The 144,179-nt window shown below is 42.6% G+C and overlaps 3 protein-coding genes across 4 annotated transcripts in view; all 3 read left to right on the top strand.

Annotated features, from left to right (window-relative positions):
• Positions 1 to 50,496, top strand: part of CUL3 (cullin 3) — a 62,014-nt gene extending 11,518 nt beyond the window's left edge. The window contains exons 2-16 of one of the 2 annotated variants that reach the window (XM_069975364.1): positions 13,326 to 13,523; positions 32,159 to 32,272; positions 37,642 to 37,802; positions 38,146 to 38,260; positions 39,354 to 39,582; positions 40,571 to 40,716; positions 41,154 to 41,330; positions 41,668 to 41,838; positions 42,254 to 42,361; positions 42,490 to 42,614; positions 43,067 to 43,163; positions 43,271 to 43,402; positions 46,087 to 46,273; positions 48,129 to 48,274; positions 48,778 to 50,496. In XM_069975364.1, coding sequence (XP_069831465.1) covers positions 13,326 to 13,523; positions 32,159 to 32,272; positions 37,642 to 37,802; positions 38,146 to 38,260; positions 39,354 to 39,582; positions 40,571 to 40,716; positions 41,154 to 41,330; positions 41,668 to 41,838; positions 42,254 to 42,361; positions 42,490 to 42,614; positions 43,067 to 43,163; positions 43,271 to 43,402; positions 46,087 to 46,273; positions 48,129 to 48,274; positions 48,778 to 48,909 — 2,238 coding nt within the window. In that variant the 3' untranslated portion in view covers positions 48,910 to 50,496. Of the gene's footprint in view, positions 1 to 13,325; positions 13,524 to 32,158; positions 32,273 to 37,641; positions 37,803 to 38,145; positions 38,261 to 39,353; positions 39,583 to 40,570; positions 40,717 to 41,153; positions 41,331 to 41,667; positions 41,839 to 42,253; positions 42,362 to 42,489; positions 42,615 to 43,066; positions 43,164 to 43,267; positions 43,403 to 46,086; positions 46,274 to 48,128; positions 48,275 to 48,777 lie in introns of both variants that reach the window. The other variant, XM_069975363.1, reaches the window with a different exon arrangement.
• A 24,963-nt stretch (positions 50,497 to 75,459) lies between these two features.
• Positions 75,460 to 87,308, top strand: FAM124B (family with sequence similarity 124 member B). Its single transcript, XM_069973871.1, has 4 exons — positions 75,460 to 75,539; positions 80,375 to 80,543; positions 83,834 to 84,569; positions 85,673 to 87,308. Exons 3-4 carry the CDS (start codon positions 83,841 to 83,843, stop codon positions 86,189 to 86,191), a joined length of 1,248 nt encoding a protein of 415 aa, XP_069829972.1. The 5' UTR covers positions 75,460 to 75,539; positions 80,375 to 80,543; positions 83,834 to 83,840; the 3' UTR covers positions 86,192 to 87,308.
• A 13,134-nt stretch (positions 87,309 to 100,442) lies between these two features.
• On the top strand, positions 100,443 to 133,110 carry LOC138795792 (putative serine protease K12H4.7). Its single transcript, XM_069975362.1, has 9 exons — positions 100,443 to 100,656; positions 105,148 to 105,329; positions 108,257 to 108,489; positions 112,417 to 112,552; positions 113,995 to 114,109; positions 118,502 to 118,703; positions 125,714 to 125,804; positions 130,514 to 130,722; positions 132,596 to 133,110. The coding sequence occupies exons 1-9, from the start codon at positions 100,483 to 100,485 to the stop codon at positions 132,703 to 132,705; spliced, it is 1,452 nt and encodes a 483-aa protein (XP_069831463.1). The 5' UTR covers positions 100,443 to 100,482; the 3' UTR covers positions 132,706 to 133,110.
• Positions 133,111 to 144,179: the final 11,069 nt, after the last annotated feature.

Below are 144,179 nucleotides of genomic sequence, written 5' to 3'. Positions count from 1 at the left end.
TAGGCCATCAGATACAATATAAGTTATACATGTTATATATCGTTTTAATCGTAACGACTTGAGGAACATGCATAACAAGTCAGTTTTACCCCAGGGCGAATTGTGTAAAAACACAGTTCCCCCAAATAAAAGAAATGCGTTTTTTTTTTTCAATTTCACCACACTTTGAATTTTTTTCTGGTTTCGTAGTGTACTTAATGCAAAAATTCAGCCTGTCATTGCAAAGTACAATTAGTGACGCAAAAAATAAGGGCTCATGTGGGTTTCTTGGTGGAAAAGTGCTATGGCCTTTTAAACACAAGGAGGAAAAATCGAAAACGCAAAAACGAAAATGGGCCCCGTCCTTAAGGGGTTAAAGTATCCTAAAGACAGGAAATATAACCCCCATTTAGATAGGTGCAATTCGTTAACATGGGGTTTATCAGAAAGATGTTTTCTGATTCTCATCTTTACAGAATTGGAAGTGCACCCCACATAGTATATTTTTCAAATTAAAATAAAATGTACTACAAATTTAGTGTTCCAGTAAATGCATTGGTGTTTGCTGACCTATGTGTAACATGAGCTAAAAGATTGGGAGACCTCGAATACTTCAGCAAATACATCTAGGGTGCCCCCTGTACCTCATCCAGGTGGGAGCCATGGGCACACTTGATGTGAACTAACTGGGTGAGAGGTGTTGGCCTTCTATCTTTTTGGCAATACAGCCATAACCAATTTTTTAAAGCTAGCACAATGATGTATTTGTGAATAATTTGAGTAATTTCTGTAAACTTTTTTTCCCCTCTCCTCCTGGAACCCAGGTCTTGTGGCCTATCTCTCTCTACACATGGTTCTGTATAATCTAGTATAATCATAAGTAACAGTGAAAACAAATCCCAATACAAGAACAAAAAAAGAGATCACGCTGCCATCACCACTACATATAGATGTTTGCCACCAAAGGTGAGAATTTAGTATCCATGGATGTTCCACTGACCTGCAGGGACAAAATGTCCATCAAACAAAAAATATCAACATGGGATCTCAAATCTCTTGTGAAGATATCAATAGGGTCATGAGACAACTCCCTATATGTATTGGCATGAGAAGATCTTGACGTCTATATAAACTATTATATTATATAAACTATTATATATTATATAAACAGCACTAGAGATGAGCGACTTTACAGTACAAATTAAGCAAATTGCTCTGTAAGCTGTAAGCTCGGCAATCTGCCTATCAGCGGTCTGCCTTTGAAGTCTGTGCCACTCCACTCTAGGTGCATGGAAAATCTGGATCCAGTCCTGGGAGAGGTTTCCCAGGACTGAATACAGCTTTTTCAGGCACCCGGGATGGAGCAGCATGGCCTTTGAAAGCAGCGGCTGACAAGCAGATTGCCGAGCTAACATCAATTGCTTGTACTGTAAATTTGCTCATCTCTAAACACCACCATTCTCTACTTGTCTTCTTCATTGGATACCTTTGTATTTTTTTCTGCAAGGTCTAATATAGAGCTGCAAAATCTCGTTCTACAGCCTGCTTTGGGGGGCGGGGGCGGGGAATCAAGGGACGATAAAAAAAAAATTAGTGCAACAATTAAGAACATATTTATGATTTCACTGCATTGTGTGTACCCAGAAATGGTGCCAAAATACATCTCACCCTGTAGAAAACAAGTTCCTATGTGGCCATAGGCTGTATCCATGTTTTCCTGGCAGCCTTAGGGCTGCATCCAACTTCTGCAGCTTCGGGGAATCAAACGCCAAACCTTCACGTTTGGAGTACGGTGCCAAACAAGAACAGTTTGACAGATCTGCACAATACTAGTCATAACCATCAACCACCTTTAACACATGATCTGATGTGTTAAAATACAACTTTTTCCTTGAACATGACTGTAATATCTAGTCTGCATACTATCCACAATTGCAGACAGTGTTGATCCCGTTGTATTTTGTGGGCCAGTGCATGGCTGTGGATTCCAGGGTCCTTGCCATTGTCATCAGTACTGTCCAGTCATGAGCTAAGTTAGGGCTCAGCCACACTAGCGTTTTTCTTTGTTTCTAACGGATCCGTCCATATTAATTAAACGGATGAGCAGACTGATGCAAACTGATTGCAAAATGTTCATCTTTTTTTAATGGTCCGTTTTAATGGTCCGACTTTTGTACATCAGTTTGCATCAGTCAGCATCCGTTTTTCTATCCATTTATTTTTCTGCTTTGGTTTCTTGCTGCTTCTGCGCATGATCAGTGCAAAAAACGGATGTGAATGGAAATACCTTCTGTTTTAGATCCGTCCTCGACTACAATGTAAAAAAAAACGGAAGTGCACTTTTTCGTTCGTGATCCTTTTTTTTTTAAAACTGAAAGAAAAATACTGCAAACACTATTTATTCCTCCATTAAAAAAAATGGATCTTGAACGGATTGCATGCAAATGGAGCACAATTAGGGCAAGCGGAGCACACTAATATATCATGGGAATCTATGGGGATTTTAACAGGTCCGACAGTTTCCGTTTTGCTTACTCCAAAACGGAAAAGGTAGACTGAATGGTGCCGGATGGTCAAACGCTGGTGTGAACGTAGCCTTACATGTAATTCAGATTATTTTGCTCAGTGCCTGACTGCCATTTACAGTTCTTACAGGGAGTCCGGTAGTCTGAGACTGGCTGCCTCCCTCATCATTGGTCCAGGCTGCTGCTCTCTTTAGAGCTGAGTTGAATGTCAGTACAGGGAAAGCTCATTCCTGTTATAGTGAGAAAAGAATGTTTATAAAGTACAATCTAGGCTAGGAACTTAATATGACGGGCTCAGCAGTGGAGGGAGCACAATGTGAAGTGCACAAGAAGCTGGAGCTGACATGGCCTCATTTATCATCACTGTATTAAAGAAAACTGTTGTCCGTAGCAACCAATTGGTCGCTGTACGCCTTTAGAATCAGTTGTTATTGTTGTCTAATGTAGTCTGAGCTCCAGAATGCCCCTTTAAGCTGCCAATACATACCCATTAGAATGGCATTTGGCTGTGTGTATTCTGAATGGGGAGAGAGCAAAAGATTGAAATATAGGTAGTGTGGCCCTCATACTACCTTTAGTGAGGGGAAGCCTGGGGGGTCTCTGTGCACCTGTGTTGGTGTCTGAGATGGTTTCATAGAGTGATTCACAGTCGGCTTGTATGAAATCACAGACAGGAATGAAGTGATAAAGACATGGACAGTCTGTAGTAAAATATTAATGAGCAGCGTTGTGAGGCGTCTGGCGACGTCAGCTCTCATCTGAAGCTTATAAGCTGCTCTCAGTCATGGCAGGTCTCTTCCATGTTGACTCCTCTTTACATTAGATGCAAAGGTTTACATCACTAGGACTCGTCTTTTAACATAGTAACATAGAAAAGAAATGCAAACTCTTATGCAGACATCCTTCCTATCATTCAGACTAAATTACTGTATTCATAGCCCTAAGGGCAGGACTATAACTCCCAGCGTTTCCTGATTAGTGCGTTATGGTGGTGATCACAATATGCAGGTGATCTAGTTTTGCTGTAATGGTGACCACGTTTTGCACGGTGGTCACTGTTATGTCAGAATTGGGAAACTTTACAATAATGTACAGACTGTTTTTTGTTCCAATTTTATACTAAAATCTTCTAGCTTTGATAGCAACAAGACTGCTGTATATTAGGATTAGCCTCTTGATGAGCTGTACATATATAACCATACTACTTCTACAGCCCTCTCCCCAATAAGCAGGATAGCTACACCCGGAGCATGCTGCATTTGGGGTGGAGCTTAGTCTACTTGTGAAGAAGCAGGGCCAGACCTACTTTATTGTCAGAACTAGATGAGAACACACGTATATATTTTGCATTATGTCTGGTTAGAAAATAAGACTGGATCCCAGTTGCCCATCTGCCCAGTGTCATATGTATAGCTTAGTAATGTGGTATAGTAATGGTGTGTGCAGAGGTAACAGTTTCCCCCTATGCCCAGTCCCCAGATTACCATCGCACAGGTGCTGACCACTTCATTACCCTTATGTGTTGTGGCACTAGGCTTTACATACAAGATGTGATGTTGGCAGGCTGTTTCCTAAATCCTCATCCGCTGTTAGCTCCCCCACACACACACCATTACTTTTTAAGATGGAAGCCAATTTTATTATTGCAAACAAATGTGCTTAAATTGTGAAATCGGCTTTGTTTGTCAGATCATTTAGGTTACAGTATAAGCTTGGTATAAAGTAATGTATGGGTGTAATTTATCACATAGGATTCCCTAGAGCAGAACAGCTGCAGTGCTGGGTCGGCGTCAAACGCTGCAGGAAAGAACGGCTTACAGCTGTAATAGAAACAGTCAAAACACGTTTCCTCGCTCTAACAACTTCTCTACACAAATACTTCAGACGGTTTGCAGTTGAATAGTAATGAAGTTCCTGTTAATCACCGGATCACAGGGCTTTCTGTATTTTCTGAGTTTTCTATCTTTGTTACATTGCGCGCATAGGGGCACACAGTGCTAGTCCATGGCGGCTAAGCTTATTGTTGGTACAGCCTCAGATCAATGCAGTGTAAGGCTATATTCACATTTTGTGCCAGCGTTGTTGCACAGTGTCCCATTCCCCAGGCTTCTCTCTGGTCTCCTGATGGTTTGTTTCCCCTATATGAGCCCTGCCTCTAGGGGCATGGTTAATATTGAATTCATGATTTTGATTGAAATCAGTATCATATTTGATTAAGATGGTGAAGTAAGTTAACTATTCATCCAGCTCTATATTCATGTGTTTTACTGGATAGAAAATGCACATGCCCAAACAGGGATTAATGAGTGAGTAGGTAATTGAATGGGGAGGGATGCTCCTACCTTTACTCTGTCCATAGGTGTCCTCTGGGTTTCCATATTATTGATTTTGGTAAGAATGGAGATTCAGACTAATCTTATGTTGCACATTTTGATAACTTATTTGAGTTTGTTACTTACATGTTAACAAATGCTTTGTTACCCGTGCTTCTTCATCAATTTACATTGCACTGTATGGCATGTGCTGTGTTCTGGAGTTTCTTTGGCAGGAATTATCTTGTGTCCTTAGTAAACTTTTAGTTCTTCATAGATAAGTAACATTTTCATGAGTCACCATGACCTGGGCTTTTTTTTGCCACATAATAGACTTAGAAGTATGTGAATGTGGATAAGAAGTCCTGCAATGTACTTATAAAGCTGCTCAGCTTCTTGTGTATATAATACATAATGTGCTTTTCAAACTCTAGGATGCACCCAGGGCTTAGGCAAAAGAAAATCAACAGAAAATAAGTGAATTTCAGCTATAAGACTGTTTTCACAGTACAACACATTGTAAGGGTGCATTCACATACAGGATTCACAGCGGATCCTGGCTGCGCTCCTGCATGCTTCTCAGACTCCCTGGTGCACCACTCAGCCACTCAGTGCACTGTCCTGCCGCAGCCACTGATTGTCTGAGTGAAATGCCAGGGAGCCGGGAGCCTAAGAAGCAAATGAAAGTGCAGCCAGGTAACGTATTAGCCCGGCAGCTGCATACAGAGAAATGAAAAATCCGCTGGGAGTATGTAAAGGCATAGAAAATGACAGGGCACAGCATCATAGCAGAAGTTGCAGCGTGAAATCTGCTGTGGATCCTGTACTTGTGAACGCACCCTGATTAAGGGTACTATTACACGGAACGATAATCGGCCGAATCGGCCTGATTCGGCCGATTATCGCTTCATGTAATAAATACAGCGATCAGCCGATGACAACGATCATCAGCTGATCGTTGATATAGCTTATGACCTATTTTCGTCGGGCGCCGACCGCACACCGCTACGTGTAATAGCGGTGCGCGACCGGTGACTGACGATATACATTACCTATTCATGCTCCAGGGCTGCTGCTGCGGTCTTCTTCTCCACGGGTCCTGCGCGCTTTAACTTCAGAGTGGCCTGTAAGCTGACAGGCCGCCCGGCCAATCACAGGCCGCGGCAGCCCCGGCCTGTGATTGGCTGAGCGGCCTGTCAGCTGACAGGCCACTCTGAAGCTAGAGCGCGCGGGACCTGTGGAGAAGCAGAGCGCAGCAGCAGCCCTGGAGCGTGGATAGGTAATGTATGTAGTTTAAACAAGGGCTGCAAGGACATCGGTAACTATGTCTTTGCAGCCCTTGTTAAACGATTATCGGGCCAAGTAATAGGCCCAGTAAACGAGCGACGATCTAGCAGATCGCTGCTCGTTTACAGGTATTATCGGGCCCCCATCTTGTTTATGGGGCTTTTCCTAGAATTCCTAGTGGAGCATGAGTGGCCTGTTAGTCTCCACACATCTTTATGATGCTCTGCTTAATAGGAAAATTAATTGGCTACAAGAAGTCATTATAGCATGGGCTTCATGTTTGCCTTTCTCATCTCTAAAGGAACTTCTAAAGCCCCTATTACACGGGGCTCATGAATATGCAAAAGAGGAGCCCGTGGAGCCTCATTGAAGAGTCTCAAAACACAGGACTAGCCAGATATCCCTCCGGGAAGGACCCAGCCAAGGGGCAGCTCCTGTTAGGAAACCACCAAAACCACCATATTAAGTGGCCCTATAAGTCAATGTAATGACAAGGGATAAACCAAGGCTAGGTAACCATCCACATACAGCAGGATTCTGGCTAGGTGGGAGCAATGCCTAGTAGAGCCATAAGAGAAACAGATTGCTGAACTCAGGGAGACCAGCCAAACGACAACACTGCCGGCTGCTAGTGAAAGCGCTCAATGCAGTGAAGTCCTAGGTGCATTGCCCCCTTGGCTGGGTCCTTCCCGGAGGGATATCTGGCTAGTCCTGTGTTTTGAGACTCTTCAATGAGGCTCCACTGGCTCCTCTTTTGCATATTCATGTTTCCCAGGGGGCAATGCACCTAGGACTTCACTGCATTGAGCGCTTTCACTAGCAGCAGTGTTGTCGTTTGGCTGGTCTCCCTGAGTTCAGCAATCTGTTTCTCTTATGGCTCTACTAGGCATTGCTCCCACTTAGCCAGAATCCTGCTCCACACTGATGAGGGGCAACACCCCGAAACAGCTGTATGTGGATGGTTACCTAGCCTTGGTTTATCCCTTGTCATTACATTGACTTATAGGGCCACTTAATATGGTGGTTTTGGTGGTTTCCTAACAGGAGCTGCCCCTTGGCCGGGTCCTTCCCGGAGGGATATCTGGCTAGTCCTGTGTTTTGAGACTCTTCAATGAGGCTCCACAGGCTCCTCTTTTGCATATTCATGTTTCCCTGGGGGCAATGCACCTAGGACTTCACTGCATTGAGCGCTTTCACTAGCAGCCGGCAGTGTTGTCGTTTGGCTAGTCTCCCTGAGTTCAGCAATCTGTTTCTCTTATTACACGGGGCGACAGAGAGGAGCAAACAAGCTTTCAGGACTTGTTTGCTCCTCGTTTCGCAGTTGCTGTTGCCGCTATTATACTCGGCGGCAGAGAGAGGGTGAGAGCTGGGGGTGCGGGCGGCCTTCCCGGGTGATCGCTAGATCATCCGAGCAGCCCATAAAGGATAGCGGTGGTCTGCTGCTGCCGCTCCTGTTCCACGTGTTAAAAGACAAACAACTGCAATGATCAGCCTATATGCGTAATTGGCAGGGGGGGGGGGGGGGCGTGCTGGGCGGGCCAAAGGGGGGGGCTCCAGCCACCCTAAGCGTATTCATATATGCAAAGTGGGACAAGCTGGTACTTTGGGTCGATGGAAAACCCCCAAATACTCCTAAGCCCTTGATTAGCTTTGGGGCAATTAAGGGCTATCTACAGCAGTGCTTCTCAATTCCAGTCCTCAGGCCTCACCAATAGGTCATGTTTTCAGGCTATCCCATACAAAGAACATACAAAGAGTATAATTATGTCACCTGTGAAATACTAAGGAAATCCTCAAAACATGACCTGTTGGTGAGGCCTGAGGACTGGAATTAAGAAGCACTGGAAGAGAAGAGAAAAAATGACCAACAGCCCTGCAGTTATAAGGTAAAGAGCTTCTGGGGCATATCAGCAGGTTCATTGGGCAGAACCTGCTGATAGTGCTGCTTTAAAGAGGATGTACCACCAGGTACATCCTCTTTAATCTGAACCGACGGATCGCCGTTCTATGCACCAGAACCGGCCGGTGCTCAAGCACTGGAGGCCAGCTGGGCGACCCCCAGTGGGAGGGAATTACCTCCCATGTATGACACGGCTCCATTAGAATGAATGGTGCCGCCTCATACAGGGGAGGGAATTCCCATCCACTGGGGGCGGCCCGGCCGGCCTCCAGTGCTTGAGCACCGTCCGGTTCCGGTGCATAGATTGGCGCCGTGCACGGGAACTCAGGCAGACTCTATACATAGATCGCCGATAGTGCTGATCTATGCTGTGCTGTGTCATAGCATAGATCAGTATATGCAATGATATTGATTGCATGTTTTACAGTGATTAAAATATAAAAATTGTAAAAAAATGTAAAAAATAAATAAAAGAACATATTACATATCGTAGCGTGCGGAATTGTCCGATCTATTAAAATATTACATTATTGTTCCAGCATGGTGAACAGCGTAAATGGAAAAGATGAAAAAAACACCAGGATTGCTGATTTTAATAAATTATATATCTGAAAAATAATGTATGAAAAGCGATCAAAATGTTTCTGTTACACCAATATGATATTAATAAAAATTAGAGAAAATGTTGCAAAAAAAGACACATCAACCAGCCCTGTAGGTGGAAAAATAAAAGCGCTATGGCTCTTAGAAGGTGGGGAGGAACATTGCATTAATTTGACCCAGACTTTTGTGCACCAAAGGGCTCTGTCTTGAAAGGGTTAAGGAACATAACTCTAATTCATTTTTAGATTATCGCATTTAATAAATCAGCATACTTGAGAACATACTTGATTTCATCCAAAGGGGCTTTGATAAAATAACTCAAGCTGCATGGAACGAAAGAAACTGCTACATTTTTGCAACTTTGCAATTTGGGAATAGCCAGGTATCCCTGCAGGGATACCTGGCTATTCCCGTGTTTTAAAACTCCAAGGCTTCACAGGACCCTATTTTTTTTTTTTTTTTTTTGCCTATACAAATTTTATAGGGGGCAATGTATTAATGGAGATTCTTGAATGACTATGCCATTAAAAAAAAATTTCTGATCTCCCTGAGTTCAGTAATTGTTGTGTTTTATTATGCAGAAGGGACTGCTGTGGCTTTGCTGTCCTTTAGTAAGCATTATTGTTTTTAAATAAAAGTTTATGCTCCATTTTTCTTTTCAGTCCTTTTGATACATAAGGCCCTGTTCACACTACAGAATCGGCACTTGAATCAGGAGACATAACTCTTATTTTAATCTTTTGCTCCAGCACTGAGATAAAAGCTTTAGATAATTTGTGCAAATAGGAAGGTGAAGCTCACAGGGCATTCCACTGGGGTGCAAAAACCCAGCAATATTCGCAGAGTGGGCGTGTACATGCAGGAGAGAAGGGGCCAAATGTTGGTGGGCTTCTGCAGCCTGTAATCGTCATAAAATTTTGAAGCTTATTTCTCAGTGCTGGAGCGACAAATTGAAATAAGATTTAATTACATGAGTCAGGTTAAGAAGTCTTATTATACTTTGCCTTTACTTTAGTCAGCATATAGCTGCTGACAAGTTAAAGGGGTTGTCCGGCGATAAAAAATTATTCACAGAATAACACACATTACAAAGTTATACAACTTTGTAATGTATGTTATGTCTGTGAATGGCCCCCTTCCCCGTGTCCCACCACCCCCACCCGTGTACCCGGAAGTGTGGTGCGCTATACATTACCTGTCACGTGCCGACCACGGTCTCCGATCGTCAGCAGTGACGTCTTCTTCGGGAGCCCGGCGGATCTTCCCGAGTGCCGGCCGCCATCTACAGCGTCATCCGAAGCTCAGCCGCGATTGGCTGAGCATAACTGTGCTCAGCCAATCGCGGCTAAGCTTCGGATGACGCTGCAGAGGGTGGCCGGCACTCGGGAAGATCCGCCGGCCTCCCGAAGAAGACGTCACTGCTGAGGATCGGAGACCGTGGACGACACGAGATGCGGTGAGTATAATGCACCACACTTCCGGGTCTAGCGTGGGTGGGGGGAAACACGGGGAAGGGGGCCATTCACAGACATAACATACATTACAAAGTTGTATAACTTTGTAATGTGTGTTATTCTGTGAATAATTTTTTATCGCCGGACAACCCCTTTAAATACTATGACAGAAAAACATTTACAGAGATGCTACACCTTTTTGGTGATATTCTTGTTTTTTACCCTCTTCATGAAACCTATTCTCTCCAAGTGATTCCTGGGTAAATAGTTTAGGATACTTATGCACTTTTATTATTGACATTAAAGTAACTTATTTACATGTGAAGAATGTATGAGCCCCCAAGGGCCGGGCAGTCCCAGGCAGGAATATGACAAAGTGATTCCAAGAGCAGATACAGAGCTATAGAATAAAGCTAGCCTTGTTGTCAATGTCAAACAGTCACAGAGCAACTTTTACATTTATTAAATCAATATAAACCGGAGACCCCTCCATGTGTCTGCACTATGATCTGTACCACCAAAAAAAGCTTTTGAATCAATTGGTGCCAGCAAGTTTCATAGATTTGTAAATTACATATATTGAGACCTTCCAGTACCTATCAGCTGCTGTATGTCCTGCTGTAAGTGGTGTTTTCTTTCCAGTCTGACACAGTGCTCTCTGCTGCCACCCCTTCACTGATGGGAAGTGTCCAAAGCAGAGGAGGTTTTCTGTGGAGATTTGCTACGACTCCGGACATTTTCTGTCCAGGTAGGCTGGGATGGGGATGTTCGACTCGTCTGTAGTGTAGGTTTCTGCCAGCTTGGATTTGTACAGTGTGTCTCAAGTTATTGTGGAAAAGGTTGGTGTCTGTGAGCGGCTGCATTTGAATGGGAACAAGCCATCTGTTCTGATGAGTTTTACAAATTGCATAGCGCTAATGGAAGGGAAATGAACACTGCTGGCTCTGAGCAGGCACAATGCATGCCACAGTGCCCACTCATCTCTATCTTCATTCATTAGGATGTCTTGTCATCTTTCTCTTTATAAAATCTTCTAATATCTGCATTGCACTGTTGTATGACCATATTCTTATTTCATTTGGTGGTGCTTTTGTTATAATGGAAGCCCCCCACCCCATAGAAGTTTGCAGAGGGTTAAATGAAGGGAGACCGAGGCATGCAGGAGTGCTGCCGCTTCTACTGAGTCAACTTGTCTCACAGTTAGTCACAGCTTTCCTGCTCAGTACCTCTCTGTAATGTCCTTCCTGATCCTACTTCTGGGTAAGAGAGATGGGAATACTGGTGAGAACATTAGGATGTTAGGCATATAATGGCCAGGAATACTGATCTTGTTCTATATATGACAGATGACAGGCTATTCTAATAAAATCACTGGAAAAGACTGTGGGTTTGACCAGAGCTGAGCTGTTTGCAAGACATTTTAACACCCGGACTTTCTTACTTCTCTGGCCAATAACAGCACAGTACCCACTCTTCTCTGGAGAAAGTGCGTATGACCAGACAGGCTGCACTGTGCAGGAGGTATGTTAGGGTCCCTTCACACTACGGAATTTACACAGAATTTCAAATGGAGTCTGCAGTTATTGATGCACCTCTTATATTGCAGTTATTGATGCATCTCTGAGACAAGCCGATGCATCTCTGAGACTAGCCGATGCATCTCTGAGACTAGCCGATGCATCTCTGAGACTAGCCGATGCATCTCTGAGACTAGCCGATGCATCTCTGAGACTAGCCTTCAGCATCTTCTGTTCGGTCCATATGAGAATCATGACAGTCTCGGTGCCATCTTTTTTTCAGACTTGCAACTAAAATCTTCCAGGTCTGCACATGGTGAAAGAGAAACGTAGACTCATTTGTATGGGGTTCTCCCTATGTTATGTTTATGCGGAGGAGTCCTGTTTGCATGTTAGGGATGTTACCATACCAGAATCTTCAGTTTGATGTTACCAAGTTTAGTATCATAGAAATTGAATACCAGAGCAATACTTAGTACAATATAAAAACACTGGCTTGGTCACCACATTGCCAGTGTTTGATTTTGAGTTTTGCATAAAACATTTATTTCCCCCCCTTAATCATGTGTACATTTTAGGCCCTTGTGGAGTAGTGGCCTTGTGGCCCTGATGCTGTATGTTTTAATTATTTAGTTATTATATTATATCCTTCTCGGTCTGTGGGATCTGGGCAGGCATTATATTTTCAGTCATTGGAGCTTAATATGCTCTGTCAGCCAGTGTAAGAAGTTCTTATAATGCCCCCCAGTCTGCGGATGTGATGCCCCCGGACTCTTTATGTCTTTTAATATGTAATAAGACTGACGTGTTATCTATATTCTTCAGGTTCATACTATTACATTGAAACTCAGTTAATGTACCTTTTATTTTACTACTTAGAGGTTGTCCACCCAAAACTCACAATATAGGGAACATGTAAGAAATCGAGGGGGTTTCCGACTTCTGTACCCCCTGGCTTCATTATTATGAATACACTCGCAGGTACGGCTTGTGACTCACAGCTCTATTCCTTCCCGTTGGAGCCGCTGGAGAAAGCAGAGTATAGAGTGGTCAGGTGCCTGCCGTACCCTCTGGTGTATTCACAACAAAGGAGCTGGGGGGGTATGGAGGTCGGACCCCGCGATCTCTTGTCTCCTGTGGGTAGGGGACAAGTTAGGGTTGGGTGGACAACCTCTTTAACCCCTCTATGTCCGGGTTTACTTTAACTTTTCATTTTATTTCCTCCTCACTTTCTGAAGCCCAAAATGCCCTGATTTTTTGCCGATCTAACTTTACTTTATGAATCTTTTTATTTTAGTATCAAATGTACAGCAAAACTGGAAAAAAAATAAATCTGTGTGGTGAAATTGGGAAAAATTTTTTGCAAACTTTGGCTGAATTTATTTACACCATGCAAGTTATAGTGTCTATGTGACTCTTGGCTTACACCACAGGGACTGGAAATGTGATAATTGTATAGCTTTATTAACGTATGTTATGTTTGTTTATTTTTTTACATTTTTATTAGTACTTTAATTACTGTTTCAATATATATTTTTTTTGTTTACACTTAAGTTGTTCTGTTTTAAGCACTGAATATAGATATTTCGGTGCATCCCTAATGTGCCATCATACTTTACTGACAGGTTGGTGATGTATGCACCAAATGTGGTTGTGAATATACATACATTCATATAAATTCTCAGTTTTCTCTCTTTTTACATCATTGTTGATGAATATTTTTAATAAAATGTATTTTCCTTTTACAGATGACTATGGATGAAAAGTATGTGAACAGCATTTGGGATCTGCTAAAGAACGCAATTCAAGAAATTCAGCGCAAGAACAACAGTGGACTAAGTTTTGAAGAACTGTATAGAAATGCATACACTATGGTTCTCCATAAACATGGAGAGAAACTATACACGGGACTTAGAGAAGTAGTGACGGAGCATCTCATAAATAAGGTAACCATGGGTCCTGATGCAAATGTGAGCACACCCCTTGGATTTCATCATGGTGAATGGACAAAGTGCCTGTGAAAGAATGTACCTTGTTAATATTCATGTACTTTATAGCTGAGCCATAATCAGACTAACGGATTTACTCCCACAGCGATAACTGCAAATTCCTTGAGGTATTTTGGAATGAAATGGGTAAGGTGCGTACATTTGGTTAAATATTGCAGGAGAGAATTTTACATGGTTGAAATTTTTCAATAAGTGTAAAAAAACTGTGACACTGAGCTTTTTACATTTGGGTTCAATGAAAAGCCTGCAACTTCCAAAATGTAAAGCATGGTTGGCTGTAAAGTCACATAATCCTTTGCAACCAACCTGAAAAGGATGCAACCTACTTTTCAGAGTCTCAAAAGTAGTCTTAGCCACCCATATCCACCATATTTCATGCCATTTCTCCATGCAGTAACTGCTGGGAAACTGTATAGTTATACTGTATATCAGCCATTCAAGTAAGTAGCTGACCATGTAGTGGATGAATGGATCTGCTTTACCAAATTGGGACAATTTTTGTGATTTCCTTCTATGCTGGCTCATAGAAATCTTCTCTATAACGTTTTTATGCACCATATTCACTTGTGTAAATAACTATAAATGTAGTGCTTGTAGTGCTTGTTACCCAAGCTAAACAATACATATCTCCTTAGCACTTTTAAAGGGGTATACATACACTGGTGCTTTAGATTACGACCATAATTAGTTCCGGGACTACGCTTGTAATCCAAATCCACTCTTAAACCAAAGCAAATTTTCCCATAAGAAATCATATAAATGCAGACAATTGGTTCCACACCCCCAAAATCATTTTTTTTATTCTGAATAACGTAAAATAAATTAAACAAACATTTATAAACAGCTCAATAAGTTACTGTACAGTATAGCAATCAGCATATGGTGTATAATGTATAGTAAGTGTAAAAACCTGAAAAAACAGCAGCCATTTTTAGATACAGGATGGAGCTGCAGATCACCATAATGCAGTAGCGTAGTACAACAGACTTGAATTATCTCCAAAGTCCTGTCCCCTGATGCAATCCCCAGCCTGAAGTGGATCTGCTATGATTTGGAATGTGAGGGAGACTTCCTGGGTCAGAGTATAGGGATGTAGACCACACTATGCAGACCATTCCTCTCCCCCACTTGTCCTCCCACCCAGTACAGGGAGCTTTTAAACCAAAGCAATGCTCTTAAACCAAGTCACAATTTTGAAAAACTGTGAGCTCTTCTTGCAAAACGCTCTTAATCCAAGTTACTCTTAAACCAAGGTAACACTGTGTGTGTGTGTGTGTGTGTGTGTGTATATATATAATAAATAATTATAATTTTTTATCTATCCCGATATCCTGCTGAACTACCTACCCACAGGCTGAGAGGAGACAACCCTGCCATTTTACAAGCAGCAGTTTTATAGTCATTAAAAAGAAAATAAATTGAATATATTTCTCATGCATGTCTGGTATATGTGAACGTAATTTATCTGCTTCCTGAGTCCATGTTTTTTTTTTGTTTTTTTTTTTAACAAACTTTTACAATATTTTTTAACCTCATCTGGTGCTTGCCAGAGTGGGTAACATAGCAGCGGATACACTGCTATTCAACTGAATGGCGAGTGAGTACATTTCAGTAGTGCTGAGACTATTCACTCTTAAATTGTTGCAAATTAAACCTACGTTAGAGCTACGTATTGTACGTTTGCACAAGCCAAAAAGACAGAAATGGCTGCACATCGCACCCATGGCTTACACGAAAGTTTATTCAGCTACATTTAAAACCAACATCAGAAGTTAGTATATAATTTGGCCAAACCATATTGCCTCATGTACCACGTGCAGGTCTTCTGATACACATTAGTCCCTAACCAAAAAACATCACTGTTTGAGATTGACATTTGAGATGAGAATACCCCTATAATGGTCGTTGACTTCAATAGCTTGTACTTGTCTCTGTCCACACAATCATGGTTTTTGTAATCCTTGACAATCTTTAAAAAATATCTACAGGTATAATGTATAACGTTATAACAAATTTATAACATTTATAGAAAATTTCTGTTTTGAATGTAGTGTAAACGTGAGTCTTGAAAAGGATAAAAATGGATGTTGTTCTATGCTTTTCCCTGCGTATGCCGCAGTGAATTAATGTATACCATATACCATGTGTCTATGTTTATAGATAGATCGCAGAAAAAGACCAAACACAAAGTCCCAGTCCTTTGCATGCTCACAGGAAAGGTACCAGTTCCTCATGCAGGTTGTATATCAAATTAGGGCAATTAATTTAGGCGAATTATATTAACTTTTGCTAATTATTATATTATCAACTATGCATGCCTACCAGAAGACAATGCTCTTTGTTATGCAACAATTCAATCAGTGTAATGTCACTGTGTGGTTACAGAGGTTTTGGTGCTGTGTGACAGGAGAGCTTACCGTGCAATGTGAGCACCACTGTTACTAAATGTGGACACACGGCAGCTGTACACATATGCTGCAGTCAAGGGAGACACCTAGTAGCCGTATGTATAACGTTGATTAAACATAAAACTTAAATAAAAAATATTAATTTAAACATAAAACTTATTTTATGAAAAGTTATGCTCAGCCAATCACGGCTGAGCACAGTTATGCTCAGCCAATCGCGGCTGAGTAGCTGATGACGCGACAGAGGGCGGCCAGCACTAGGGACGGTCGGAGCGGTTCGGCCGTCCGTCCGAAGATGACATCATTGGCACAAGATGGCGGACAGGGGTCGAAAAGAGGCAGGTATGTATAGAGCACTACACTTCCGGGTCTGGTGTGGGTGGGGGGAAACACGGCGAAGGGGGCGATTCACTAACATAACATACATTACAAAGTTGTATAACTTTGTAATGTGTGTTATTTAGTGAATAATTGTTTAGCGCCGCACTACTCCTTTAAGACAAAACAAAAGATTGTGTAGAGTAGGGGGTCCAACAGCATCCACTAGAGAGAATCTTCAAGTCTTTATTGAGCATCCAAATAAAATACAAAGATCCTGATGCCTAAAACGGAAGCTGTCACCTTGTGAATACAGGAATCTGCAAATAGCTATACAGCGATTTCCTCTGTAACATGCTTTGTGGGGGTCGTTCCAGGACGTATAAATCTTTGCTCATTCTAGGATACATAGTTATGTGGCAGTGGCTTACTCAATTATGGACAGCTATCTCTGTATGGCTATGTTCACGCAATGTATTTTCTAAGCAAATTATGGCTGCTGTTTTCATAATTCAATGATTTGCATTGAAGTCTGTGGAAACAAAGGAAGGTTGGTTCACACAATCTATTAAGTAACGGTCGCTGTTTGTAAGCCTGCCACCAAAAATAATGTTCATGTCATTTATTTTCACCCTATATGTGAATATCGTGAGCTGTCAATCACTGATTAGGACCACCCATTACTAATATAATAAGCAGGGATTTACATGAATAAATGGCAAGTTATTCTGGAACTTCTCCCATAAAACATTATATTAATCCACCCAGCTTCTATAACATGATCCCTGTAGAATAGACTTCACTTTCAACATGACAGGTTCCCTTTAAGTGTTGTCTCTTAAAATGCGGTGAAATTGGGAGAATCTAGGGTTATTTAAGTTTAGACAGCTGTAAGTGAATGTATACACCATAGCTTTAGGCCCATTCCCACAAAGCTATATGGGCTAGATCCTTGTTTGTTTTGTTCTCATCAACACGGAAATGAAAAGAACTGACTTGACCTCATGTTTGCCTCCTTGGCTTCGATAGCTTGTACTTTTCTCTCTCTACGAGGGTACGGTCAAGGTACTGTAGAGAACAGATGATTAAAATTCTCTTCACACAGCTTTGAGGAAAGTGCAGCTTGCTATAAAGCAGAGCGCTTCTCCCTGCTGTAATTACCGCTCATTGGGCATCCGACCAGGTAAATCTTTTGACGTGTCTAGAACAGGGAAAGCTTTGGCTTTTCAAGCTGGTTAATAATTGTAGTTTTAAAACAGGTGGATGTCTAAAGCTTCTCTGTCCCAGTTTTAGAACATATGAAAAGGTTGTTATTTTTTAAATAGATTTTAATAAAATGTTATCAATTTTATAAACACAGGTTTGCAATGTCATACAACAATCGAGTCATAGAAAAGATGGCTTTGGAGATGGTATAAGGCACACATATAAACACTTTGGTGTTGACCTCCAAAAGAGAGAGACATATTTATCTTAAGGGTGCATTCACATTTACAGGGTCCGCAGCAGAACTTATGGTGCAGATTTGATGCTCGGTTATATTGATGAAATCTGCTGCAGATCCGCAGCATCAAATCCGATGTGATACAGTACATGTGAACGCACACTAAACAGTAATTACCGCGCAGAGAATCAATGTAATTAGTAGAGTCAGCTCACCCAGCCAGTGCACCAGGCGCTCATGTGAAAGGATACATTATACAGAATAAACAGTATGACTCAAGAAACAGTTACCAAATCCTGAATTCCGTAACCCCTTCCGTAAAAAGGAGACCCCCCAGGGCTGACAGCAACCTATTTAGTAACAAGGCTCAACCTAATGATGCTTTAGATGTCTGCAGAATGTCTTGCAATCTTCCCAAAGAACAAGCCAAGTCCACCTTCGGTTACCACCCCGTCTGGCGGAATGGTGATACAACCTGTATAATCTTATGGGCGTCTACAAATTAATGTTTTCCATACCATAAAAAAGGACTTCGCAACCTTTTCTTTTTGGTGTTCGGGCTATAAATTGATCCATTCTTGGGCCACATTCAAAAGCTGTAAAACAACGGCTGTTCTGTCACACGGCTGTATCACAGAACGGCCACTGTCAGTAAAGTTCACACCGGCCGATACTGCAGTTCCGGCGGGATGAACAACACTTCTTTTGAATTGTAATACGGGCACAATTGGGTGTGCCCATGTTCCGATTAACCAATTAACTGCTATGGCCTTTTAAGCACAAGGAGAAAAAAAACGGAAGTGCAAAAAATGCAAATTGGCCTGGTTCTCGAAGGGTTAAAAGACAACTCCGGCCAAAGTATAATTTTTGATGTTATTACATTGGCAAAGTTAGACAAAATCCTAATATACACTAATTATGGAAAATGCACATATAGTGCTACTTCCCTCAGTTTAGTAGATCAGACAGGCTTCATTTTCTCATTACCTAATGTGTCCTTCAGGTGGCGCTGTATAGTGTAGAAATTACATTTTAAAAGAGGGAGCAGGAGATTGCGGCATATCAAAGGCACTTATTGCTGGAGAGGAGCTGGAGGGACATGGGAGCCATTTAGTGGTGCTGCTTAGGGGGGCGGGGGTTGTTAATGCAGGCACAGAGTCTCCTGTCAGGAGGGGAGTCTGATCTAGAGGAGCCCAGGCAGCGAGGGAGTCACCTGGAGATCCTGTACACCAGAATCTGCAGGTGATGGATTGGGACCGGCAGCCCTACAAGCTTGTGCGATCGCATAACAGAGGAGCCCCGGAGGTCCAGGAGCTGGTGCAGAAGGCGCCACTAGCATGGTACGTTCTCCGTGCTAGCGGCGCCTCCTTCAGCAGCTTCTGGACCTCCGGGCTCCTCTTGTTTGCAGGGCTGCTGGTCCCAATCCGCCGCCTGCAGTTGCTGGTGTACAGGGGCTTCAGCCACGTGACTCCCTCGCTGCACGGGCTCCTCTAGATCCGACTCCCCTCCTGACAGGAGACTCTGTGCCTGCATTAACACCCCCCCTCCCCCCTGCACAGCAGCATCACTAAATGTCCCCCCATGCCCCTCAAGCTCCTCTCCAGCCATAAGTGCCTTTGATATGCTGCCATCCCCTGCTCCCTCTTTTTACATGTAATTTCTACACTATACAGCACCACCTGCTGGACACATTAGGAACATACAGTGCACAGGATTCGTGACGTCAGTTTTTTTTTTTTTTTTGAGAAAATGAAGCCTACCTGAACTACTAAATTGAGGGAAATGGCACTATATGTACATTTTTCAATAATTAGTGTATATTTAAGATTTTGTCTAACTTTGCCTATGTAATAACCTATATAAAAATTATATTTTGGTCTGCGTTCTCCTTTAACATTGTTCAGCCAGAGTAGTATTTGGAATGTACATGCTGTTCGAGTTTGTATTTGTACTTGAATTTCTTTTGTAAAATATTTTTGTTTCTTTTTTATAAAATTGTAAAAATAAAGATTTGAATAAAAAAAAAAAAAAAAAAACCCTTTCCTGTCAGTAACATGTATATATACGTTCCTACTGCACATACCCCTTGCAGTAGGAATGTACATATTCATTCCTGCACTGATGGGCCTTCTGATGTGTGCGGGTCCGCTGCAGTGAGAGCAGTCCCACACACATCAGTGTGTACGGGACCGGAGGTAATGAGAGGCAGCTGCGTCTCATTAACCCCATAAACGCCGCAATATATAGCGATCGCGGCGTACGGGCGTAAGGTACTCTGTTATCGGCGTACGGCGTAAGGTACTCTGTGGCAGAACAAGGGTCCCGATCGATTGTGCCGACAGGTGGGGGTAAGTCACTTACCTCCTTCCTGTCGGGTTGGCGATCAGTGTATAGAGTCTGATCTCAGGCAGGCTCTATACATAGATCGCCGATAACACTGATTTATGCTATGCTATGGCATGGCATGTTTTACAGTCATAAAAAGTGTAATTAAAAAAAAGGTTTTAAAAGTATTAAAAAAAACCTTATAAACCCCTCCCAATAAAATTTTAAAATACCCCCTTGCCCATTATAAAAATATTAAAAGAAATCATATCGTAGCATGGGGAATTGTCAGATCTGTTAAAATATAACATTATTGTTCCCGCATGGTAAACGGCGTCAACGGAAAAAAAACTCACCAGGATTGCTGATTTTAATAATTAACATATCAGAAAAAAATAATAAGCGATCAAAATTTTTCTGTTACACCAATATGATAATAAAAACTAGAGATCATGGTGTAAAAAATGACACCTCAACCAGCCTTGTATGTGTAAAAATAAAAGTGCTATGGCTCTTAGAAGGCGGGGAGGGACATTGCATTAATTTAACCCGGACTTGTTCATCAAAGGACTTTGTCTTGAAGGGGTTAAAGGGGTATTCCCCCCAAAATCATTTTTGCATTAATACATTGCCCACCCGTAGCTTTCCATCTTTTCAATATAAAGTTATTATGGATTCTGCACAGCTCTGCTGTTATCTAGGCGCACTCACCCCCACCAAATGCATAGAATCATCGACTCTCAGTCCAACCCGACACGCTCCCTGCTCCTGGCCCCGACCCTCCGAGACACTGAGAGGACAGAGAGGACACTGAGAAAGTGACAGCTGCTGCTGATTACAGTCTCCCTTTCTGACAGCAGCCCCCTCGCGCCAGAGCTCACCCGCTCGGCACCCTGTATTCCCCCCCGCAGCCCACCCAGTGGCCGCTCCCATCAGACCCCCCCACACACACACACACACACGATTTCCCGGCGTACCCCCTAAACCCCCCCCAACAGCTCGATCACAGCTCAGCTTCTGTGCATGCTGGGAGCTGTAGTTGTGCACGAGCCGAAGGTGCAGACATGCCGGCTGAATTGCGGGCTCCCTTCCTCCGCCAGCACCCTCGTCTGTAGTTTCATGGCAAGCCATGTTGTTGTTGGATATAAAAAACTCATAACTATGGAACGGAAGCGGCTAGAAAGACGGGAGATGGCTCAAAATTCTCAGGGGGACTTGGTGAGTAAGACCAGCTAGGTTTGGGAGCATTTTATTTTTTTACCTCTTGGGGGGAATACCCCTTTAAGGTCTAAAAGATCTGCTACCCTTCCAGTATAGAGAAACTTTAGGACAGGTAAGTGAACCATGTAGCAGATCTTTTCCTGGGGAGTAGTTCTAAGCCGAGTGGTTAAGAAAGAGGTGACCTGTTTGTACGCAAGAAGGTAACCTGTACCAAAACCCTCCTTTGCTCGCAATTCATTAAAGGTATACAAACGAGGCTCTTTGCCATTCAAGACAATCTTAACCTTTGGATTTTACTCCTGAAACATCTTATTTTCACGCCCGACCGGAAATTCCACGTGGTCCCATAAATTCATATATTTGCTCACTTGGCAGGACAACCTCAAATGTGTTCTAATAGTTTTCCATGCAGCAATTGTGTCTCTGAACAAAACGCTCTGTTTAATTGTTCTAGGGAGGGTAGAGAATTCAGGGACCGTGGTGAAGCCAGCAGTTTCTCAATGGCTGTATTAGAGAAGCCTTCTGAACCTCTAAGCCAGTCAATGCCGTGACACATAAAAAGGCAATTTTAAAGTGACTGCCCATTTAAAATCCAAAAGAAACATAGGGAAGGGTGAATTAGTTGTTTTTTTTTCCTTTTCTTTCTTGTTTTTTGATTCTGTAACCCACCAGATGGGAGCCTACAATGTGCATACACTACATTTTGGACAAGTGCACAGTCTTGCATGCTGGTAACCTCAGGCTGGGTTCAAATGGATGAAAAAAAGTATGCATATGTGTGCATCTGTTTTGATCTGCTTTTCCATTAACTTCCATTATAAAATAAAAAACTGATCAAAACACTTCCATTTGTTAGTGTACCCAAAAATGTGGTAGATCACGTTTTGTGTACGCTAAAAAAAACAAAACATTTTTGATTCTTTTTTTGTAATGGAATGTAATGTGCACACATATATTTTTTTTTTAAATGGATAAAAAAACGGTCTACACAAACAGTGTGAACCCATACATACAAAGGCATCTTATTAAAAATACTGCTAAGCTTCTGATTCAACATAGTCTTAGGGTCCTATTCCACGGGCCGAGGAGGGCCCAATCAACGATTTACCCAATCGTTTACTGGGCCTATTCCACGGCCCGATGATCGTTGAGCGAAGGCTGCAAGGACATCGTTACCGATGTCCTTGCAGCCTTTGCAGCATCATACATTACCTGGCTGCAGGGCTTCTGCTCCGTCTCCTCCCCGGGTCCCCCGCGCTCTATCTTCTGAATGGCCGGTCAGCTGACAGGCCACACTCAGCCAATCACAGGCCGCGGCGGTCCCGGCCTGTGATTGGCTGAGCGCTCCGTCAGCTGACCGGCCATTCAGAAGATAGAGCGCGCGGGACCCGGGGATGAAGACAGCGCGGAGAAGAAGCCCTGCAGCCAGGTAATGTATGATGATGATGATGATGATGCTGCTGTTTCTTCTCAAATCGTCGGTTGCCCACCGCGCACCGCTATTAACCATTTAGGTCTGGCCCTAAATGAACGATCAGCCGATGACACGATCATCGGCTGATCGTTCTCTCTATTTCACCGAACGATAATCGTCCGAATCGGGCCAAATGGGGCCAATTCTGCCGATTATCGTTACTGTGGAATAGAGCCCTTAAAGGGATTCTGTCAGCTGCCATTCACGTTCCATACTGATGATGTTAAAGGACAAGTGCCATGAAAAACTTTTTCCCAGTAATTGAAGCACATTACAAAGTTATATAACTCTGTAATATGCTTCGATCACCTATCTGCCTCCCTTCCCTGTCTTTTCCCCCCTCCATCCCTCACCAGGAAGTGTCCTAATTCACACCTGATCCTAATTCACACAGACCTGATTACTGTTGTCACCGTCACCAGACAGCTCCTTCTTGTGAGGAGGAGTCATCAGCAGGAGGGCTGCTCTAGGTCCTGTTACACCAGCCTCCCCCTCCCCTCCTTGTCAGGTGACTCTGCTTGCTCAAGCTAATCTTCTCTAGTGACATGACTCCTTCACTGAGTCCACAGCAGCAGGAGAGAGGGTATGAGGGGAGGGGGGAGCTGCCTATGTGCCGGAGTCAGTCGGAGGGAAGATAAGCAAGTGAGATGTGACAAGTGAGGGCTTGTAGTTGTTCAGCCAATCGGAGCTAAGCAAGTTGAGTCACCTGATAAGGCAGGGGAGGGGGGAGGCTAATGTAACAGGAGAAGGAGCTGAGAGAAGAGCTTGGTGACGGTGACGACAGTAATCAGGTCTGTGTGAGTTAGGACACTTCCTGGTGGGGGGTGGAGGGGGGAAAAGACAGGGAAGGGAGGCAGATAGGTGATTGAAGCATATTACACAGTTATATAACTTTGTAATGTGCTTCAATTACTGGGAAAAAGTTTTTCATGGCACTTGTCCTTTAACTGTTTTTGTAACTGATCACATAGCCTTAAAGTGTCAATGTTGTTATAACTTTCAAAATCTAAATCAACAGTAGATGTGGTGTAAAGCAAGTTTGTAATATACATTCAGTATATATTTTTTTTTTTTTATCATGCTGTAAAACAAAGCTGAACTTACCAGAAATCCAGGTCCAGTCTCCTGAAGGCTGATTTTCTGACTTGCGCTGGTTGAAAAAAAAAAAACACAGGAATACCGGCCAGTACAGAGAGTCACAGCTCAATGTGTCCATCAACCACATGACTGCCTTCTCTCTGTGAGCGCTCAGATGGCCTGGGATATACACGATTTCCTGTTTTCTGACTGTTTCCTGTTTTTCAGAAAACAAGTGCTGTATTTACTATGAAAAAAAGAATGTAAATTGCAAACTTGCTTTATATCACATATACTGTTGATTTAGACTTTGAAAGTTATAACAACAATGACACTTTAAAAGTACACTGTCACCCCCTATTTGCATTTTGACTGCTCTCCACATGTGTAAAGGGTAAATGTTACAGTTTTCATTACTTATTTTATATCACACCTCATGGTGCTTGTTCTGGTAAAAAGTCATTTTTATCACCTGTCGATTGGTATATGTGGGCGGAGCCTTGCGGCCTTTGTGCCACATCACTTAGCTCCGCCCCATCTGTGACGTCATCGCCGCTAGGCCACGCTCCCTCAGCAGCCATTGGAAGGGCCAGCCTAAAGCTCTAGACCCCACCCTGTAGAATGTCCCACACCAATGGCCGCTGAGGGGGCGGGGCCTATGAGACAATGACTTCATGGATGGGGCGGAGCTAAGTGGCACTAGGGGAGGGGAGATGTGGCACAAAGGCCGCAAGGCCCTGCCCACATATACCAATCCACAGGTGATGAAAACTACTTTTTACCAGAACAAGCACCATGAGGTGTGATATAAAATAAGTAAGAAAGCTGTAACATTTACCCTTTACACCTGGGGAGAGCAGTCAGAATGCAAATAGGGGGTGACAGTGTCACTTTAAGCCCCTTGGTGACCAAGCAATTTTGTTTGTTTTTCCTATTGTCGCCTTCCAAGTGCCATAACTTTTTTTTCTTTCTCTCCTCATACCCATATGTTTTTTGCAGGGCTAGTTGCACTTTTTAACGGGGAACTGTCAACAGGTTAGACGAAATATAACTTGCTGATAGCTCCTTAGCAGGCAAGGGGTACGAGGATTAATGTATGTCTGTTACCCCTATCCTCGGCGCCTTCTGTGCTGTTGTGAAATCTTCTGCTCGGTATGCCCGAGCACCGATCCAGTCCGCCCCTGGCCGGCCTTCTCCATTGATAATTATATAATCATTAGAAGCCTCCCCACGGGACGGCAATCTGCTGTGGGCAGGGTTATGGCCCCCAGCCATCCCCCTTGAATTATCAGAGGAGGGGTGGGCTGGATCGGCTTCTTTGTAATGCTGGGATGAACTCACAGTGATTATCCCTCCCGACATTACAAAAAAGCTATAAAGTTGCTGATACAGACTGCCAGGGACTTGCACACAGTTTTTTGTGGGTTCAGTAGAAAGCAGCAGCTCAGAACTGGGGGAAGGAACTGGATAGATAAGAAGTATGGAAGTCTCACCATGGTTAGCAACATATAAAAAAATGGTGTTTGAGCGGAATGCCTGTTTAACAGTGTCATCAGTTTGGAATTCAAATTCCCTTTAATACTGTACACAGTGTTGCAGTTATTGTGTTCCTCTGCTTACTGTAATGTACGGTCAAAGCCTGGCTCTTGTGGACAGCTGCAGTAAACTCGGTCATCTTGGTTTACCTTTCAAACTTCCTCCTCCTATCATACCTTGTCTGATCAGCCTTTATTATAGTGTTTTACTGGATTGGGTTTTTGTCACCTGCCTTTCTCTTCCCTGTAGAACTTGTTGGTATTATTTACGAAGATAAGATAGATAAGATAATCCTTTAATAGTCCCACCATGGGGAAATTCAGTGTGTTACAGCAGCATAGCTATTACACATACACAAAGCTAAAGGAAAGACATTATGATTAAAGGGGTACTCCGGGCAAAATGTATTTTTAAATATGTTATTACATAAAGAAAGTTATACAAATCTCTAATATACACTAATTATGGGAAATGCACATATAGGGTATATTCACACGGGCGGGCTCGCAGCGAGATTCTCGCTGCGACCCCGGCAGGTCCTGTCAGTTCCCATAAACTACATACTTGCTGCGGTCTAAACGACCGCAGCGAGTATGTAATTATACCGCCCTTAACCCCTTCTGCCCCCGCCGGCTCCCCCGCTGTAAGCAGCATACATTACCTGTCCTCGCTGCATGGGTCCGGCGTCCTGCTCTCCCGTCCGGCCAATTAGTGTGTTGCCCAGCCGCAGCCACTGATTGGCCGGGCGGGAGAGCAGGACGCCGGACCCGTGCAGCAAGGACAGGTAATGTATGCTGCTTACAGCGGGGGAGCCGGCGGGAGTAGAAGGGGTTAAGCGCGGTATAATTACATACTCGCTGCGGTCGTTTAGACCGCAGCAAGTATGTAGTTTATGGGAACTGACAGGACCTGCCGGGCTCGCAGCGAGAATCTCGCTGCGAGCCCGTTCGTGTGAATATACCCATAGTGCTATTTCCCTCCAATTCAGTAGATCAGGCAGGCTTTACTTCCTCAAAAAAAAAAAAGTGACATCACGTCTCAGGTGTAGCTTCCGGCAAGGGGCACGTGTAGAAGTATAGAAAGGGAATAGACGTCTATTCTCCCTCCCTGTGCTGGTCCCCCCTCCCTCTTTCCCCACCCCCTTGCCCGGTCCTATTACACTTGCTGAAGTGGGGTGAGCGCTCATCCCAACTAGCCGCCCGTCTCCCCTCTACCCGTTCCCGTGCAGGAGCGCTTACCCTCCGCCCAGTCCCGGCAGGGTGAGCGCTCATGCACCTGCTCCAAATCTGCCCCCCTGATGTAAGTCGGCCGCCCGGTCCCCTGCAGAGCACTCACCCGCCGCCCTGTCCTGGTGGGATGAGCGCTCATGAATTTTCTGACTTGCAGCCCCTGATGTAAGCCGGCTGCTCCATCCTGTGCACGAGCGCTCACCCGTCGCTCGGTCCCGGCGGGGTGAGCCCTCGTGCATCTTTTCCTAAGCAGCTGCACCTTCTAACAAGCAGCTTGCTTCATCTGAGCCGCCGCCTGGTCCCGTGCACGATGACGCAAGCTGCTTGACGGAACGTGCAGCTACTTAGGAGAAGATGCATGAGCGCCCACCCCACCGGGACCGAGCGACGGGTGAGCGCTCGTGCACAGGATGGAGCAGCTGGCTTACATCAGGGGCTGCAAGTCAGAAAATTCATGAGCGCTCACCCCGCCGGGACAGGGCGGCGGCTGAGTGCTCTGCAGGGTGCCGGGCTCTGATGAAGGGGGGGGGGGCAGATTTGGAGCAGGTGCATGAGCACTCACCCCGCAGGGACTGGGCGGAGGGTGAGCGCTCCTGCACGGGAACGGGTAGGGGAGAGACGGGCGGCTAGTTGGGATGAGCGTCAGATGAGCGCTCACCTCACTTCAGCAAGTGTAATAGGACCGGGCAGGGGGGTGGGACAGAGGGAGGGGGGACCAGCACAGGGAGGGAGAATAGACGTCTATTCCCTTTCTATACTTCTACACGTGCCCCTTGCCGGAAGCTACACCTGAGACGTGATGTCACTTTTTTTTTTTTTGAGGAAGTAAAGCCTGCCTGATCTACTGAATGGAGAGAAATAGCACTATATGTGCATTTTGCCATAATTAGTGTATATTAGAGATTTGTATAACTTTCTTTATGTAATAACATATTTAAAAATACATTTTGCCCGGAGTACCCCTTTAAAGTAGACAAAGAGGAGAAAAGGTAAAAAAGATACAATAAAACATTAGACTATTTTAGTTCTTTTTATGGAGTGATCTCTGCATGGGTTGGTGTTGGTTGTACAGCCTAAGGCCCCGTTCCCACTGAGCAAAGGATATGTCCGCTGCGGAATGCCGTTAGCCTCCCGCCCATAATGGGAGTCTATGGGAGGTGCGCGCTCCTGCTCTGTACATGAACATGTTCATTCTTCAGCACGTACAGAGCAGGAGCACGCGCCTTCCAGACTCCCATTATGAGCGGGAGGCTAACGGCATTCCGCGGCGGACAATTCCGTCGCGGAATTCCGCTACCTTTGCTCAGTGGGAACGGGGCCTAACCGCTGCAGGAAGGAAGGACTTCCCATATCGCTCCTTCTCGCACTTTGGGTGAATTAAACGGTCACTGATAGTACTGCCCAGTGCCATCACTGTCTTGTGCATAGGATGGGAGTCATTCTCCAGTATGGAGCTGACCACTGACAAAATCCTTCGCTCCCCCACCACCTGCACCGGTTCCAGGGGGCTTCCAAGGACAGAGCTGGCCCTTCTGATCAGCTTGTCCAGTTTGTTCCTATCGCTGGTTGATATACCGCTCCCCCAGCAGGTCACTCCAAAGAAGTTGGCTGATGCCACTACAGAGTTAAAGAAGGTCCTAAGGTGTTCCTCCTGGACTCCAAAGGCCCTCAGCCTCCAAAGGTACTATATACCTTGTTCGATTTGGTACTGTTACCACCCTGTTTACATTTTTTTTTTTTTACCTTGTTTTTTCTCCCAGCACTACCCACATTACCTCTTTTTCACATTACCTCTGCATTCTTGTTTTACTTTTCTTTGTGATATAGATTGTTCTGTAGCTTTGTATAACTTTCGTATCACTTGTCACTCGGATATTTTTCTCTATGGCGGTGCTTCTCCAACTTTTTATACTGGAGCCTCACCCGACAAACAAAATGATGCCTGGGTCTCACCAGACTGACCAAGAGGGTGCCAGGGCCTCACCATCTATGACTGAATTCCATGCAAATATAAAAACTATTGTTTAGTCTACCCGTCATTTGTCTCTGTATAACATTAAATAGAAGGAGCCAACAATTTTCCATAACCAGAGATTGTTGGGAGTCAGTGAAAGGATTGTGCAGTTTATAGTCACTTTTGTGAAAGCTCCCACCCCAGCTGCACCTCACAAACAACTAGAGGCCCGCCTCACAGTTTGAGAAGCACTGCTCTATGGGATGCAATGTTATTCGTTATACTTTCAATAATATTTAAATACAAAAATCTAAAATGCTTAAACTTCTCTCCACTAACATAATTTGTCGGCAGAGAAAAACAGAAAGGTTGCATGTCTTATTAAACCATATAACTTTGCATACCATGATCTATAATCTTGTTAGAAGTGTATTTTGTGTGTAGTGCTCTGCCTGCAACTTAGAAACACTCCTGGATTTATTTATTTTTTAATAGTGTAATACACACTCACTGCCACTATTCCTGCTTTGCTGTTTCCATACATTTCATTGCAATCTGAAAGTCAATATGGTGGCTGACCAGAGGTGATATGACCCATATACAGCAATCTGCTTCCTCTCCCTTTCACATCCGCTCTCTGCCCCATGATGCATCAGCACAGCATCACGACCAGCTAGAGCCAGTGCCATTTTTGCCTGGGAGGACAGTGTTAAAGTCTCTTAGCTGAGAATTAAGTATACAGTCAGAGAGGCTAAAACCACCATCAAAACTACTATAATGTGTAACCAGGAGCTTCATAATTATCGGTAACTGTAATGGGAATTTGTTTCCATCCCCTGTGGAGAAGATGTGTGGAACAGTCTTTGCAGCTTCATCATACAAGGAGTTATTTTGGCTGTTATGGTGGCTCAGAAACCCATGAATTTTCCATTGGGTCACTGTGAGATTGGACACATTTAGACACTAAAAATTTCAAGGACACTTTAGGGTCCTTTTTGTGACGTCTTCAGGTCCCCAGCTGAACATTTGCGGCTTCTTCCCACACAGACTAGTCTCAGCAGTGACAACCCACTCAAACAATCGCCGACTGAAGCGGGACAATGCTTTGGCTAGTGATTGGCTGAGCAGGCTGTCGCTGCCAGCACAGGGGGACCCCAAGGGAGTGCGATATGTGAGCATGGGTGTTAATAATTTTTAAAGCATTACTATCAAGGAAAAACAAACAAACTTGACAGTCCATCTGTCGAGCTCCATAGACTTAATAAATCGCCTGTCTCCTGTAATAAGAAGGGTTGAGCACCGAATCAGGGAGTGAAGCAAGCTACCACACTCTTCTGGCTTATCTAGAGATTGGTAGGTGTCAGCACCAAGAGCAGACCACTCAAAAAGTTTGAAATGTCTAAATGCCATCCCTTGTCAAGTCTTTTTTTTAAGCCCTTTCCGTCAGTAATACCTACATATACATTCCTACTGTACATACCCTGTGCAGTAGGAATGTACATATACGTTTCTTACTGGGGGGCTTACTGATGTGTGTGGGTCAGCTGCAGTGGGAGCGGTCCCGCACACATCAGTGTGTCCAGGGTCGGAGGTAATGAGAGGCAGCTGCGATTGCTGCAGCTGTGTCTCAACCCCTTAAATGTCCCGATATATAGCTATCTCTGCGTTTAAGGTACTCTGTGACAGAACAAGCTTCTGTCACTGTGATCGGGTCCCGATCGCTTGTAAGTCACTTACCTCTTTCCTGTTGGTCGGCCATCTATGAATAGTCTGCTCTCAGGCAGGCTCTATGCATAGATCGCCAAGAACACTGATCTATGCGATGGCATAGCATAGATCAGTACATGCAATCTGTTGATTGCATGTGTTACAGTGGAAAAAAAAGTGTAATAAAAAAAGTTTTTAAAAGTATTTAAAAAAAACCCTTATAAACCCCCTCCCAATAAAAGTTTAAAATACCCCCTTGCCCATTTTAAAAATATAAAGAAAAATAAACATTACATATCGTAGCGTGCGGAATTGTCCGATCTACTAAAATATAACATTATTGTTCCCCAAGGTGAACAGCATAAACATTAAAAAAAAAAAACACCAGGATTGCTGATTTTAATAATTTATATATCAGAAAAAAATTAATAAAAAGCTATCAAAATTTTTCTGTTACACTAATATGATATTAATAAAAACTAGAGATCCTGGCTGAAAGTGACACCCCAACCAGCACTGTAGGTGGAAAAGGCGGGGAGGAACATTGCATTAATTTTGACCCGAACATCCAAGCATCAAAGGGCTCTGTCTTGAAGGGGTTAATAACAGTAATGTTTTATGTTGTTAACCTTGGAACATCCATAGGAAATAACTGCTGCAGTGATTTCCTATGGCCGTCGGAATTGTCTCCTCTCATTTACATATTGAGCACACAGACCGTCGGGCGACCACTTCCCCGTGGCGGGACCGGCATGAGGGGGGTAAGTATCAAGGACTCTACCCGAGGGGGCTCGGGGTTCCATTAAAATGGACAGCAAAAATGCAGTGTGAATGTAACCTTAGGGAACTTTATTGTTACAAGTAGTGATTGTCATTTTGCTGTATAGTTGTCTCTGACACGTTTTGTTTTTTGGTGACCATATTACCATGATAGATCAATTCAGTAATGGCCATATTCACAGAGATGTATAAGATTCCTTTTGTATGATGACATCAATAGCACTGCTAAATTGACGATTCTATGTTTTTCTTTTTTTTTCTGTGCTCCGTTATCAGTTTTTGATGTTACAATATTTTTTATTCAGTGAATTTTGTGATTTGCGCCCAGACAATCCCCATAAGTCAAGGCTAGAGGATAAAGCCCTGGGGCTAAGGGTAGTCAGGAGGACAGAGCATCTTTAAAGGGGTTGTGTCATCAGAGATCATCCCTTTCAAGATCTGTCTTTGAGCCAATCTGCCTGGGTCTAGCTGCACTTCTTGGAAACAGATGATTTTGACAGGGAAGGTGGGCATCCAACTGAATGGCTGTCCTGTAATGCAAGAAGAGCTCAAATCTTCCAGAACATAAACTGTTTGTACACTGTGTATCTCTGCTGTGGCACAAAGATCAGGAGACCTTTCTCTGATATTTGGATACCCTAAAGGGCGTATTACACGGCATGGTGTTGAGGGAGAAGCAAGAGCTGACCTGTCAGGTCAGCAGTTGCTTCCACCTCATTCCCCGCTTGCTGCCTGGGCTATTACATGCACAGACAGTGAGTGGGGAGCAGTGAGAGGGGCTGCCCGGACGATCCTTAGATCAGCTGATCGGGGTCTTTGTTACACCAAGTGATTAACGTCCGGAAAGGCTGGTGATCGGCCAAGTACGGCTGACAATCGGTTGGTGTAATAGGGCCTTAACATTCACATCAGGATACTGAGTTTCCCGCTCTGTCTCCACAGTCCCAGTCTCCAGCGCCATGTAATTCTGGGGTTATTATACTTAGATGACTAGCACAATGCTGCATGTCACCACAACTGGGATACTTTAAAAAAAAAATTATGCATTTGTATGACTTTTCATTGATTTTATAATGTGTTTTTTTTTTTTGTCTTGTAGGTTCGAGATGATGTCTTAAATTCTTTAAATAACAACTTCCTACAGACTCTTAACCAGGCTTGGAATGATCACCAAACCGCCATGGTAATGATTAGAGATATTCTCATGTACATGGTAAGTGTCCCCAAACCAAGAGCAACATCTGTATGACTGAAAGAAAACTGGGATATGTTCTTGTAATGTAGCTGGTTATCAAATACCATGTTTGTTTACTACAAGGCTGTGGTGTCTAGTTTTGGCTGGTGTCAAGTTGTAAAGGAACTTACTAACTTAAATTCTAAATCCAGCTTTAAAAGAAAACTTTCAAAATTTTATAATTGAGTTTTCATATGAATTTTATAAATGTTACTCATCAAATATTTAATTTTCTATCAATCTAAGGCCCTTATTTATTCAAACCAGAAAACTTCTTCCTTACATAATTCAGTTTTCCCCATATATCAGTAATAAAGCAATGGCCCTATTAGATAAGGGGGGTCGGGGAGAGGCTGTCGGACACTATTTGGCAGCTTGTTTCTAAGCTGGAAAAGTCCATTGTGTGTGTGTGTGTGGGGGGGGGGGATCTGTGCTGTTGTCTCCCTGGATGCTGGATGATTGTGTATAAGCAGCAGTGTAATATCAAGATATTCTGTGTAATATAGAGGAGGAGGAGAAGCCATAAGTAGTGTAGCTGTAAGCTGTCCTTAGTATGGTGCTTCCTCTCTGGAAGAATATTGTGTTTTTCTTCAGTGCCCTATGGCTGCAGCAGGCTGTGTGTTAGAGAGAGGCATAAATTAAAGGAGTATTTTGGGCAACCGTGAAAAACCCAGGGGGGGACAGGGGGTGGTGGGATCATAATAAAGAAGTTCTACTTACCCGTCCTTATGTCCCTGCAGTCCAGTGTCACGGCTTATGGTGCTCCTCCGGGCTCCCGTTACTGTGATGTCATGACCCCATTCAGAAATGCACAGTCAACCAATCAGTGAGGCAGAAAACAGCTACAGTCTATGACTGGCTGATTGGGTAGTTCCTGTGGGGCAGCGCTAATTCAGAAGGGTGGATTCTCATAGCTGATAAATCTGGGCCTATGGCTGACCTGTATATCCCTGTGGGTGACCCCTCTGTATCCCTGTGGGTGACGCCTCTGTATTACTATGCCTCACCCCTACATCACAGGTATCTGGCATTGGTAGCAGTGTTTCTTTTGTGTATGGTGAATATTTTGTTAGAAACATAGAAGATTGTCAGCAGGAAAGACCCCCTGCTCAATCTAGTCTAGTTCTTCAGGACATGGAGGCTGGAGACCTGCTGCATCCACTGCACACACAGGTGAAGCTGCTTTATATCTTTCCTTATTCCCTCAGAAGTCACCCCAGGTCATGGAGGACATTACACCAAAGCTGCTGAGCCAGTGTGATAAATAACTCCCTTGGTGTACAGTTGGCCATATATGAAGGATTTGGGAGTCTGTCCCGATAAAATTCAGGAGTTAAAGTTAGAGCTGCGGCCTACCGACTCCACAGCCCTGGTTTATTGTTACTCAGTGATATGAAACTGCTGCATGTATGAATATTTTATTTAGGATAATAAATGGGACCTTTCAATTTGTCCATGTGATGGCCTGGATGTAGAATGGTGGCCTCTAGTGATTTTCTTTCGATCAAATATAGTTTACTGTATTATAAAGTGAGCCACCATTACAGAAAGGTAAAAGGACAACTAGAATATCTGTGCAGTGTGAGACCGCCCATCCAGCTCTAGCTATTTTATTTGGTTTGCCCTTTCAGGACACAAATTCTTTTGCTCTGTTAGGTTTAGGGGAGCTATGTATATATATATATATATATATATATATATATATATATATATATATATATATATATATATATATATGTATAATATATATAATATATATATCTATATATATCTATCACACACACACACAGGTTTGCAATAAATTAGAATATCAACAAAAAGTTTTTTTTTTTCCAGTAATTCAATTCAAACAGTGACCTCATATATTTTAGAGTCATTACATACAGAGTGAACTTTTTCAAGCGTTTATTTGTGTTAGTTACTGATTATGGATTACAGCCAAGAAAAAAACAGTATTTCAGAAAATTTGAATATTATATAAAACCAACTAAAAAAAAATGTTTTTAACATAGAAATGTCAACCAAATGAAACGTCTGTACAGTAAATGCTCTCAATACTTGGTTGGGGCACCTTTTGCATAAATGATGGCATCAATGTGGCATGGAGGCGATCAGCTGAAGGCACTGCAGAGGTGTTATTGAAGCCGAGGTTGCTTTGATAATGGCCTTCAGCTTGTCTGCATTATTGGGTCTGGTGTCTTTCATCTTCCTTTTGACAATACCCCATAAATTCTCTATGGGGTTAAGGTCTGGCGAGTTTTCTCGCCAATCAAGCACAGTGATGCTGTGGTTAGTAAACCAGGTATTGGTACTTTTGGCAGTGTGGACAGGTGCCAAATCCTGCCGGAAGATGAAAATTCCATCTCCAAAAAAATCTTTTCAGCACAGGGAAGCATGAAGTGCTCTAAAATAAAAATTTCTGGTAGACGGCAGCATTGACTTTGGTGTTGATGAAACACAGTAAACCTACACCAGCAGATGACGTGGCTACCCAAACCATCACTGATTGTGAAAACTTCACACTAGACCTCAAGCAGCTTGGATTGTGTGCTTCTCCACTCTTCCTCCAGACTCTGGGACCTTGATTTTCAAATGAAATGCAAAATTTACTTTCATCTGAAATCAGCACCTTGGACCACTGACCAACAGTCCAGTTCTTCTTTTCCTTGGCCCAGATAAGACGCTTCTGGCTTTGTTTATTGGTCAAGAGTGGCTTGACAGATGGAATGCAACACTTGTAGCCCATGTCATGCAGACGTCTGTATGTGGTGGCTTTTGAAGCAATGACTCCAGCAGCAGTCTACTCTTTGTGAATCTCTTTTTTTAAATTTTTGAATGGCATTTTCTTTACAATCCTGTTAAGACTGCTGTTCTCCTGGTTGCTTGTGCACCTTTTTCTACCACACTTTTTCCTTCCACTCAACTTTCCATTAATATGCATTGATACAGCACTCTGAGAACAGCCAGCTTCTTTAGCAATGAACTTTTGTAGCTTTACCCTCCTTGTGGAGGACATCTGTCAAGTCAGCAGTCTTTCCCATGATTGTGTTGCATACTGAACCAGACTAAGGGTGTTTTGGGATTAATTATTCTAATTTTATGAAATACAGTGATACCTTGGTTTAAGAGCATTGTTTTGGTTTAAGAGCTCCCTTTACTGGGTGAAAGGGCAAGTTTTGAAGGGACATGGTCTGCATAGCAGGGTCTAGAGCACTGTACTCTGACCCAGGAAGTCTCCCTCACCTTCCAAATCATAGCAGATCCACTTCAGGCTGGGGCTTACATCAGGGGACAGGACTGTGGAGTTAATCTCTCCATAGCTATAACCCCTCTCTTCCCCGCACTGCATGTATGTGGCCACATATGTCCTGCTCATTCCTTTATGCTCCTTGCAGTCTCAGTCCTGATTGGTCAATTTTGAACACACATCCCTTCCCCTTTGCTGTCATGTGACCACACATGATTAAGGGTACGTGACGTACCGGAAACGCGTTGGCGTGGGTCTGAGAGGAGCGCACTACATGTCTCCGTTGTTTTCTTGGATCACTTGAATAAAGCAAGTATATTGAAGCACTGCATCGCTGAGCCCAGGTGATTTCTCTTCATTGTTACCTACACGCTGTTGAAGTGGGGGCTCGTGCGGAGCGGCTTGCTACATCAAGGTTTTGAGCTGGCCAACTCATATGTGACCACACAGACATCTGTGTTATCAGGGTTATTATGTGCAGTTACTATACATTATACACCACATGCTGATTGCTATACTGTACAGTAACTTATAATATAACATATTCAGTTGTTTATAAATGTTTGTTTCATTTGTTTTACATGTTGTTTAGAATATAAAATCATTATTTTTGGGATGTGGAACCAATTGTCTGCATTTCAATGATTTCTTATGGGAAAATTTGTTTTGGTTTAAGAGTGGATTATGATTACAAGCACGGTCCTAGAAAGAATTATGCTTGTAAGCCAGTGCACCACTGTACTGACTTTTGGGTTTTTCTTGGCTGTAATCCATAATCATCAACTTTAACAGAAATAAACACTTGAAAAAGTTCACTCTGTATATAATAGAATGAGGTCACTTTTTGAATTGAATTACTGAAAAAAAACTTTTTGTTGATATTCTAATTTATTGCAAACCACTGTATGTATACATAATGCAACAACAATATGTTTCCAGTCTACTACTTTCCTTAGTATAAGTGTAAGCTCACCAGTACTGTTATGTGCTGTCAGGGACGATTGTGGTCATAGCCAGGGCCGTATTTACCACTAGGCACCCGTGGTCCGGTGCCTAGGGCAGCACCTTGCAGGGGGGCAGCACCAGGGAGCAGGGGGACAGAAAAAACTATTTTTTTTTTGTTTTTATTTTTTTAGTTTCCCTCCTCCCGTTCAGACTTGCCAGTAAATCTGGTGTCTTTTCCAGGGGGGTGGGGGGTATGGTGGTATTGGTCAGGTCTGGTATCGCCAATAGGTGCGTGTAGATGGGGCGTCCTCACGTTTAGTGCCTAGGGCAGCAGCAGCTGTTAATACAGCCCTGGTCATAGCATAGCATTAGTTTCTGGGCTATACTACAATTGTATTTTTTTGCTTCCATATAGAGGCTGTGCATATGAAGATTTTCTGGTAAGGACTCCCACATGCCTTATATTTTGTCATGAATAAATAATGTAAAACAAGAAATCCAGTACTTTGCTGCATGTCTGAGCTAGTGTCCTGAAAATGACAGGGTTATAGTGAGGTGATCCCTTGGCCATTTAGCTTTAAGGGATATTCAGTTTTAATCGGAGAGACTGGTCCTGACAGCTAAATGGTCTGTCGGTCAGATCCACTGTGATCAGTGGACCCCTATCATGTGGACAAGGGATAACTTTCCCTATCCACAGGATTTATTCTTTTTCTGGGATTGTCCACAGGATTCATTCTTTTTCTGGGATTGTCCACAGGATTCATTCTTTTTCTGGGATTATCCACAGGATTCATTCTTTTTCTGGAATTAGGGGCACAAAGTGGTGTATGGGCATTACTGCTCTATTCACTGTATATGGGATGGGAGCTGCCATAAAAAGACAAATATATTTTCCTTAGACAGTGAATGGAATAGCGATGTGCACATTCTTCCACTGGTACACGTGACAATCGTAACTGGCACCTGCCCCCTCTTGTATTAGAAGATATACAGTACTTCTAAGTGCAGAGGGGCGCAAGTGAGCTTTATGGAGCAGAACAAGTAAGACCTTTTCTGCTCCCGGGCCAGCCTTTTAATGTTTCTCATTGTGCTGTGAGAACAGACATATTAAACTACAGTTCCTGACAAACACTGTTAATGCTTTTTGTTTCAGGATAGGGTCTATGTCCAACAGAACAACGTTGAAAATGTCTATAACCTAGGCTTGATAATATTTCGTGATCAAGTTGTCCGCTATGGCTGCATAAGAGATCATCTACGGCAGACGTTACTAGACATGATTGCAAGGGAGCGGAAAGGAGAAGTAGTGGACAGGTAAATGCGCTTATTTAGTCCTTTCCCATTACTGAGTTGTCATATAAATTATAAAAAGTAACACAAAATTGTTTAGACCATGACAGTGTATTACATCAGGATGTTAGTACTGAAGTGGCAGAGTAGGATTAGTTTGGTTGTTAAAGGGATTATTCAGGATTAGAAAAGCACAGCTACTTTTTTTTTTTTTTGCCAAAATGGCACCACCCCTGTCCTTAGCTGTGATATTACTATTCAGATCCATTCACTTTAATGGACTGCAGAACCCACACTAAGGACCAGAGTGGTGGTACAGTCTTGTATAATAAACTAACATTACATTGTATTTTGTTAATTATAACAGAGGTGCCATCAGGAATGCCTGTCAGATGCTTATGATCCTTGGTTTGGAGGGGAGGTCAGTGTATGAAGAAGATTTTGAAGCACCATTTTTGGAAATGTCTGCGGAGTTCTTTCAGGTAAGAGCTTACTGTGTGAATGTGTATATCATTTTTTTTTTTTTACAGGTAATGAATGTGCAGACCACAATGATGCACTGAGTGGGCCTCTATGATTGATTGATTGATTGTAAACAGACAGCACATGAGTACAAAAAAACCCCAAAACATTTCACTTGTCATAGTGACATGTAAGACTAATGGTGCGTTTACACAGAGAGATTTATCTGACAGATATTGGAAGCCAAAACCAGGAACAGACTATAAACAGGGTGCAGGTCATAAAGGAAAGACTGAGATTCCCTGTCTTTTCAATTCCATTCCTGACTTTGGCTTCCAAAATTGGTCAGATAAATCTGCCTGTGTAAACGCACCATAAGGGTCCATTTACACAGAAAGATTATCTGACAGATTATCTGCCAAAGATTTGAAGCCAAAACCAGAAACAGACTATAAATAGGGAACAGATCATAAAAGAAAAGCCTGAGATTCCTCCTCTTTTCAAATCCATTCCTCGCTTTGGCTTCAAATCTTTGTCAGATAATCTGTCAGATAATCTTTCTGTGTAAATGGGCCCTAACAGAGAGAAGCGCTACACTGAGCACTGCCTCTCCTTGTTTGTGCTTGATTTGCTGAATCTTGTATTCAGTATGAGAGGAGAGACATTGCTCGGCTGAACGTTTCTTCCTGTTTCTTTCAGCGACCAGTAGGGGTCTGGGCACTCACATCCCCACTGATAAAGTCCTGTGATATGGCAGAGGCTTTATGAAACTACAGTTCCACATTAAAGGGTTATTCCTTCAGTAGCAAGGGACATCTACTGATTCAAGGGATGGAACAGGCTGGCAAAATATTGTATGTTTTCCTCTCTAGTGCTCCTTGTAGCTGTTGAAAAACCTTTCCCAGCACTTAATGAGTTAGGACAAGTAAAACCAAGCCAGGTCAAGATATGAAGCCTTTTTCTTTCCTTTTATGCATATTGAAAGTGTTTAGGCTGGCAGCCTATTGCTTCTTGGTCACATTTTATGAACATTTGTGTAGTTTTCTTGCTTTCTAAAAAGATGTTACCTTTCAAGTCATCAAATCTTTACCAAGCCTTTTGTTTTCTGCACAGATGGAAAGCCAGAAGTTTTTAGCGGAAAACAGTGCCTCAGTGTACATAAAGAAAGTAGAGGCTAGAATAAATGAAGAAATAGAACGAGTCATGCACTGCCTAGACAAGTCCACAGAAGAGCCCATTGTAAAGGTTGTGGAGCGGGAGCTCATCTCCAAGCACATGAAGACTATTGTGGAGATGGAGAACTCAGGGCTAGTACATATGTTAAAGAATGGAAAGACAGAAGGTATGCTACCTTGTATTAACTGGGACTGAAGAGATAAAATACTGGTTCCAGTGGTTGGAACAAAAGGATCAGTTAGTAGTACCCTATTCGGAGGATATGCATTTACATAAGTGTTGAGCTTCAAGAAACATATGTGCAGTTCATTATTTCCATTACAACCAATACCTGAGACCAAGATTTCTCAGCATAATACTGATCATATCCTCTCATCTCGAGACTAAGTAAAGACTTGTGGAACCTGGAGGTCAGGGTACTGACATGTAGTAAGGACACTGGCTGGTATAGAAAGGTCACTTTTAGTTCACTTGTTTTCTAGGTGGCGCAGCCCACAAGGTTTCTGGAGAGCAAGAGTGGTCTGCTTTCTTTAGTCACAAATAGTAACTTCAGTTGAGGTTAGGCTAAGGAGGAAGCTACAGACAGTAGTGTTTATGACATTAAAGCTTCTATTCTACAAGGTGCCTTTCTATCTTTCTCTAGAGATTACATTAAAAAAAAATCACTGACGGATTAAAAAGGTTCTACGTTGTGGATAACATGAAAATTGGACAAAAATATTAAAATAAAAAAAACTTTGCTTTACATGTTATACTAACTGCATTACTATGTAAGTGCAGCTGAGCCCTCTAGTGGTCATTTCTATAGATAGACATTATTACAGGTTGGTAAGGCTAAAGGAAAAACGAACCATTACAGGTTGGTAAGGCTAAAGGAAAAACGAACCATTAGCAGTTGGAATAATTAGAAAAGAAAACACTAGTGAGTACCTTTCTCCTCAGCAGTAAACCGTTGTCAAGGCCTGATGATGCAGACATTGATCCTTAGTTTTAGGGTGAGGATTGAGGCTGCAGAATTGTTGAACGGGCTTGAAACTTGGCCCTAGGGGTAACTGGTTTGTAGAGTCAATTATTTCCCTTCTGGGAAAAGGCATAAAGATTTTATGTTTTGCATCCTTTTTTATTTGTGTGTTTCTTTGACATTTTGCTTTCAGATCTAGCATGTATGTACAAGTTGTTTAGTCGAGTTCCGAATGGCCTGAAGACAATGTGTGAGTGCATGAGTCTGTATCTTCGAGAACAAGGCAAAGCTTTGGTTTCTGAAGAAGGGGAAGGGAAGAATCCTGTAGATTATATACAGGTTTGTATAAACAACCTGTTCTTGTATGTTATTTTTTCTGAAACACAGGCACAGATCTTTGTATTTGAACCCTATAGCAACACCTTTTTCTACTGAAATTTGTGCAAACAGTGACCCTTTGTAATCTCCTTGTTGACTTTACACTGATAATATGGGTCCACCATGTGATCCTGCAAGATCAGTCCAGTTAGCTAGAAAGTGCATTAAACCATGTCCATGCATCAAATGAATGGGCAGCGGCGCAAGATTTATATCTGCAGACATGCGCTGTTTCTCCTGCAATCGTCAATGTCACTTATTGGCAGAGTTTTTCATGCAGTCTATAGTGTAATACTGTACATGGATGCATTTACATCCTGTAAGCAACGAAATGCAGTAATACTGTTTCCTATGAATCCGTCATTAAGCAATGTTCCTCTTTCTCTCCACTTTTACAGGGTCTTCTTGACCTGAAGAGCAGATTTGACCGTTTCCTTCAGGAATCTTTTAGTAATGATCGTCTTTTCAAGCAAACCATTGCTGGTGACTTTGAGTATTTTCTTAATCTGAACTCCAGGTCTCCTGAATACCTTTCCTTATTTATCGATGACAAGCTGAAAAAAGGAGTCAAAGGAGTAAGTGCAGCCAATGAGTGGATACTGGTTTTACATGTCATAACTTAAGAGATGTGGAGATGAATAAATTGTTGAGTTGGATGGGTGGAAAGATGTGACACTTATACATTTCTTGTTTCTGGATAGACTGGGCAGTCTTACGGGAAAATTCCACATAGTCACTCTTGGATATCTGGCACAACTTGGTCTTTACAGTTTTCATCTCCATAGTTCATGGAGGGAAGAGCTAAAGCACCTTTATTAGGGCATGTAGGGTACACCCCAAGGGCAGCATTACAGGATGGCTCCTATACTTTTAATACTTAAGTGTTGACATATTCTGTGTTTCTTTTAAAAGCTGACAGAACAGGAGGTAGAATCAATACTGGACAAGGCAATGGTCCTGTTTAGATTTATGCAAGAAAAAGATGTATTTGAACGTTATTACAAGCAACATTTGGCCCGGAGACTTCTCACCAACAAAAGTGTGTCTGACGATTCTGAGAAGAACATGATATCCAAGCTGAAGGTGAGAATAACCTCATTTAGCCCTTAATGTAAGCCGTATGCCTCAGATCCAGATAAAGGCCACTGTATTTCAGGAAATTAAGGTCTGTTAATGCACTTGTGAAAGCATCTGTGGGATGTAAGCAAGAAGAGATGCCACAGATCACAAAATCCCAATTGCAATTCAGTAACTGGGGTTCACATTCACAACCTCTTGTATTAGGTCTGGATGTCCTGTCTGCTTACTAGTCACATGATTAGCTGGAAAGCTGCTCATACTAGCTGCATAGGAAAACAAGTTCAGGAAGAAATATAATATATATATATATATATATATATATATATATATATATATATATATATATATATATATAGTGGTTTTCAAGATGATAAATGATATAATTCCTTATTGTGACAAAAGTTGCTCTTACTTTTAGACGGAGTGTGGTTGCCAGTTTACGTCAAAGTTGGAAGGCATGTTCAGAGACATGAGCATCTCAAACACCACTATGGATGAATTCCGGCAACATTTACAGACCACGGGGGTAAGGAAAAATAAAATCTTGTGCATATTAATGGATTTATGTATTGATCTACTTTGATCTACTTTATGTAAGATTTACTTCTGTACTCCAATGTGGTGATGTCAGTGTATTCTGACTTTATATTTCAGGTGTCCTTAGGGGGTGTAGATCTCACTGTCAGAGTACTTACCACTGGCTACTGGCCCACACAGTCTGCTACACCAAAATGCAACATCCCACCAGCTCCTAGGCACGCTTTTGAAATCTTTAGAAGGTATGTTTAACAAAAGTTGAGTATATATCTCGACATATTGTAACCGCTTTATTAGTCATAGCTGCCTGTCAAAGGGCAGCGTTAATTTTTCAGAGCAGTCTGAAAATTGCCTTCTAAATTGGTTGCCATGTGGAAGGCATTATTCCTATGGAGTGCCAAGGTGTACATGTCTTTTTATTCACCTCAACATTTCATTTTAAATGACTGTTGTGTCGACTAATAATCATATCTGAGGGTATGCAGTAAAACCTTCTGTTTATAGCAACATTAGTGTTTACCCACTGTCTGCACTGAGGACTGATATTTAATAGAAAAAATATAACTTAGTGCTACACAAAATAGAACGTATTGCAGTCACTTTTGTAGTAATTAGACAATTATTTATACAGCTTCTTTCATATTATTTTATCACCATAAATGTTTTTTTAAATCTTTTCTTCTCTTCTGTGAAGGTTTTACCTTGCTAAGCACAGTGGGCGACAGCTCACATTGCAGCACCACATGGGCTCAGCGGATCTCAATGCCACGTTTTATGGGCCTGTAAAAAAGGTAAACCTCCCCTATGCACAGTGTGTGAAGTGATTAAAACATGCCACTTGTGTAGGAATTGGTATATTCAGATTTTATAGTGTTTGCATTCGATATTGTCCTAGGAGGACGGCTCAGAGGTTGGCGTTGGGGGAGCACAAGTTACTGGTTCTAACACAAGAAAACACATACTGCAAGTCTCCACCTTCCAAATGACTATACTAATGCTGTTCAACAACAGAGAAAAGTATACGTTTGAGGTAAGTTACAAATCAACTTTGCATTTCAAAACCTTTCTGATGTGTTACCAATGTACAATAAGAAAACATAAAGGAAGGTAAAAAAAAGGTGTATCTAATGGTCCTACAAGAAGATGCAGAGATCAGAAATAACAGATTTGGGTGGTTGCAATGCTTTGGATTTATCCTTTCTCCTTCGCAGTGCTTATACTCCCTAACTGAACCGGAGCAATGTTCTACTTTTAGGAGGTCAGGAGGGAGCCAGGGAAGGGGGGGGTCAAGCTTTATACATTGAAGCCTGCGCTCTCCCACTGAGCTACATCCCCTGCATGCTTGGTAGGGGGACTAGGCAGGGGTGCCCCCTCTCCCCTGATGATGGGGTTGATAGAAATCCAAGCGGATTGTGGTTATGTTGGGTTATGTAACCTGTGGAGTACTCTCGGGGCTCCTGGAATAATAACTTTCTTTGGAGTAAGAAGTAACTTTTAGGTGGGGGCGGAGGATATCCTTGTCCAAGATGTATGGGCTGGGAGACAACCTGGGAGGGACATGAAGGAGTCCAGGGGTTCGGGTGACCGGACCTCTGGAGATCCAGTGATGAAGAGGATGGTTATGTAGCTATTATAAATTAATTGTGAGGTGTTTTTTTTTGTTTTTTTTTTATGGTAGACAGTGTCAGGTCGGCTGGGGGGCCGGGTTCGGTCTGCGGCCTAGCCTCCTGGGGGCGGGTAGTGGACTGGACCGCTTATAGGAATTGCGATAGGTATTAAGGTATCTAGCAAAGTGGTAAGAAGGGAGGAAAGGTGCGGTGAGCTAGACTTGGTTAGGGTATAAAGGCGCCCGCAAGGTAAACTGCAGCAGAAAGTTAAAAATAATGTAACGGTTACGGGTTGTGATTTCTGTCTGATGGCTTGGGAGGGGGGATATAAGGATAAATATTATTGATAATGAGGATTATCGATTTTAAGTCTATTTGGAAATAATAAAAATATTTGATAATAAAGAAAAAAAAAAAAGCTTTATACATTGAGTTTAAGCACATTCTGTCACTATGTGGCAGATTAGGTAATCTTTGATACGGAGAAAAGTAAGGGGGTTATCCTTGGCAGTGAAAAGTGGGCAGCCATGCAGGGAAAGGAGACTACAAGGGGGACCATGCAGTGACACTGGGAATCCACAGGTAGAAGTCCATCACAGTGAAGTGTGTTCAGGTAAAGTGCACAAGTTACTTGGGTTCAGGGCAGGACAATCTCATGGTTTTGAGGTTTTATCACTTTGTTTGCTTATTTCTAAATTGTATATTTGACATCACATCAGTACGTTAACTTATTCAGAGGTCTCTTCCTACCATGAATGCATTTTCTAAATGTACCAAAACCCTTTAACTTGCATAAATACTAACATAATAACTAACATAGTGTAATGGTGTTCTACACTTATTTTTGTATTTATTTGTTCTGTTTTAGCCCATGTTAGCACTCAGTTTTTAGAGAGGAAAAATATGACTGCACATTGTACTTAGAATTTTATTTGAATAATTGCCAGCCTGACTTTTTCCCCTTTTGGGGTTACATCCAATTTTCAAAGCAGTGTATTGCAGACTATAACTGAAGGGGCTATGGTTAACGCATTCTTTCACATACAGCGCTATACTCTGACTACGCTGGCCTATACACTGAATGCAGCAATGGAGGATATTTGTGAGACATTGCACATACTGCTTTTTTTTTTTTTTTAGACTTAACAATTTTACATGTATTTTTTACATGTACCCACAAAAGAAAGGTAAAAGAAAGTCTGGAATATGATTAAAGGGGTTGTCCAGTGAAATTCTTTTTCTTTCAAATCAACTGATATTACTTCTATTAAAAAGATCTCAAGTCTTCCCATACTTAATGCATACTTAATACATACATAATGTTTTATTTTCAGTCTGACACTGCTCTCTGCTGACATCTCTGGCCGAGACAGGAACTCTGTCTCAGTTTTATATGAATCTCCATAGAAAACCTCTCCTGCTCTGGACAGTTCCTGTCTCAGCCAGAGATGTCAGCAGAGAGCACTGTGTCTGACTTAAAATAAAACATTTCCTGCAGGACATTTAGTACCTGATAAGTACTGGAAGACTTGAGATTTTTTTTATGGAAGTTAAATTACAAATCTATATAACTTTCTGACACTAGTTAATTTGAAAGAAACAGATTTTCGCTGGATAACCCCTTTAAAACTAGATATATGGTAAAACGACATATGTAAGCCTTGGCAAAGAGCCACTGCTCGAAATGTGATTGTCATGCTATTCACGTCTGCCTTTTATGTGGTCCGGACAAATGTTAATGGTAAGGCTACATAAATAGAGGATGTTTTCTGATCCTACTGTAGTATTTTCTCTAAGTTGACTTCAGTATTGCCTCTCTTTTTGTGAAAAATATTTTTTGAAGACACCAGCGTGACACAGAAACAATTATTGCAACTCTATTTACATATTTTTGTGTGAATATCTCTGCAATTCATTATTGGACCCCTAAAAGATTATTAATGTAACTATAATCCTTCCAGATCGCCATCACAGTGACTAATGATTACCGGTTTGCTTGGTGCATTATAGTTCCTGCCTATATACTTCTGCATATGTAGCTCAGTATTTTTAGTTTGCTGAGATTACATTTTTTATTTTTATTTTTTATTTTGTTTTATTTCTATAGGAAATTCAACAGGAGACTGACATCCCAGAGCGGGAGCTTGTGAGGGCACTTCAGTCTCTGGCCTGTGGAAAGCCAACACAACGAGTCCTCACAAAAGAGCCCAAATCTAAAGAAATAGAGAGCGGGCACATGTTCACTGTTAATGATCAGTTTACTTCCAAACTTCATAGAGTTAAAATCCAAACAGGTAGGTACAGAAATCTACATACTGATAGCATTGTTAAAACTGGCTATCCCAGTACTGGCCCTGTTCTAGGCTATGTTCACACATTGCTTTTGGGTTGTTTTGAAACACAAAATGTTTGTATTACATATTTTTAAAGAATCTCCCTAAAAACTTTTTCCCACTATTTTCCTTTCCATCCCTTAACCCCTTTCATATTAGAGGGAACTATCTGGAGGGCATTAAAGTGACTCTGTACACACAATCTGCCCACCCCAAACCGCTTGTACCTTCAGATAGCTGCTATTAATCCAAAATCTGTCCTGGGGTTCGTTCGGCAGGTGATGCAGTTATTGTCCTAAAAAACAACTTTTAAAATTGCAGTCCTGTGCCAAACTGGCGTGGCCTAAAGTTCTATGCATTAGGCTGGCACAACCTCTATGTCCCTCCTCCCCGCCCTCTTCATCATTAGGAATGCTCCAGGCAGATTTTCTCCTAATTGTCAGCTGTGTAAGCACGGCACATGGGCTGGATCGCTAAGGCATCTGTGCTGTGTTCACTGCAGAGGAATTGGAAAAATCCTGCTAGTGGCATTCCTAGTGATGAAGAGCGTGGGAAGGAGGGACAGAGGGGTGGTGCAAAGTTAGGGCACAGATACTCTAGGCCACGGCTGTTTGACACAGGGTTGCAAGTTTAAACGTTGTTTTTTAGGACAATAACTCCCATCACCTGCCAAATGGACCCCAGGACAGATCTTGGATTAAAAGCAGATGACGGTACAAGTGGTTTGGGGGGGGGGGGGGACAGATTGTGGGTACAGAGTCGCTTTAAAGGTGCTATCTCTCTGCTCTCTGGCAGGCCCCGTCCTCCCTCTGACCATCTCTGCTAAATTCCGCAAAAGAGAGGAGGGCAGGAGCATGTTGTGGGCATTGCGTGCAGGCGAAACCACACCCATATGTAATGTTCAATAGCTGCCCGATGTTGCTGCAATATTGATTGGTAACATTGGACAGCTATTGGTTATTTTCACCTATTTAAGATATCTAGTACCCCAAAAAAAGTAAAACACAACTGTCCCAACTTGGGAATATGAAAAGCTTTATTATTTCACCATCACAAAAACATGCATTAAAAACGAGACCTGGGAGGCCATGCTACTGGGACATATAATAGAAATACAAAGTGCTAGTGCATCATATATGTAAACCAATTCGCTACATGCTTTGGACCCTTTTATTTGAGCAGAGATTTTAACGGGAGGAGGAGGAAGTGGAGCACCAGAGAGCAAAAGAGAAAGAACCTTTTCTGCTCTCCAGATGACCCCCCCTTTTTATATATTACATCCATAATTGTTACAGATGTATAAGTAAGTGCCGGGGAAGACTTGAGCTGATTTACATGCCAGTATCTGTATTTTCAGATGCAAACAAAGTAAGGACACAGAAGCTTGTAGTTTATGTAGAGAAGGGCAAGGCCTTTTCTTTTAGTTACTGGCATAGCGCTGTGTTGAAGGGCTGGAAGCTGTGTCAAAAAAGAAGGGAAAGCATAGCCACACTTGTAATATTGTATTGTTGGTACATGTATTTCAGTATCATATTTAGTCATTTTTATGCTAACTTAAACATTTCAGCCTCCCAATATGGGTTTACCTTTTTTGTGTTTTTTTTTTTAAATACATTTAATACTTAAGAACTGCAGGGCAAATAACCACATCTTAAAACTGGAGTAATTCTCGGTAACACACGCATGGTTTGGTTGCGCTGCATGTTACCGCTCATATGAGCCTAGCATTACTCTTCTTCTTTCCAGTTAATTAAATTTTTACTTCTCATCTTCCAGCCTATAAAGTCATATAAGTATATGTACTTTGCTTTTTCAGTGGCGGCCAAACAAGGTGAATCTGACCCTGAAAGAAAAGAGACTCGGCAGAAAGTGGATGACGATAGAAAACATGAGATAGAAGCTGCTATAGTTCGGATTATGAAATCTAGAAAGAAAATGCAGCACAATGTATTAGTAGCAGAGGTATTAATAACTACATTACTACATATACTACAAAGTGTTATCTATAGAAATACTTAGACTTCAGATACTGGATTTAATGGTTGGTTGCTAAGAAGTCTAATCACGTGTCCCAGAATAAAGTAGTTTGAGGGCCTGTTGGAAATTATGTGCAATGATCTGCACTGTAATGGCGTGCGTGCCTGTCGCAGTAGTGTTGTCCTGATATGACCTCCATGTCTGGCAGTTTTTCAGTGGAAATTAAAACTGCTTAATGGGAAACATTATACTTTATATTATAGTCTTTTTCTCATCAAATGTTCAGTTTGCACGACCTGTATAATTGTTTTACAGAATAGTTATAGGTTTTATTTCATGCATTTTATTATCTACAACAAATCTAAAGTGTAAACTGTGCTGATAAGGTGAAGAAGCTTAATAATTGTAGAGAATGTTGCATGTTCTTATGCCAGTACGTAATATATGTAACTTTTCTAATGTGTTTCCCTCTCCCCTTTCCCCTCCAGGTAACACAGCAATTGAAGGCCAGGTTCCTTCCAAGTCCAGTTGTTATTAAAAAACGTATTGAAGGACTTATTGAACGTGAATATCTAGCACGAACACCAGAGGATCGCAAAGTATACACCTACGTAGCATAGAAAATGCGTCCCGCTAAGTGATTTACTCTTGGACTTCATACCCCTTCGCATGGACTGGGAAGTTCTTTTAAATCATTACACGGTTACGAGCGCCATCTATTCAATTACTGTTCGTGTCCTAGAACATGCACGACAAGCCTACAAGATTTTACGACATCAGATTCCCTTGGGGGGCCTTTGTAGATATCATTTATACAGTTCCTTTGTGGAATTGTGAACACCCAGATTTCTCTTTCTCTCGATACTGTATGGAAAGAACAGGAAACACCAAAAAGGAAAAAAAAAGAATAAATAAAAAAAAACTAATTTAGAAAATACAAGTCAAGTTAATAAAATTTTGGGGAACTTACTCCCTGCCCCCAAATGTTAGTGGTGGTGTTTATGTTCATCTGCTGAATCTAATGCTTTTCTTTTAAGGGTATATAAATATAAATGGAATTGCTGAGTTCTCTGTTGCAGTTCAGGTTATGGGAATAAATAAAACTTTTTGTAGTATTAAACACAGGAACGTCATTACAATGCCAGGTTGGGTGTTGGGCTGCTGTTTATTTTTATCCTTGCACATGCATTTTGAGTTAACACATGTAAATGTCCTTGTCTTTAAGGTAAAGTCTTAGTCTACCTTTATGTACCCTTTTGCCCCCTCTTCTTCTTTTGCACTCTGGACCATCAGCACCCAATGAAGATCACTTCTGTTTTGACTCTTTGCTTCTTTTGTACAAGTAACTGGTGGAAGATTCAGGCTTCCCACTTTGTCACAACGCTGGAGAGGCGGCTGTAGAGTAATATATTCTGTTTATTGGCGACTTCAAATTGTAAAGGCAGGAGGATTATCTGGTGTATATTTAACCCTATTTATTCAAGCAATTGCTCAAGACACCGATTTTCACAATGACCTGTGAACTTCTGATAAAAGTATGCTTTCTGACATGCAGAGAACGGCTTATTGCTAAAGAGTGAAACCCATGTAGAACCTGCTATGCATCTAGTGTATATAACCACTGTATTTTCCTAAAGTGATGCCTTTTTCCACATGATTTTGTCACTTACCCCCCTTACACATCGCTTCTTGTCTTCTTTCAACAGCATATGTGGGGCAAATCTCCTCAATTATGGTTCCATAAATAAGCCCTATTTACCAATATGCATGTTGAGCCTCGAGTGCCATTGTTGACTTTGCAAGTTGAAATACATTGTCCTGAGCATTATGTTTATTTTACAGCTAGAAATGGATATTAATCTGCACCATGTTCGTACTCAATGTGAATTATTTTTTCCCCTCCAGGATTTTATGTTCTGCATAAATATGTGAAAGTTGTCCATCCAACGTTCATTTACTGAATCGCGGCAAGTCTTGTTCTATTCTTATCCACAAACGTTAACCACAGATGAAAGAAAAAAATTGTTCCAGTGTTTGCAGTTGTAAATAACATTTTACTTGTTTACTATATTCTTTTAAAAGACCATTTTATGCTATACATTTATGGTAATAAGAGCCTGCAAATTTGCAATAAACAGGGTTTTTACTCTTCATGTTTACATTGCAATGCAAATTTCTGGGGGAATAAAAGGTGGAACATTCATCGACTTGCGGTTTCTATAATTTTGTATGACTTGAAAGTTTAAAGTAAGAAAATAAATGGAAAGACACACAAGCTAGTCTAGGATTTTCCTTGTGTATTTTAGAGTAGGTGAAAAAGCTATACACTAAAGGGTTTATTTGTACTGTTTTATGTATATTGTTTTATTTATGCTTCAATAATGGATCTGAGCCTTTAAACCAAAATAGATTAAATGGAACTTTATTTTGTAGCGGTGCATTTTATCGCTCGTGTCATATGATCAGTAAGTAACAGCACTGGAGATTTTCGGAAGATGTTCCGAGTAGTAGTTGGTTTTTTTTGTTGACTTGCATGTACAATTTGTCATTAAGTTTGTAATGAGGGTCTACAATAAAATGAGTCATATTGACTAAACATTGTTTGGCCCTAAGCAGAAAAAGCGTGTCAGAAGTAACATGTGCTTTATGGTCATGTGTGAAAATGTAGTTTTGGCTTTTGAAGAACACTCTGTTTTAGGCACAATTTGGATCCATCATTTTAGAAATATATTTATTGAGCATTTAAGGCCCAAACTATGTATTTGTATTGGCGATCTATCTGACGGAGGCAGCATACGCAAAGTGGCCATATACACTAGATTATAGGCAATTAAAGTGCTTGACTCTAACTCTTCAGTCATTCTTTGGGTGAAATTTACACAGATACATAGTTTGCAAGGTTGAAAAATACATAAATTCATTTAGTTTAGACTATATAGGGCAGTAATAAGGAACCTGTGGCTGCCCCCATGCTGCAAAACTACAATTCCCAACATGCCTCCCGTCCAGGCATGATGAAAATTGTTGTTTTGCAACACCCAGAGGACTGCAGGTTCCCTTTACCTGCTGCTATAGTGGCAAAAATAAAAACAAACCAATAAGAACAACAAATTAAAATAACAAAATTAATTCCTGACTCTGGCCATGAGAGTAAATCCCTGGATTAAAGGAAAAGTCTGGCAGTTTTTTTTATTCAAGTAATGTATTGCCCCCCCCCCACAAAAAAAAAAAAAGTTGTACAAATTACCAATATACACTTATTCTGGGAAATGCATATGAAGTGCATTTTTTCCCTGCACTTACTACTGCATCAAGGCTTCACTTCCTGGATAACATGGTGATGTCACAACTCGACTCCCAGAGCTGTGCGGGCTGTGACTGCTGGAGAGGATGATGGCAGAGGGATGCTCAGTGTCCCTCCAGTGCCCTGTGTCCCTCAGTGTCTCCCTGCCATCATCCTCTCCAGCAGCCACAGCTCTGTGAGTCGGGTCGTGACATCACCATTTTATCCAGGAAGTGAAGCCTTGATGCAGTAGTAAGTGCAGGGAAAAAGGCACTTTATAAGCATTTTTCGTAAATTCATATTTGTGATTTGTATAACTTTTGGGGGGGCAATACAATACTTTAATAAAAAAATTTGCTGGACTTCTCCTTTAATGACTCTGGGGTCTAGTGATTCTAGCATCTAATATTACTCCACAGAAATGTATCCAGGCTTGGTTCTATTTTCAGGCTCCGCCTCTTATGGCTGTAAATCATTTTGGAGGAGGCGGTGCCTAAAGATTCAGCTGGTCTGGAGGATGTTGCTAGGGCCGGATTATACTAGGGAGAAGAAAAAACTATTTACCTATCCCTGGTCTTCCACAGCTCCTCTTCAGTAATGTCTAAGAGCCTGATCTTCTGTCATCTTCCTGGTTCTCAGACAAGCATTTGTTGCAGGACGTGTCTGCTCAGCTAGTTGCTGGCCAGAGCTGTGTCACGGCTCAGCCAGAGACTGAGCGGCCAGGTTCTCCACCAAGTATTTGTCATGGATACAGACAGATGGTCAATGGATTCTAGTCAGTCACTGGCCGAGACTGGACAGCTCTGTGGCCAGTGATTGGCTGTGCGGCCTGTCAGTACAGATACAGGGCCAGAAATGGCAGGGGTGGCTGTGGGGAGCAGGAAACATGGGGTAAAAGCTGCAGGACACGGGGAATGTGGACACGTAAGTATAAACTCCATTATTTTCCTTAGTGTCCTCAGCTGTCAGCCATTAATCGTTAATACACAAAGCGATGCGTGGTCAGGGGGCTATGATTTTCTTAACCTTGAAATACAACGATCAGCCGATAATCGGCTCTTCAGCTGATCGTTGTCATTATTACGCAGAGTGATAATGTGCTCAATCGCAGATTATCGCTTTGTGTAATAGAGCCCTAATTCATGAGCCATACTTCAAGCACAGATTGCAGTGTGTATGAATCCTCAAGGGTTTTTTCCATATAAATGTTTGTTATAAAGGCTGTGTCTGGTATTGCTGCTCAGTTCTTTTTAATTGAACAAGGATGAGCTATGATACCAGATACATCCTGTGTACAGGTCGGTCCCGGTTTATGCAAAAACAGACCTTATACGTAGTTTAACCCCAAATGGCTTTTTTGGGTCTAACACAATTGCCAAGAAAGTAGGAATTTAAAAAAACAACATACTCACTGCTCCAGTTGCCCCAATTTCAGCGCTGCTGCTGGAGTGCTCTTCAAAAGTGCAAATGAGATGTAACTGTACTGTAAGGGCCAAGTTGACCAGCCACTGGCCTCAGTAGTCGTGAATTCCGAGTCCAATGAACGGCCCCCTCATCAGGTGCAGAGGAAACCATTACGTCACAGCTGCACTGCTGGATTGAGGGTAACTGGAAGGATGAGTAAGCATGTATGAAGTTTGTAGCTGTTCCCAGTCCCTGACCCCTGGTTATATATAAAAAATTTTTTATTAAGCCTGGAAAACCCCAATATTGATAACCCTGACACCATTTTCATAGGTTTATTTTCTTATGTATGGTCTGCTGACTATTTTACATCCTTGTAACGGCCAATCAGGTTACTTTTATTCTGTTTGTTTGAATCATTAAAATGCCTATAGGCTTTCATTATACAGGCGCTATCAGACAATATTGTACTTCTGCATAACACACTGTAATTTGTTCACCTTATAGGATTTGCCTTGTTACTTTTACATTTCTTCTAGTGTCTCTGTTTTGTCACATTAAGTGATTGGTTTTTTTTATTCTTTTTATATAGCCTTAAAATAAATGAACCTGCTACGTGAACTGTGACACAGCCTACAAGTGTATTTTTCATTCCTTGGGACAGCACCATTGTAGACCTTTACTACTAAGTCTTAGGGCCCTATTCCACGGGACGATTATCGTTTGGATAATCGTTAACGATTAACGATCTCAAACGACCGCTATTGTGAAAGACCTGAAAACGTTCACTCATTTCCATGGAACGATAATCGTTACTTATGATTGTAATTGCGATCGTTTCTCTTCGCTATTTATTCGCTATTGCGTTCGTATCTATTGAGAACGACCGAACGATGTCTTATTCAATGCGAACGATTTGCGAACGAGCAACGATAAAAATAGGTCCAGGTCTTATTAAACGATCAACGATTTCTCGTTCGGTCGTTAATCGTTAACTGCATTTCAACCGAACGATTATCGTTCAGATTCGAACGATTTAACGATAATCTGAACGATAATCGTCCCGTGGAATAGGGCCCTTACTCTACAAAACATATTGTTTCATTTATATTGCCCTCACACTGTTTGTACTGCTTTCTTATGCAAAGTGGGAATGGATTTTTAATACAAAGGAGATTGGATGCCTTTCCTGAGAAAATTTTTAGGAAATGATAGAATCATATACTGTATATTTATTTTCATCCATAATAGAAGTACAGAGGTAGCAGATCTACAGCCACCTAAAGTTTATTTGTTTTTTTTTTAGGGCTGCATCCAACTTCTTCAGCCATGATAATCAAATGCTGAACGATAGGACTTGACCATGCTGGAGTTCTGCTTATCTCTAGTACTAACATGAATAACTAAGGGCCCTATTTCACAGGACGATTATCGTTGGCATAATCGTTAACAATAAACATCTAAACAACCGCTATTGCGAAAGACCTGAAATCGTTCACCCATTTACGTGGAAAGATAATCGTTACTTATAATCGTTCTTGCAGTCGTCTTGTCGCTATTGCGTTCGTCACTACTGCGAACGTCTTATTCAATGCGAATGAGCAATGATAAAAATAGGTCCAGGTCTTAACAATTTCTCGTTCGGTCGTTAACTGCTATTCAACCGAGCGATCATCATTTAGATTCGAACGATTTAACGATAATCTGAATGATAATCGTCCTGTGGAATGGGGCCCTAAGGGTCCATTTACACAGAAAGATTATCTGCCAAAGATTTGAAGCCAAAGCCAGAAACAGGATCTAAACAGATCAGGTCATAAAGAAAAGCCTAAATTGTTTTCCTCTTTTTAAATCCATTCCTAGCTTTGGCTTCAAATCTTTGGCAGATAATCTGTCAGATAATCTTTCTGTGTAAATGGACCCTAATGGAAGGAAATTAGCTGAAACTCTGTTCTCTATAAAGGCAAAAGTTTAACAAGAACACCCTGTTATAATAGGCATTTGATTGATACTGAGTGTATATTGGGCTGCCCCATTAGGACTTGCACTCCACTAGATCTCTGAAGAGGTCTGGCGCTATTTGAAACCAAGATGCTATCAGTGCATCATTTAAAGGGGTTATCCAGGATTAGAAAAAAATTCTTACAAATGCAGTGTTCTACATCTGTCCCCAGGTTGTGTGTGGTATTACAATTTGGCTTCATTTAGTTTAATGAGACTAAGCTACAATACCACATATAACCTGAGGACATGAGTGGTGCTGATTATAGAAGACTGGCTACTACTGAGGGGCATAACTACCACCATAGCAGCCATAGCTCCTGCAATACACTGAGCCCCCTCAGCTGTCATCATTTGCAGCACCCAGTGGCTGAGTGGATCTCCTGGGATCCACAAATGTCCCTTTAACTGCAAACATTCATGAAGAAGTCTGCAGTTAATGACTACACTTGATGGCTTAGTGGTTAGTCGTCAGTTTGATATGGGGACCAACTATTTCTAGTTACGCTCCTGCTACTACTGCTGTGGCATTGGGCCAGACAAGCCAATAACCCTGTTGGTTGTTCAATATTTATCCATCCTTGCACCAGTTTTGGTAGGTACTAAACACTATATACTTGGAACATCCCACAAGATCTGCCTTTTTTTATATATATATATATATATATATATATATATATATATATATATATATATACTCTAACACGAGTGTCTAGCCATCACATTGTGCCCCTTGTCACTCGGATCCTTACACATGCCCATTTTCCTGTTTCCAGCCCAGGAACTGTTCACTTGCTGCCTTGGCATGTATAATGACATGCAGATAAGTGTTATTCACATCAAATACTGGTGGTTAATGTTATGGCTACTTGCTGTATATTTTATAGAGGGAGAAGATCGTGTCCTACAAAGCCACTAATCACTTCCTTCCACTATTCATACAGCCATAAGGGTAAAATGTAAGTTTGGTAATGGAGGACGTTTACTGCATTTGGATTTCTATACAGAACTAGATGTATAAATAGGTTTGTATGGAGCTCCCCCTAGTGCAGAATATGGGTCACAGCGTGTGAGTATTTGGGTGACCAAACTCTGGCGTCTACCTAGAAGTCCAGGAGAGTATACAGTGTAAAAAAATTCTGCACTAAAAAAAAAAATACTGTTCAAGAAAAATATTTTTTGAATTACTTCTTTAATTTTTAAATGCAGTGCCGACTTCCTGGGTTTTGCTGACAAATTTCAGAGTGGAAATATTATGTAACAATCCAAACTGAAATGATTGAATGTAAAAAATGCAGCCTTCCCCAAGAAACTTGGTACGTGACAGCATTGTATTCACTATAATGGCACATATTTTTGCAATATAACTATAGCATAGGGTAACTATTAAAATGGTAAATGTGAATTTACCCTAAAAGCCCTGTTGATTCTAAGACTAGGTCTGGCAGGTTTTAGGAATGCCATCTTCTTTACACTGAGGATATAAAATGGCACCAACCTCCTCAGGTTATGGGAGGGATTTAGTGCCAATGAGAACATTTATTTATTTATTTTCTATTTTCCTTGTTCCTTCTTTGGAAAACAGTTCTTGTTATAACAGATAAAAGAAAATACAGATCCACAATAACTGGATTTTTTTTTCTATTTACGACATTTGAGAAGCATATGTTTCTCATAGGTTTAAATGTGCTCTGTCACTAAAAATAAAAAAACCTTTGGACATGTCCTATAGACTTATCACAAGGGGGGGGATTTATCAAAGGGTGTAAAATTTAGACTGGTGCAAACTACCCCCAGCAACCAATCACAGCTCAGCTTTCCTTTCAGCACTGCCTAAAGCTGAGCTGTGATTGGTTGTTGTGGGTAGTTTGCACCAGCCTAAATTTTACTACCCTTTGATAAATCTCCCCCAAGGTGTCCAACAGCACCCAGTGTTCCAGTGGATATGATGCAAGCTGGTGGTCACCAGTCCCAGTTTAGGTAACCCATACAACATAGTAAAAAGAAGTCCAATGGCATCAAGGTGGATCAGAAGAATTCACAAATTTATTGTGGGACCAGGTACAAACAACGTTTTGACCACTATTGTCTTTATCAAGTGTGTGCACTTGTGTGTATACTTGTTAAAGACCCAAGTGGTTGAAACGTCATGTTTGATCCTACAATAGATTTGTGAATTCTTTTGATCCACCTTGATGGTGTTGGACTTCTTTTTACTATGTTCTATAATCGCTTGATTGGTCATAGTCTGGGTGTTCAGAGGCTCACCGATGTCCAGAACCTGTGTATAGGGGCATTCAGTAGGAAGATTCTCTCTCCGCTTTTTCCTTGTAGCATTAAATAGAATTCCATATTGAGTCTATATGCCAGTTTCCTGCTGCGAGCAGGGGAGAAAAGTGCTCATCAGTGGAGGTCTTAAAGGGAAACTCCAGGTAGAGGTTAAAAAAAATTAAACTTCTGCAGAAGCATAACGCATTACTTACCTATTTATCAAAGTTTTGAAACTACTAAAAATCCATTTGTGTGTGTGGAGGGGTTGCTCTGTTTTGTGTTTCTGTTCTTCCTGGTTTGGCATTTCCCAGAATGCAATGCTTTCTCTCATGTGATCATCACAACCCATTACAATCAGTAAAATTAGTGCAGCAGCTGCTTCTGGTTGGTCAGAGATGGTGAATCAGTCAGGGAATTGGGTTATCCAGCCAAGCCTCCTGTGACATCTCACCCTGCCCCCTGTATGCATCATCAGCAAACACACACAATGTGAGACAGAGGCATGGAAGATTTGTCTCCTAAGGTGGGAGAGCAGCAGGAGCAGGAGACAATGTGGATTTGCACAGGGGCCATTTTTTTTCACTTCCTGGATTTCAATCAGCTACCAGTGTGGCAGAACTGTACAGATACGGTAATACATTGTATAGACACATCTATATAACTTTTAATGTACTTTTAATAGAAAACAAGTTTTTCTTATCTGGAGTTCCCCTTTAACCCCTTAAGGACAGAGCCAATTTTGATTTTTACATTTTCGTTTTTTCCTCCTTGTGCTTAAAAGGCCATAGCACTTACATTTTTCCACCTAGAAACCCACATGAGCCCTTATTTTTGGCGTCACTAATTGTACTTTGCAATGACAGGCTGAATTTTTTCATAAAGTACAGTGGAAAACCAGAAAAAAATAAATGTGTGGTAAAATTGAAAAAAAAAAACAACGCATTTTGTTTATTTGGGGGGTATTTGTTTTTACGCCATTCGCCCTGGGGTAAAACTGACTTGTTATACATGTTCCTTAAGTTGTTACGATTAAAACAATATATAACATGTATAACTTTTCTGTTATCTGATGGCCGGTAATTCTTGCCTGTAATTCTAGCCTGATGTTCCTTAAAATCGCTGTATTCCCACGCTTATAGCGCTTTTATCCTTTGGTCTATGGGGCTGTGTCAGGTGTAATTTTTTGCGCCATGATGTTCACTTTCTATCAGTACCTTGATTGCGCATATGCGAGTTTTTGATCGCTTTTTATTACAATTTTTCTGGATTTGATGCGACCAAAAATGCGCAATTTTGCACTTTGGGATTTCTTGGGCGCTGACGCTGTTTACCGTGCGAGATCAGGAATGTGATTAATTAATAGTTTGGGCAATTACGCACGCGGCGATAGCAAACATGTTTATTTATTTATTTATTTTTATTTATAACCTGGGAAAAGGGGGGTGATTCAGACTTTTATTAGGGGAGGGGGCTTTTTATTGATAACACTTTATTTATTTTTTTTACACTTATACTAGAAGCCCCCCTGGGGGCTGTCGTTAAGTGGTTAATTAGTGATAATTGAACAGTAAAATGTTCGAATTCGAATCAAACCTCAAACAGTAGTGACTAGTGAAGTTCCGTTCGAAGTTCGACTCGATCTCGAACCACATTAAAGTCAATGGGAGATGGTCGGGTTAATTTTGACACCTATAATAACTGTAACTGTAATTATCATCCAGAAGAGTAAACTGGAAACATGGAACAACTTATAGCCTGAAATTTGTAGTTGTTTGGGGGCAGGCCCGGACTGGTAATCTGGCAAGGCGGGCAAATGCCCGCTGGGCTGGCCGGATTACCAGTCCGTAGGCCGCATAATGGAAAAAAAAATTACCGCTGTGGCCCGCTTCTCTCTGCCCACCCGCTTGGCCCGCCCCTGCCCGCTCCTGACGAGCTCCTCCAATCAACGTGAAGCAGGAGCCGCAGCGGCCCCTCGCTGATTGGAGAAGCTCGTCAGGAGCGGGCAGGGGCGGGCCTGCCGGGCAGAGGTGAGCGGGCTGTGGTGGCGGGAGGGGGCTGCGGTGGCGTGTCTCCGCCCCACCTGATTCCCCCAAGTGTCGAGGGCCGCAGACGTGCCGCGTGCAGGCACGTCTGCAGGCACCTACACCAGGCCCCCAGCGGTGATGTCACTTCCCTGGCGCGCCGCTGAGGACCTGGAGGAGAGAGAGGAGAGTTTGCTGCCGCCTCCCTGCCCCGCCGTGGTCCGAAGACCCAGGTTGAGGAACAATTTGCTGGGGAGCGAGGTGAGGTGAGAATGTTTTTATGTTTTTTTTTTTTAACCCCTTCACATAAGGCCACACAGCAGGGGGTGTAGGGGGGCTATTCTATTGAGGGGGCATGCAGGGGTACTAATCTATATTGGGGGGATGCAGGGGGCTATTCTATATTGGGGGATGCAAGGGGGCTATTCTGTATGGGGGATGTGCAGGGGCGCTATTCTATATAGGGGATGTACAGGGGGGACTATTCTATATGGTGGAGCGGGATGCTGGGGGAGAATTCTATATGGGGGATGCAGGGGGCTATTCTATATGGGGGGATGTACAGGGGGGACTATTCTATATGGTGGGGATGCACAGGGGGGCTATTCTATATAGGGGGGATTAACAAGGGGGCTATTCTGTATGGGGGGATGCACAGGGGGGCTGTTCTGTATAGGGGGGATGCACAGGGGGGCTATTCTGTATAGGGGGGATGCACAGGGGGGCTATTCTGTATAGGGGGGATGCACAGGGGGCTATTCTATATTGGGGGGATGAAGGGGGGCTATTTTATATGGGGGATGTACAGGGGGGACTATTCTATATGGTGGAGGGGGATGCTGGGGGAATATTCTATATGGGGGGATGTACAGGGGGGACTATTCTATATGGTGGGGATGCACAGGGGGGCTATTCTGTATAGGGGGGATGAACAGGGGGGGCTATTCTGTATGGGGGATGCACAGGGGGGCTATTCTGTATAGGGGGATGCACAGGGGGGCTATTCTGTATGAGGGGATGCAGGGGGGCTATTCTATATGGAGGGATACGGTGGGGGGGCTATTCTATATGGGGGATGCATAGGGTATTGGGTATTCTATATGGAGGGATGTACAGCAGGGGGTTATTCTATATGGGGGGGTGCAGGGGGGGCTTTTCTATATGGAGTGATGTGCAGTGGGGGAGCTATTCTATATGGGGGGAGGTTTAGATGAGGATGTTGCTGGAGCAAGAAGCCTAAAATGTTTGTCTGGCAGATCCCGTGGAGAGGAGTCATGGCCCGAGAAGCCTTTATGATGGCCGGAGCCAGATGGAGAAGAAAAGGAAAAGTGGACGTCTCTTCATGCAGAGAAGACGCCTACTGTGAGTCACAGGATGTAACTGCACTATAATCACTTATAAGGTCTGCAGAACCTTTATACAGCTGTGATCTACCTCAGTATCAGGGGTGTCAAACTCCGGCCCTCCAGGTGTTGCAAAACTACAATTCCCATCATGCTTTAGCTGTCCAGTCATGATGGGATTTGTAGTTCTGTAACAGCTGGAGGGCCGGAGTGTGACACCTGTATTCTCTGGTCACTGCTTTGGGAGAATATTGATCTTTATATATTGGCTGGTATTTGGTGACAGTTTAGTGGTATTATCCAGTCACTGTATGGTGAGAGTAGTGGGCATGGTGTGATGGTATAGTGGTATTATCCAGTCACTGTATGGTGAGAGTAGTGGGCATGGTGTGATGGTATAGTGGTATTATCCAGTCACTCTATGGTGAGAGTAGTGGGCATGGTGTGATGGTATACTGGTATTATCCAGTCACTCTATGGTGAGAGTAGTGGGCATGGTGTGATGGTATAGTGGTATTATCCAGTCACTCTATGGTGAGAGTAGTGGGCATGGTGTGATGGTATTCGTCTCATACTCGTCCTATGTATTCTTGTCTAATTGGTAATATTAGTGTTTTATATAGTGAATTGCATTCAGTCACAGTGTGGCGGTATTAGTCATTATGTGGTGGTAATGGCCGTGCTCATGGTGTGGTGATATTATTTGTTACTTATATACTGGTAGTATTGGTGGGTTTGCTTAGTAACAGTATGGCAGTAATGTGTACAGTATGGTGATAATATTTGCTTACAGGTGTTATTAACTATAACTGTATTATCATGCACAGAAAATTCTTAAATTCTTACCTTTGTGACTATTATATATCCTAAAATTTGTCATGGGACCCTACATATACCTGAGATAGATAGATAGATAGATAGATAGATAGATAGATAGATAGATAGATAGACAGACAGACAGACAGACAGATAGATAGATAGATAGATACCGTAGATAGATAGCTAGATAGACAGACAGACAGACAGACAGACAGACAGACAGACAGATAGATAGATAGATAGATAGATAGATACCGTAGATAGATAGCTAGATAGATAGATAGATAGATAGATAGATAGATAGATAGATAGATAGAAGATAGACAGATAGATAGATAGATAGATAGATAGATAGGAGATAGATAGATAGAGAGAAAGATAGATAGATAGTAGATAGATAGATAGTTAGATAGGAGATAGATAGATAGATACCGTAGATAGATAGATAGATAGACAGACAGATAGATAGATAGAAATATTCAAAAAATTCCAACAGCAGATAGATAGATAGATACCGTAGATAGCTAGCTAGATAGATAGATAGATAGATAGATAGATAGATACCGTACATAGCTAGCTAGCTAGATAGATAGAAGATAGACAGACAGACAGACAGACAGATAGATACCGTAGATAGATAGATAGATAGATAGATAGATAGATAGATAGATAGATAGATAGATAGATACCGTAGATAGATAGATAGATAGATAGGAGATAGATAGATAGATAGTAGATAGATAGATAGATAGAAGATAGACAGACAGACAGACAGACAGACAGATAGATACCGTAGATAGATAGATAGATAGATACCGTAGATAGATAGATAGATAGATAGATAGATAGATAGATAGATAGATAGATAGGAGATAGATAGATAGATAGATAGATAGTAGATAGATAGATAGATAGATAGATAGATAGATAGATAGATAGATAGATAGATAGATAGATAGGAGATAGATAGATAGATAGATAGATACCGTAGACAGATAGATAGATAGAAATATTCAAAAAATTCCAACAGCACTTCCGATATCTTCAAAAACATGAAATATTTATTCAATCACTTCTAAAAAAAAAAAACAGTGTGGCATAGCAAAAAAATCAAGCAACGTTTCTCCCGTCTCACACGGGCATTTTCAAGCTCAAATCCCCAAGTGATAATCAAACTTTTATATCAAACAAGTGACTTAAATTTACATTCCATTGGTTGTCTCAAGTGTCCATCTTTTACAAGTGTTCTCTGATAGGAGGCAATCAAAGTCCATCTGTGCCATTGTGTTTCAGTGAGTTCTTTGTAAGGCAATGTGCAGTGTTAACCCTTTTTGTGCTAAAGTGAGTGACTGCTTGAAATTACCCACTTGCAAGTTCCTCATAATAAAGGTTATTAGAAATACAAAGTAATAAATAAAATAAGTCCATCATAAGTGTAGCAACGAAGAAGGATAGACAGCACTGTGTTATCCACATCATTTGGATCTTTTCAGAGCATGATTCATAGCCATGAGATATATGTTGCTGTAAGGTAGTGTTCACATTGTACTGACCAATGTTGCATTCTGCATACTCTAGTTCGGCAAATCCGGGGTCATTCAGCCTTCAACTCCATCAGATCTCTCCAAGGGAGGTACAGCTTCACCTCCCCAGATGCCGTTCAGACCACTTCTGGTCACTCTAGGGTATATTGCAAAAGCTGTCAAGGTCTTGTTCACATGTAGCGTATGTTCCCAATCTCATTTGTTGTGGCTTTGGGTCCTCCGGCATTCGACTTCTTTGTATCTCTCCACGGAAGGTACAGTCTTTATATCCTCTGCTCTTGCTGACCTCTCCAGGTCTTGGAAAAAAAACTGCATGGGAAACGCCTCTAGTGTGTACAGTTACTTATATAAAAAATATTTTTTTTCTTGTTATGCTCCTATAGTGATCCAAATAGATGCGTCCTTCTTCGTGCCTCAAACGAAAGATCCACTGTAATTCTTTCCTTTTTAGCAGGGCTTGTCTATCCCCTCCTCTTTTTTGTGGGGCAACTCTGTCTATTATCATAAACCTCAGATCCTTTTCGGTGTGACCCTTTTCCATAAAGTGTTTGGACACTGGTAAGTCCTGTTTTTGTCTGCGGGTTGTATACCTATGTTGCGTTAATCTTGTTTTTAGATCATAGGTGGTTTCACCCTCATAGATTAGCCCACAAGGGCACCATAAAACATAAATAATAAAATCAGAGTCGCATGTTAGGTAATGTTTAATCTCAAATTCTTCTTTAGTGGTTGGATGTATAAATCTAGCACCTTTCACCATGTAACGACAATTCACACAACTAAGGCATGGGAAACATCCGTTTTTTTTTGCAGGTAAGGTATTGTTGTGTGTCATGCTTTTTTGTACTGATGTCAGTTTTTATTAATTTGTCCCTTAAATTGTCCCCCCTTCTGTAGGACAAAAGTGGGGGTATTTGAAACTCTTTGATGTTTGGATGACTGTCTCTTACCATGGTCCAATGTTTAGTTATTATGCGCCCTATCTTAGGAGAGAGGTGTGTATATGTGCTTACAAAAGGAATACGTTCAAGCGTTTTTTTTTTGGCTTGGAGATCAGTAATGTATCCCTGTCTATACTGACCACCTGTTGTTGGCTCTCAGTGAGTAGTCTATGTGGATAGCCCTTGTCTTTGAATTGTACAGACATTTTGTTTAGTGTGTGTTGTAAGTCCTTGTCTTTATCTGTCAGTCTCCTTGCTGGCAACATCTGACTGCGGGGGAGGGATTTAACCATTTTCCGTGGGTGGCAACTATTATACTGTAATGTTTTGTTACAGTCTGTTTGCTTTCCATACAGGCTTGTGTCCAGTTTATTGCCCTCTCGTTTGATCATAACGTCCAAGTAAGGTATCTCGTCCGGTGAGTATGTTACTGTAAATTTGATCTTGTCATTAACTCCATTTAAGTAATCCACAAATTCTAATAAGGTGGCCACGCCTCCATGCCAGATGAGGAAAATGTCGTCTATGTACCGCTTCCAGACCGCCACATGTTGGTACTGGTGGGCCACATAGACTGACGCTTCCTCAAACATACTCATCACTATATTAGCATATGTGGGGGAGACATTCGCCCCTATCGCCACGCCTCTACGTTGCAAATATATCTCATCATTGAACATAAAGTAATTGTTTGTCAAAACCAAATATAGTAGTTGTAAAATGAAATCTTCCTCTTTTGCCTTCAGGTTCAATTGTGTAAGAGCAGTTTTTACCGCAGTCATACCCATGTCCAATTCTATCGATGTATATAAGCTTACTATGTCTAATGTTACCATTAACGCACCCTCCGGTATAGTCATGGCCTTTACCTCGTTAATGAATTGCATAGAATCCCTCAAAAATGATCGTGCATTATTCGCTATTGGTCTCATAATAGCATCTAGGAATATGGAAATCTGGCTTAGTATTGAGTTTCTCCCCGAAACAATTGGTCTCCCATGGGGCTGCTCAATACTTTTGTGTATTTTTGGGAGGAAATATATCATTGGCATCTTAGGAGTTTTTACTGTAAGAAAATCAATTATTTTCTCATCTATGATATTGTTTGCTTGACCTTCCTGTAATATGTTCTCTATTCTCCTCGCAATAACAAATTTAGGGTCTGAGTTCAGTCTCTCATACACATCTTTGTCATTCAGCTGTCTGTATGCTTCTTTTAAATATTGTTCTGTATCCATAGCCACGATGGCACCCCCTTTATCAGCGGGTTTTAGAACCACATCGTGGCTATGGATTAAGGACTTCAAAGCTCTTACATCATCACCAGACATGTTTGGAAAAATGACATCACCATCCTCATATTTCTCTCTCAATTCATTTAGCTCTTTTCTTACCAGGTTGAAATATGTATCCACCGCTGACGATACTGAAGTAGGAAAAAAATCACTTTGTACATTTAATTGCAACCTGTTTAAATCAAACACTTTAGTAATATTGCTGGCTTCCCTCTGTGGAAGAGGATTATTTTTAAACCATATTTTCAAGTTTAAACGTCTGATAAATTGTATAAGGTCTAGGTCTAAATTAAACCAGTCCGTGCTACTACTAGGGCAAAAGTTCAATCCTTTAGCAAGTAATTTCATTTGTATGTCTGAAAAGGTAGTAGAAGATATATTTACCACATTGAGTCCTATTTTTTCTTGCTGCTGTCAGTCAGATGTTGCGAGCAAGGAGACTGACAGATAAAGACAAGGACTTACAACACACACTAAACAAAATGTCTGTACAATTCAAAGACAAGGGCTATCCACATAGACTACTCACTGAGAGCCAACAACAGGTGTTCAGTATAGACAGGGATACATTACTGATCCCCAAGGCAAAAAAAACGCTTGAACGTATTCCTTTTGTAAGCACATATACACACCTCTCTCCGAAGATAGGGCGCATAATAACTAAACATTGGCCCATGGTAAGAGACAGTCATCCAAACATCAAAGAGTTCCAAATACCCCCACTAATCTATGTGGGTGAAACCACCTATTATCTAAAAACAAGATTAACGCAACATAGGTATACAATCCGCAGACAAAAACAGGACTTACCAGTGTCCAAACACTTTATGGAAAAGGGTCACACCGAAAAGGATCTGAGGTTTATGATAATAGACAGAGTTGCCCCACAAAAAAGAGGAGGGGATAGACAAGCCCTGCTAAAAAGGAAAGAATTACAGTGGATCTTTCGTTTGAACGCATTGAGTCCGGCTGGACTTAAAGTGGAGTATAAAACACTGAGTACAATTTTTAGGTAGTAATTTCCTCCTTTTTGACCCCTTGGATGAGTGTTCAATAATCCTTAGTGTATACCAAGTGGTAACATATTTGTATATATTGTGTATATGTAGTCAATACAAACACGTTATAAAAAGGTTTAACTAATATTTTATATTTCACTTTCTTATAGATCAGAGGCACGAAGAAGGACGCATCTATTTGGATCACTATAGGAGCATGACAAGAAAAAAATATTTTTTATATAAGTATCTGTACACACTAGAGGCGTTTCCCATGCTGTTTTTTTTCCCAAGACCTGGAGAGGTCAGCAGAGCAGAGGATCTAAAGGCTGTACCTTCCGTGGAGAGATCCAAAGAAGTCGAACACCAAAGGACCCAAAGCCACAACAAATGAGATTGGGAACATACGCTACATGTGAACAAGACCTTGACAGCTTTTGCAATATACCCTAGAGTGGCCAGAAGTGGTCTGAACAGCACCTGGGGAAGTGAAGCTGTACCTCCCTTGGAGAGATCTGATGGAGTTGAAGGCTGAATGACCCCGGATTTGCCGAACTAGAGTATGCAGAATGCAACATTGGTCAGTACAATGTGAACACTACCTTACAGCAACATATATCTCATGGCTATGAATCATGCTCTGAAAAGATCCAAATGATGTGGATAACACAGTGCTGTCTATCCTTCTTCGTTGCTACACTTATGATGGACTTATTTTATTTATTACTTTGTATTTCTAATTACCTTTATTATGAGGAACTTGCAAGTGGCTAATTTCAAGCAGTCACTCACTTTAGCACAAAAAGGGTTAACACTGCACATTGCCTTAGGGCGGGTTTACACTACGGAATTCTCGCGGACAATGTCCGCGGAATTCCGTCAGCTGTCCGCCCGCACATCTGGGCGCCTTTCCGCCGGCCCCATAGACACCATTCTATGGGCCGGTGTATTCTGCTATACGCTGAAAGAAGTGTCATGTCACTTCTTTTAGCGGATCGCGGAATACGGCGGCCCATAGAATGGTGTCTATGGAGCCGGCGGAAAAGCACGTGCCCGTGCGGGCGGACAGCTGACGGAATTCCGCGGACATTGTCCGCGAGAATTCCGTAGTGTGAACCCGCCCTTACAAAGAACTCACTGAAACACAATGGCACAGATGGACTTTGATTGCCTCCTATCAGAGAACACTTGTAAAAGATGGACACTTGAAACAACCAATGGAATGTAAATTTTAGTCACTTGTTTGATATAAAAGTTTGATTATCACTTGGGGATATGAGCTTGAAAATGCCCGTGTGAGACGGGAGAAACGTCGCTTGATTTTTTTGCTATGCCACACTGTTTTTTTTTTTACATGTGATTGAATAAATATTTCACGTTTTTGAAGATATCGGGAAGTGCTGTTGGAATTTTTTGAATATATCCTCCAGGATCATCCAGCCGGCACCCACAAGACGTTTGAGCTCCAAGCTGTGCTGCTTGCAATACTTTTTGCATAGATAGATAGATAAGAGATAGACAGATAGATAGATAGATAGATAGATAGATAGATAGATAGATAGATAGATAGAATGGTAACGTGAGGTTACCGAAACGTCGTGTCTTGTTTTGGAATGCTGCAATAAATCACTTACTTTTTTCACCGTTTAACCCCGTGAGTGCCGTGGATTATCTATTTGCTATTTGGGAACGATCTGTGGCCAGGATCCAGGACCGCTTTCACCCGAATATTTTTGAGCAGTGCTGCTTAGATTTTCTGTTACATAGATAGATAGATAGATAGATAGATAGATAGATAGATAGATAGAAGATAGATAGATAGATAGATAGATAGATAGATAGATAGATAGATAGGAGATAGATAGGAGATAGATAGATAGATAGATAGATACATATCCAGTAGGAAATGGCTATCTAGCAGCTTTACATATCTTTGATTACGGGAGTAGTGGGGAACATGGCTAAATGAAGCAGAATTTGCTCTGCTTTGCGGGGGGGGGGGGGGAGCCATCTATTAAAGAGGGGGAGAGGGGGCCATCTATAAGGAGGGGGAGGGGGCCATCTATAAGGGGTGAAAGGGGCCATCTATAAGGGGGGGGGAGAGGGGGCCATCTATAGGGGGGGTAACATAGGGGGAGAGGGGGCCTATAAGTGGACAACATAGAGGGAGAGGGGGGCTATAAGGGGACAACATAGGGGGAGAGGGGGCCTGTAAGGGGGGACAACATAGGGGGGCATTCTATAGGGGGGGGGCATGCATAAGGGGACAACATGGGGGGACAACATAGGTGGCCATCTATAAGGGGGATAACACAGGGGGGCATGTATAAGTCCCATAAATAGGGAAACAACAGGGTGGCCCCTTTTTGTCAATGTCTAACTCAAGGTGCGAGTATTGCGAGGGCTTGCCAAGGCAGGCATCCATCCACAGACAGCCATTTCGGGGTATTTGGCCCTCGTCAGTGTGGAGTAGGATTCCGGCTATGACAAATCAACCAACAAAACACAGTAATCACTGAAAATTTTTAATGAAGTACTCAAACAAGAGTCTCCACTGATGCCCCCCAAAATTTAAATATGCAAAGCAAGAGTTCGCCTCGGTTGCGAGTCTCAAAACATGGGATAGCCAGATATCTCTAGCCTGTTGCCATGGCATCCGAATTCCCCGCTGCTCACAGCCGCACGCTCCATTGTGTGAACTGACAGGGTTTTGTCAGTTTCTTGCGGCGCTGCTAGGGATCCTGACAGGAGCGTATACTATGTGTATACACTCTGGCCAGGATTCCATAGAGGGCAGCTCAGTGTAAGTTCAGTATTAATCACGGACGTTGTTTAAACAGCTGTAATTAATATTGATCTTACGTTGTGTGAACACTGCCTAAGGGAGCAGCTGGTAAGATTATGGCAGTATATGGGCAGAGCTGGGGATATGGTGGTATATCGGCACAGCTTGGGATTTTATGGCAGTATTACACAATGATGAAAATAAAAACTAACATATACTTACCTATATGAACATACACTATACATGTGGATAGCATACAGTGCACTTAATATACACATATAACACACGCACAGTGATCACTTTACACAAACATATACACAACTTATACAGTTAAACTTGCCTTCCATGCAAAGCAGGGTCAGGGATCAGGGAGCAGGTCTGTAGGTTAGGGAGATGTATTCTGTAGACAGGGAGCAGGTCTGTAGGTTAGGGAGATGTATTCTGTAGACAGGGAGCAGGTCTGTAGGTTAGGGAGATGTATTCTGTAGACAGGGAGCAGGTCTGTAGGTTAGGGAGATGTATTCTGTAGACAGGGAGCAGGTCTGTAGGTTAGGGAGATGTATTCTGTAGACAGGGAGCAGGTCTGTAGGTTAGGGAGATGTATTCTGTAGACAGGGAGCAGGTCTGTAGGTTAGGGAGATGTATTCTGTAGACAGGGAGCAGGTCTGTAGGTTAGGGAGATGTATTCTGTAGACAGGGAGCAGGTCTGTAGGTTAGGGAGATGTATTCTGTAGACAGGGAGCAGGTCTGTAGGTTAGGGAGATGTATTCTGTAGACAGGGAGCAGGGAGCTGCACAGTAGCTGCAGACATCCCATCCTCCTTTAGGCCCAGTTCATACTGAGCAAAAACATTGGAATACCGCAGCGGACCACTCCGCGGCGGAATCCTGCCGTGCTCAGTGTCCTGCAGTGAGTGAATGTGAGGGTGTGCGCGCGTCCGCTCCCACCGCTCTCCACTCAAAGAATTGACTCGCGCCCACCCATTCCCTCACTTAAGGACACTGTGCCAGTGTCTTTCACTTTCAGACATGAGATAGGACTGGTAGTGTTGCCAAGCAGTATGACGTTACTGCCAGGGAGAAAGGGATATTACTTCTTGCTCTCATTCCCTGTATGACTTCTGTCATGTAAGAGGAGAAGTAAAGCACTTCAGACAACCTAGCCTGTGGACTAAGAAATACATGAGGGGAAAATGAACAGGTACAGTACAAGTCATCTTTTTAAATGCTTTACATTGCAGAATGCTGAAGTTACTATGTGAGCCACATAGTTAGATATAGACATTTATGAGAGGTTGCCTATATCTTCTTATTTTTAGACCTCACAATCATTGTACAAACCTCATGTCAAATTATTCCTGAACTTAACTTTAATACCTAAGTTAGTTTGGAAATTTCTTCTTGACTGTACTAAGCACACCAATATATATATGTCTTTATATACATCCATTATAGTGCTCCTAGCCTTGCCATCACATCACAATTACAATAGCATAACCATATAACATAATAATAAATTCCACATGCACAGCTGGAATGTGGACTATAATATCCACCACCCAACGGCAGGCTGTTCAGGGATCCCAGTGCGACAATGCACATGGAGGAAGAAGGATACAACCAGATAAGAAAAAACATCCATAGAATATTGTGAAATTAGTCACCTTACTGACCATGGAATTAACATATTCAATTATTTAACCCCTTGTCTCTTCAGCCTGTTTTGGCCTTAATGCCGGGGCCTATTTTCACAAAAACCTGAAAAATGTATGGTTTCTTTATATTCGAAATTCTCTTGTTCTAAGAAAGATAGTCATGCCACATGAATTAATTATTACTTCAACATCTACAACATGTCTGCTTTATGGTGACATCATTTGATGAACGTCCTTTTACTCATTAGGATGTTAGAGGGCTTCAACATTTTGCCGCAATTTTTCAAATTTTAAGGAAAGTTTAAATTTTTTTTTTTGCCATTATACCATGTCACAGAGGCCTTGCGATGACAAAATATTTGTGTAAGACAAGTTAATGTTTCCATCTGTACCATTCTTGGGGACATGTGACACCCTGATCATTTTTTTATTTTTATTTTTTATAAGGTGGTACGAATAAAAAACACAATTTAGCAGCTGTATTTTTAAATAAATTTTTGTAGTATCCCACCACGGGTGTTGCTATTGGTTACACCCCTCGAAAAAGCCTGTACTTATTGTAAATGGTGATGTAGATGTAATAAAATTTCGCCACTAGACATTTCCCCTTTCTGTGGGTGGCAGTACCAATAGTCCGTGTGGGTCAATACTCCACTCCGGATCATGGTGACTTCAACCCAAGGGACCCCTTATCAGCCCGGCAGGTCACTGACCACAGGGGAACAAGGTGCAACCGGCCCTTTAAATTAAAAGCAGGTGTGCCATTATGCCTGTGTGCCCAATCGGCACTGGCGTCACAACACAACACCTTAGGGCCCGGTGACATCACGGCCAACCACCACAGAAGTGGCTCACAATCTACCAACTAGTGTTGTTTACTGTAGGTCACATATGATATGTTATCATTATTCGTCAGTTCAGTACAATTACAGTGATATCGATTTTTTATAGCTTTTGTAATAGTTCATGGCATTTATACTATAAAAACTGTTTGTTTGTGTCTTGCATATTGTAAGACCAGTAATATTTTTATTTTTTCGCCAATGGATTTATGTGATGGCTTTTTTTTTTGTGGCATTAGCTGATGTTTTTAGTGGTACACCTTTTGGGTACATGTCATGTTTTGATAGCTTTTTTCTATATTTTTTAGGGGGCGGGATTAACAAAAAAATGACATTTTGGTTAGTTTTTTATGTATTTTTACGGCATTAATCGGGCGGGATAATTAATGTAACCGGTTAATAGACGGGGTCATTATGGACGCGGCGATACCAAATATGTGAACTTTTTTCATAAGGCATCATTTATAAAGGGGGGGGGAATGTGAATATTTATTTATTTAAAGTGTCACTGTTGTTAAAAATTTTTTTTTGCAGAAATCAATAGTACAAGCGATTTTAAGAAACTTTGTAATTGGGTTTATTAGCCAAAAATGCATTTTCATCATGAAAAAGCAGTTTGACGCTCTCCCCCCTGTCTTCATGGTTCTCTTATGAAGAGGGGAGGGGTTGAGGGAGATGAGACACCAAAACAGGACACCAAACAGTTAATTTACAGCTACATCACAGAGCTATCTCCTCTGAAGTCAGCACTGACCTTTCTGACTTCTAAATACCGGCTTTCACACAGGTCCCGCTGTGTAATCCTTTGTTCTCTGCCCAGACGCATTAAGCAGCATCTGGGTTGCTATGGTAACTCCCCCCCCCCCAGAGCCGTGCGATCGTTCACCTGGCTCGAAGGGGGATGAAGGGCTGATCTTTGGGCAGGGGCAGCCTCCTCCTGCTACCCAATAGCCGCTAGGGACAGCGGGGGTAGGCAGGGACAGCACGACGTTCATGGAACGAACGTCATGCTGCAGGAACTACCTGCTTCCGGGAGCGTCATTTTGCGGCAAGGGGTTAAAGGGGTAGTTTGGGATCAGAGGGGGTCCAACCAACAAAGGTGTGATCATTTTATGTATGGTATCTACAATTTGATGCCACTAATGAATGTATGTATGCCATTTTTGAGGCAGAGATGCTGTGAGTTTGCTGTGGATTTCACCCTTTGCAGTGCCCACATTTCGTAGATGGAAAGCTGCAAGGAACCTGTCTGTAATACATAGAAAGCAAAAGACTTGTTAACAAGTAACAATGCTACAAAACTGGGTTTTGCTTGCCAGCTACACACTCTACAACTTACTCCCTAAGGCCCCGTTTCCACTGAGCAAAGGTAGCGGAATTCCGCGACGGAATTTTCCGCCGCGGAATGCCGTTAGCCTCCCGCTCATAATGGGAGTCTATGGGAGGCGCGCGCTCCTGCTCTGTACGCACTGAAGAATGAACATGAACGGGGCCTAAAGGTTTCAACTCGATGACTGATATGGAATGAATGCACTATACGGATAACCTTTTTGTCCTACTGTGGAATGATCATGGTATACAAGAAGAAATCTCTGAACTTTTGAGCTATGTTCACACATAGTAAAAAAAACAAACAAAAAAAACAATATCAAAATGCGGTTGTGAGTACAGAGCCCAGCATCCAGCTACATGGATTAACCAGCAGCATAAAGAGGGACACCGGAATATAAACATATGATGAGATATTTTTATACTAGAATCATTAACTCTACTTTACAACAGGTATTATCAGACTTTCAGGGCTTTTGGTATAAAAATTATCTTTAGGATAACCACTTTAATAGAACTACAAAGTAGACGTACATTGAATTAACCCAGACACCCCCAATGATCATCTTTCTTGGGGCCATGGCAAGTACCGCAGCCTCTCCACTGCTTACATACCTCATTCCTGCACTCGCCATACTTTTAGAAGCAGCAGGGGAAACAAATGCAGTGACATCTTTATCACATTTCCGATTCTTTCTGTCCTGAAATCAGGGGCAAGACCCAAAACGAGGTGGCTTGATTTTCTAAAAAAGTCTGGGTATTTGCTTCTAGTCAGCAAATATGACAGAGGATGATCCCCTTACCCTCTTCTAAAGACCCAATTACATGGAGCAATTCTGCCAAACCCGGCAGATATCTCTATGTATAATAGATCCAGCGATCAGCTGATGAGCAAGCAAGTCGCTTATCGACTTATCGCTGACATGTTCAGAACATATGTACATGGTTTAACAAAAAGGCCGCTCAGTCCACTTTCCCAATGCCATGCCCTGGTTAGGTGCTGTGCATTCCTTGTCATTGTGATGTGATAAAGAAAGGAACCCCGTAAATCTATAAGAAACAGACAGATAATGCCACGGCAACAGACGTGTTCTTTATTGCATTAGGAATTCTTGGAATGTAACTGTCACCAAACAGACTAATGGGTAATCCATAATCACTGCGTAACCCTGGTTTTAGGGACAAGGCACACATTTTGTTGGTCGATGTTGGGTGACATTGTTGGACTAGGAGAGTAGTGTGTTTCCTTGAGGAGACTGCCAAACTGGCATATGGAGTCTTACCAGCTGTGTAATGCTCCATGAGAAGAGAGTATCCTAAGTACCTCATTATAGAAGGAGAAGAACTTACCCTGTGGTGCCACCTACTGAAAGCGAAGTCATCAGAAAGTAATTCAGGACAAATGACAGATATGCATCCCATCAATAGAAACCTATTTCCATATATATATAATTTTTTTTTTACTGTAACAGATGGCATTGTATTCCATAACAGGAACTTAGTCATTAGGAAATTGCTGCTTTACAGTTAAGGTCCCATGTATGCTGCATATAGAGGGATATACTACTGTCTGTTTCCAAGGGGACACAACGATATTCTGAAGTCACCTACATATCTACATAGAGAAAAAATAACAAAATTACTTTAAAACACAGAACAAAGTAGTATATTAAGTAGATTTAGGCCATGTTCCCACAGCATAAGAGACGGAACAGCCGGTCTCTGAAAAGATCATCCTGGCCGGTACTGTAGATGATCTTTCGAGCCGCAGAGTTCTGATGCGGGCGCATCCGTGCGCACCCGCATCAGAACTCCACACAGCACTGAATAGCGGCCGTAGAAAACTGACATGTCAGTTTTCTACGGCGCTGCGAGGGATCCCGGCCGAAACGTATACTAGGTGTGTACACTCCGGCCTGGATTTCCTCAGTAACAACGGCCGTGATTCCCACGGAACTTACGTTGTGTGTACATAGCCTTAAACTGTGAAATGTTGATACATGTGGAATTTGAATTTAAACAGGTTATCCAACATTAAAAAAACTTGGCCACTTTAATTTAGAGACAGCACCACTCTTGTCTCCAGTTTGGGTGCAGGTTTTGCAACTAAGTTCCATTGAAGTAAATGGAGCTTGCAAACCACACCTGAACTGGAGACAACAGTTGTGTTGTTCCTGGAAGAAAGTGGCCATGTTTTCCTAAGGCTGGATAACCCCTTTGAATAACTGACCGGACTACATAAAAAACGTTGGACAAATTTTCCCTTATTAACAATAATAATAATAATAAAAATAAATAAGTAAATAACTTATATATACAGTGTATATATATTATATATATATATATACACAACCTAATGAACAAAGCTGATCTTTTCCTGCTGTTCTATGCAATACATAAATTCCCGCCTCTTTTCTCAAATGACTTTTCTCATTAGGCTACTTTTGTATTTCCTTTTATAGAGTTTCACAGCGGGAGGAAAGAAAACTGTGTCAGCTTGCGTCATAAATTACTGCCTGACAATAGATGCTCAGACGGAGTTTATAGCTGATGGGGAAGGGGGGGGCACCTCCCCAGAATAGGAAGAACAGAGGAAAGGTTGGGACTCTTCCTTTTCCAGTTCAGTTTGTTAAAGAGGAGAGTAAAGCAAGGACTGTGCAGACCAGTCTGAAGACCTCCTATCAGCAATGTGTGGAATGAGCCACCACCATCATGAACAGGTGAGTGAGCATATCAATATTTAAGTGTTATAATGGGGGTCACAGTGTTATATGAAATCACTGACCACAGGCACTGCAGCCACAAGGGAAGCACATTATAGTATCTTGTCTATAGTAACCTATATACCATGCATCCTGTATGCATGGCCAAGTACAGTATGTATAAATAAACTATGCAGCCACAGACCCAGAAAATAATAATTGCAGCTATTTGTCGGCTTGTGTGAAGTTTATATTATGGTTTTCAAACAATTGGCAGATGCCAAATCACAACCACTAGTGGAAACTATTGTAATCTTTACTGACAAATTTTTACAGATTTTTGTAAAAAAACTAAATAAAAAAACTGTACTGCTATGAAGAATTTCATTTCATGACAATGCAGACAGTTATAGCCCTATGCAACCTGTTATTGAGCTATAATACAGTGCCCATTACAGCTTCACTAGACCTTCGTCTGCTTATGATTTTATATGGAGACAATCAGAGAATTTTTGGGTTGGATTTAGTAATAATAATCATGATGAATGTTTCATTGGATACCATATAGAGACATGCTTCCTTAGGCTGGGTTCACACTACGTTTTTGCAATCCTTTTTTTTATCAGTTTTTTTGCAAAAAGCGGATGAAAAAAACAGATGCCTTTGTGTGCATCTGTTTTAGGCTGGGTTCACACTATGTATATTTGAGGCTGTATTTGTGAGGCTGTATAGCAACCAAAACCAGGAGTGGATTGAAAACACAGAAAGGCTCTGTTCACATAATGTTGTAATTGAGTGGATGGCCGCCATTTAATGGCAAATATTTGCTGTTATTTTAAAACAACGGCTGTGGTATTGAAATAATGGCCGTTATTTACTGTTATATGGCGGCCATCAACTCAATTTCAACATTGTGTGAATAGATCCTTTCTGTGTTTTCAATCCACTCCTGGTTTTGGTTGCTATGAGGACCTGACATGAGGACCAAATACAGCCTCAAATATACATAGTGTGAACCCAGCCTTAATCTGTTTTTCAATTGACTTCCATTATAAAAAAAAAAAAGATTTTTAACGTACACAAAAACGTAGTCGACCTTATTTTTGTGTCTGTTTTTATCCGTTTTTTTATAATAAAAAAGTCAATGTAAAAACGGATCAAAACAGATGCACACAAATGCATCTGTTTTACATCCGTTTTTTGCAAAAAAACGGATGAAAAAAAAACAGATTGCAAAAACGTAGTGTGAATCCAGCCTAAGGCTGGTTTGCAGCTGGAGATCAGTGAATCTCCCGAGATTCTTTTTGGGTCTGATTTCTGGATTTAGAAATGTCTTGGCTGCTCCTGCTCCTGTACAGAACACTATGCAAGTGGTCCTGGCCCTGTGCGTGTACACAGCACTGCAACCTCTTTTCTGCTTAGTATACAGAAGAAGGGACGACATAAATCAGAAACAAATCACAAAAAGTCTAACAAATCATGGCAAACTGATTCTCTTAGAACTATTAGCAACCATTAGTGGATCTGTTACTGCAGTGTTTCTCAACTCCAGTCCTCATGGCCACCAACAGGTCATGTTTTGAGGATCTCCTTAGTATTTCATAGGTGATATAATGATATACTCATCAGGTATTATAACAGGTTATATAATTATACTCAGTGCATCAGGTATTATCACAGGTGTTCTTTGTATGGGATATTCTTGAAACATGACCTGTTGTTGAGGCCTGAAGCTGAAAAGAACTGTGTTAGCGTATAGAGATCAGCATGATAAGTGCACTTTAACATCTACATATATTACGACTGCAGGGCCTGGATATTACTGTAGTTTAATCAAACCAAACTAAGATCAATATAGGTTTTATTTGTGACCTAAGGTTTGGTTCACTTAAACTGGTCATCATGATAAGCTACATTGTGGCTATGTTATACATTTGTATGAAGCTTTTACTACCTTACATAAAGTTTATGTGTAATTCCCTTTTGAATATTTTCTGGGGTGTATTTTGAGGGGAGTTTAAGGGATAAATCTCTGATTATCGGAGGTCCGACCACTGGGAGTCTGGAATCTGAAGGACAGGACTCCCAAAGCACTGGCCCAAATGAGGCAGCAGTGCCCATAGTTAAACACTGCTATATTACTTTTATGTAGAAGATAGCTGAGCCCTGGACTCCTATGGATAAGGGAAAGGGGTTTATGGTGGTAGCACCTCTATAAAGCTCTGCAGTACTTGCAGGTCTGTGCTCTGATCCATGTAGTTTACAAGGTTAATGGTAATTACGCTGCCTGCATTAATAGGTCACACACAAGCCATTGTCTTCTGTTGTGATGCTTTTTTCCTGTTTTATAGCCATGTCATTTACTTTGTACAATACGTTAACTCCTTTATCCAAGAGGAACACGTTTTGCAGCGTATAATTGGCAGACACTGGTGTTATTATGCACACCAGGCTTGTTGAATGCGTGTGTTGTGCCAGAAGCGTAAAACTCAATATAGATTTACATGTTTAGCATTTCAATGAGAAAGGGAAAGAAAAGCTGGAGACTTTCTTATACCACATAAGCAGCTTTTGTTGTTTCACAAATACTTTTACAGTGGTGGCTTGGATTATGAGCATAATTTGTTCCGGGACTGTGCTTGTATACCAAATCCACTCTTAGGCTATGTTCACAATACGTAATTCAGTGAATTGCGGCCGCAGAAACCCATGTCAGTTCACACAATGAAGCGAGCGGCTCTGCCCGGCCGGCCTCATACGCAGTGTGCACATAGCCTCAAATCAAAACAAATTTTCCAATAAGAAATCATAGAAATGCAGACAATTGGTTCCACCCCCCAAAAATAATGATTTTATATTCTGAATAACATGTAGAACAGATGAAACAAACAATGAGAAACAGCTGAATATGTGATATTATAAGTTACTGTACATTATAGCATTTAGCATGTGGTTTATAATGTTTAGTAAGTGCATAAACCTGATAACACAGCAGCAGTTTGTAGATACAGAATGGAACTGCAGATCCCCATAATGCAGTAGCGTAGTACAACAGGCTAGAATAGAGAAGCAGGGCTGCTGTCAGAGGTCGGTGTGGTCACATGACAGCAATGGGGAAGGTGTGTGTGTTTAGCATGGACCAATCAGAAAGTGAGAATCACAGTGACAGTGACGTGTGTGTATAGCTGAGTGTAAGTACAGGCACATTATATCAGCAGCAGTGTGTATAGCTGAGTGTGAATGCAGGCACATTATAGCAGCAGTGTGTATAGCTGAGTGTTAGCAGGCCCATTATAGCCGTAATGGAAAGGATGGAAAACACAAGGGCTGACAGAGACTGCAGGGAGTATGAAGGAATGAGCAGGGCAGATGTGGGCACATACATGCAGCGCTCTCTGTCCGGGGAGAGAGGGGTTACAGCTGTGAAGAAATTACCTCCACAGTCCTGTCCCCTGAAGTAAGCCCCAGCCTAAAGTGGATCTTCCATGATTTGGAAGGTGAAGGAGAGTTCCTGGGTCAGAGTACAGGGCTGTAGACAAACCTGTGCAGGCCATACCCCTCCCGCAATCTCACTCCCACCCACTACAGGGAGCTCTTGATCCAAAGCAATGCTCTTAAACCAAGTTACAATTTTGAAAAACTGGGAGCTCTTCTTGCAAAAGGCTCTTAATCCAAGTTACTCTTAAACCAAGGTACCACTGTATTTGGATTTGCCCATTTTAAGAGTCGACGATAAATACGATAATTTTGTCTTCATTAACTTGGCTGAAGACATGCAAATCCCAAGTAGTGAAAGGAAATTAGAGGGGGATGAACTAAAGGAAAAAGCAGGTCTCATTGACATGTTCAGATTTTACAGAGACTGAGATGGATTTACAGGTGCCACAAATCACATTATTGGCTATCTAAAAGGGAAAGTATTAGCAGGTTTGTGCAAATCAACCTGCTGACTGCTCCCTTCAGCAGCATATTTCATCTTTTCGGTGACAGTCTTCTTTCATTTGTTGTTCCTGCCATTTTCGATAACTTAAATCAAACAGAAGTATGTAAATTAGTGTGTTAAAAGAACTGGGGGTGCTCCTTGGACGCCAAGAGCACTGTTTGACCTGCCCGCTTCCACCTTTGGTCACCCCTACCCAAGGACATCCAATCCTCAGCTGATCATATCTTTTTGCTGATCAGAGCTTATCCGCATCTTTGCATGGCCCCCTGGGACCCTTAGCTATACAGATTACATCTTCTTCAGTAAGTGTGACAAAAATCAAGATGTTGTGGCTTTAACATTGATTTTCATGGGGCTACCTTTCACCTCACTTGGAAGGTCAATAGAATTTAGGGAATGTCCTCTAACATGTTAAAATGTATTGCTTACTACAGGTCTCTCTCCTCAGACCCGCTGCCATCTCAGAATACAGCCAGGAGGAGTGCACAGCAATGCACTTTAATCCCCAGGTGTCAATGAGAGTTGGATGTTTCTGACGGCCAGAGAGCGGAGAGTGGACAACCCTTGGCTGTATCCCATGATCTCAGAGGGTTCCAAAAGTGATACCTGGTGCACATAGTAACTTTTGACATGCCTAAGGACGTGTCAGAAGTTACTGGAAATGAGAGTAATGCTTTAAACATTCACCAATAAGATCCAATTCAGCTTTGAATGCAAACATGCAATGTTTCATCATACAGGGAGGGGTTGAAGGGGTTGTCTTCTACTGAAAAGCAATCTAACCTGTCACTGAGGAGAGAAGGATTTTGTAATGCGGCTAATATAACAACCGCCACAGCCTTGTAAACTGTTTAGGGGAAATTCTAAATGAAATGTACTGATGTGTATGTATGTGCATCTTTCTTTTCAGTATATACCTTTCAGAACTACTGATACAGAGACATGTGAGACTTGTTTCACCACAAGCAAAAAGAAAAGATGAATGTGCAGAGAGCTACAAGGAACATTGATTACCAAGGATCATGGAGAACAACAGCTCGACAAATGCACAAACTATCACCTAGACTAAAAAAAGAAAGGTAACCATCATCGATTCTTCTAGTTTTGTTAATACTGGCACACTAGTATCATTGTGTCTGATCCATGAAAGGCTAACAGTTGAATATATTTTTATATTATCTTATGTTCTTTATATTGTAGAATCATGCAGGTGTAGATACTGAATGAAACAAGATTTACCCCTAAATCACGATAAATGAGGCATGGAAGGAGGCCATCCTTCCTCCCTGCTCTTCTGCGCCCCCCTCCCCCCCTCTTCTGCCCACCCATCAGGGGAGCGGGGGATACAGCAGGCATACACCAGGGAGAAGGGATAATTCTGCACCTTCTCCCTGGTGTACGCCCCGGCTGTAAGTTTGATTAATGTACACCCATGACTCTCTAAAAAGCCTGTTCTGCTGCATTTTTTGAAAAACATTTTTTTTTTTTTTAAATGTGTGTATATGTTGGGGAATTAACCCTCTGAGAGTATGTTGTGGCATACAGCAGTATAGAGGTTTGCTGGTTTCCTGCAATGTGTGTTGTGAGTGGGGGCCGGTGAGGTTCAGGAGCTTAAAGTTAGTCCTCTGTCACTTGGGCTCTGTGGGAGAACGTTGAATTTCACTTCAGTTTAGAACTGCTTAAAATGAGTCAGAACACAATGAACGGAAGTGGCACCTTTCCTGCTCTCAAGAAAGCTTGTGCTGTTAAACAGGAAAGTTAACTTTCCATTTATAATTAGAATATACAGAGATGTCTTTCAACTGTGATTGTGACATCTGATGTAATCATATGAAGGTGTGTTTACCTTGAGGGTCTCCACCATGTTTGTGTGCCGCCAAGCCCTCCTTATACTGCCCTAAACTCAGTGCCAATGAATCTGGAGTACACATTGTCTGACAACCACCTTTAATCACTTAAAGGAGAAGTCCGGCTACATTTTTTTAAATTAAAGTATTGTATTGCCCTCAATAGTTATACAAATCACCAATATACACCTATTACTGGAAATGCTTATAAAGTATTTTTTCCCTGCACTTACTACTGCATCAAGGCTTTACTTCCTGGATAACATGGTAATGTCACTTCCTGAATAGCATGGTGATGTCACTTCCTGGATAAAATGGTGATGTCACGACCCAACTCCCAGAGATGTGTGGGCTGTGGCTGCTGGAGAGGATGATGGCAGAGGGATGCTCAGTGTCCCTCCAGTGCCCTGTGTCCCCCTGCCAGCATTTCCCGTAATAAATGTACATTGGTAACTTGTATAACTTTTGGGAGGCAATACAATACTTTAATAAAAATGTTCGCAGGACTTCTTTAATAATAACAATAATATATATATATATATATATATATATATATATATATATACACATATATATATATATATATATATATATATATATATATATATAAAACCAAAAGATTGGATTCTGCTTCATTGCTTTGCATTCTACTAAGAACACTTCCATACAATTCTCCCTAAAGCAGCTGCCGCCTGGTGTGTGTGCACAGGTGAAGCATGCCTGTGCTCTGCAGTTCACCATACAAGCAATAGGGCAGCTGGTTCCCCTGCTACCTTACCCTTGTGTGCCAATCAGTGACTCGCGATGGCAAACCCAAGACTATGATGGAAACAAAATCTTGCTTTTGGTAATGCATCTTGTTTCAGCCTTTTACATTTTAAACCTCACTTACACTTCTTATACACAATATCCATACATAAAATATAAATTTACATGCAGCAAAAAATAATTGTAATGTAAGTCCTGTTTTGTACTATATCCTAGGGGATTTCAGCAGTCTCAGGTTTTTATGTTAGAAACAACAGGGAAAATGGCACATCCGAATACCTGAGCAAGTAAACGATGATGGGGGCCTATATTTTAGGCTATGTCTGGAACATGGCCACCATATTGGATCAGGAGAAAGTTTTTCCAAGGGGAATGTGGTCATGTAGCATGTTAAAGAAGACTAGAATTTTCTCAGGAACCAATTGCTGCAATTAGATTTGAAATATCTCTTATGGTTCAAACGTCGTCAACACAGAAAGCTGCACCAACAACCAGGAACATTCCCTATGATGCATAGCTATTTGACATGTTTCATGTGTTGTGCATTGAGCTAAAGGTGCTGGATCTAATGGTTATGAACTTCGGATAACTTTTGAACCATAAGAGATATTGCAAATGTTTTTAAAAAAATTTAATAAAAAATACTATGGGCGACACATGGCCTATTGATTGTTAGCTGGGAGCCAATAGGCAAAAAATAACTACTATACCTGCAAATCTTGTTTATTTGTGTTTTTTTATTCTCCCTAGAGGAAAAGCCTTACTGCTCTCTTAAGTCACAAATTTTGCTTAGCAATTTGTAAACCTAAAAAACATAGGTAGGGAGATGTTCCCACTGTGTGATGGGTACATATAGCAATTGTTGTCCAGCTACTCTCCACAGTACAGACTGATTTGTTGCCTCTCTGTGGCAGGCAGGTATACTCTGCCAAGGTTAGCTTCACACTGCCTTAAAGAGAACCAATCACATGGGCTGATGTTCTGTCGGGCGCCGCCATCTTGGTGACGTCACTAGAACTTACAGCTGGAATGCAAGTGATGTCACCAAGATGTCATTGCTCGATGGAGGAAAGAAAAAGTCCAGCACATCAAAATGCCTAAATCACAAAAATTTTAAGAAAAAATGGCAGAAAAAAACGCAATTGCATGGAAAAAATGGAATGGCAGTTTTTCTGGCGTTTTTTGGAGGCCTGAGAAATGCCACACAAAAAAGGATGTGTGAGGGCACCCTTAGCCTTAGTTCCTCAGGTCTCCTGTAGTATGTCTCTGCACAGCTTCCCTATTCAACCTGACATTGTGCTCCAAACCTCAGTTTTCCAGCTTGTGCTATCCTTCAAGCTCTCCTTACCACACCTCCCCCCTAAACTTTACCTTCTTACAACTTTTTATGGCTTTGTGGTAGCCATGAATAGGAGTTGTCCACGTGGGATCACTTTTACTTTAGCTATCAGGATCTTGGGGAGGGGTATGCTGCCAGCCATCCCTTATCAGTCTTTCTTGTGTCTGAATTAATGTATATGCATAATGCACTGGCATATAGACTTATTGTAGTACATTACTGCATAATAATACAAATATTAATAATAACAATCAAAATAAAAATGTAGATATATACTAATAGGGCTAAAATATAAAAAAAAATACAGTTACAGGAGTAATCATGTTAATCAGTTTCATACCAAAAGTAATGTAGGGCTGTAAAAACCTGGTTAAAGTAACATGCATCTTACATTATATTGTCTTCTTTTACACAGCATTTAAATGGATGGCAAGAACACAGGCCTGCCTGTCACCATTCACCTTCTCGCAAACCCAAGTGACTGTGCAGCTTTTCGGCAGGCAGTCAAGCGAATTCTTCAGGGACTGTGTATAGATTCTGAACTCTTTCTGGTGTCTGAACAAGCTGCCCCAATCCAATGCTATGAATTTTCAAAGAGAAGATTTGAATTTCCGGGAATTTCAGTGATACTTTTTCTCCGTGAAGACCTAGGTGAAGAAAGGATCTCTCTGCTGCAAAGCTTTTTCCATCTACCCCCATGGGATCATGTGAACACAGGGTTAAGCCAAGGATCTTCACAATTATCTTGTCTAACCAGTGATGACTTTTACTGTCTGGATGCGCACATGCCGGTGTGGGGGATAAGACAGGTACATTATGGCACAGAGATCTTGAGACTTACTCTATATTGTGATTTTGATAACTATGAGGATGCTGTAAAACTTTACGAAATGATTCTAGGGATGGAGGTAACCAGCCAAAAGATTGGATTCTGCTTCTTTGCTTTGCATTCTACTAAGAACAGTTCCATACAATTCTCCTTAAAGCAGCTGCCGCCTGGTGTGTGTGCACAGGTGAAGCATGCCTGTGCTCTGCAGTTCACCATACAAGCAATAGGGCAGCTGGTTCCCCTGCTACCTTACCCTTGTGTGCCAATCAGTGACTCGCGATGGCAAACCCAAGACTATGATGGAAACAAAATCTTGCTTTTGGTAATGCATCTTGTTTCAGCCTTTTACATTTTAAACCTCACTTACACTTCTTATACACAATATCCATACATAAAATATAAATTTACATGCAGCAAAAATAATTGTAATGTAAGTCCTGTTTTGTACTATATCCTAGGGGATTTCAGCAGTCTCAGGTTTTTATGTTAGAAACAACAGGGAAAATGGCACATCCGAATACCTGAGCAAGTAAACGATGATGGGGGCCTATATTTTAGGCTATGTCTGGAACATGGCCACCATATTGGATCAGGAGAAAGTTTTTCCAAGGGGAATGTGGTCATGTAGCATGTTAAAGAAGACTAGAATTTTCTCAGGAACCAATTGCTGCAATTAGATTTGAAATATCTCTTATGGTTCAAACGTCGTCAACACAGAAAGCTGCACCAACAACCAGGAACATTCCCTATGATGCATAGCTATTTGACATGTTTCATGTATTGTGCATTGAGCTAGAGGTGCTGGATCTAATGGTTATGAACTTCGGATAACTTTTGAACCATAAGAGATATTGCAAATGTTTTAAAAAAAAAATTAAATAAAAAATACTATGGGCGACACATGGCCTATTGATTGTTAGCTGGGAGCCAATAGGCAAAAAATAACTACTATACCTGCAAATCTTGTTTATTTGTGTTTTTTTATTCTCCCTAGAGAAAAAGCCTTACGGCTCTCTAATGATGCGTTTACACAGGCAGATTTATCTGACAGAAGATTCTGGAAGCCAAAACCAGGAATGGATTTGAAAAGAGGAGAAATCTCAGTCTTTCCTGTTTATGGTCCGTTCCTGGCTTTGGCTTAAAAAATCTGTCAGATAAATCTCTCTGTGTAAACGCACCATAAGTCACAAATTTTGCTTAGCAATTTTTAAACCTAAAAAAAAGACAATGAACATGCTCATTATTTACCACCTACTTTTAGCAAAAAAAAAAGGCTGTTTTCTCTACATTACTCATTAGTGATTGACACAAAGGAACCTTTTGCAAAACTGAACAAACCACTCAATAGATTTTAATTCATGTATATGATAAATATAATTGACATTAAATTTGGAGTTTTCTAACACACTTATTATTTGTACATAGGTGGCCGGCAGCACCACCACAGCAGTGTCACAAAGTGATGACAAATCTAATGCAGAACCTCCATCAAATTCTTTAACTGCTCGATCATTCATGCACCCAACAAACACTATGGTGTCCGAAGACAAGATTGTTCTAGGAAACTTGAATCTCAACAAAGTTTTTAAAAAGACTCTTAGTGCATCACAAAATGTCTGCAGTTTTACTGATAACAACCCTCCAGAACTGAGGCCAGGACCGTGTCTACTACTGGACGAGACAGAGACTAATGTAGATACTGGACACAGAGTTATAAATCTGACCTCCCAGCTGCCTTCTGTTTACAGGACGTCAAGGGATCTAACAAATATTCCAGGGTATAAAGATAGTCAAGACCTATTCCGCAAGCAAGGAGACTCTAGCTGCCCTCTGGCTGTCAAAGGGAACAAAGAAACTGACATCAGAACCCAAATATTTCCTTCTGAGAGATCTCAAGGACTCCATAGTAATAGCAAGGAGCTCGCAGAGGAATTTTTCATTTAATGTCAGCAATGCTGCATCTATTCACCTTCTTTTTAAGGAACACAATTGATTTTCACAATGGGATGTCTAACATTCAGTACAGACAACCATTATTTCCTTTTATTAAAAGTCGCGTTTACTCTTCCTAAAAGGAATCTTTTTAGACAAAATAACTGGAACACACCTATTTTGTCAAGTTCAACGGTTCTTAAGGGCCCTATTACACCAACAGATTATCTGACAGATAAGCCACAGCCAGGAATGGATTTGAAAAGAGGATCAATCTCAGTCTTTCCTTTATTACCTGTTCTCTGTTTATAGTCCATTCCTGGCTTTGGCTCAAAAAAATCTGTCAGATAATCTGTTGGTATAATAGGGTCCTTAGGCATCTGCTACCAGTAGTACCCCCCCTTGTCTCTCAGTCATATCGCTTATAAGCTCATAAACTATTACTGGTGCTGTGCAAATAATGTATTTATTTGCTTTAGTAACATGATATGTACCTTAATGTGGTACCCACCTGGTAGGGGCATCTGTGACCTGAGGTGTGAGGTGATCTACGGTTTTCTTGATCACATCTCAGTATGTAAAGACTAGCAAGACTAGCTTTGGGGAAAGCTCTGATGACCATTTACCTAGTTCTTTTTTAAAATTATGATTTCTCTTAAATGCCCAAGTGTTTCAGATTAATTCATAGTATGCCTAGATCAGGGATGGGAAACCTTCGCTTCTCCATCTGTTGCAAAACTACAATTCCCATCATGCCTGGACAGCCAAAGCTTTAGCTGTTGTAGTTTTGCAACAGTTGGAGGGCCCAAGGTTCCTCATCCCTGGCCTAGATCATGCTCGCTGTCTCTGTTTCATTTTGCCTATCGTTCAGGCAGCATGAACCAGCTGACAGGTTCCCATTAAAGTGTCACTGTCATTACAAAAAATGTTTGACATCTCAGAGAGACGTGGAGGAGAACAGAGTTAGGAAAAAGAGGTTGGCTCCATAGAGCTCGATTATAAGTCTGATTCTTATTTCTAACTCAGAGTAGAGAATGGAAGTGCTGCAGCACGTCTTCTACCCGCACGTTCTCCCGACCAGTATGGGTCGGAATACTCAGACCTGGACCGATCAAAACTTTTGACGTGTCTTTAAGACACAAAAAGAATTGTCCAACAGCACCAGTCACAACAGTGTGATGAAATGCCTCTTGCCATAGTAGAAGTGGGACGCACATCAGCAAGTCTCCAATCCCAAATCGAGACCAATGAACATTATAGAAAAACTTGGTCTGACAGCTTCCGGTTGTGAAGAAATTGTGAACCTTTATTCAAGCGACATGTACGGTGGCAAAGGGTTGATAAAGACCCCATGGGTCAAAAGCCTAATACACATTGTCAATAAAACCCCTAACACAGTGCCCAAGCATATTTTTTGTTTCCTGAGCCCCAGCCCGCAAAACCCCAAAAAGGTACGTTTATTCATTCTGTCCATGGGTTGTATATGTGATATTGCAGTTTAGCCCCATTCACTTAGATAAAGAGGAGACAAACAAAACTTCTGGACAAGTGTGGCACTGTCGCTGGAAGAAAGTAGCTATGTTTTGCTATTCTTATACAACCCCCTATAAGGGGTTATCCAGGCATAGGAATACATAGCTTCTTTCTTCCATACACGGCACACGGCACAGTGTTGTCGTGCAGCTCCGTTCCATCGAAGTGAATAGAGCTAAAGTTTTAATACCAAACACACAACCTGGGGACAGGGATGCTGCCATTTTTGCAAGTACTGTAGTTCTGTTTTTTTGGGGGGATAATCCCTGGCGAAATATTATGGGATTAGGGCACCACCTACTGGAAAGCAAATATCAGCAAATTAGAAAACAAAATTTGTTGTATGCATAGTCAAAGGCTGATAATGACTGATTGAGGTCCTGGTAGGTTGTCCCTGATATCTGGAGCCATGCTGACCATAAAAAATTTTTTAAGACCATAACGCTGCCACCACCATCTTGTGTTTTCAGAGTAGGGTGTCTGTTTTTTTATGTTTCTCCCTCACACACCAACGCCCATCCATTCGATGAAGCAGAAGCCATGAGCACAGGTCCAGGTTTTGTTTCCGCAGTGAATATTAAAATGCTATTTTGTTAGCAGAGGTGCAGCGACTATCCACCAGCTTTGTAACTCCATACACCGTAGGGTTAACTGAACTGTTTCTTTTAGACACATCTAGTAGCCCCGGGGTGATTTGACAATGAACCGCTCCACCACAGCATGTCAGTTTGCCCCGTGCACCTTTGTAGCTGAATACTTGGACACTGTATTACAATTATAATAATGATTTATTTAGAAAAGGGATGACCACATAATTTGTCACCTATTGTTCCAGGAATAAATGTATATAAGACAGAAGGGTCATGGCAATAGTGGTAAAATAAGCATACAAAGCGGCAGAACCCTGACATCATTACTTCACTACTTGTTAGGCTAGGTTCACACTGCGTTTTCAGCATCCGTTTAACGGATCCGTTTTTTTTAACGTCCAGAAAAATAGGGTCAGCAACGTTTTTTGGTCCGTTTTGGTCCGCCAAAAAAAACGGATCCGTTTTTTTTATAATGGAAGTCAATGGAAAAACGGATGCACACAAATGAATCCGTTTTTTGCAATCCGTTTTTCATGCGTTTTTTGCAAAAAACGGATGTGTTAAACGGATGCTGAAAACGCAGTGTGAACCTAGCCTGACTCTGTAGCATTCAAAATCTTTCAGATGGACAGAGGCAGGAAGACCACTTGGTATATGTCTTAAACCGCTGCAGACCATGGCATCATTTAGTGTTTTTGACTCTTGGTCTCTCTGCTTGTTGCTGGAGATGCATTGAAGATGGCATCTGCAGTCATGTCCACATGTCCCTCCTGCAGTCCACCCCTAATCCTTATCCCGCTGCAAACACAAGTCTCCGTGCCAGGGATTCAGTCACTTGGTATAAAAAGGGACAGAGAGGTATTTCACTCTTATAAGCCCTTGAAGTGGTACTCTCAAAAATGTTTTCTTTCAAATCAGCTGGTGCCAGAAAGTAATATAGATTTGTACTTTACTTCTATTTAGAAATCTTCAGTCTCCCAGTACTTGTCAGCTGCTGTATGTCCTGCATGAAGTGGTATATTATTTCCAGTCTGACACTGTGCTCTCTGCTGACACTTCTGCTCTTTGTAGGAACTGTCCAAAGCAGGAGAGGTTTTCTATGGGAATCTTGCACTGCTCTGGACAGTTCCTGACATGGATATAGGTGGCAGCAGGGAGCACTGTGTCACACTGGAAAGAAAACACCACTTCCTGTAGGACATACAGCAGCTGATAAGTACTGGAAGGATTGAGATTTTTAAATATAAGTAAGCAAATAAGGAAATCAATTGTTTGAAAGAATTATTCACCTTTAAGCTTTAAGGTGAACAAGTAGGCTACAGAGAATAAATATTATTATTATTATTATTATTATTATTATTATTATTATTATTATTATTATTAAAAAAGGATGACAATTTAAAGGGGTACTCTGGAGGGATTTTTTTTTAAAATAAATGTGTCGGAAAGTAAAACAGATTTGTAAATTACTTTCATTTAAATAACTTGATCCTTCCAGTACTTATCAGCAGCCGTATATCCTGCAGGAAGTAGAGTATTCTTTCCAGTCTAACACATTGCTCCTGGCTGCCACCTCTGTCCCTGACAGGAAGCATTAGAAAAACCTCTCCCGTCAGAATTATTTCACAACTTTTCCACCTTTAATGTCACCTATATGCTGCACAATTAACACTATTAAACATTTTAGTGTGAAAAAATAAAAATGTCCTTGCATAAATATGCACACCCCTACAGTAATTCTTTGTTATAGTAGCTTGAATTTATGACATTACTGTGGACAGTTCCTCCCACGGACAGAGGAGGCAGCAGAGAGAGTGTGTCTGATAAGAAAGAATACACCACTTTCTGCAGGACAAACAGCAGCTGATAAGTACCGGAAGACTTGAGGTTTTTAAATAGAAGTATTTTACAAATCTGTATAACTTTCTGACACCAGTTGATTTGATTTTTGTTTTCTGTAATGCACCCCTTCAAAAAATTAATTAGATAAACAGACCCAGTCTGCTAAGTTCTTGTCCATTCAGGAAGACTTGTAAAATATATGTCTTTTGAATAATATAAGAAACTTATTACAGGGAGCCATGTAAAACTCGGCCACTTCTGTTGTAGTATTGGGTGTTTTTTGTACATGTGTGATGTAGGTACCTGCTTTGGCTAGTTTACTGTGCCCAATGGTCGGTAACCTCTGGGAGTGTTGAGGGTCACTTGGGCACTTGTCACGGTAACCTAGAGTGGTAGCAGACCCACCCAGGTAGTTGGTACCTTCACTCACAGCACAGGTAGATAACCCAAGTGTACGGTGGTGTGTGTGGGTGCGGGTGCAAACAGATTTGACAGAATCCTGTGCGTTTAGTCAAAATTAGAACACTTTACTAAATAAGACTTGAGTTTAACAGTACACGTAATACAGTAGTGCAAATCTTGACACGGGAATGTTGTGGCTGACAGTGAGGTAGAACCAGTGCTTGTAGAAAAAGGTGCTTAGTAGAGAGAAGGAAGAGGAATTGCCAGAGGAGTCCTGCCCAATGTAGCATATGTGCTCTGCCGCTACAAGTGTAGAGGTAGAGATAAGAAAATTTCTGTACTCACGGATGCCAGTTGTGGCTCTAAACTGCCTTATGCCCCCTAGTTGAGAGATATTCATCCTAGGTGGGCAATTAGAGCCCCAGTCATCGGTTATCTGGGTGTAGCAGGTTGCCGAGACTTCCCAGTCGTCCTGCGCTGCGCAGTAGTATATGTAGACCTTTTCCCTGGTAGCTTTGTCCTACTGGGGTCAGTTCCTCTTGTTTCAGGAGACTGCCCTGCATTGTTTAGAGAGGTTCCTGGCATAAGCTAGGGTTATCCTAGGTGGCTTCTTTCCCCTAAATGGACTTAGCACTAAATACTGAATTTATTTGCTTGCATAAAGAAAACTTTGGTTCGTAATCTTTGGTCCCTGACAGGGTCCTGGCCAAGCCAGGCCCCAGCTTAACTTCTGCAGGAACTGGTTGGTTTTATGTTCTCTCACTTTTAATACTAGTAAGGAACTGACTTCACTTCCTCCACCAAGACTAATTCTTCCTACAGGGGCTATTTTAAACCCTCCTGTGAGTGGTGGGGCTGAGTGTGTGTAAGAGAGAGAGAATAAGAGATAGGTTAGAAGAAAGAGCTCCTGTGACTGGTCAGCACACAAACACGTAGTACAAAACATTTGACACTTGGCTTCAGCTGTGTTTAGGAGAAACAACTAGAAAACACAGTACTACATCTCCCACTTGTGAACCTGAAAGAGTGACTCCAGTGCTCTAGACAGCACCAGTGTCCGGACACCACAACCAGCCAATAGGTGAGCAAACAATTGTTCATCAGGTGATGGATTTAATTTGATTTTATTTCCTTGACCGCATCAAGCACTACTTTCTGATTACATTTTCCACTGATATGGAGAGATGGAATTAGTGCCATCTGTACCTACGTAGCTAATACATACCAGGCAGAAGCTGTAGAAGTTGTTTGATTTTTTCTTTTGCTTGGCCAGAACGATATGGGGCAATTGCACCATGATTTTGGAGAGGCCACCATAGCCATTCCACATACTAATGTTATTTTACTGTGGGGCACTGTTAGTCTATACTTACATGTATTAGCAGTTTTTTCTGTGTTGGTGGCATAAAAAAAAACATGATGCTATCTGTAACATCTGTGATCATAAAATGGGTCGGGTTTGTGTTTAAACCCAGGTAAAACTTCTATGCGGCAGCACCTGGAACACCACCACCTGACTGCCTGTAAGAAAGAACTGGGACACCCACACCCCTCCTTGCCCGTAACCACCAACAGCTGCAGCTACCATCACTCAGCCCCTATCACTGTCAGTCAGTCACTAGGAAGCAGGAGGTCAAGAACATCTACCTCTGCCTCCTCTGTGGGGACCAGTAGGAAAACACTGCCACTGCTGAGACAACAGACTAAGGGTGAAGCCATCACAATAAGACGTCATAACGCCAGCACCCACCCTATGGAAAAGATGCTAAATAGATAAACTGTACCCACACAGGTCACCGTATTCATGCAGAACTGCTATTTCCAGGTCACCCATTGGCAGATGATGCGTGATGTCTGACGATTTGTGGTGCTATTTGAGGTGGATACTCTGTTGGACAGCCGCAACAATTACGGTATAAACGACATCATCCCTTTGCCTAAGACATGCCTGCCATGTCAAGACTGCATTGAGGAACATCATACGGTTTACCATGTGAACCTGAGCCCAGAGAGGTGGTGGTGCACGAAATGGATCCACACAAACGTGGGCACTTGCCTGTGTCCCTTCCAGAAAAGTCCCCATAAAAATATTTGCCCACCATAAGTATATAAGAGGACTTGTATATACCCAGCATTGATTTCTCATAGAGATTAGTGCTGTGTATACACAAAGCACTGATCCATTAGATCAGTGATACATTGCTCTGGCCTGCTGCAGACCAGAGCAATAGATTGCCGAGCCGTGCAAAGCTGAGGCCCAGCCCGGGCAGAAGAACGGATATGCGTCCCACTAGACACCAGGGACATGAGGTACAGAGCATATATGTCACGGCCGCGGTGGCTTCCCGCGTCCCGGGTTGCCGCCGCGACCGCCTCCTGTCCCGTGCAGCCGCCGGGGTCCTTGTGTAGGGACCCGGCGCTGCTGCTGCTTCGGCCCCTGGGGCGCCTCACCTCTCCTCCGTGCATGTCGCGGTCTGTGCCGGCCGGCGCGCGCGTCCCCGCCTCCTAGGGCGCGCGCGCGCCGGCTGTCTCAGATTTAAAGGGGCAGTGCGCTCCTAATTGGTTAGTGGCACCAATCACTCCCCTATAAATCCCAGCATGCCCTGTCCTTAGTGTTGGAGCCTCTACATGCTTCCCATAGCGTTGGCCCAGCCCCCTGTTGTTCCTGTGTCCTATTCCGCTACCTGGTCCTAGTCCCTGTTCCTGAGTCCTATCCGTTACCTGGTCCTAGTCCCTGTTCCTGAGTCCTATCCGTTACCTGGTCCCAAGTCCCTGTTCCTGGTTCCTGTTCCCCTGTCACTCCATCTGTTCCCGTGTTCAGCCTGTCACGTGCGCTCTCACCTGCAGACCATTGCCTGTGCCATCTCCTGCCACGCCTCGCCTGCCGACACCAGCAACCAAGCCAGGGGTAGCGACCTGGGGGTCGCCTGCCGCAGCAAGTCCATCCCGCCTTGCGGCGGGCTCTGGTGAAAACCAGCGGCCCCTTAGACTCCGCCCCCTGGTGAGGTTAGTGCCATCGCTGGTGTCGGTCCAGTGGATCCACTACTCCAGGTGTTACAGTAGGCTCCAACCATGGATCCCGACGAGGTGCCTGATCTCCGTGACGTCGCCAGAGTGGTCGCTCAGCAGGCGCAACAAATCCAGAAACAGTCGCAGCAGATCCAGCAACTCACTACCGCCTTACAGCAGCAGACTACTGCCCAGCGCACATCCCCTCCTGACGCTTCTTCTTCACTCCGACTGGCTCTCCCAAGCAAGTACTCTGGGGACTCTAAGTTGTGCAGAGGATTCTTGACTCAGTGCACCATGCACATTGAACTTTTGAGTAATCAGTTTTCCACCGAGCGCTCTAAAGTGGCTTTCATCATCAGCCTATTGGAAGGTAGAGCCCTGGCCTGGGCCACGCCACTGTGGGACCGTGATGATCCTGTTGCTGCCAATCTCCGGGCCTTCCTATTCGAGTTTCGCTCCGTCTTTGAGGAACCTGCCCGTGCTTCTTCAGCCGAGACTGCTCTCCTCAACCTCTCTCAAGGCAGCTCCTCTGTTGGTGACTACGCCATCCAGTTCCGCACCCTGGCAGCTGAATTGGACTGGAACGAGGCCGCCCTATTGGCCACCTTCAAGAAGGGTCTGTCTAGTCGGGTGAGAGACGTGCTCGCTGCCCGAGACCTGCCTACCTCCCTGAACGAACTCATTCTACTGGCCACCCGAGTTGATACTCGTTTTTCGGAGAGGGAGGAGGAGGTTCGGCATGAACATTTACTAAGCCGTTCCCGTCGCCATCCCCAGCTGGCGCCGGTTTTCCAGAATCCTGACCTTTCGATGTCCCAGCCCTCTCCTGAGATTCCTATGCAGGTGGAACGGGCTCACCTGACGCCTGATGAAAGAATCCGGCGCCTGGAGCGGAATCTCTGTCTCTATTGCGGTGGTTCCGATCACTTCCAGCTGGGATGTCCCCTACGTCCCCAAACATCCGGAAAATGCTCGCACCTAGGTCCGGTGGGACAGGTGTCCCTAGGTGTGAATGCCACCTTTCCAAGTCTGTCTATGCCAGTTTCCATCCGGACTCCCTCAGGACAAAATCATCAGACTACTGCCTTCCTCGATTCTGGGTCAGCAGGCAGTTTTATTGCGGCAACATTGGTCCAAAGATGGCGGCTACCCGTGACCCGACTAGCCAGGCCCCTGACTATCTCCTCGGTCACGGGCGAAATTCTTACCGGCCGTGTGTACTACCAGACCGCACCTTTAGTCCTCCAGGTGGGTCCTTTACATCAAGAAGAGATATCCTTCTACGTCCTGCCCTATTCTTCCCCCGCGGTCCTCCTGGGACTCCCGTGGTCCTCCTGTGACTCCCGTGGCTGCAAGAACATGCCCCTCAGCTGGACTGGAGAACCGGGGAGATTCTCAGTTGGGGTCAGGACTGTTCCAACCAGTGTCTCAAGTCACCTCAGACCAAGTGTACTATGTCGTTTTCTGTCCCTGCCAAGCCTCTATCCGGCCTACCGGCAGAAGACCAAGACTCGGCGGATGCCTTCTCTGCCGAGGTGTACCCTCTCTCCGTACCCAAGACTGAGGTCATGTCCTCTCACCACCGGGAGAACTTACAGAAGGACCTCGTCCACAGACCCACATTCCCTTGCCACGTTATACCGCCTGATCGCCTAGTACCAGTCGTCACCTCCACTCTTCGGAGAGTACCCCCCGGAAAGACTCATGTTCACCCTGCGCTTCGAAGAGGTATTTTGAAGTGGGGACATTCCTCGTTGGAGGCCGGGCACCCTGGAGTCCGTAAGACCGGCCAACGGATCTCTCGCCACTACTGGTGGCCCAGTCTATCCCAAGATGTCAAAGACTTTGTGGCTTCCTGTACCATTTGCAGGCAAGAAAGAGGGGGAGGCCAAAGGGGGGGGGGTACTGTCATGGCCGCGGCGGCTTCCCGCGTCCCGGGTTGCCGCCGCGACCGCCTCCTGTCCCGTGCAGCCGCCGGGGTCCTTGTGTAGGGACCCGGCGCTGCTGCTGCTTCGGCCCCTGGGGCGCCTCACCTCTCCTCCGTGCATGTCGCGGTCTGTGCCGGCCGGCGCGCGTCCCCGCCTCCTAGGGCGCGCGCGCGCCGGCTGTCTCAGATTTAAAGGGGCAGTGCGCTCCTAATTGGTTAGTGGCACCAATCACTCCCCTATAAATCCCAGCATGCCCTGTCCTTAGTGTTGGAGCCTCTACATGCTTCCCATAGCGTTGGCCCAGCCCCCTGTTGTTCCTGTGTCCTATTCCGCTACCTGGTCCTAGTCCCTGTTCCTGAGTCCTATCCGTTACCTGGTCCTAGTCCCTGTTCCTGAGTCCTATCCGTTACCTGGTCCCAAGTCCCTGTTCCTGGTTCCTGTTCCCCTGTCACTCCATCTGTTCCCGTGTTCAGCCTGTCACGTGCGCTCTCACCTGCAGACCATTGCCTGTGCCATCTCCTGCCACGCCTCGCCTGCCGACACCAGCAACCAAGCCAGGGGTAGCGACCTGGGGGTCGCCTGCCGCAGCAAGTCCATCCCGCCTTGCGGCGGGCTCTGGTGAAAACCAGCGGCCCCTTAGACTCCGCCCCCTGGTGAGGTTAGTGCCATCGCTGGTGTCGGTCCAGTGGATCCACTACTCCAGGCGTTACAATATAAATGCAGCTGTCAGGTTTAAAAGCGGCATTTAAATGCTTAATTAGGCGGCGCGGCAGCGGGACCTGCTTCAGCTAACAGAGGCGCTTCCTGGCTGCAGATAGCAGCCGGGAGTGGCGCCATTGACAGTAGGGTCCCGGCGGGACCCCTCTCTGAACTCCCCTTGTGCCGCCATGACCTATGAGGTACATCATGGGATGCGAAGGGGTTAGAAAACCACATCTTCAGATTTACTGCCCATGGTGTAGACCAATTAATCCATTTGCAACACAAGCATATATTATCCACAGCAGCTCAATGCCTCCACAAAGTGCACCATGCAATCCATACCCCAAAAACAGTATTATCCAGGTCAGTGCTTTATGGCTTTAAAAAAACAAACAAACAAAAAAAACAGGACACATAGTACATCTATCGCTAAACCTTATTGTGACCTGTTCTATCAAAATTGTTTGCACCTGCTGGGCACCATCACGAAGGGAGTCATGAAAAGATCTGAAGAACAAGAAACATCACAAATTGAATAGAATGTTCTATAGCTGGAAATGGTTTTGTTTTCATGTACAGGACGGCTGTAAATGGCAATTAAAGCAGCATGGCGGAGAGAACGCTCAGTGGGAACAATCTGGATCTGATTTTCCAGTGCTTATATAATTGGCTCCCAGGTGGACGCAGTAAGAGTGGTCCTGAGGTTTATCTTGTCTGTCTTCATATTGAAAGCCTTATGGTGTCTGTGTGGTATAAAATCGTTGGCAGATAGAATTTTCTGTGCCTCACTTCTTTCAGAACAACCCACAGGCAGAGGAATATTAAGATAGCTTTATTGGATTTAAAGAGTCACAAACAGGCTATCTTACTCAGTATCTGACTCTGATTCATTATGAGAAAGGAAAATAGAAAATGGGGAGTGGCTTAAAGGAGAACTCTGGACAAATGTATAAAAACCAGGGTGGGCAGGGGGTGGTGTGAACATAATGAAGAAGTTATACTTACTTGTCTCAAGGCCTTCAGAGCCACAGCACCACCAGGTCACTGTTAGCCTAAGGTCTCCAGTTTTATTCCAGTTCCTGTGTCATTACGACCCGACAGGAACTATCCGCTCAGCCAGTCAGTGACTGAAGCCAGTCACAGGACCAGGAGGTATGGGAGATTGGCAGGTGACTGTAAGCTGTGGTACTGAGCTGCGGGGGGCACAGGTACAGGTAAGTATAACATCTGATTATGTTTCTACTGTGGCGGCTCAGATGTAGTGAGCAGTGACAGACGGACGGTCACAGGTTAGGTGGAACAGCATGACTCCACTGGTGTAGTGGTTAGCCTAGGTATAGCCCTGCCCATTGGTGTTTTGACGTGACGCCAGTGCCGGTTGGGCACACAGGTATGCTGGCACACCTGCTTTTATTTTGAGTAGGCTGGCTATACCTTCTTCCCTTGGGCAATTATCACGGTGATCCGGAGTGGAGTAGTGACCCACCCGGACTATTGGCAGTGTCATCCACAGAAAGGGGAGATAACCCGAGGGAAGTGTGATTACTGTGTCGGTGCTTGGTGAAGAACCACAGAGTCCCGTTAAAATAAATATAATCTTGTTTACTGTGAAAATACTAGACACACAAAAATACAGTATACCTTCGTCTTGATAAGTTACTTTATACTTGTGAAACCAGATCTGTACTGAAAGTAGAAGGAGTGACACAGCCGTGCTGGCTGAGCTGCGTACTGAGAGGTAGAAAAGGATCAGAAGAGCAGAGAGGAGGATGTTGACGGAGTCCCCATCCAAGTAGTATTGTGATCTGCCGAAACTTTAGAGGTAAAATAAGGAGAATATTTGAGAGTAGAGAGAATACTTGTGCCGTGTTTTGACTCTTCAGTCTTTGCACCACCTATTGCCAACCAGTGTAGGGTGACCCGTCCTAGAGGGTGACAGAAGCCCCAGACCTTGTTACCTAGGATGAGCAGAGTGGTCAGAGTTCTCTGATTACACCCGCGCTGCAAGATAGAGTGCTTTGGGTTCTAGCAACTTTGCTCTATCCGGATCGGTTCCTTTACTTCTTGTGGATACTGTCCTGCACTGTGTTCCTGTTGTCCATTGCATGGATTAGGATGATCCCTGACTTGTCCTCTCTAGTAGTAGCTTAACACTGCATAGTGTGTAATACGATTGCTTGAGGGAAAACTGTGTTTAGGTACATGTGCTCTGCTCAACGTATAGACCACAACTTGGACTGGCCAGGGCTCAACTTGACTGCTGTAGGGAGCATCCTAGCTTGCGTCCTTCCTCTACAGAATCCTAAGCAAAAGGCCTCACACTTCCTCTACCCATGTGACACCCTTCCTACAGCTTCTGTAAACTGTGCTGTGAGTGGGTGAGGAGTGCGTGTGTAGGAAGTAAAGAGAAAGATGATAGGTTAGAAGAAGAAAGAAATCTCATTGGTGTACAGATCCATGTGGTACATAAGAAAAACAATAACCCTTTAGCTCCTACCGCTGTGCAATTTCTGGACACAAATACTTGTAACGACGACATCTAGTGGCAAACCTTTGGTGCTGCTACATTACCACTTACTCTATTAAGTACAGACTTTTGCGAAGGGTGTCAATACCAACAACCGTGGTGGGAAACCACACTACCACCCCTGCTCTCCTACCAACCAAGGGGTGGCATAAGGAAAAAAGCTTTCCCTACCCTCCTCCTCCTTGATGGACAGCTAAGGCTCTCCCTGTCAATGGTGTTGCAATTGACAGTGATGTATTGTCATTGATATGCAGAGCCCAAGCTGTCCCTCAAGGAAAGAGAGAGCGGGGAAAGTGAGCAAGGAGAGGCGTTGAGACTGAGAGCACTGCCCCTGCCATAGCCTAGGCTACGGCACTTCCAGACAGTAATAACATATATTTTTTTTTTAACTGTAGCACCAATGGAGATGCCATATACAAAGGTGCCATTACTTTCATTGCAATGTATGTTATATGCACATGTGGCCCTTCAACTTAAAGGGGTTATCCAGAGTTAGAAAAACATAGGGAGAGATTTATCAAACTGGTGTAAAGTAGAATTGTCTTAGTTGCCTCTAGCAACCAATCAGTTTCCACCTTTCATTCCTCACAGATTATTTGAAAAATTAAAGGTGGAATCTGATTGGTTTCTAGGGGCAACTAAGACAATTCTACTTTACATCATTTTGATAACTCTCCCCCAAAGTTACTTTTTCTTTAATCAAAACAGCGCCATACTGTACCTGTCCTTGGGTTGTTTTAGGTATTACAACTTGGCTCCACTCACTACAATGAAACTGCGCTGCAATACCACACACAACTGAGGACACGAATGACCCTATTTAGATTAGTGGACTGAGAGACATGGGAGTTCACTAATCGAAAATGCATGTGAAAAAAATCAGCATAAATGCACAATATGAATACATGTGAAGTCTGTTTCTGATTTTGACTCAAAATATTGACCAATATATTGAATAAATTCTATGGGGGAAATTCATCAAGGGCTTTGAGCCTATTTTTAGGTAAATAACTAGATTTTTCGGCCATTTTTGGTCTAAGTCCTATTTATGAACCAGTGTTCGATGGGTGAATATTTTTTAGATGCAACTTTTTTTTAATCTGCCTGTTTTGAGTATTCACTCAAAAATTCCCATAATCCGGGATTAGCTCCCAATTTACCATTTGCGACTTTTTGGTCGCACAAGCAGGTGCAGGCCTGCGTCTGGTCAGCACCAGTTGAATTTGCCTGTGCAATTTTTTACTTTTTGCAACAATATTTGCTACTTTTTTTACTTAGATACATTCACTATGGCAATGCTACATTTTTATAAATCACACACAATATATTGGAACAAAATATACACCAGTCCTCATTAGAATAGTCACACACATTAGACTCCTTAGTAAATGTCCCCCTAGGTGTGAACACAGTCCTTTATTTGTTGTTCTCTAAAGATCTACTTCTGGTTTTCACTCAAATAAAACCCTGTAATGAGAGAAAGTTATTCTGGCTGACGGCCTTAATATAACGGTATGTTGACACTTGGTGCAGATTTAACCAATATAAATAAGTAGATAAAATCTGCAGCAAATTCAGTAGGTGTGAACGCACCCTTATGGCCTTTTACCTCTCCTCTTTCCAGAGCTCACAGCTTTGCTGAAGCCCTGGTGTATCATGTGAGAGGACACTCCTTATAGATTACTCCCAGACGTCAGCTTATTTCTCACAAAGGGGGAAGTCAGCTGATATAGGAGTCATGTGACTGCAGGAGACAGCAGCAAGGACATGGCGTGCACACGGCTACTGCTGCTCCTGGCAGGGCTCTGGTTGTCAGGCAGCCATGCTTTCACACATAGGAGGTTTCGAGTCAAAGCTGAAGTCCTGGTCACAGTGCAGGATCGCTGGTTTACACAAAGGCTGGATCACTTCGATGGGGCTGACACCAGAGTCTGGCAGCAGGCAAGTTATACTGAGACACTCATAATACTTTCATAGACTAATACTACAAGCACCTAATCTTAGTTTCTCTTCTATGCCACAGTAATGACAGGAACCTGTCAGTGGTATCTGTGGAGTGTGACCCTCTTAGACTGCGGTTAGATAGTAATTCTGTGCACGTAACTGTATGTACGTCTCTGGACTTACCTGGTGATGGTACGGCACCTGCTCACCTTTAATGAACTGTGTTTCACTGCATGAGGTGTGGTCTGACGGGACAGGTAACACTTATACCCTATAAGGTTATGTTCCACAATGTAAAAATATGGGCGAATAACTGGCGTTGTTGCTAAAAAGCAGCCAATATTAATAATCATGGTTGGCCGTTATTTGCCCTTATTTTTACCTAACTCTACCTTCTATTAGGCTGGGTTCACGCTATGTATATTTGAGGCTGTATTTGGTCCTCAAGTCAGGTCCTCATAGCAACCAAAACCAGGAGTGGATTGAAAACACAGAAAGGATCTGTTCACACAATGTTGAAATTGAGTGGATGGCCGCCATATAACGGTAAATAACTTCCATTATTTCAATATAACAGACGTTGTTTTAAAATAACAGCAAATATTTGCCATTAAATGGCGGCCATCCACTCAATTTCAACATTATGTGAACAGATCCTTTCTGTGTTTTCAATCCACTCCTTGTTTTGGTTGCTATACAGCCTCAAATATACGCAGTGTGAACCCAGCCTTAAAAGTGTAAAAGAAGGAACAGGTTGCTGCCCTGGCAGAAATCTGCTACAGCTAATGCTACAAGGCAACAAAAATAACACAATGCCGCCATAGTGTCACATTGCAACATAAGACACATCGTAACTGCAATGTGACAGTAGCAGATAGTCCACCGTTGGTGTATTTTTGATTGCAGGTCATGAATCTGCACTTTTTTTTTTTTTTACACATTTATGATGCTGTGACTGGCATATCTTACTTTTTAACCCCCATTTAAACCTGGGCCATCAAAACCACACAAACCTAGTATAGTGGTATCATGGTTTAAGAATAACTTGGATTAAGAGTGTTTTGCAAGAAGAGATCACAGTTTTTCAAAATTGTAACTTGGATTAAAGGGGTTATCCAGTGCTAAAAAAACATGGCCACTTTCTTTCAGAGACAACACCACTCTTGTCTCCAGGTCAGGTGTGGATTGCAGTTAGGCTCCATTCACCTCAATGGAACCGAGTAGCAAAACCCCGCCCAAGTTGGAGACGAGTGGTGCTGTCTCTGGAACAAAGTGGCCATGTTTTTGTAGCGCTAGATAACCCCTTTAAGAGCATTGCTTTGGATTAAGAGCTCCCTGTGCTGTGGGGGAGGGGCATGGCCTGTATAGGGTGGTCTACAGCTCTGTACTGTGACCCAGGAAGTTCCCCCTTACCTTCCAAATCATAGCAGTTCCACTCCAGACTGAGGCTTACATCAGGGGACAGGACTGGGAGGTAATCTTTTCATAGCTGTAACCCCTCTCTCCCCGGACAGAGTGCTGCATGTATGTGCCCACATATGCCCTGCTCATTCCTTAATACTCCCTGTCAGTCCTTGTGTTTCCTATCCTCTCCATTTCTACTATAATCTGCCTGCACTTACACTCATCTATACACACTGCTGCTATAATGTGCCTGCACTCACACTCAGCCATTCACACTGCTGTATAGAAAAGTTTTTGTTGATATCCTCCTGCACCGCTCTGTGATTCTCACTTCCTGATTGGTCCATGCTGAACACACCCCTTCTCCATTGCTGTCATGTGACCACACAGACCTCTGACAGCAGTCCTGCTTCTCTATTCTAGTCTGTTGTACTACGCTACTGCATTATGTGGATCTGCATCTCCATTCTGTATCTACAAACAGCTGCTGTTTTATTAGGTTTATGCCCTTATTATACATTATACTCCACATGCTGATTGCTATACTGTGCAGTAACTTATAATATCACATATTCAGCTGTTTCTAAGTGTTTGTTTCATTTGTTTTACATGTTATTTAGAATAAAATAATTATTTTTGGGGCGTTGAACCAATTGTCTGCTTTTCAATAATTTCTTTTGGGAAAATTTGCTTTGGTTTAAGAGTAGATTTGGATTACAAGCACAGTCCTGGAACAAATTATGCTTGTAATCCAAGGCACCACTGTATTTGGAAAATTTTGGCCACAGCAGCCATTTTATTAACATAAATAACAGAAAAAACTATACAAATAACAATGAATAACCTAACCTATAATGCAGATTAGAAAGAAGGGGGACCTTAAAGCTAAAAACATCTGGTCACCAATTATTTTCTGCTCCCCAGCCACCTACCACTGGCTCAGGAGCCCTTCATAACTCTAAAGCAAATACCCCACTCCCTACACAAACCAAAACACAAAAACACAGGGAGGGCAAGTGGGTGGTACTCTCAGGAAAATGAAGGCCTTTTAAACACCTCCCACTGAACTCTCCACCCCCCACCTAGCTTCCCACACAAACTGTATACCACCCCACAATAACCCACTCTGCGCCATTTTCCCTGTCATGCTAGCCTACCTCATACTGTGTCGCGTTCGGCCTTTCTTTCCCCCATAACACGTGTTAAACTCGCCCTCCTCTGATATCTTGCTAATATCCTCCTCCTCAAGGCTATGTTCCCACACAGTATTTTTGCTCAGTATTTTGCAACCAAAACCAGGAGTGGATTAAAAACACAGAAAGGCTATGTACACAATGTCGCAATTTAGTGGATGGCCGTCATTTAGTGGCAATTAACAGCCATTATTTCAAAACAACGCCCATTGTTTTAAGATAATGTTAATTATTCACCATTAAATGACGGCCATTCACTAAATTTCAGCAGTGTGTGAACATAGCCTTTCTGTCTGTGTTTTTAATCCACTCCTGGTTTTGGTTGCAAAATACTGACCAAAATACTGTGTGGGAACATAGCCTAAGCTATCTAATGCCTAAGCCATCTAATGGCCTTTACATTAATCAACTGCACAGAAAATCTGCAGCATGTTCTAGTAAGTGTATATATACCTTATACCCTTAATATAATTTTAAGGATATAGTATATGTGTGTATATCTATATCTATATATATCTATATGTATATATATATACTCTATACCAGCAGTTTACTAAAATCTGTAGGTATGCAATATAGTGCTTCTGTCCATGTTTTGTTGCTCCATCTACGCTCTGACTTCTAAATACTGAAGAGTATTGACCTTTGTACACTGTGTGCTGCGCATACAGGTCTGTTATGCAAACCTCTTCTCATTCTCATGTGATTTTGTTCCTCTTCACAAACAGGATTTACATGATTTACTTTTTTTTTTTTTTTTTTTTTTTTTAGCTAGGCTGTAAAATTGTGAAAAATTGTTAGATTTACAAAGGGAAGACTCAGTGTACACTGCTTGCTTAAAGGGGTTGTGTGGGATACATGCCTAATTAGCCATAGTGCCGGAGCTGCAGGGGACATGACCTCAATGTATACTTACCTGTTCCTGGACATCCGCTCTGCACTGCTGTCATCATTTTTAAAACGCATGCCGTTCCCACAGGAAATGGCTGGTCAGTGAAGACTCTCTGTTGATCAGCCCCCCTCACCACCTTCATTCATGCTAAAGTTCTCTCGCATTGGCTGTGAAAATGACAGCTGGTTCAGAACTGCTCTGAGCAAGCTGAACCAGAGTATGCGGTAAGATGGCTGAAGAAGTTGGATGCAGTCCTAGTAAGTCCTGGAAAACATGGATACAACCTATGGCTGTATGCTTGTTTTCTAGGCAGCCTTTGGGCTGCATCCAACTTCTTCAGCTATCGGTAATTAATTGCCACACACTTGGGTTTGCTTATCTGTAATGCAAAGCAGTGTGATTAGCTCTCCCTTAATTACACAGCAACCAGAACTGACCAGAATATGCCAGAGCACCCAACATACTGAAAGTACAGTACAACTATATTCTACTGTAATAATTTCATAATGATGTGTATTTTATATGTTCAGTAAATGTGTGTACTTTATATACATAAAAAGCAAGGCATGTGCTGTAGTTTTTTTTTAACTTTATACAAATCAGGAGCACAGAACGACTATTCACTTCTTTATGTAACCACTAGGGGTCATGCAAACCCTGGCGTACACAAGCATCAGAAATTGCAGTCACATTTCACAAGCAGGCAAATGTCATTCTGGGGCACATGCTGCAATGAAGTCTGTCATGAAATTATTAGCGTGTATCACCTTTTCTATTTCCTTTGCAGCTAGTTTATATGCTATCTTTTCATAAAAGAGAATTGTCTATAATATATTGTATGGTGTAGAAGTAAGGACTGACATGGGGATAGAGGATTACATATAGATGAAAAGAAGCTGGCAGAAGCTTTGTCACTAGTGATGGTTTCTATGATCATTATTATACAAGTGATTATATGTATAGCCCTCTTTACCAACATGGTTCCATTTTCTACTGCAGAGATACTTTATGAATGACTCCTTCACCCAGAGCGGTGGACCTGTGTTCCTTATGATCGGAGGAGAAGGGGCCGCTAATCCAGCATGGATGACACAGGGCACTTGGATAACATATGCTGAGAAGATGGGGGCCCTCTGTTTACTACTGGAGCACAGATTCTATGGAAAGAGTCACCCAACTAAGTATGGTTAATGATGATGTGGTGGTAGGGGATGATCTACAGGCAGATATATATTACCTTATATTTACACTTAAAAAGAGTATTTAAAGGGGTATTTCTTTTTTACATTTCTCTAATAAAGTTATATAACTCTGTAACTTTATTGAATGGGTTTTCGAGGTTTAAAAAAAACATGGCCACTTTTTTTTCCCAGACACAGCGCCACCTCTTGTCTCCAGTTTGGGGGCAGGTTTTGCCACTCGTTTCATTGAAAGTGAATGGGGTTTTATTGCAAACCCTGCCTGACAGTGGTACTCTGCTGCCACCAATGGCTGTTTTGGGAACTGCAGGACAGCACAAGCTGTGTCCAATTACAGTTACAAATCGCTAATTCTGCTTCTCCAGATTTAATGTCTGTTCTCAGGCTAACATGCATTACGATAGACATTAAAGGGGTGCTCCAGCCTGGGGGCACTTTTTGGGGGGGGCTAGCAGCGGGTCACTCATTGCGGCGCTCCAGTCCTCGGTTCTTGGCTGCTTCCTGGTGTCTGACGCCGCCTGAGACGCTACGTCTCAGGGCCACTCAGCCACTCAGTGAAGGAGGCGGGATCCGTTTGAAGTCCGCTCGAATCCCGCCTTCTTCACTGAGTGGCTGAGCGGCCCTGAGACGTAGCGTCTCGGGCGGTGTCAGGCACCAGGAAGCGGCTGGGAACCGGGCGCCGGAGCGCCGTAATGCGGGACCCGCCGCTGGAACCAGGGAGGTGAGTGGACGTCTTTTATTTCAGCCACCTCCTCCCCGCTCCCCCCCAAAAAGTGCCCCCAGGCTGGATAACCCCTTTAAGGCAGGCTCAGTACCATTAGCGCAGCATGCATCAATGTTAGTCATAAAGAAAGGCACAAATTATGCCAATGATTTGCATGGGGAAATCTTGTCTTTCAATGAGAGGAATACTCCTTATACTTGTATAAAGGAGACATCTTCTCTTGGAGAATGACTGCTAAGCAGTGTTGTCATGCTCAGTTCGGCTATTAGTATAAGGAAAACTCTGATATTCTATGTAATCGCCCTAGCAAAATGCCAATACATCTGTAAGGGGGGACTAATAATTGTAGGTTTTGAACGGCACTGTGCAGACTTCCAATGGAGCTTATAGCTCGTGGGTGCATGTCTCCAGGTGACAGACTTCAGACACAGTCTACTACTCAGTAAAGTTATATATATATATTATAATATATATATATATATTTTTTTTTAATCAAATGTTATTGTTTATACATGGTAATACAGGGTACACTATCCAGTACAGAGATAGAGAATCGCATAAAGGTGGGTAAAAACGTGAATCAGTAAAGTAATATTTTCTCATGTTGCTTCTGATCTGCCCCCCAACATTCTTGAGTTCAGTTTTTTATTAAAAACACATCCCTCCTGAACCTTATGCAGTAATTTAACATACTTAAGGTGACACTGTCACCCCATATTTTGCATTATAACTTCTCTACACAGGTGTAAAGGGTAAATTTGGCAGTTTTCATACCTTATTTTATATCATACGTCATGGTGCTTGTTCCAGTAAAAAGTGATCTTTTATCATCTGCGGATTGTGCTACCTGGGCGGGGCTTCACGTACAAAGCACATCTTAGCGCCGCCTACATCACCACGGTAGGCCCCACCCCCGTGACATCACTGCATAGACGCCATTGGTATGGGCTGACTTAGAAGGGGTGGGGCCTAGACATTTAGGCTGGCCTGTTCCGATGGCTGTTGAGGGGGGTGGTGCCTATGTGTTGATGATATAACAGGGACTGGGCCTGCGGTGGTGATGTACTCAGGGCTAAGTGGCGCTTCGCCAGTGAAGCCCGCCCAGGTAGCACAGTCCGCAGGTGATAAATGATGACTTTTTACTGGAACAAGCACCATGACGTATGATATAAAGTAAGGTATGAAAACTGCAAAATTTTCCCCTTTACACCTGTGTAGAGAAGTTATAATGCAAAAAGGGGGTGACAGTGTCACTTTAAAGGTTTAGATCATGCCCCCCCTTTTCCCTTCTTTCCTCCAGACTATACAGATTGAAATCCTTAAAGGGGTTATCCAGCGCTACAAACACATGGCCACTTTCTTTCAGAGACAACCCGACTCTTGTCTCCAGTTCAGGTGCGGTTTGCAATTAAGCTCCATTCACTTCAATGAAACTGATCAGCAAAACCCCGCCCAAGCTGGAGACAAGAGTGGTGCTGTCTCTGGAAGAAAGCGGCCATGTTTTTGTAGTGCTGGATAACCCCTTTATGTCTTTCCTGATATGTTTTATGCCTCACACCCTCCACCATTTGCGTAGCCCATCTTTGGACCCGTTCTATTTTATTGATAGTCTTCTTAAGGTGAGGTTTCCAAAACTGGACACAGTATTCCAGATGATATCTCACTAGAGCACTATACCGTGGGATCACAATCTCCCTCTTCCTACTGGTTATACTAAGTGTTTCTCAACTTCAGTCTTTAAGACCCACCAACAGGTCATGTTTTGCGGATATCCCGTTCTACAAACAGCATTGGCAGTTACTGGTGCACTGACTATAATTATATCACCTGTGAAATCCTCAAAACATGACCTGTTGGTGGGTCTTGAGGACTGGAAGTGAGAATCACTGATCTAGCTATACAGCCCACCGCCTGGCTGCACTGGTCACTTATTTTGAGGATGTTAGAAATCACTACCCTTAAATCCTTCTTCCCTAAAGTCAATATGTCTCCAGACAGTAAACTGCATCTTCAGATGTTCATATGTATGTTCTTACTACATTGCTTTGTGCTTTGTCTAGTTGTAGAGCATTGATCCAGCTCACGGCATCATAGACTGGATGGTGATCACTCCATTGAGGTTTCAGAAGGACATAGTATCTAATAGAAGATATTTACACTGACAACTTCTTGCTTCTCCCTACAGGGATATGAGTGTGGAGAATCTGAGCTACCTGAGCAGTCAGCAAGCCTTGGCAGATCTTTCCCATTTCCAGACAGTAATGACTGAGAGACTGGGATTAGGTGACAGGAAATGGATTGTGTTTGGTGGCTCCTATCCTGGGTGTCTTGCCGCATGGTATCGGATAAAGTATCCTCACTTGGCCCATGCAGCTGTGGCTAGCAGTGCACCTGTTAAAGCTGTTTTAAATTTCTCAGGTAGGTGTGGATGAATATGTGACTTTTTTTTTACAGTACATTCACATGTGGATTACATCCGTAGGGCTAGTAAGTAAGGGTCCTAGTATACGGAGCAATAATTGGCGGAATCAGGCTAATTCAGTTGATTATCACTCCGTGTAATAGAGATAATGATCATTGGCTGATTGTGTCTTTAAGTGCTGAAAATCTTTGGCTGCTGGGCGCGCTTCGTTACCTGTAACATTGATGTGCGGCTGATGACTGTAATACATTACCTCTCCATGGTCCCCGATGTTCTTCTGCCCACTCCTCGCTTCCAGTAGCCACCACTGTAGCTTTAGAGAGGGGATCTGAACTGACAGGCCGCTCAGGCCAGTGATTGGCTGAGCGGCCTGTCAGTTAAGAGCTCCGCTCTAAGGCTTCAGTGGTGGCTACTGGAAGCAAGCAGTGGGCAGAAGAACATCGGGGACCATGGAGAGGTTATGTATACAGTTTAAGAGGATGGGCTGCACAGACATCGCTAACTATTTCCATGCAGCTCCTCCTTAATAATTATCAAGCCATGTAACTGGCTCGGTAAGCGAGTGCTGATCTAGCAGATCGGCACTCTCTTATGGGAGGCATTGGGCCATCTGATGCAGCCCTAAGAAAGACATTTTTGCATAATATTTTTCATTGACTACAATGATCCCATCAGCATTAGAGCTGGACCTTCGAGAAATAAAATAAGAAGCCTGGTCCATTCTATGGTCAGGTGGATTCCGCCATCCTCTCGAAGAATGAACCTGTTCATTCTTTGGGCGGACAGCAGTATCTGCCTGACCATAGAATGGAGTCTATGGGACGGGCGGAGAGGAAGGTGGGAGCGTCCGGGGATGAGTGGTGGAATCCATGGCAAGTTATTCCTTAGTGTGGACATACCTAACAGTAACAGACTGGATGGCATTAACATGGTGACAAGTTTCCTTAATATTTTTTTGCATTAGTGAGTGGTTGATTTTACCTACTTTATTTCACTATGATCTGGACATAACTTTCCTGTCTGTATATTTGTATTTCTGTGAGGGAAAATGCCCATTATAGCTTCTTTGCATTAGTAATACTAAGCGTCAGGACTTGCAGCAAAAGAGATGTCGGGTGTTATGTGATATGGATGCAGAATTGTTAAATAAGTCTCCATATTGGGTTTAGGTTGGCACTCACCAGTTATCATCTGCTCCCCCTTTATCATAGACTGGGTTGCAGGTAAAGTCAGCATCTGTCTTCTACACTAGTTGTAATCTTAATCCCTTAGTTTCCCGAGATCTGCACGTTCTTATCCAAGATCCAGTATGCTACCTCTTAATAGCATTTTAAAGCAATAGCATAACAATAGTATGGAGACAAGTGCAATGTTTTATCTTCCCTTAAACCCACTTCTATCCATGTGCATAATGTGATGCAGGGAAGCATTTCCTGAGCAGCTGAGAGATTCAATGGTAGCAGAGCCCATGCGGCAGCTGAGCTCTTATTGCTGGTGGATAGAGGAGCTCTGACCTGCACAGAATTGTAATTGTTGGTGACAGATGCAAACATTAGTAGTCATATCAAGAATACAGTGGATATCCAAAGTCTTTACACCCCTGTTAATGCCAGGCTTTGGTCACTTGGTTTTAGCTTTGTTTCTACCTTTAATGTGACTATAATCTGTACAAAATAAACTAAAATGATTTAAAGGAGAAAATTCTAAATATCTTAGATTTGCAGTGTGAACAACCTCTTATTTAGGGATGAAGTTGTGTTCAGAATTGGTCAATTACATTTAAACTTGTGTTAAATAGTAGTCTGTAAACAGCCACCGTCATTTAAAGTGATTCTGAATAACCCAGTAAATACTGTGGTCCGTAAACAGCTTACTACACATCGAGGGGATCTCACTATTAAAGCTATCAGTCAGATACAAAACATTTTCCAAGGCATCAGAATCATAGATCATAGTAAAGATGGTTATGAAGAAGTGGATACAATTTGGCATAGTGGTGATATTACCAAGAACTGGATGTACCTCAATAAGAGGGAAAGACGAGAAGAAAACTGGAGGGAGGCTGCCAAGAGGCCTACAGCACGGAGCTGCAGGAATTTCTGCCAAGTGGTTCTTCATATGCCTGGGCTGTGCTACAAGAACTTTATCCTGGCCCCTAAATGCATGATGTACTTTTTAAGGGTACTCCAGCCGCCAGCTCGCACCTGGCCGCCAGCTCTCTGGTGGTGTCAGGGGATTCGGGCTCCGCAGGCTTCATGTGCGGTAAAATGTATTTTAATCCTGCACGCAAGGAAAGGGGAGAGACGTAAACTAGTCACCCGGGCTGTAACTAGTCACAGGTCTCTGTCCTGTCGGCAAGCTCTGCAGGGTGGTTAGCGGCCGCCAACTGGCCTCCTTGCCTGTCAATCACCCCATAGAGTGTGCTTACAGGACAGAGAGCAGTCACTAGTCACAACCCAGATGACTATTTCACGGCTATCCCCTTGCCTTGCATGCAGGATTAAAATGCATTTTACTGTATATGAAGCCCACGGAGCGCAAACACCTCGACACCACTGAAGAGCCGGTTGCCAGGTGCGTGCAGCCATTCTGGGAGTCCAATCAGCACAAGTGGTTCCCTTTAAAAATAAAACAACAAAAACTCAAGTCTCCCAGGACGTATCAGCTGCTGTATGCCCTGCAAAAAGCGGTGTATTCTTTCCAGTCTGACACAGTGCTCTCTGCTGCCTCCACTACCTGTGACAGGAATTGTACAGAGTAATGTCATAAATTCAAAAGCTGCTATAACAAAATATTAGTGTAAGGGTATATTTATGTAATCACGTTGTTTTTAAATATTTGTTTTTCAATTAAATTATACAGCATATAGGTGATGTTAAAGGTGGAAAAGTTGTGAAATGATTCATGGCCTTTTTTCCAGCTTTTTAATTTGACCAAAGCCTGGTGTCCTAACAGGTGTGTAGACTTCAGACAGTCATCAATATACACTATAAGGCTATGTTCACACTACGTAAGTACCGTAGTGATCACGGGCGTTGTTGATCACGGCTTTAATTACTACAGTCCTTACGTAGTATACACATAATATATATATTTATCTATCTATCGGGATCCCTAGAGCCGCCGCAAAAAACTGACATGTCCATTTTCTATTCCGTGACTAGTGGCCGCAGAAAACCCTGTCAGTGCACACAATGGAGTGTGCGGCTCTGGCTGCATGCTTCATTGTGAGCAGCGGGGAATTCAGATTCAGAGGCGGTAAAGATCATCCGGCCAGTACTGAAATACCATGATGTTTTCTAATGGGGTCCTAAGTGCAGGTTACAAATGGGGACATATTAGGGTATGTTCACACTACTAAATACGCACAGAAATTTCAAGCAGAGGCAGAAATGGGACAGATGGAACTTCAAGCGGAGTGTGCCGCGTGGCCTCCACTTGAAATTTCTGTGCTTATTCCGTAGTGTTAACATACCCTTACTATTATCTAACACTGACCTAAGGAAATTAGTTTGTATGTCTGTTTATTATATAGTACAAACAAAGAAGGACTAGCACCAGGCACCTTGACTTTGCAAGTGGATAATAAGGATCACCCCAACGTCTGATCCAGCAAGCCACAGCGTAGAAGAAAGGGTCACCGGTAACTTCCAGCAATGTTTATTGTATGCACATCTTTGGTGGGCCCAATAAACATTGCTGGAATTTACCTGTTACTCTTTCTTCTATGCTGTGGCTTGCAGGTGTATTTTCAGTTTATTCTATAAGTGCACAGAAATAGACCATGTATTTGGGCATACCACTGACTGAAATAAATAATAGATGATCATGTGTCCAGTCAGATCCAATGAGACCTTTTGTACATGTTTGTAATGTTGTGTCTGTTTTAACAATTTTTTTTTTTTTCCTACCAATCTTTGTAGAATACCTGGAAGTTGTGCAGGATTCACTCTCAAGAAATCACTCTGGTTGCCCGGGGACAATTAAGATTGCCTCTGACACACTGCAGGAGCTCCTGGATTACAAAGAGAATTATCTAAAAATAAGCAAAGATTTTTAGTAAGTTGTTAATGTAAGAATTGCACAAAGCGTATGCATCTTTCAGGGAATCCTTGGTGACAATATGGTTTTAGTTACAGCTTCCACTAGCGCTTTAACCCAGTTTTTCTTAAAGGGAACCTGTCATATTGTACATACAGTCTTACCTGTGTGTGGCAGGATATATAATAGGAGAAGCTGAACAGATTGATGCTGGGTTCACACACAGTATATTTCATTTAGTATTGTGGTCCTTATATTGCAGCCAAAACCAGGAGTGGATTGAAAACACAGAAAGGATCTGATCACACAATGGTAAAATTGAGTGGATGGCCGCCATTTAATGGCAAATATTTGCTGTTATTTGAAAACAATGGCTGTTATATTGAAATAATGGCAGTTACTTACTGTTATATGGCGGCTGTTTTAAATCCACTCCTGGTTGAGGTTGCAAAATACTGATCAAATACTGACTGAAATATACTGTGTGTGCATCAAGCCTGATATATATTGTTTGAGAGAAAAAAATCATCAGAACTTGAATTTTATTCATCTGAATCCCTAATCTTTCCCGGCATAGGAGGTCCAGTGGGTGGTCCATTCCAGTGATTCTATAAGAAATAATCCCAAGAGTGGTCTATAGTGTATGGGACCCTAGGATATAACATTATAACCATTTGTGTTCACCAAATAACTTTGTGCAATCGGATGCACAAGGCTCAAAGGTGCCACGGTTATTTGGCAAACTGCCCTAGTTACTGCCACACCTATGTCCTCAAATCTGGAAGTTACAATAAACCGCTCTTTCTCTTCTGCTCTTGGCAGGTTTCAGGCGGAGAAGCTAGGTTGCAATCAAAACAGAGCTGCATAGAATATAATACAACCCTTTATTACAAATGCATGCAATGTGTTTCCAGGTCAATCTGACCCCTTCATAGGTATAATGAAATGCCAGGGTAAACATCCTTCTTACTGCTCTCCAAAGAGCGCAGCTACTCATGAAATGTCCTAATGGAACTCCTTCAATGATGAGATTTTGAGAAATGACAATGGCTGGGTTACAGTGACACAAAATGGATTGTCATTAACCAAGTCCGTTATTGTAGGTATAAACAGCTGACTGTTTATTTGTGTCAGATTTGCCTATGGCAGATTTATAATGGATTTGCCATAAAATCCACTTCATAACTCCAAGGCTGAAGGTTCCCTGCGATTTTTGGTTCCCTGTTCTTGAGATCATGGGGAAGCCTCAATGGTTGAACCCCCCCAATCATAGTTATACACTATCCCATGGATAGGGAATAACTGCTCCAGATGGGAAAACACCTTTAAGTAGCTTGTGGCATTACTTTAAACGTGTATAGATACATTTAGTACTTCAATACTCTGTGGTGCTGCAAAAACCTTCCAATGATTCTAATTTCTTCTTCTTTTTTTTTTTTTTATAACTATTATTATTTAAGTCTATGTGAAGTCCTGGTTATAAGTTCACAATTGGACAGAGCCTTCCTCCTTGACACTATTGCTGAGTATATAATGGATGTAGTTCAATATAACAATGACAACCGAGAGTTTGAGGTAAGTTTGTTCCCAGCATCCTCTGTTCCCTGAATATATTAGTATGAACCTACTGTTGACATTTACAGAATAACAGATCAGGACGTGTGGATCTGTTCAAAGTCAATTGTGTCTCTTCATGTTAAAGCGGTATTGGCTTTTGTGTGTTAAAGGACAACAGTAGATCAGTTTTACTTATTATGAAAATTTTACTTCAAAAGCTAGGATTTGCACAAAAATGTATTTTTTTTTTGTTTCCTGAATGAAAATGAAGAGGTCCTGTCATGAGGAAAATGGGGTAAAAGTAAGCAGATGGCTAGATAAGGCTTCTCATCAAGATTCTGGGCATATCTCTTTATCTCCGGAGTTCTTTCTAGCACTGAGATCTGAGATGTACACCAAAAAATGTTTTCCTTTCAAATCAACTGCTGCCATAAAGTGCCAGAGATTTGTAATTTACTTCTATTAAAAAAATCTCAAGCCTTCCAGTACTTATCTACTGCTGTATGCCCAACAGGAAGTTGTATTATTTCCAGTCTGGAGAGCAGGAGAGGTTTTTTATGGGGATTTGCTGCTGCTCTGGACAGTTCCTGACTTGGACAGAAGAGGCAACAGAGAGCACTGTGTCAGACAGAAAAGAAAACACCACTTCCTGCAGTACACACAGCAGCTGATAAGTACTGGAAGACTTAAGATTTTTTTAATAGAAGTGAATTACAAATCTCTGGCACTTTATGGCACCAGTTGATTTGAAAGAAAAAAAAAATTGGTGAACAACCCCTTTAATATGTAAACATAGCTCACAGTGGGCATTCCCTAGAACAGCAAAAGACCAGGCAGGTCTATCCTCTTATTTTACCGCCTCTGTACCCACCTGCATCCATCTCTAGGGTTTTACTGTACCTTGTGTGATTTTACTCCTACATCCTGCAGTCTTTCAGTGGTGTTCTCCTCTTCCCTTTTAAACAGCTTTGTAAGTGCCTTCTACATGGTCTACAGCCTGTGTGTTATGTTCAAGCTTATAGCTAAGAAAACGTTTACAACAGGCTCTGTGTATCACAAGTATGTCAAAACACAATAAAAAGTACACCATGGCATTCCTGCCAGGTTGTATAAAAAAACAAGCATGGGGGAGGGGGAGAGAACAGACTGTGGCAGGTCTATTGTACTATATGTCATGTGTCAGAAGCTGCAGCACAGCCAGCTAAGTAAAGCTGTTACACACACTCTGCAGCAGCAGAATGGTAGAAAAGTTTAAATGACGACTATGTGGAAAGTTTCTTAATTTTGTGTTTAGTAAGCAAAAGAACAGTAAAAACTTTCAGTTCAAAATAATACCTAGTAAATATTTCTTGATAGGTGGTTTCCGTTATAGTACTACCATTGCCATGAATAAATGGCACAATTTAGTGCCATTAATTTACACGCCACCCTTCTTCTCCTGTCTGCACTCCTCCTTTCACTCTCCTCTGATACATTTGTTCATACTATATGTGTTTATACTGTGGATGATATTTCAGGGCGTAGTACCATGAAGAAGGCCAAGAAATAATCGTAACCAGTTTCATTAAGTTAATTTAATCCTTCTGATGGCTTTCACTAGGATTTATTCTGTTTAGGAAGTCTAATTACACTTTCAGTTTTTGGAAGGACTCTGAATGGAGAAGAGTATGCCAAAAATATGTTTTCTTTACTCAATCCTTTTGTTTCTTAAAAGAACACAAGAACATAGAAAAAGGAAAACGGCTTGCGTCTGTTCTGACCTTAAAGTAAGGCAGGTAGCCAAGTAAAAGCTAGACTTAAATATTTAGTCAGATATTAAGCTGAAGTCCTTCACAAATGAACAGTTTTTGCTGTGAGGTTTCATGGTATTTGGCCATATGGCTTTTACAGGGGACGTACAAAGCTTTATTATGGGCATTAAAAGTGAACCTAAAAAAAAGACAGAGGTCCCAGCTAAAAGTATGGGTCTATATGTGAGTCATAAAGAAACAATGACATAAAGACATTTTAAACATTTTATTTCTTTGGACCAAGTACATGTGTCCTACATGAGTGTCCCTTGTGGCTTGAGATGACCTTTTTTAATGTCTTTTTAATAGGAATCATTTCATTCATAGGGCTTGTTCTTGAGAAAATTCTTAATGAAAAATTTCATTGTGGCTTCCCACATTTTCCCAGGAGTAATATCCCTGGTATTAGAAAATGGAAACCCTTGACATATAACTGGAGATGAGCCAATCACTCATCTAAACAAAGCGAAGTGCTTTGTTTGATCTGCGGTCCACTCATGAAGCCGCCAGCCTTTCAGTGCTGCTCTGCTCCCTGCCACTCCTCCCAGGATGTCGGAAAAAGCTGGATCCAATCCTGGGAAACTTTTCCCAATTTCCCAGGATTCGGTCCAGTTTTCCCAGCACTCCCAAGCTGGAGAAGTGGCTGGTATGTTAACTATGTGGCCATATTCTGAAGTTTAAGGAGACAATCATGTAGCACAGGGCTAATAGTAGAAGACAACCCAGTAACTCTTCCATACCATGATTTGCCTTTATGTTGCATGGATAAGTTACCATCCTGTCAAGATGGGATGCTGTGATAGCACAAACCAGCACTGGCCCCTGAGCCATTTATGGCCCAAACATGAATATATACCTGTATACAATGCTATAGCATGGTTTGCTAAGCTTCAAGCCATAAATACGTTGGCCTACCATGTTGACAGTATGCCAACTAGAGATGAGCGAACCTGGAGCATGCTCGAGTCGATCTGAACCCGAACTTTCGGCATTTGATTAGCGGTGGCTGCTGAAGTTGGATAAAGCCCTAAGGCTATGTGGAAAACATGGATATAGATATTGGCTGTATCCATGTTTTCAAAACAACCTTAGAGCTTTATCCAAGTTCAGCAGCCACCGCTAATCAAATACCGAACGTTCGGGTTTGACTTAAACCCGAACCCGGTTAGCTTATCTCTAATGCCAGCGTATCTGTGCAAGGTGAAGGCAAAACATGGTGTGGCCTAACAAAAATGAACTAACAAAAATAGCGAATATATAGTATTTTTTGTTATCCAGTATGAATTAACGTTAAACCAGTCTAAAAAAATAGTGATCACTGCTCTCCATATGCATTCAATAAAGCTAATGGCTTAATTAGATTTTAGTTTTCTAGCTACGTGACTTCCTTGTATTGCAAATTGTTGATCCTGTTGTTGCAACATTTAAGAGCGTGAAGTTTCCTAAACTCTTGGATATCTCTCTATCCTCCTCTTCTGACATTTAAATTGATCAGATGTTTGATGTTAGCTCGTAATACTCATTTCCAGACTGAACATTGTGGTTTCCTACTCCTTCCAACTGTGTATCCCAGCATAAAATGAAAATGTTTTCCCATGTTCGAGAGAGGAAGAAGCCAAATCTGTTCTGTTATTGTTTGTTTTGGAAGGAATGGTGTGTACAATGATGTGCAGCCTCTTAAAATCTGCATGGGTGGAAGATTAAAGCGTTTAACCTCAGAAAAGATCTTCTCTTAACTTTACAATATTCCAGCCAAATATTTTATAACAAGAAATCTTCTTAGATCTTATTTTAAATACATTTTTATTTTTCATTATTTGGCATGATCACATCTGTCTGTAAGAGAACCATATGATAAGGGGTCTATGGGGTGAACAAAAAGGAAACGTTTTAATAATTTTATAAGTTGGCTTTTATATCTGACCATGATATTTTTCAGTTACCATTAAATTACACCTCCGGTGATAGATAGATATATATATAAACCAGCAATAATACTACAGTAGTCACTAACTCCTCACTCACTCTTTACTGTATAGCGTCCCCCCCCCCCCATCCAAGCACTGTAACAGATGGGAGATGGTGGTGCACTGACTATACTACTACTGTACTGTATATGCACTCCAGTAGTCTTATACAGTACTGTACAGGATGGGAGGTGGTGGTGCACTGACTGTACTACTACTGTACTGTACAGGATGGGAGGTGGTGGTGCACTGGCTGTACTACTACTGCACTCTATATGCACTCCAGCAGTCTTATACAGCACTGTACTGTATGTGAAGCCTCACCAGTGCTAAACTCACCAGGTACAACCCACCATCCACACTCACAAATACTTTCAGAGCAAAATTTGAATACTGAACGTTACTTCCAGGTAAATTTTCATGCTAATACTGTGGTATTACTGTACTTCAAGACTGGGTGCCGGAAAAGTGTTTAAGCCAACTTTTCTTAAAAATACCGTTTGAGTTCCGAGCAGTTTGAGAACCGAGGTACCACTGTACAGAGAATTTCAATTTATCTTTTCAGCTTTTGACTAACTACAATTCCCAGCTTGCCCTGACAACCAAGGGCTCATAGTATACTATGATCTTCTTATTTTGTTTTCATTTTGAAGGGTGTGAAAGGCGGAAATATCACTATCCAGATGGTGTGTGACATTATGTCCAATGAATCAATTGGCTCTCCGTATGACAGATATGCTGAACTTATCCGGAGCATTATGAAAGCCAAAGGGGAAAAGTGCATTGAAGCAAGTTACCAGCAATTTCTACAAGACATGAGTGATGTCCGTTGGGACGGGTCGGCTTCATCAGGAGGTAACAAGTAGAACAGCTTACTCTATCTTTTTGGTAAACTAGCAACTAGTATTTTGCAGTGTCAATTTCTGCAAGTCCTTGGGAAGCTGAGGAAGATACGGAACATTGTATCTCACTGTCTTCCCCATTGACCATATCTTTACATTCATTCTTATAAATAAGCTCATTACTATTAGAAGATACTGCTAGCACAGTGAAAAAAAAGCTGAAAAAACCTCAGAGAATGTATCATTTGTAACTTTTTCATCCTTTTTTCTCCTTATGCCACTTTCATTTATGCATTTATTTATGTTGTGTACAATAATCTAGAAAGCCATAACACTTGAGGCTGTTATCCGGGTTTAGGCCCCCTTCACACTTTAGGAAAATATATCTGGATTTCTTATCAAGAAATCCAGATAGATTTCCTGACCCATAGGGCTTCATTGGGCACATTTGGCCGGATTTTCCTTTATGTAAAATAGGTCTGAAAATGATAGAACCTGTCTTACTTCCGTCCATAAGTCTATCACATATGCATCCATAGAAGACCATGGGAGCATCTGGAAAACAGACGCTATAATACATTTTTTTTTTTTTTTTTGCTGATCAGTAAATCCTGAAAGCCCTCCTTACCATAAATCCTGATTACTGTAAGGAAATACTGTTGGTTTCCTGAAGCCTCAGGATCAGGATTTCCTGACAGTAAAAACTGGCACAGATTCCAGAAACAGCACCACTCTTGTCCTCTGTATGGGTGTGGGTTTTGCAGCTCAGTTCCAGTGAATTAAATGGAACTGAACTGTAATACTACATACAACCTAAGGGCTGGTGTGGCGCTGTTTTTGCAAGAAAGTAGCTGTGGTTCTCTAATCCTAGATAACCCTTATAACCTTACCCTTTTTAGCCCCCAAACTAAAAATGAGGAGCATTGCAAAAAACAATACAAATGCTTGCTCAATGTGTCGAAATAATAGAAAAAAATGTGCAAGACGCACCTGAAAACTAAAAATGCTATATATTTTTTCCCCTTCATTTCTAGATGCTATAAATGTTGTTACAGTTACATACATGAAACTCTGTTATGTTGTGTTGTTATTCTATGTACAATGTTACTTTCCTTATTATAACATTTGCCTTCTTCCAGAAAGTGAAGTGCATGTGCCAGTAAGCAGGGATGCATGACGATAAAAGAAAGATTAACTTATCAAAACAAGAACATAAATCTAAACACATGCAACAATAATACAATTGTTCAGCTTGGGATTGCCCGAGGAGCATGTACACACAGTTCTGAACATCCGCGTCCTCAGCCAATGAGGATTAGCAGCACAAGGGCTCATTTACACAGCTGTATCTGGGGGTCTAGGTCTCCTTCTGTATTTCTTTCCACTAATAGGATTGGATTTCAGCAGGGGGCAATGAGACCATTTTCCCTTGAAGGTTTCCTTCTTCTCTGTACTGCAATCTGAGCCTGTTTTTTTCTTTTTCATTTTCTTTTTCCCCTTTAAAGAAATACAGAAATTGGCAAAATCCTTAAGAGTAAATGATACTATAGTCTATGAAAGTTTTTTTTGCTGTCTTTTTTTTTTTTTTCTCTGTTCATAGGTATCTAGTCTCACAGATCTGTAGAATGGGGCCACCAGGGAATTTAACACTAGGGACCCACCCTACATCTACCAGATATAACCAGCGCCAAAACCTTTTGCATTACTTTAGCACAGAGCTGTGTATGTGACCAGCGATGCTGGCTCACTGCTAGTAACTTGCCAGTCACTCTATGCAAACAGCATAACGTGCCACTTAATTTTCTTGAAAGGTGAAGTCCCATGAAACTAACAAATCTCAGGCAGGCAGGGGGGTGCAGGAACATAATAAAGAAAGTATACTTACCAGTCCCTGTGCCCCCATAGTACTCCTGTAATTATATCTGACAAACGCCAGCCTCCAGCAGCTCCTCCAACTGCAACGTCACATACTTGGCCAATGGATCGCCCACTTACCCAATCAGTGAATGGGACGAAATACCGCTGCAGTCACTGACTGGCTGAGTGGGCAATCCATCAGCCGCTCCGTGACATTGCAGCTGCAGACGAAAACCGAACCTGAGCAACAATTGCTTATGGCGGCTGTGAGAGAGACCCGAGAGCAGCGCTACAGGTGCACAGAGGGACTGGTAAGTATACTTTCTTATTATCTTCTCGCACCCCCTTGCCTGCCTATCATTTGTTAGTTTCACAAGACTTTTCCTTTACGGAATCTTTAAGCTGTAATTCATGTTCCAAACTGCTGACACTGTTAGATGCTGATAGAAGACACATGGTACCTTACATATATTTTTTCTCTGCTTTCATAACATAGAAAATGCTTTTATTTTCTGGTATAAAGAGTCAGAGTTTTCTTCTTGCTTAATTGAGGGTTGGAAGCTGAGTCCCCAGCAGGTTTAGGTATCGGAGGGGGAGTTACAAATAAGTGAATATAACGTGTACATACATATTACATAAAAATATGCACAATATGTGCACACATCATACACAGATTATAAGGAAATGCACATTACCTATATGCATAGATAGCACATACACACATCATGTACATAAACAAATGCAAATTACATATATTCATAGATAATACACACGTGCACTGTACATACATACTCACATACATACTTCATGTTCACAGACTTACCTCTGGTACAGGAAATCACCAGGTACAGCTCACATGCTGTCAGATCTGCTGCTCCAAGGCCACACTGAGCAGGCTGCAGTCCTTCTCCCTCCCCTCCTCCTGTGTCCCAACTGCCAGCAGCAGCACATAGAGCAGATGGTACTTATCATCTGATGTATGTCCTGCAGAAAGAGGTGTATTCTTTCCAGGCTGACAACAGTGCTTTCTTCTGCCACCTCTATTTATGACAGGAACTGTCCAGAGCAGTAGCAAATCCCCATAGAAAACCTCTACTGCTAGAAGTGAAATACATATCTTGATAACTTTCTGACACTTCCTACTTTTTGGTGTTTTTTTTCCTGGCACTTTTTCAGCCATTTTCTTATTTTAGTCTAAAACTATTGGTGTTTTAGCCACTTAGTTTTTTTTTTTCAGTTCAAGTCATGTGATTCTTTATCATGTGATTCCAGGTTTTCTGTTGATGAACTGGGGGAAAAAAAAATCACTAATTTTTATATAGACATGACAATAATATCAGCAAACATCTGGTCGCAGCGTTTTTGACTCTCCAAAATGCCATATGACATATTTCTGAAAAACACCAGTCCAGCCATATAGTACATGAGAACATTCCCACATTCTCGGAAACATTGGAGGCCTACCTATCCACTTGATATTCTGTGGATTTGGGAGGGATAGGCAGCTACCTAGGCCACACCTGGATGTACAGTATGTGTGTGGGGGAGCAATACTTTGCCTTGCCCCTGATGCTGCCCACTCACACAAGAGCCACTGGGTTGTGTATACAGTATATGATGTATATTTATGGTGGTGTCCATGTAGTTATGATATGGTATGATTTGACAAACCTTGCAGATGTAGGTACAAACCTTTCGATGCATGTTTTTTTTCTTCAAAATTTGAGTGTCCTACTTGCTCTCATTGTGCAGGTGATAGATCTGTGTAGCAGGCAGATGTCCAGCTTTATGACTCTGCAATATGTAATGGACTCTCAACTCACAAGCATAATAAGTTACACCAAAGAACGCAAAATAAAGACACAGCACCTTGTAATCAGTTGTCAAAAGGTGCCAATTTTATTTAAAATTACATGACACTGAAAATGGCAGACCCCCGACTCATGAAGAGTCACCCTCCAGCACTCAGGTGAGGAAAACCCCCTGTGGGGGAAACCTCGAGGGAGCCATGGCTGGAGAGCTGCCCCTCCCCTGGGCTTAGAGGGTAATACCATACTAGAAGTATAATAAACTGGATGTGAGAGAGATGAGGCTGCAATATCTGTCACCTTATTGATGGCTAGGCGGCTGTATCTCTTCTCCTTCACAGATCCAGGTCCACTTCTTGAGAAGGTGGAGACTCAATGAAGGGGTAATCTAAAGCAGACCACCCTTTTTCCCCGGCTAGAACCTCCAAATTTCATCAAGGGTAGGGGGCAGTAAATTAGTCAAGCTCAAGGTCCTCTGGCGCATCCAAGATGGCACTGATCAGGGTGCGGTGCATTGCTTTATGGAACCTTCTTGATGACATAAGAGCTTGTCATCACAGTGCACGGTTGCCATGGTTACTGCAGGTAATCACATCTGAAGCATTAACCCATTAATGACTGGCGATGTGCTTTACTGCAGAGGTCACTAAACACACTTGTGACCAAGCAAACAGCTTGAATATATGTTTGATGTGGCCCATAGCAACCAATCACAAGCTCAGCTTTCCTTTCTCATATTACTCTGGTAAAATAAAAGCTGAACTGTGATTGGTTGCCATGCACAATTTAGACAGTCTAACCTGCCCATAACAACCAATCAAAGCTCAGCTTTAATTTCATAAGAGCTTGTTAATATATGAAAGGTGAGCTGTGATTGGTTGCTATGGGCAAATCAATCCGTAGTAAATTGATAAAGCTGCTCCATTGCTGTAAAGCTGACACATGAGATCAAGCTTCCCCATAATGCTTTGCAGTCAACCCTCCCTCCCTCCATACCTCCCAAATTTTTGGAGGGACACCTGTAGTTCAGACATTTCTATACACTACAATTCCCAGCATTTCCTGACACTCAGTTTAGAATCCACTGGTGTATACGGCAGATTTGATAACATGAAGGAGTCGGCTGACAATCTGATGTGATTGTATGTTAATGGGCTGACAAATAATATAAATAAAGCTGCTGAAAATAATAAAGAAGGAGGGTATTTCTTCCTTGAAATGCTCCAGAGTATAGACAAGCAGTGTGGGTGGCATGTAAAACTACATTTCCCAGGCTTTCATAAAAAATTGGTGATCACCCGATTAGTTCATTACTGGAGAAACTGCACTGACTGGACAAAAGGGGTTGCCTAGTTGTTTAAAAGTAAAATAGTCCACAGTATTAAAGGGGTACTCCAACAAAAAAATTCTTTCAAATCAACTGGTGCCAAAAATTTGTAATTTACTAAAAAAATCTACAGTTTTCCAGTACTTTTCAGCGGCTGTATGTCCTGCAGGAAGTGGTGTATTCTTTCCAGTGTGACACAGTGATCTCTGCTGCCAGCTCTGTCAAGACATGGACAGAGATGGGTTTGGGTAACGTTATCCGAACCCAAACACTCAGCGCTTGACTCCCCGCGCTGCATGATTAGACTTGGCACCCTTTCGGCTGGGTTCACACTGTGCGTTTATGATGCAGTTTGGTTGGTGAACTCCTAAGTCTCTCAATGAAAATCAATGTTCATCAAAATGCACGTTAAGGCTATGTTCACACTACGTATGAGACCGGCCATCCCGGCCGGACGCAGGGTTCTGATGCGAGCGCATCAGCGCACGCCCGCATCAGAACCTCCCAAAGCATACTATGAAGCAAGCGTCCGGAGCCGCTTGCTTCATTGTGTGAACTAACAGGGTTTCCTACGGCTGCAATTCATTGAATTGTGGCCGCAGAAAACTGACATGTCAGTTATTTGCGGCGCCGCACGGGATCCCGACCGGAGCGTATATAATGTGTATACACTCCGGCCGGGATCACATAGAAATGTAGGCAATGGCAACAACGGCCGTACTTTTTTGTAGTGTTAACATAGCCCAAAAATTCAACAGATATAGGCATTGTGTGAACACAGCCTTCTCCCAGAAGCAGCTCTACTCCCTGTCTATTGGGTTATAGTTGCTATTGCAGCCGGCTCCATTGAAATTAATAGGACTCCACCTGCAGCAGGTGTGAAACTGTTTTGGCAAGAAGGTAGCCAGGTTGTTCTGAACCTAGACCTTCTTCCTGTTTTCCTATGTACATACATGTCTGTAATGCGTTAGGGTCCTATGGAGCAGGCTCATTATGGTCATGTTGGGGGTTGTAGTGTTTTATGTATAGCCAATAAAAGAATTGTATTATGGTCTTGTCCAGTTGAGAGACCCCCAAACCCCAGTATTTTCTGGCATATAAGACAACCCCCAACTTTTCCAGTAAAATATAGAGTTTGGGCTATACTCGCCGTATAAGACCACCCCACTTCCAAGGCACACCAAATAAAAATGAATAATAAACATCAGACAGTAGTGAGATCTGAGAGGCAGAGAAGGAGGTACAGTAATACCGGTAGGATACGAGGTCTGGCTAGATGGGTGAAAGGTGTATTTTTCGGGGCACAGCACCACTCTGCCGTGTTTTTTTTTTCCCCCATACCCCTTCATATGGTTGCCGCATATGGCAGGATGCGGATGTTTTTGAGTTCCACCCCTGGACAATGAGCTATCAGCTATTGGAGGGAAAGAACAGCATATCGGGAGAAGGAGGCAACTATTCTAAATGAAAGTATTCGCAAAAATATTTAACTTGGCGAGTCCTAGAAGTATAACTCTTATTTGTTGAGATAAGAATACCCCTTTTAAGCTATACAATTAAGTGGAAAAATGTAGCGTCTGCATATTACTTTGTTTCAATGGGCCATGCCAACCTTTTGACTATTTTCTTCAAGCTGTCCTTTAACTTTTGCCTTTGCTCATTTCACATGCTATTGACTGTTAGGTGGCACCATCTCGGTGAGCTGCAGCCTTGGGTCCATGACCTACTTTCCTCTTAAGGAATCCTCTCATAGGAATCGAAAATTACAAGTTATATCCCTCTGTAGATTTAGATGGATGTAGTAGCACACAGCTGAAAATTGAATGCACAGTTTTATCTTACTACAATATATGTGAACCGCCATGTGGTTGTCATTACCAATGTTATTTCAGTTGGGCTAAAAGGAAGTATTAGCTGCCAAAAATACACTATGGAGAAAAGTTCCCATGCATCTGATTTTTACACCACTGCATATGTCCCCCCAGTTAGTATATTCCTATCACAATATATTCAAATCTTTGTCTTTTTTAGGTAGACAATGGATGTACCAGACATGCACAGAATTTGGATATTTTCAGTCTTCAGATTCCGTTTCTCAACCATTTTCTGGTTTTCCTTTAAGGTAATGTTTTATTGTGGTTTATAATATAAATAAAAAATATGTATTGTTCTTTGCAAAGCACTTAAGATAACAACTTGCTCAGGGCCTGATTTAGAGACATGAATGGGTCAATGAATACACTGTTATAAAATGGGCATGATTTGGTAGTGTAGCCAACTTTATTTTCCATACATGTGTGTAAAAAAACATTTCTGCAGAAATCTTGAATGCTCCTTACCAAGGAAAAAAAGCTCAATATCTACAGACTAGAGACCCAAGTCGCTCTTAAAGGGACCCAGGTTGCTCTTAAAAGGACCTATTTCGCTCTTAAAGGGACCCATTTTGCTCTTAAAGGGTCATATTTCGCTCTTAAAGGGACCCGGGTCGCTCTTAAAGGGACCCGGGTCGCTCTTAAAGGTACCCAGGTATCTCTAGCGACATGGGTCTCATACCTTTTGGAGTGACTTAAGTCCCTTTAAGAGCAACATGCGTCCCGTCCGTTTAAGAGCGACTTGGATCCCTTTAAGAGCTACATGGGACCCTTTTAAGAGCGACTTGGGTCCCATCCCTTAAGAGCGACATGGCTCCCATCCCTTTAAGAGCGACTTGCGTTCCTTTAAGGGCGAGCTGGGTCCCTTTAAGAGCGATCTGGGTACTTATAATGGTAAAGATCATTGCTCGGTTACCAAGACAATCTTACTCATGTCAGTGAGACAAAATTGTTAAGGACCTTCCATATATTACATCTTCTATTGGCCAATAGTGGACATGTGACTGTGGATGTTGTGATACATGCCTGACGAGACCTTAGAGTTCCTATTGGCTGCTATATCTCAGCTATTTGCATATGTGCTGTGATTGGCTGTTAGCGGTTAGAGTGTGGCCAATTTTTGCAACGGGCCATTATTTTCTATGGGAAATTTGGGGTCTTTAAACATAAATAAAAACGACAAACGAAAAATAGATAGCACACCTCACACTGCCGAGGGCTTCGAAACGCAGTTTGAACGGAGTCTGTGCGTAAAGCGGTTCGGGCTGTATTACGCGCAGAAAAATAGCTGGAAGAAGAATACGGATTACAATATAGTGCTTTTCAAGTACTATAATGATGGCTCTATTCACTTTTAACATGGCTTATGGGAGCTGCAGAGGAGGGAATCTGCTCTTTCCTGTGTTTCCTGTGCAGTAATTTTCCCTGTGACCTCCCTGACCCCATCGCTCAGCACCATCATGAATACTCACCAGACCACAGCCACAGGAACCAGCACCAGCGAGAAGGGAGAGGAGGACCGCAGCAGTGTTGTCAGTAAGGGGAGGGGGAAACCAGCACTCTGCTCTGTACTCTGAAGAACCGATAGGAGCCAGACCAGCAAGCCCAGCAAACACAGTTCCCTGTTTCCAACCCGATATCAGGTTCAGGACCTGTGTGTGATGCTTTCGCTGCTCAGATACAGATCCTGAACCTGATTATGCTAAAGTGCATAGGTGGATTTGACAGGGACAAAGAAGGGCACATAGGTTGGCAGCCGCCCCTCTGCCCACAAACCAGGTGCATGTACAGGAACTTTACTGAGTTGGTTGGTCGCTCATCTCACATGGTGCTAAAAATTGCCCTGCATTTACACAGGGAGATGTGCGGGCGGTAAACCATTTTTAGGGCTGTTGAAAAGATGCAGTCGGCAAACAAGCGGGCGTTCTCCCACTCCTTGGCTGTTCGCTGTCACTTTTACATGGGTTGATTATTTCCCGTAATAAGTGTAAATTGGTCATTTGTATAACTTTTGGGGGGCAATACAATAATTTAATAAAATTTTTTGCCGGACTTCTCCTTTAAAGAGTCACTGTCGTATTTTTTTTTTTTTTGCAGAAATCAATAGTCCAAGCGATTTTAAGAAACTTTGTAATTGGGTTTATTAGCCAAATCTGCCATTATCTGCATGTAAAAAGCCTTTTCCCAGGTCCCCCCCTCCTTCCTCTTTTTCATCCACTCTGAAAAATCTGAAAATTGTGACTTGTTGCAGGAGTCGTACCCTGTCTGTTCTAGGGAGAGGGGAGGGGGGAGGAGGAAGGAGGGAGTTAGCCGGCAGCAGAAAGCAGATAACAGAGGATTACAGGCATGGAGCTGGGTGACAGCTGTAATCTGAGCTCAGACAGGTCACTGGTGACTGTCACAGGAGATATCCCGTGAGGGATTTGTAGATTAACTCTTTGTCCTGTTTTGGTCTTTTCTTTAGCTCTCTCCATAGGAGAACAATGAAGACAGGGGGGAGAGCTTCAAACTGCTTTTTCATGATAAAAATGCATTTTTCGGATAATAAACCCAATTACAAAGTTTCTTAAAATCGCCTGGACTATTGATTTCTGCAAAAAAAAAATTCACGACAGTGACACTTTAAGCTTTGCAGTCATGACTACTACAAAAAGCATACAGGTGCTTTGTGCAGGGCCGTTTCTAGGGCCGGGGGAGCTGGACCACCGCACGGGGCGCCCACAGCTAGGGGCACCCGTCTGCTCTCAACAGTACCCGGCCCACACCCCCTGTATCCTCAGGGCTTGCCCAGGGATCTGGAATGTAAGTTCCAGGTCCCCTGGCCAGAGCGACCTTTAGCTGTGCGTACCCATGCACAGCTAAAGGAAACACGCTGGGGCAGAGACTCGGGGGCTTCCTGGGCAGGCAGCCACTGTATGACAGGTGGCTGCCTGTACCGGAAGCCATAGAAGGCTGGAGGGACCAGAAAAGGAGCTGGGGGCATCAGGGCGAGAGGTGAGTATCTGGTAGGGGATAATGAGGAGGGGGTAGGGGGAATCCTGCACAGAGGGAGACCCAGATATGTCCCGATAAGCCCCGGCACCAAAGTTTACAGGTCACCCAGCTCTCCCAGCATCCTGTATGTCAGTGTAGCGGAGGTCACCCAGCTCTCCCAGCTCTCTGTATGTCAGTGTTATGGAGGTCACCCAGCTCTCCCAGCATCCTGTATGGCAGTGTAATGGAGGTCACACAGCTTTCCCAGCATCCTGTATGTCAGTGTAGTGGAGGTCACACAGTTTTCACATCATCCTGTATGGCAGTGTAATGGAGGTCACACAGCTTTCCCAGCATCCTTTATGTCAGTATAATGGAGGTCACACAGCATTCCCAGCATCCTGTATGGCAGTGTAATGGAGGTCACACAGCTTTCCCAGCATCCTGTATGTCAGTGTAGTGGAGGTCACACTGTTTTCCAAACATCCTGTATACCAGTGTAATGGAGGTCACACAGCTCTCCCAGCATCCTGTATGTCAGTGTAGTGGAGGTTACCCAGCTCTCCCAGCATACAGTTTGGGACCTTGTAGGTGGGGAAAAGGGAAGGAAGTTGCTGGATGCGGTGCCTGAGATGTTTGTCTGGTAGGTTTTGAAGAGATGAATCGTAGCTGCAAGAATTCATCATGGTGGTCTGGGCTGGATGGAGAGAAAAAGGGAAAGTGACACCTCAGATTAAAGAAGACGTCACCTGTGAGTCCCTGTATAATGATTTTGTATTCAGTAGAACATTATTTGGTAGGAGCGCTGCACTGCTCTATGCCGCAGTACACACTGCTTCTTCCTAATAACCCGAATTTTGCTAATAACGGGGGGGGGGGGGGGGGGGCACTTTTATCAAGATTTGCCCTGTTGCCAAACTGACCTAGAAACTGCCCTGGCTTTGTGTTGCAGAGAAGAAAATCAAACTGACACACTTTTTTTTTTTTTCAATCTACTGACCCAAGTCGAAGGATGTCTGACTCCTTGAATGTTATTCTGTATACCCTGTGCCTGCTACTGACAACAGAAATACTCAATGAAATTACATGGGATACACAATACAGCCCTATATGTCCCTCAAATTTTTGTCTCTGCAAATCTCCTTGATTTTTAAATACAGTGTCAGATTATTGAACAATTTTGTCTGTATGTTCACATTGGTTTTATGGCTGACATTTTATAACTTAATGTTTCTTTCCAGGTCTGGTCATTTCATTTACTGAGAACCTTAGGGCCCTTAGTGTAAGCGAACACTGATCTTCTAGATTGGTGCTTGCTTACTGAACTTATTACACGTCTTGATCGTGCAGCCCTTTCTTTTACACAGAAAATTACAAATCCTCCCCCCCCCCCCCCCCCCATGTTGTCCTGGTGCTTTTTCCCTGTATCTCCTGCTCAATGTAGCTGTCTCAGACACTTACTACTTACCGCCTGCTCAGCCAATCACTGGCTGAAACAGGACAGCCTTGCGGCCAGTGATTGGCTAAGCGGTCTGTCAGTTCAAATACTCTGCCAGAAGTGTCAGAGGGGGCTGTGGGGGCCATTTAAATATAACTTTATTTTACTTTACAGTGTCATCAGCTGTAGCGATGTTGAAAGACAAAGAACAACTGATGATCAGCTCTACGTCTGGTCATTATCTTTATTACATGGAGCAATAATCTGCTGAATAGGCCTAATACGCAGATTATTGTTCCATGTATTAGAGTAATGGGGTGTTTGATTAAGCTCAGGGCTCGACTGAAAGCCTTGTGGTGCTTGGTTAAAGGTGGCCATAAACCTTCAATAACAGCTGAGCCAATGTTCAGCCATCAGTTATACCTATCACAAGTACTCGCTCAATACTAATAGAGAGACAAAGCTCCAGTACATATTGTAATGTAGCATAACATATACATTTCAAAGCTTGTACTTAAAACATTACATTGTATTTGTTTTTTTCTGCAGTTACCATGTTCAGCAATGTACTGATGTCTATGGGAAAGCCTTTGGTTTACCTATGGTGGATGGTGCAGTTGGGCAAACAAATGAAAATTATGGAGGTCTCAATGTCCAAAGCAGTAGAATAATTTTTCCAAATGGCTTGATTGATCCGTGGAATGCACTGGGGATTAAGACCAATCTTAGCAGTGATCTTATCGCCTTCCCAGTGCAAGGTAATTTTTATTGTTTTTCATTTATTAAGTCACTTTTTTTTTGTAGAAAGAGGAATCTTGTATAAATCACTTTTTCCTATGCGACCATTTAGAAAGTTTACATTTAACTTGCTAGGAGCCTCAGTCAATAACTTCAATCATGTCGATAACTCTACACTATAGTATTCTATAGTACTGTAGTAAAGCCAAACCAGGGTATCTGAGATAACTTCATCTATAAGCTAAAAAAGAAAAGAAAAACTGGCTATGACAAGTGTCTCTGACTCAGTACATGTTTAGCCCACTCATTTACACTGTGCCCCCCGAATGCTTAATTTAACTTCGTGAAGGCACTGTAGGGAAACTGAAATGTTGCCCAGCTCTCTCACAAAATAAAACTGTGTAGGTCCCAGATGTGGATCTGCTGTGATCTGCCTATTTGGGGACACTTGAGGCTTGCTAAACACTGCCTTAAAATCCCGGAAAAACGCCAATAATAACATGACGTTTTTTTTTTTTTTCTTTTCCCCCAAAATGCCAGTGGCCAGATGTTAGCTAGATGCAGGGATGATTTTAGGTTTTCTGCCGCCTGAGGCAAACCCCATTGCGAAATCTCGCATGCCCACTCACCCCCCACCGGCCTTTTACATCAGCAACCCTCCCCCCCGACTTGACCCCTGCCCACCCCGGGCACTTACCAAAGCACAGATTGGAGGTGGGTAATTAGAGCTTCCGGGTGACCTCAAGAAGCGAGCCAGGCAGGACGTAGGAACATCGGTGGGCGTGGTAGGCAGCACGGGGGTGATAGTGGCAAGCTGCTGCTGCTGTCATTTTTGTTATGGTAAATTTAATCTTCCCCGTTGCTAGCATTTAAGTTATTGCCACCTGATGCGGAATACTCATTCGGCCTCATGGCAGAAGCGGCCCTGGCTGGAAGTCAATGGAAGTTTATGATATACCTTTTTTGAGGCTCTGTGGCAGTTTTTCCAAAACGCAGAACACTGAGGGTGTGGCAATTTTTCAGCAAATGGTGGCGTTTTTACTCCCATAGATTTGGAATTGTTCTGGTTGTCTCAAGAACGCCATTGCTGTGCGTATGGTGTGTGTGTTTTTTGTTTTTTTGTTTTTTTTTCCCCCCCTGTCGTCTTTGTCACTTTTCATTGTCCAGCAGCTAGGTCATGTGATGGCAGAGGGAAAAAGTTCAGTACACAAAAACGCATAAACCACAAAAAAGATCATTCACAAAAACCCAAGAAAAATGCCAGGCGTGAAGAAAAACAACAACATAAAAAACTGCAAGTGTCAGTGCCGTCTTTTTTCTTTTTTTTTCTTTTGCCTAAAAAATGCAAGACAAAAAGTGTGTGTGAGAGCACCCTTAAGAGTTGCTGTCAAGGACTGGGGCAATTTTTGAACATGAACAGTTTTATTTTGCTTCTGTGTTTTAATTTTCATTGTGGCAGTTCTGTGAGACAGGTTTTTTTGGAAAGGAGTTCTGCCTCGTGTAGGTGCTGTGTCTTAATGCATTTTATTTATATACATTTATATTTTGGCAAGTTAGTTTTCTTTTCTTTTTTTCCCTTTTTTTCTTTACAGTATACCCAGCTGTACATATAAATGATATAATTTTAGAGTACAGGGTGTGACAGTACTAAATAAGTATACACCTTCCTATTTAACAAAGTTTATATATCACTTGTTGTTTTTTGTTGTTTCATTTGCCCTGGATTTCAGACTAATGCCTTACAAAGAAAAGAGTGAAATTCGTGGTCATTGGCCCAAACAGGCACACAGGGCATGCTAAATAATATGATGACGTAGAAATTGATCCAGGTAGTAACTTTCTGTATGTAGTGTATTATAGCAATATTCTCAGGTTTTTGGTTTCTTGTTCCAGATGCAGCGCACTGTGCAGACATGTATCCGGCCCGCCCAGAGGAGCCTCCTGCCTTACCTGCAGTAAGAAGACAGATATTGGATTATCTTACAGCATGGTTACAGTTATAAACCATATAGAGGGGATCTGTGGTTTATACTTTGCTGTTCAGTCTGTTATGCCGGTGAAGTCAATGTAAGAAAATTTTTGTTTGCCTCAAATTGATGATCTGAATAGCAAACTACAACATACAACATGCCCTGCCAAACTTTTCCATGCTGGGAGCTGTAGTTTGCCTCCATCCGGAGAGCCACAGGTTGCCTTAGATAATACAGACTATCACGGTATTGGAATGTCTGGAACATTCTGGAGACCAAGCAGATGGCTTTCAAATTTTTGATAATTTCTGTGTCAATATGACCACACAGCTTGTGGCTTTATTTCACTGTTTGTATAAACTCCTTGGTTTTTGATCCTGGCGCAAATCTTGTTTAGTTAGGGCTCCAATAAACTTGCTATTTATTTTTGCAAAATAACTTGTTGTGTTTTTCCATCCTCTGAATATCCATGTAGTGTTATTTTATGGTCCTCTCCATCCTTAGTAGGCGGAATAAATATTCTATCATCTGCATCTCAGGGAAGGAAGTTACTAAATTTGCTATACACAGATGAATCCTGTAACCATGGCTGCACTCTCCTTCCCCTGCCCCATAGAAGTCCAATAGGGTCTCAACACTCAGACCATATCTTGTAATTTCTTGATTTACCGAAAGTTTTTTCGTCTTGTGTTACAGCAAAGAATCTGTAAAATTTATAAAATTTTGTGAACGTATATACCAAACATTACGTGAACACAGATTTTTTTATATATTTTTTTGGACATACACCAATACACAGCAAATACTAATATCTAAAGTCGAATGACTTTGGAAAATATGTTTCCTTATACCTTTCAATCTTCACTTCTCTACACATAATAAACTGTGTAGAATTCTTTACAGAATGGTTTGTTTTTTATGAGATCATATGGACAATACTGAATATATTAACCTCTTGATGTCATGACAGAATGGTGCAGGCAGATATCCACAGAGGACCTTCACTGTATAATGGCTCTCTAGTTGTGTAAGCACTACCATAGTGCCTGCACAATCAAGTTCAGGACTGTGGCTTTAATACACCACCAAAATCCAGCTCTAACAATGGTGATGGGAGGACTCTCTCTTATTTAACAGCTTATATGCCGCACACTATCACATTGTTTTGTGGCATACAAGAGGAAAGGAAAGATTCCCTTTGCTACTTTCCTGAGTTATCATTGTGCGATAGATCTGGGTCTTGTGTCTGTAACTTCAGTCTGTCTGAGACAAAAATGTGTCTGACAGAGAGCAGCCAATCACAGTTTAGCGCTTTTTTTTTTTTTTTTTGTCTGGGTAAATCTGGGTTACAGACCGCAGTTGCACAACTCCTTTTTATGAGAGCTTTTTTTGTTCTGTTTTAGGGACATGGTGATATTTATTACTAGCTTTGTGACACAAGTCACATTTCGGGCATTTTGTTACTTATGCACCACTTTCAAAATAGTGGCTATTACTTGGCTTGGGTGGGTAGGGCTTCTTATGACAATCTCGATTAAAAATTGATGTCAGAAATTGACATAAAGCCATATAGCTTGATTTCAGTGTATGAGGTGCGGGCAGTCAGAGATGAACCACATTTATTAAAGGAGTTATCTTAGACATGTCGCTTTCTTCAAGAAACAGATTCACTCTTATCCTTAGTTGAGGTGTAGTTTTTGCAGTTCCATTGAAGCGAATGGAACTGATCTGTAGTAACACACACAGCCCGAGGACAGGGGTGGTGCTGTTTTTGCAAGAAAGTAGCTGTGCTTTTTCTAATCCTAGATAACTCCCATAGGTGATGTTCCCACAACGTACTAAAGGTCGCAAAAAACGGCCGTTGTTAAACAAAGGTTGGAAATAATCAAGTACATTATTTCCGGGCATTGTTTAACATAGCCTAATGTGAAGTGTGCTACAGTAAGATGCATCAAATTTATTAAGAGTGGTGTATAAACCGTTCATGCAGTACATTTTTCTGGTTACAGTAGTTCTTTGTTAGTAAACCAGACTTGGAGGAGAATATAGTATTTTTATTAGGCTATTAAGCATGCTTTTCTGAGGATTTCAGGAAGCTTCTGAGAAGCAAGCTACAGTTCCCTTTTATGTACAATATTATGGCCGTCCTTTTTGAAAGTTTATGAGTAAGTATACCTTTCTGAAAATAAATTACCTATGTATTTGTTTACGGCCCCTTGTCAGCCTTATATCAGGAAGCTGAAAATGAAAAATCTACAAGCGAAGCCTAGAAGATGTCTTAAGTAACAATCCATTGGAGTGAAATGTGACTCCCAATACATCAGCAGCTGTGTTTCTTGCTGAGGCTCCATCATGGTGTTGTGTGAAATGAATTTATGAACTGATGATGAATAGGCAGTGCTGAAAGCCTTGAATTCACTACCCACCTGGGCTAATTAGACAAATTTATGACTGCCATAAAGTGTACGGCAGCAATGTGTCTTTCCTGGTGTATTAGTTGTGTCTCTTTCCAGGTTTCGCTATCTATCTGCACAGAATAAATGAGCAATGCAGTAATTTGTGATACCTTTTTATTGGCCTTGACAGCTATAAATACACTTTTATAGAGACGTATGGTGCTTTGTCCTTTTTCTACGGCGCAGAGAGGTCTTTCCACATCTGTTCTGATTCTACAGATTCAAAAGTTCTAATTTTCTAATATATTGGAGGACATATCGGTGGGACTTCATTAGGACAACATGGGAACACCTGCTATTGGGACTTCATGATTAACCCCTTAACGACATCGGGCGTAAACTTACGCCCTCGCGCCCTGGTACTTGGCGCATCAGGGCGTAAATTTACGCCCGATGTTTCCCCGATCGCTGCGTGTTCACACACAGCGGTCGGGGAAGATGGCCTGCTATAAATCATAGCAGGACATCTTAGCTTCACGGCACGGGGGGTGGTTAACACCCCCCGTGCTTACGATCGCCGCTATAGGCTGATCAATTCAGATCAGCCAATAGCGGCGATCGGAACCTTTCCGGGTCATCGGCGACCCGATGACCCGGAAAAAAATGGCGGTCGGTGCTGTCCGAGGACGGCACCGACCGCCATTACTGTAAAAAGTAATGGTGATCGCCGTGCCACCGGCCCGATCGCCGTGAACGGCCGGCCGGTACCGGCCGGCCATTCACGGCGATCGGGCCGGTGGCACGGCGATCAGAGTCCCACAATATAGTAAATACCTGCCCTGGACCCCTCAGCTAGGCAGCCGAGGGGTCCAGAGCAGGTATTTGTACATTACTCACCTGTCCCGGGCTCCTGATCGGCGTCTTCCGGGTTCGCGGCATCCTCGTCTTCGTTCGGGTCTTCGGCTTCTTCCGTGACGTCACGTTCGGCTTCTCTCGGCTATTTTCGGCTCCAGCGTCGGCTCTTTTCGTATTTTGCGCTCTGCTGCCCTCTAGCGGCTGATATGTGTAATACACTTATCAGCAGCTACAGGGATGTTCAGAATTTTTTATTTTTTTTTTTCAAATTTTTTTTTTTCTATTTTCCGCACCCTATCGCCGCTGAGTGTTGATCAGCATCGCACGAAAGTGCGCTGCTAATCAGCAACTCCTCCTTTTTGGCGTAGGGTGTTTTTTTTCTATATTCTACTGCCACGGTCTGCTTATAAGTGCCGCACATAAGTGCGGCATTTATCAGCAACTCCTTTGTTGGCGTAGGTTTTTTTTTTATACTTACTGTAAAAAAACACGTAAAAAACACTACATTACACCACACTACATTGAATAAAGTTTGACACTACACCACTACATACCCCATATACTAATCCCCGTATAAAGATGGCCCCCTGGGTGTTTTCGGCGTCAGAGGGATACGTTATTATTACCTCCGACACCGAAACAGCCAGTGAGGATGAATGGGGGGTCCTTCGTTCCTCCATTCATCCTCATCATCCTCATCCTCCAGTGACGTGTCTGGGGGTAGTGTAGCGTACGCTGCCCCCCAGACACATCTTTTCCGCCAGTACCGTCCCAATAAGAGATGACGGTATGGAGTGAAATTCTACAAACTCTGTGAGCGTACCTTAGGGTACACTTACAGATTTCGGGTACGTGCACACTGCGGAATGGCGAAGGATAACCCTTCGTGCATTCCACAGCTGGCACCCGCCGGCGGACTGATGCAGGCATGTGTCTCCACCCGTGTCATAGAATCCATTCTATGCACGGGCGGATTCCATCGTCCATCCAAAGAATGAACACGTTGGACGGAGAGCGGAATCCGCCCGTGCATAGAATGGAGTCTATGACACGCGTGGAGACGCGCGCCTGCATCAGTCCGCCGGTGGGTGCCAGCTGTGGAATGCACGAAGGGTTATCTGTCGCGATTCCGCAGTGTGCACGTACCCTTAGAGTGTATGTAGGAAGGGACACCCGAATCCAGCCCCCAGATGCCCCCCCATCCTCGGAGTTAGTGGGAAGATCGTCCGGGAACTGATCTTCCCACTGCTGGATAAAGGTCACCATCTGTACGGGGATAACTTTTATACCAGCACCCCCTCCTCTGGTCTCTCGCTGCCCTGTAGCTTGCGGCACGATCCGAACATATCAGAAGTAGTAATAGCGCCCTAATATTTAGCAGCCATGGAGCGGACCCAGCACTTCTGGATATGAAGGACCCCGCATCGCACCAGGGCAACATTTTCCAGGTGACGTCCCCCACACTGGAGAAAGGGAGACCCCAGAAGAAGTGCAGAGTGTGGTGTAACAGGGGGATCAGGAAGGACAACATTTTCCAGTGTGACGCCTGTCCTGATCACCCCGGCCTCTGCATACTGGATCGCTTCAAGGTGCACCACACGTCATTGGGGTTCTACATTATCTAAATTCTGTCCCTTATTCCTATTTCAGGGGTCACGTTGATCCAGGGATTATTCTGATCGCCATTATGGAGTCGGGAAGGAATTTTTCCCCTGTGATGAGGCTACTGTCGTCTGCCTTACGAGGGTTTTTTTTTTGCCTTCCTCTGGATCAACACAGGTTGAATTTGATGGACACCTGTCATTTTCAACCTTATAAACTAATAATTGGCCTAATACCCCCAAAATAAATTAGAATTGTCCCTTTTCCCCAGCTAAATAGGTATGGCCGCCATTCCCATTAGAGGATGCCATGATGCAATTACAAAGCCTCTGTGCGGCCAGGACAGTAGAAACCCCCCACAAGTGACCCCATTCTGGAAACTACACCCCATAAGGAATCTAAGAAGGGGGGCAGCGGGGATATGGCCCCCTGGTGACGGCCACATTTGGGACGTGAAAATGAAAAAAATTGTATTTTTTATTTTCTCGGCACATGTTCTACGTAAGTGCCCGTCACCAGTGGGGTCCATATGCTCACTGCACCCCTTGTTGGATTCCTTATGGGGTGTAGTTTCCAGAATGGGGTCACTTGTCGGGGGTTTCTACTGTCCTGGCAGCACAGGAGCTTTGTAATTGCGACATGGCCTCCATCCTCCATTCCAGCCTCTAAATGGCGCTCTGTCCCTTTGGTGACTTGCCCTGTGCCCATATGGCACATTATGTCCACATGTGGGGTATTTTCGTACTCAGGGGAAATTACCCTACACGTTTTGTGTTCATTTTCTTTTTTAACCCCTTGTGGAAATGGAAAAAAATCAAGGCTAGACCAACATTTAGTGTAATTTTTGTAAAATTTTTACTCTAAATCATTAATCTTGTCATGTTTTTTCATTTTCACAAGGGGTTAAAAGATAAAAAAAACATTTAATGTGTAGCGCAATTTCCCCCGAGTCCGTAAATACCCCACATGTGGACATAAAGCGCCATGCGGGTGCAGGGCAAGCCTCCGAAGGGAACGAGCACCATTTCGTTTTTGAAGGCTGGATTTGGCTGGATTGGATTTCGAGGGGCCATGTTGCATTCAAAAGGCCTCTGTGTTGCCAAGACAGTTGAAACCCCCCACAAGTGACCCCATTATGGAAACTACACCCCTCAGGGAATGTAACAAGGGGTGTAGTGAGCATATTGACCCCACTGGTGACGGGCACAAATGTGGAACAATGTGGCGTGAAAATGAAATATTACATTTTTTACACTATAATGTTGGTTTAGCCTTGAATTTATCATTTTCACAAGGGGTTAAAAGAGAAAAAAACACACAATATGTGTAGAGCAATTTCCCCCGAGTCCGTAAATACCCCACATGTGGACATAAAGCGCCATGTGGGCGCAGGGCAAGCCTCCGAAGGGAAGGAGCGCCATTTGGATTTTGGAGGTTGGATTTGGCTAGAATGGATGATGAACGCCATGTCACATTTACAGAGCCCTCCTGCTGCCAAAACACTGGAAACCCCCCACAAGTGACCCCATTCTGGAAACTGCACCCCTCAAGGAATCTAACAAGGGGTGCAGTGAGGATATGGACCCCTTGATGACGGGCACATTTGTGCCATGAAAGTGAAAAAATGAAATTTTTCCCTTTCACGTCACATTGTTCCACATTTGTGCCCGTCACCAATGGGGTCCATATCCTCACTGCACCCCTTGTTAGATTCCTTGAGGGGTGTAGTTTCCAGAATGGAATCACTTGTGGGGGGTTTCCAGTGTTTTGGCAGCACGAGGGCTCTGTAAATGCGACATGGCCCTTGAAATCATTTTCAGTGAAATTCAGCTTCCAAAAGCCAATTGGCGCTCCTTCCCTTTGGAGGCTCGTCCTGCGCCCCCTTGGCACTCTATCGCCACATGTGGGGTATTTCTGTACTCGGGAGAAACTGCGCTACACATTTTTTGTCTTTTTTTGCCTCTTATCCCTTTAAGAAAATGAAAAATTGAAGGCTAGAACAACGTTTTAGTGTAAAAAATAAATTTTTCTTTTTTCACGCCATATTGTTCGGAAAATCTGTGAAGCACCTGTGGGGTCCAGATGCTCACCGCACCCCTTGTTACATTCCTTGAGGGGTGTAGTTTTCTAAATGGTGTCCCTTTAGGGGTGTTTTTTAGGTTTTGACACCCCAGAGCCTCTGCCAACCTGAAGTGGTACAGTCAAAAATGACCAAATATAACGGAGGCGTTGAAATTCACTAGGCGCTCCCTTATATCTGAGGCTTGTGGTTGCGTCAAATAGCGCAATAGGGCCACATATGGGGTATTTCTATAAACTGCAGAAACGGGGCAATAATTATTGGGGTGCATTTCTCTGGTAATAGGTTTATAATTATGAAAAATATTGGATTACAATAAAATCTCTGCACAGAAAATTAAAATTTTCAAATTCCTTACACACTTGGCTTTTATTTCTGTGACTCCCCTAAAGGGTTTAAACACTTTCTGGATGTGCTTTTGCAGAGTTTGGGGGGTGCAGTTTCTGAAATGGGGTGCTTTGTGGGGCTTTCTAACATACAGGCCCCTCAAATACACTTTAAACCTGAACAGGTCCCTAAAAATATCTGATTTTGAAATTTTACTGAAAATTTGGAAATTTGCTGCTAATGTTTTAAGCTTCCTATCGTCTAAAAAAAATGAAAGATAGTTTAATAAATGCCGCCAACATAAAGTAGACATGTTGCTAATGCTATTTAATATATAATTTATGTGGTATAACCACTTTCTGTATACGCAAAAAAGTTTCAAAGTTGGAAAAATGCATTTTTTCACATTTTTTTACCTTATTTGGGTTTTTTTCATAAAGATTTGTTATGAGTATCGACTCCAATTTACCAGAAATGTAAAGTACAATATGTCACGAGAAAACAATCTCAGAATCAGCCGGATAGGTAAAAGCATCCCGAAGTTATTAATGACTAAAGTGACACTGGTCATATTCATAAAATTTGTCTCTGTCATTAAGGCCATTTCAGGCTCTGTCCTTAAGGGGTTAAAGCTATTTAATATTGTATATTTTCATTTGTATTGATATTCTTTTACTTATATTTCTGGTACAATGTATTACATCTGTTATTTGACTATTTTTCTATTCATTGGATAATAGTTTTTACAACCAATCACTGCTTTTTTGTGGTTACTTACATTGTTGTTTTAACTGGTGAAACATATTTCACTTGTTAATGCTTGACTAGGGGTATTGCTGAGTTCCTTCTGGCTGCCCACCAACCCCCACTTTACCTTTTTTTTACACAGACTTTCACCAACACCAGATTAGCGTTGGAATAGAACGGCCACAACAGCCTTTTATTAAAGTGCTTGAAAACAGAACAATAAATAACACATCAACAAGTCTCAAACATTATCAAAATATCAAATTAACTGAAATATTATCTAACAAATAAAGCCAGGGAGGTCTGGCAGGGCGCCCTCAAGGCAGTACCAACCAAACTAACATTTTCCTCACTCCACCGTTCCCAGGGACCTATCCTGAAGGGAACAACACAACTCAATACTTCACACTTTGTTATCACCAGGTAACAATTGTAAGAAGGGAAGCCATCCCTATGATGGGTCCCCCATTTTCAGGTCCATTTTAAGTGCCCTGCAAGACCTCCCTATGCAGGCTGTCATGACAATCAGGAACAAAAAGACCCACACCCAACCCACCATCGCAAAACCTCGCTTTGCTACATAAGGGCGGGCGGGCTGAAGCTGGTCCGGCGTGCAAATGAAGATTCACGTGCTCCTCTTCCTGTTCTGAACTCCGGCTCCTCCTCTGGTAAGAGACTGTAACCAATCCCGTCCCTCACTAAGATCCCTGAACTTGGCTTGACCCCTTCCCCTCACACCTGCTCCTCTTCACTCCACCACTTACTTAACCCTTTCCTTGCCTACAGTCCCAGCTAAACCCAGTCATGCTGGGCCTCCGCTATACTGCACCCGCTCCGTGCCCTTCCTATGTTACCATTATGGAATCATAGCTCTAAAAGGAGGCAGTATTGTAATATAGATAGACACTGATACTGATCATGATCATTAATAGCAGTCTGTAATGGATGGTCCAAGCACGAGGAGGTGGATCAACAAGGAGTGCTGGCATTTCTTCCCAGAGGAGTGTAGTCTACGGAGCTTCTGGTTTTCACCAGGACCCGACGCAAGACCATAGTAACAAAACAAAAAGAAAAAACAAAACAAAACACAACAACCGTTTATGCTGCCTGCAGCAACCAATCATGGAGCACCTTTTTTTTTTCATAGTGTGTAAAAGCTGTGCTGTTTGGATGCACCAGAGTAGCATTTATGTATAGAGGAGATTGATTTAACCTGCAGACAGGGGCGTAGCTAGGATTCATGGGGCCCCATAGCCAGGGCCGGATTAAGGTTGGTGGAGGCCCCCACTCCCCCCCCCCCCCAAAAAAAAAAAAAAAAAATTTAACTATACCGCGATCTATACATATGGCAGCTTACTGTAGGCAACTTAGCACAGACCCCTCCTCGCTCCTGGCTGTATGGCTCAGCACCCTCCTCTGTTATGCCCAAGATGGTCACTAGAGGCTGCAGTGCAGAGGAAGATGCCAGGCCTGAAGACAGGAGCAGGGAGGGCTGACTGTTAGGGTGTGTTCTCACATTGTGTTAATAACGCAATGTGAGAACCCAGCACTTGACAAAATACCGAAAAAAAATGTAATTCAGTAACTCATAGGTGACCTCTTCTTTGATCTGAGGCGATCGCTCTCCGTTTCCTTTCCATCTTGCCCAGACCTCCATGATGATTTCTTCAAGCTACAATTCATATCTTCAGAACCTGTCAGACAAACATCTTAGACTCCGCACATTTCCAGCAACTTCCTTCCCTTTTTCCCGCCTATAGGCTTTCATACAGTAGTAATTCTGCTGTTTGGTGTCATGTGCAGTAAAGTAAGGAGGTTTGTGGGTCCCGTGCTGTGCCCCCCATATAGTAATAATGTCCCCATGCTGTGCCCTCCATATAGTAAAAATGCCCTCTGTCCCCATAGTAATGCCCTGTGCCATGTCCCCATAGTAATGCCCCTGTTCTGCCCCCATAGTAATGTCCCCTGCTCTGCCCCATAGTACTGTCCCCTGCCATGCCCCCATAGTAATGTCCCCTGCTCTGTCCTCATAGTAATGTCCCCTGCCCTGCCCCCCATAGTAATGTCCCCTGCCCCCATAGTAATGTCCCATGCTCTTCCCCCATAGTAATGTCCCCTGCTCTGCCCCATAGTAATGTCCCCTGCTCTGCCCCCATAGTAATGTCCCCTGCTCTGCCCCCATAGTAATGTCCCCTGCCCTCCCCCCATAGTAATATCCCCTGCTCTGTCCCATAGTAATGTCCCCTGCTCTGCCCCCATAGTAATGTCCCCTGCTCTGTCCCCAAAGTAATGTCCCCTGCTCTGCCCCCATAAAAATGCCCCCTGCTCTGCCCCCATAGAAATGCCCCCTGCTCTGTCCCCATAGTAATGTCCCCTGCTCTGCCCCATAAAAATGCTCCATGCTCTGCCCCATAGTACTGTCCCCTGCCCTGCCCCCATAGTAATGTCCCCTGCTCTGTCCTCATAGTAATGTCCCATGCTCTGCCCCCATAGTAATGTCCCGTGCCCCCATAGTAATGTCCTCTGCCCCATAGTAGATTCCCCCCTGCTCAGCCCCTATAGTAATGTCCCCTGCCCCATAGTAGATGCCCCCTGCTCAGCCCCTATAGAAATGCCCCCTGCTCAGCCCCTATAGAAATGCCCCCTGCTCTCTCTCAACACAAGAAAAAAATAAAATGAAATCATACTCACTAATCCGGGCGGGGGACGGGTCCTCTTCTCCCTTGTGTGCGCCTTGTGGATCCACCAGCAGGCGTGATGACGTCATCGCTCTGCGCCTGCTGGTGAGATCGGATCCACGCAGGGATGAGACTAGAATGAAGTTGCTAGAAGGAGGTCCTCCCCCTGGAGTCTGTATTCTAGCTTCTTCACTTTAGAGCAATGGAGTTGCCAGACATTATTACAATCAGGAGGCATTACATGAGGTATACCGGGGGGAACTACAACTCCAAGCATGTCCAGCCTGTTATTATGGGAGATTAGAGGACATTACAGGAGGAGGTATAAGAGGACTACAACTCCCAGCATGGCCAGACTGTTATTATGGGATATCAGAGGACATTACAGGGGGCGGTATGAGGACTACAACTTCCAGCATGTCCAGCCTGTTATTATGGCTGATCAGAGGACATTACAGGAGGAGGTATAAGAGGCATACAGAGGGGAGGTATAAGTGAGCCCCGCCCTCTCAAGTCACATGACAATGATCACAGGTCCTTCATCCACCAGCATCCTCCCGTTCTCAGCCCCGCCCCTTATGATGTCACCACAGGTCCTTCCCAATCAACGGCAGGTCCTTTACACCTCCTTCTAACAACGCCATTCTAAGAAGGGAGGGAGGCAGCACCCGCCCCTGGGGGCCCAAGTAAGCCGGGTGCTGACGCCGTCCCTGATATACACCAGCCTGAACCCGGAACTCTGCTTCCGGGTTCGGGCTGGTGGGGGCCCCTGTGTGGTTGGGGCCCCTGGGCACGTGCCCCTTGTGCCCTCCCTTTAATCCG

The sequence above is a fragment of the Dendropsophus ebraccatus genome, chromosome 6 (assembly GCF_027789765.1).
Source record: "Dendropsophus ebraccatus isolate aDenEbr1 chromosome 6, aDenEbr1.pat, whole genome shotgun sequence".
In the NCBI taxonomy this organism is placed as follows: Eukaryota; Metazoa; Chordata; class Amphibia; order Anura; family Hylidae; genus Dendropsophus; species Dendropsophus ebraccatus.
Note: the sequence above shows the minus strand (reverse complement) of the source record. Positions and strands in the feature narration are given on the sequence as shown.

Coding starts and splice junctions, on each gene's coding strand:
- FAM124B (XM_069973871.1), top strand. CDS start 83,841: ATGGATGGCAAGAACACAGGCCTGCCTGTCACCATTCACCTTCTCGCA. Junction 84,570..85,672: donor GAAACAAAATCTTGCTTTTG/GTAATGCATCTT, acceptor ATTTGTACATAG/GTGGCCGGCAGCACCACCAC.
- LOC138795792 (XM_069975362.1), top strand. CDS start 100,483: ATGGCGTGCACACGGCTACTGCTGCTCCTGGCAGGGCTCTGGTTGTCA. Junction 114,110..118,501: donor ATGACAACCGAGAGTTTGAG/GTAAGTTTGTTC, acceptor TTCATTTTGAAG/GGTGTGAAAGGCGGAAATAT. Junction 125,805..130,513: donor TTTTCTGGTTTTCCTTTAAG/GTAATGTTTTAT, acceptor TTTTTTCTGCAG/TTACCATGTTCAGCAATGTA.